The 144,179-nt window shown below is 44.4% G+C and overlaps 1 protein-coding gene across 1 annotated transcript; it reads left to right on the forward strand.

Moving 5' to 3' along the window:
- The first annotated feature begins 22,491 nt into the window (after positions 1 to 22,491).
- LOC144797943 (extracellular calcium-sensing receptor-like) lies at positions 22,492 to 112,200 on the forward strand. The gene is made up of 6 exons (XM_078668747.1): positions 22,492 to 22,850; positions 54,771 to 55,062; positions 57,121 to 57,228; positions 80,399 to 80,626; positions 94,393 to 94,516; positions 111,272 to 112,200. Exons 1-6 carry the CDS (start codon positions 22,492 to 22,494, stop codon positions 112,198 to 112,200), a joined length of 2,040 nt encoding a protein of 679 aa, XP_078524873.1.
- Positions 112,201 to 144,179: the final 31,979 nt, after the last annotated feature.

Genomic DNA, 144,179 nt, shown 5'->3' on the forward strand with positions numbered 1-144,179 from the left:
CTATCACAATAAATAAGTTATTAAACTTTCTTTTCTGTGAGTCAACACCCAGCCTTCCAGGGGCCCTCTCCTGATTGGCTTGCCTCTGCCAGGCGGAACCAAGCTGTCTTATTGAGGTGTGAAGTGGTCTGCAAGAGAGACAAAAGGTTTCCTGTGGAAGGAGAACGGAAACTGCAGAAGAAGAAGGCAGGATGGGAGAGGAGTGACCAAACTTGGGGTCCGATTAGGATGGCGGGCAGCAGTGCAGGATGTACATGAGAGCTTACTACAAAAGAACGAGAAAAGAGAAAAGAAAAGGAAAGAAGGGATAAAAAAGAAGGATAAAGAAATGAAAAAAAAAGAAAGGAGAAAAAAAAAGAAACAGAATATATTTTGCATCCTAAAGTAAGCAAAAAACCATCTGGTTTTGGCGTTCCTCCATGTTCAAGGAAGGAGTAGTGAGTCTTTGGCAGAGATGCCATTTTCAATCAATCAATCTTCCTGGTTTACCCGCTAGTAGTTTCATCCGGTGTCCCTTCTATCCAGTTAGACAATTGTTCCCACACCAGTAGCCCGATTTTTCTGGCTTGCTTGCCTTTTTTCCCCATAGATGGCTGTCTCAAGTTTGCAGGTAGCTAGCAGCCTGGTTTGCCATTGACCAAATTAAGGGGGCTCCAGACTTTTCCAATTGGCCGTAATGCAAATCCTATGTTTGGTCATCGCTACAAAGATGAAAGGTCCCCCAGTCTGGTTCGTGTCATCCAGCCTAAGTGTGATGGTTGTAGGTGTTAGTTGTATGTCCTGTCCCAAAACCATCCCGATAAAGTTCTGAATTTGTTCTAGTAGTGGGCCAAGATTCGGGCAGGTTGCGAACATATGTACTTGGTCAGCTGAGAATGCATGACATCTGGGACAGAAAGTTCCGCTACTTGATCCCCACTTTGCAATTTTATTCGGTGTTATATATAGGAAGAATCCTGTTTTATAGAATTGGGCCTGCAGTTTGGTTAATAATAAATATTTATGGGATAACTTCAGGGCTTTGTGAAAGAAGTTCTGGTTGCTATTGAGTTTGATCTGCCACTTTGCATCAATTTTTCCCAAGTTGTCCGGCATTTTAGTGTACATATCAGTATATATCATTCTGATTCGAGGTGTCGTCCCTTCTTGTATTCTATCAATAATGTCTACTTTTACAAATCCAGCTAGGCCCCCTGTTTTGCGTGTTAAAAAGTCCCTTGCTGTCTTCCCCGAGTAAGGCCGTATATGGCTAGGGTAGTCCTGAATAAATCGTTCCACCAGTCTCGTGCAACAAACATGAGCTGTACTGTATGACGGTTGCCCAATAATACAATTTAAGGTTTGGCAGTGCCCAGCCTCCTCTCCCTTTGGATAAAGATAGCAGTTTATAGGACCTCCTTGTATTTGAATAAGCCCATATGAATTGGCAAAAATAATTTTCAAATAGATGCAGGATTGAGTTATTAAATTCCGGGGGAATCGTACGAAAGTTATATAATAGTTTCGGGAAGTAGGTCATTTTTATTACGTTACAACGTCCAATTATAGTCAAATGCAGGTTATCAATTTTTTTTAGTGCTTTTTTTATGTCCATAGACAGTGGGTTCATATTTTTCTCCACGATCTGCTCTAGGTTAGCCATAATGCTTACTCCTCAGTACTTAGCTTGGGGTACTACTCGCCTATCTACCCAGATTATGTTTTCTTGGTCCCTTGTGAAGATAGTGATCTTTCCAAAAAAAGACAAAAATCCGCTGACCAATATGGATTCAAATTTTTTTTCTAAAATATTGGCCAGCAGAATTAACCAAAACATACAGGATTTCGTTTCCAAATGGCAACATGGCTTTATCCCTAAAAAAGGCACTATAGAACATGTGCGAAGAACAATTATGCTGTTTGACGCCGCTAAGATAGCAGGAGACCCGATCGCCTTAATATTTCTAGATGCCGAGAAGGCTTTCGATCGGGTCTCCTGGCACTTCCTATGGGAGGTTATGAAGAGGGCAGGTTCTGGCCCTAATATGCTGCAGGCAGTCCAGGCATTGTATAGAACCCCTAGGGCCAGAATTATGGTGAATGGTAAACTTACGGACACAATAGAAATTACACGAGGGACCAGGTAGGGATGCCCTTGCTCCCCTCTACACTTCGCCCTGTTTATTAATCCGCTCATCTGCAAAATAGAGGCGAATGTAGAGATACCAGCAGACATCAGACATGGTATGAGTATGAACATCATGATTTATGTTGATGATCTAGCTATTGTGACCCCTGACCCCAAGAAATCCATAGAAGCCTTAGAAAAGGATGCCCAGTCATTTGGGAAAATATCTGGATATGCCCTAAACAAAACTAAAACACAGATAATTTTAAATGAAAACATAGAATTTCAATTTCCTGAAGTCATTTTTCACCATAATCTCCAATGTTTTATGAGAAACAGGAGCTTGAAATTTACTCCTAGGTTTAAATTCCGCCATCTTCTGATCTTCTGGTTCTGTTCTGACTGGTACTATTTTGGAAAAGAAATGTCTTCGACACAAGGTTCTCATAAATTTGAACACTGAAATCTCACATTCCAATTCATTGGTGTCATAAGTCAGTATGAATGACATCCCTTTGTTCAGAATTTTTATTTGTTGCTCTGACAACAAATATATGCTCAACCTAATCATGGTTAACAATATAAACCTTCATAATCCACCTCTTTTCATAATGCATTCCTTCTCTTACACTCGCTGCTTGAAACGCCACCAACAACATGCTTGTCTTTGCTAGCCCAATCCCAATTTAATGAGAACACCTGCTTGGTGAGTGATCACTATCAATGACGGACTACTTTCTGACGTTCGGAACTGGAATGTGTTATTCTGCAATATGACTTCTTGATACCACAAACCCCAGTGCAATAACAAAAATTATCACAGACAATATTGTGAGATTTACAAAGTAGTTAAATTAGTATAGGCTCTACATCAGAATATCAACATTGATGCCGAACCTCTCCCTAACCAATTCTATAATGAAACATCTTAATCCTCATGGTGCTGTAGTATGATACAATCAACTCAAATCAGAATAGAACTGAACAACTATAAATCCATTCCATCAACATTGGTCTGACAATGACCATATTAAATGATCTATGTTCCTCACAAGCATATTCTCTGCTGTTGCTTAATGTTTAAACATGATTGCGCGAAATCCATATCTGTGACAGAACATGATTATATAATCATCAGTCAGACTCTACCCAGATAGTATTTCCCTTTATAACCCACCACCATACTATCTGAAGTGACAAAGTTAAGCTACAATGTGTTATTAATAGAGGGAATAGAAACAAGGAAGTATTCCACCTCTGATTTTGTATTTCATAGTGTTCCTATTATATTGCAAGTGTTGAAATACTTCTAATTTATAACTGTTTCTTTAAATAAATGGTAACCCTGTATATCAGTGATTTGATTCTATATCAAAGATGATACATAGTGTCTGTGCATGTTTAAAATATGTCAGTGAGGCTCAGGAACTTTGGTTTGTGCTATAGAAAGCAGATCATGTCCATCTTATCATTAAGGCCTTTCGGTGATAATGTATCCCGACATTTAATCAAATATATTTCACTTAATAAGATTCTAGTAATGTCTCTGCCTGGTTTGTGTTTAATGAAACTCAATTATTTGATACTGTAATTGTGAGATTAAATGTCGTGCATCTTGCCAGTGAGCAGCCAAACTTCAAGTTTTAAATAATGGCACGAGAGCAGACAGAATAAAAAGCATGGTAAAGTAAACGGTTCTGGACCTTTCTTTTTTCTTTTTCACACTGTAAGAAATGCATGGTGTGTGAGTAACAAGCAAACCAAATGAGCATTCAAGAATAATGGTAAAACACACCACCAGTGCTGAACACTTAGAAATGACAAGGTCAATGTCTTGAGTTGAGGATCAACCCTTGTACATCGTTTTTCTGTTATAGTTTCTGTTTTAGATTTGCCCCTGAAAAAGGGACCAAGTCCCGAAATGCATTGGACATGAAAACTAAGATTGTGCCACAGTGTTTATGTATAAATGTTCTGCAAACAAAGAAATTGTGTTTATAATGTGTCAATAATATTATGTATATTCATGAATGCTAATGAATTATAACAATGAGAATCATGGAAAATATGAGAATAAATAATGGCAATGAATAGGATGATATTGAAATAATGTGTTTAATGTTGTAACACATCATTGTTTACAGTGCACATTGCATTAAATTTTAATTACTTGATAGTACAGTTCACATTGAGAGATGTCATGCAGAGAAGCGATGAAAACTGCTATTTTTCTAGTTACTGCGCACTGTCTAATAGAAGGAGTGCTGACGGTTTCTGCGCAAAACAAAATAATCTATTTGGCTGCCCCAGCCTACAAACATGTAATAATGACCATATTGATTAACCAAATGTGTAATCCTGTGGGGCAGGTGATTGAGGCAGTCCATGAACTGGGAGAATTTGGAAAGTGGATGAAACCAGAAAGTTTATGGCATTGATGAAGGATGAAGTGAAGAAAGAACAGATAGATGGAATAGATACCAAGACTTTGTGGGAGAAGTATTAGAAGCAAGTGTTGGACAGAAAATAAGAAAGAAATAGGAAGCTGAATAAACAAAATAATCAGCAGGTGAGAGAGAGAGACCCAAAGGTGAAAGAGACAGAGAACGAGAGAGAGAACAATCTATCTTAAAGGGAAGGGGGAGAAAGATTTGGGCAATGGTGAGCAAATTGAGGAAAAGAGGGATGTGGAATTACTCCAGGAATATAAAAGCATATATCCAGATTTGACCTGGGTGAGGGCTGAGGGGCTGATATTGGATTAGGTAGTGAGCCAAGCTCTGGCACAGGGATGGGCTTGCAAGGCTAATAGGCCTTATGTTGACATGGAAATGTATTGGAAAATTGTAATGTTCAGAAGGTTCGAGCCCTAGTGGACACCAGAGTGGAGCCCACGTTGCTATATGGAAACCCAAAAAAGTTTAAAGGACAGCGTTTTACCATTACAGACTTGGTTAGAAAAGAAACACCAGCAGTGCAAACCAGTGTCCCAATAAAAATAGGGACAATGCCAAGAAAAGAGTACACTGTATTGATAGTGCCCATCTCAGAGTATTGGAATTGATATTTTGAAAGGAATGATTCTCCATTTGGAGGATGGGTGTTATCAATTTGGATCAAAAAGATAATTTTCAGCTGCCACAATGAGGGTGGGTTATTTAAAGATACACCAAGTAAAGATTCCTCCAGACTCCAAGGTTGTTCACATAAAGCAACAACGGATCCCAGGAGGGGCAGGAGGAGATAAGCAAAACCATACAAGATCTGGTAGAGGCAGGTGTGGTGACCCTGGTCACCAGCACCTAAATTTATCCTGTGTGGCCCGTCCGCAAATCGGATGGTAGTTAGAGGATGAGAGTCAATTATTGAGATTTGAATAAACATTGACTGCTGCTGTCCTAGATACTCCCACTTTAATTGAGAGAATACATAAACATGAAGGGACATGGTATGCAACGACTGACATCGCTAATACCTTTTTCACTATACAGATAGCTCCTTAAAGTCAAGAGCAATTTGTCAACTCTTGATGGGGAGGCAATATACCTTTTTAAGGCTCCCATTTGGGATATTTGCACAGTCCTACCATCTGCCACTGGCTGGTGGCAGAACACTTGGATGAGGTACCCGTGATGCCAGAGGAGCAACTTTCTCATTACATTGATGATGTGATGATTCAAGCAGAAATACAAGAGCAAGTGCAGACACAATTAGACAGGCTTATGGAACATCTATGGGACAAAGGGTGGAAGATATATACTGATAAAGTGCAAGGACCCTCCCAAAGTGTAAAATATTTAGGCATCTGATGGCATCAGGCACATAAAGAGGTGCTGCCACAATTGATACCAAAAATACTGGAGTTCGCTACACCCTGAAACAGACAGGTAGCACAGTGGTTCATTTAACTGTTTGGCTATTTTGGCTTTTGAAGGCAGCATATTCTCTATCTGAGTCAGATTCTGTCGCCTTTGTACGAGGTAACTCAAAAGAAAAATGTGTTTGAGTGGGGAGAGCAGCAGTAATGTGCTTTTGAGTAGGCAAAATAGGCCATACAACATGCCTTAGATCTGTGGCCAATACAAGAAGGAGACAACAGGCATAGGCATATTCCGCTAAAGTATGCAGAACATAGGCATACAACTAAGGGAGAAATAATAAGTGGGTTATTAAATGTTAGATCCCTCCCAAAACATGCCACGGAAATACAGCTACTGATCGAATCCAATAACCTGGATATTCTGTTTCTAACCGAAACATGGACAGCGGCTGGACTAGAGTCAGAGCTGGGGCCGGCGTGTCCAGTAGGATACAAGATTGTTCAAAGACCCAGGATCGTGGGACGAGGGGGAGGAATAGGAATCATTTTTAGGGAAGATTTAAACATTGTAACATTGGATATTGATATGGTCTCATGTGCTGAAGTTCTCGGGATATCGATCAAACATGACTCAGGCCATTGCCTTACGGGCCTAATCTGCTATAGGACTCCGGGGCATATCAACGCAATGCAACAGCAGGAACTGATCACTGTCATTAACAACCTGTCAATCTCACATAGCAGACTGTTGGTACTGGGAGATTTCAACTTGTGGGTTAACGGCCAATTAGACACGGCCTTTCATAATATCATACAATCCTGTAACAACTTAGGATTAAAACAATGGATAACTACCACCACACATAGGTAAGGAAACATACTGGATCTAATATTCGCTGTAGAGGATCTTATCACCATGGGAACAATACTACCAGTAGGATGGTCAGACCACCATCTCCTATTATTTAATATCCACACCTTGGTTAATACAGGACCAGCAAACACGCAGATCAGGACCTTCATTAGCCGTGACTGGAAGGGTCTGCTAAAAAGGAGAGAGGAAGGGAAGTCTGACTTCCGTCAAGTGGGGAACTCGTTTAATCTAGAGAACGATATCACCACAAATTATCACCTACTATGCAATGAGGTAACTAGAAAACTGGATTATATTGCACCATTGAAAGCAATCAGAAAAAGAGGAAATCCTTCCGTGCCCTGGTATACGGATAAATTGAAAGAACTGAAAAAAGCCTGTAAAAAGGCGGAGAGGCACTGGAGGAAAAATTATTCAGAGCAGGAGAGACTGCTCTGGAGGCAGACAATTGTGCAGTACAAGAAAGAGATCACCATAGCCAAAGCAAACTATTATGCAGACCTAATACTAAATAGTTCCAACAAATCACGTGACATCTTCAGGATAGTTAAAGAGCTGTCCCATCCTGAATGTGCTAATAGCCAAATCAAGCCCTCACAGGAACTATGTGACGGTCTAGCGTCCATTTTCCAGGAAAAAATTACTAAAATCATTGAGGGCATGAAGGATGTCTCCACCCCTCTAGTGCAGTATAATAGTAATACCGAGAATGGGGAGAAGAGCGAAGGAAACGTAAGACACCCCATACCAAAGGCTATCTTGGAGAAATCCGAGACTCCGACAGAACAAGAGTTCGCACAAACAGCCCTGAACATAACATCGGGATGCCCATTGGACCCTCTACCTCACAAAATAGTAAAGGGGTTTGGGGACAAACTCTTTCCAGTACTTCGACAGCTGTGTAATCAATCTCTTAACACAGGTACTGTACCGAAAGATTGGAAATTGGCAGTTGTCACCCCCCTATTGAAGAAATCAAATTTGGACCCGAACTGCCATAAAAACTACCGACCTATATCGCTCCTGCCATATCCAATTAAGATCATGGAGCGGCTGGTCAGCAGGTCATTGTCCCTCTTCCTGGAAACTAACAACATCCTTGAAGAGGAGCAATTCGGTTTCAGACCAGCTCATGGAACCGAGTCAGCTTTGCTGAAGGTTCTGGACGACCTACGAATGAGGGCGGACAGGGGAGAATCAGCAATCTTAATTTTGCTGGACCTGTCCGCCGCATTCCATACGGTGAGTCAAGATATTCTGCTGACAAGACTGAAAAGCATTGGAGTTGGGGGAGTTGCGCTCGACTGGTTCTGCTCCTATTTGACGGACAGATGGCAGGCAGTAGCAATCCCTCCATACCAGTCAGAGTTCGCTACAGTTCCACACGGGGTCCCACAGGGGTCTGCAATTAGTCCGATACTTTTTAACGTGTACATGCAACCCCTGATGGGCCTCATCAAGGCTCACGGCATTAGCGTGATCAACTATGCGGATGACACGCAGCTGATGATCTCTCTTGATGGTGCCCATGCAGATTCACTCGAGACCTTCCATACCTGCATGCTGGAAATGACATCCTGGTTAAATCAGAACTCATTACAGTTTAATAGTGATAAAACCGAAATAATGCATTGCAAAGTAGGTAGAATCACTAGAAGTCTGCCCACTGACTTTTGGCCTCTGGAGACAGGGGAGTTACTAACCCCAGTGAAATCAGTGAGGAACCTTGGATTCAGTTTCAATGACAGTTTGAGTCTAGAGACCAATGTCAATAAGCAGGTGAGCAGCTGTTTCGCCTTAATGCGAGGACTTCGAAAGCTGCTGCCCCTTTTACCAGCACAGGTTAGAGCCACCATAGTCAGGAGTACCATTCTTAGCCACCTGGATTATTGTAATGCTCTGCTACTGGAATCTCCTGCTTACCTGATTTCCAGACTTCAGAGCATCCAGGCGGCTGCAGCTAAAATGGCACTTTCCCGAGGGCGAAGATCCTCCACTACTCTTGCACTGGCTGAATTACACTGGCTGCCAGTACACCAGAGGATCCTCTTCAAATCCCTATGCACTGTCTTTAAGGCAGTGCATGGGATGGGCCCCCTACCACTTCAAAACAAATTCAAATGGTATGAACCCACTCGGACCCTTCGATCCTCCTCTACTAACCTCATCAGTATACCCAGGATCAGCAAAGCCACTTATGGTGGCAGAGCCTTCAGTATAGCGGCAGCTCATCTGTGGAATAGACTACCTATCGCCATCAGGAAAACAGATGAACTGATGGCCTTTCGAAAAAAGGTAAAAACGTGGCTTTTCCCTAAAATCTAACTGCCCAGAATCAAATGACACCCTTTCTACTCATGATGCACAGCGTTTCAGCTATATTCTTACAGCGCCAGGATGCCCGTAGGGTTGCAGAGCGCTTTATAAATACTATAAATAAATAAATAACATTGAGTTACATGCGACAGTCCACAGGCAGTAGGCTGATTGGAGTATGCAGCAAAAACAATAAAAGAAGAGAGTGCCTCTGGGATTCTGGACTAAAAAGTTGCCAGATGCTGGGGAACAATGCACTCCTTTTGAAAACAGTTGTCGGTGTGTTACTAGGCTTTGGTGGATTGCTGAGCAGATGACAGTAGGACATAATGTAATTGTGAGTTCTCAAATTCCTATCATGCAATGGATGATGAGTTCCCCAAAGTCACACAGAATAGGGCATGCACAAGAAGCAAGTGTAATGAAGCGGTAATGGTACATCAAAGATATGGCCCGAGTGGGCCCAGAAGGAACTGCAGTTTTATATGAAAAAGTGGCCCAGACTCCGAGTGAGCAGGTGTATCTGTGCCGAAGGTAAAGGAATATCCATTAAAGTGGGATGAACCATTTAACTCATTGCCCCCTGAGGATAGGAAGCATCTGTGGTTTACTGATGGTTCAGCAAAATATGTGGGGACAAAAAGACATTGGAAGGCAGTGTCATGCAATCCTGTGAGCAAAAAGCTGGTATCCACTACTGGAGGGAAGAGTAGTCAATATGCAGAGCAGTATGTTTTATACGGTGACTAGTCACAATATGGAAAAAAATATATTGAATGGACAGACTATCAAGTTGTTTATATAGAATGGACAGAATATAGGATTGCAAAAATATAATGGTGCAGAATATCGAAATTCAGGTGAGAAATATCGATTTTCATGATATAGAAGTTAGTAATATCGACAGTCATAATATACCTGTTAAAAATATCAAATAGTTAGATTTTGTTCAAAGTAATGAATTTTATGTTATTTAATTTTTGCATAATTTTATTCTGTAGCAGGTTGGGGGTTTATTGGGGAATAGGGTGGAAAGTAATTTAATTGTATTAAATTAAATATAAATTTTTAGGAACTATTAATTATTTTTAATTTAATTTAGCATTTTAGTTCTGTAGCTGGTTGTGGGTGTATAGGGGAATAGGGTGGGAAGTAATTTAATTGCAATTAAGTAAATATTTATTTTAATTTAGTGGTATTGATAAATAATGTATTTTTAATTAATTTGTAATGAATTTTTAATAATTGGTAATTAATTTTTATTAATGGATTAATTGATAATTATATTTATTAATGTATTCTTTGGAGCAGGTTGTGGCTTTATAGGGGAATAGGATGGAAAGTAATTTAATTGTAATTAAGTAATTATTGAAATTATATTTGTATATTGATATTTAATTTACTGTAAATTATTTAATAATTGGTATTTTTTTATTACGTATACATTTTTGGGATTGGAAATTAATTTGTTGTAATTGGATATTGATAGGTAATTGATGTTTAGTAAATAATATTATTGATATTTATAATTAATTAATTATTGGTAATTTAATTTAATGAATTTTATATTGGTATTGATAATTCATTTATTTTTATTTAAATATTTAATCATTACTTTCCCTACTGTTGAACTCATTGGAGTGGAAATAGTAATTTTTACCCCTATGCTGTCTAACACTTTCCCTACTGTTGCACACTCTGGAGTGGGAATAGTAATTTTTACCCTCCCGCTATCCAACGCTTTCCTTACTGTTGCACTCACTGGAGTGGGAATAGTAAATTATTCCTACCTGCTATCCAACACTTTCTCTACTGGTGCACTCACTGGAGTAGCAATAGTAATTTTTACCCTCCTGCTATCCAATGCTTTCCCTACTGTTGCACTCACTGAAGTGGGAATAGTAATTTTTACCCTCCCACTATCCAACGCTTTCCCTACTGTTGCACTCGGAGTGGGAACAGTACATTGTATCTTCCCGCTATCCTACGCTATAAATGATGAATATATTTTAATATTATTTAGTCAATATATATATATATATTAAAAATAAAATTGCATGTTTATTTTTTATTACATTCATTATTTATTAATTTTGAGGTTATTTAACTAATATAAAGTATTTTTTACTTAATTATATTTATTATTTCATTCATTTTACATTACTTTTAAGATATTAATTTTTTTTGATATTTTAACAAACTATATTAGTTACAGCAATATTTTGGATTCAATATTTTTGTAGTTACCTGTTTGTAGATAGGAATTCGAGATTCTGGTAGTCGATATTTAGGGGCACATTAGGATGTGGGGCGGGCTTTGCCCGCCCGCCACCCTAGTGGTAAACGGGACCGCCCGCCTAAAGGGCGGGGGTCCCGAATTGAGGATTAAGATGCGCCCACCACACAGGCGGGCGCTTTCTGTATATTTATCATTGCGGCGGGCGGAGCTGAAATCTCTGCCCGCCGCAATGGTAAAAATGCACCTTTTACATTTCAAAGCGCAACATGACAGGCACCACCCATGTGCACCCCCCAAGCCACAGACTCCCAGGGGGCCCGCAACGGGCCCCCGCAGGGAGTCTCCGCATGCCTTTCCGTGGCGGCATTGCCGCCAAGGAAATGCATTGTGCAAAGCCCATTGTAATATGGCGGGCTGTGTCTAAAAGACACCGCCACCATGTTACACGTTTTCCGCCCCGGCCGCTAGGGGACCGGGGCGGAAAACAGGCGGGCGGTGTTTCACACCGCCGCGGTCCCTCCCACCATCCAAATCTGGCGGGGGGGAATTGGGCTGATGATGTAGGGCGGATTTCCTCCGCCAGGCTGGCGGTAGCCACCACCAGCCTTGCGGATGAAATCCACACGACATCATAATGACCACCTTTGTCACCGATATTTTTGTAAGTCGATCTTTAGCTCCTCGATATTCTGTCAGTGATTCGTTGTATACAATAAATACACAAAAGAGCAAGAGGCAACAAACATGTAGAAATATGTATAAACAGATGTTCTTGAGTCTTGAGTGTTGATGCAGAACTTTTCTTTGATATATATTTACAAGCAAGCGCAGTCGATGTGTTTCACCTTTAAAAAGGCTTCATCAGGGTCACAGAACCCAGGGGCTCATTACGATGGCGGATGGACCGCCACCGCCGGGCCGGCGGTGAGGTCAGCCAGCTCTGCGGACTGTGACTCTCCCACCGCCAGATGATGGTGGCGGTGGATTCCAGACCGCAAATGCGGTGGATGCAAATCCCGTCCGCCACGGAACCGCCACAGGCAATCATCACGATTGCTGTGCGGAGCGGTCTGCATCCATAAAATGGTGGTGGTGCCTAGCACACACTGTTCGTCAAATTATGATGAGGTCTCCAGACAGCCTTTGGTTGAAAGGCATGCAGAGTTTGATTTTGGGTGCCTAATGCGGTCCCCCTTGTGTTGGGGGAGGTGAGGGTGCACTAGGGGGGTATCCATGGTACCCCCCCAACATTTCACTGCACCAAGTGGAAGGCACAGTGTAGTGCCTGCCACGTAGTGCAGTGAAATGCATAACATGCTCTTTTTGCATTGCAGCGGTGCTGCTGTCAGAAGCCACCGCCACAATATTAATGGTGTGGAAAAGACGGCTGCTGTGGTGGTCCCATCATAATAGGGTAGGCAGTACCGCCACCTGCATGGCGGACGGTCCCAGTTCACCCCACCAGGGCAGACAGAGCCAGTCCGTCCACCATCGTAATGAGCCCCCAAGTCTCTGTTCACAACAGAGAAGTTCTAGGTGCACCTTGATCTATATCAGCATTCCGAAATACACCTGCAGTTGAAAAATAATTTTAACCAAAAGAGATATTAGTTCAGTGGTCGTCACGTCTATCTCCTGATTAGGCCAAGGACGGCGTATTTCCAAAACCATCATATAGTTCACAAAACAGTAGTTCTTGATTCCACACTATATTTAACGTTGGTAAATTGAGTAATATTTATTTGTTTATTTATTTATAAACTTTTATATAGTGTGAACATGACCCATGAGGGTATCAGAGCGCTTTACAATTCACAGTAGTTGAGCAATTAGAAGGTTGAGACCGTATACATATATATTGAGGGTTCACCATTCAATACAAAAGAGGTAGGTAGGAATATATGTTTAGCATAGGCTACTAGTAACCATAAAGGAATGATCCACAAGGGAATCAGAGCGCTTTACATTACACAGTTATTACATATTAGGTGGGTGAGGTAGTATACATACATTCGTTATTCGTCACTCAATACAAAAAAAGGTAGACAGTAGTATAAGTGAAGCATATGTGGCTGGTAGTCATCATATAGTTAAATTCATAGGATGTGAAATTGTTCATTATAAGCCGTTTTACTTCTTTTTTACAGGCGGTAAGGGAAGAGATTCCCTGTATCACTGGAGGTAGGGAGTTCCAGATCTTTAGAGTGATCCATGAGAATGCTCTGCAACCGATTCTCTTTTTGTGAAAGGATTGTGGTTTCAGTAGTAGTGAACTCGCACTTCGCAATTGTCTGCATCCTCCTGATTGTTCTAGCTTACGTGCTAAGTAACTGGGGGTATTGCTATGCAGGACTTTGTGGGTCATGCAGGTGATCTTCAGGTGTATTCCTGCCTCGTATGGTAGCCAGTTTAGAGCTTTCAAGGTCGGAGAGATGTGGTTATTTCTTTTGGTTCTGAGACCAGTCTGGCCGCAGCTTTCAGCAACGCTCTCAGTGGGGCCAGGTGGTATTTGGGGAGACGCATAGAGTGGTGCTTCCATAGTCCAATCTTGGTAGCACTAGGGCTTGTACCGCCAGTTTTAAGTCTTTCTGTGGGAGGAAGGGTTTAAGTTTCCTTAGTATGCTCATCTGATGATGAGCTTCCTTGGTATAAGAGCTGTGTACAGCGTGAAGAGTCTGGCGTTTCAAACGGACAAGTTAATTGATACAATTAACGTGTCCGTTTGAAATGCCAGACACCTCAGGAGATAGGATGCCTTAGACACCCTTATTACCCACTTTAAATATAGTCGAGAGTCAAGCCGCCCACATTCAACCGTGACCCAGTCTGGATTTCAGGTATGTTCAGCTGAAAGCTCCAGACTTCCATGACTTTACCGGGGCTTCACAGAAAACCAAGCCGATGACGTGAATCCAGCCTGAAGAGATGCCTTGCTCGACGTCAAGAGAAAAAGCTCCAGAAAAATAACTAAGTGCATAGGTCAAATTTTGACCGAAGTCTCCCACTTAGTGTATCCGACCAAGGGTCCATTGCGGTCAGCCTCAAACTGTGATTTCATCCTCATCAAGCACGACAAGATTGCCCAATTTGGCGCTTTTCATTTTTAAGCACTATAAAAGTGTTTACTCTTTAAAAATTCATATCTCCGGTTCCCTACATTGGATTTTTGTTGTTTTGGTGTCAATTTGTTCATATAAATATATATATATATTTTTGTAAATTAGTGTTGGATTTTTATCATATGCTGTGTATTTTGTCTTTGATTTATTGTTGTTTTGAATTGCTTTACAAACCTGTCTCCTAAGTTAAACCTGCATGCTCGTTGCCAGCTACCAGGGGTTGAAAAAGGGATTCATTTATTGATACCCTAACTGAACCTTTTATTGTGTTTGTGACCTTAATACTAGTGGTAGGCTTTACTTATCACTACTAATAAATCACTTTCCAACAATACGGTAGGAGATGAAACAACCATGTATTCATGATATGTCTTTGCATTATCATCCACAGCTAGATAATTGACCCAAGAATAAAAAGCTTCAAAGCAATAACCATTACAACAACCACAAAAATAAAGTAACCCCCGATTAGTAAAACCATGAACAGTTACATGTGCAAGAACTGTGTAGGAAACCCTCTCTCTGTACATTGTACTAAAATGAAGTACACTATGTAGAGAGTGCGGAAAATCCCCAAGAGGCAAAAGTAGATAATACTAACTTTTTTTTGTGGTGCGGTGGGCAAGCAGTTAGGCTTATGAGAGGTTAGAGATCAATCAAAATAAGCTTTCTTTGAAATCACAAAGTGAATCATAAAAGCTACAAAATACATTCATGACAATACTTTAAAATAACCAAAATACAAGTTAGAAACGAAGTACATGGAGGAGGAGCTACGCGTCCACACAAGTTGACCGTGTAGGTCCGTTGCTCCGTGCGACGTGCTCCCCCCTCACATTATCCTTAAGCATGGGCTGAAAATTCGTTCCGCTCGCGAAATTTGCGGATTTTAAGCGATTTCGCAATCCGCGAATCTCGCGAAATCGCGGTAAAATCCGCGAATCAGCGGGGACGAATTTTCAGCCAAGCACTTAAAGGGTTACAGCAGCAGGTGCAAAAGTTGAAGCTAATTTTTTGTAACCTTTAACAAAAGGGTTACAAAGAAATTAACTTCAACTTGGGCACCTGCTGCTGTAAGCCTGTAAGTGCTTCCTGGCGCCTCGTTGCCTACTTGCAACTATTCTCTTACCCTGCTCTGACCCTTGAAGCAGGGTCAGAGAATAGTTATAAGTAGGCAATGAGGCGCCTGTCACGAAAATTAAACCTCAACAGGAAGCACTGACAGATATAAAAACAAGCATTTGCAATGCAATAGGTCTCGCATTAGGAAAGTTTGAGCTATTGGTCTTGTACAAGACAATTTTTTTTATTTATGTGTTGGTTTTGAAAATAGCTAAATTAATTGCTTTGTCATTTACAATGTCAATAGTTATACCTTTCGCAAATGTGACACCTATAGCATTTGTAATGCAACATGTTTTGTATTTACGTGACTTAGCTGTATTGATATTACAAATTACAATGGCTTTTAATTTTTTTAAATAATTAATACTTAAATAAAAGTGATTTTAATTTATAATGGCAATAGCTTAAACTTTTGTAAATACCTTTTGTGAAGATTATGTTCAGTGTATTTTATTGTGACGAAAATCCAAGAACAGAAGTGAAATATTAACATCTTTTTGTGACATTTGTAATAAAGTTGGAAACATTGAGAAAACATATTTGAACCAGTTGTTGTTGAATGGTTGCGCAGATTGATGCGGGGTGGCGCTGAGTGGTGCTGTGGTGGTGCTGAGTGGTGATGTGGTGATGCTGAGTGGTGCTGTGGTGGTGCTGAGTGATACTGGGATGGTGCTGAGTGATGCTGGGGTGGTGCTGAGTGGTTTTGTGGTGGTGCTGAGTGATGCTGTGGTGGTGCTGAGTGATACTGTGGTGGTGCTGAGTGGTGCTGAGTGATGCTGTGGTGGCGCTGAGTGATGCTGTGGTGGCGCTGAGTGATGCTGTGGTGGCGCTGAGTGGTGCTGTGGTGGCGCTGAGAGATGCTGTGGTGGTGCTGAGTGGTGCTGTGGTGGTGCTGAGTGATGCTGTGGTGGTGCTGAGTGATGCTGTGGTGGTGCTGAGTGGTGCTGTGGTGGTGCTGAGTGATAATGTGGTGGTGCTGAGAGATGCTGTGGTGGTGCTGAGTGATGCTGTGGTGGCACTGAGTGGTGCTGTGGTGGTGCTGAGTGGTGCTGTGGTGGTGCTGAGTGATGCTCTGGTGGTGCTGAGTGATGCTGTGGTGGTGCTGAGTGGTGCTGTGGTGGTGCTGAGTGATAATGTGGTGGTGCTGAGTGATGCTGAGGTAGCGCTGAGTTATGATGTGGTGATGCAGAGGGCAGAAAGGCACAAAAAGCAGTCTAACAAAGGGCAGAAGGGCAGAAAAATAAGGGAAAAACGAGTCTAACAGAGGACAGAAGGGCAGAAAAAGAAGGGAAAAACAAGTCTAACAGAGGGCAGAAGGGCAGAAAAAACGAGTCTAACGGGGCAGAAAGGCACAAAAACGAGTCTAACAGAGGGCAGAAGGGCACAAAACACGAGTCTAACAGAGGGCAGAAGGGCACAAAAACAAGTGAATAACAGAGGGCAGAAGAGCACAAAAAACGAGTCTAACAGAGGGTAGAAGGGCAGAAAAACAAGGGAAAAATGAGTCTAACAGAGGGCAGAAGGGCACAAAAAACAAGCCTAACAGGGGGCAGAAGGGCAGAAAAACAAGGGAAAAACGAGTCTAATAGAGGGCCGAAGGGCACAAAAACAAGGGAAAAACGAGTCTAACAGAGGGCAGAAGGGCACAAAAAACGAGTCGAACAGGGGGCAGAATGAATCCCGCCCTGCGTGTTTGTCCACGAAGATGCCACCTTTTCGTGTAATACCTCTACTCAACTGGAGTACTTTCTACTGTCTAATCAGTAAGTGCTCCCTCGTTGGCTAAATGTATAGGGGCAGATTTACAATAACTGGCGCATCCCCAGGGATGCGCCATTTATTTTGCGCCGCATTGTGCACCGCATTTACAATGCGGCTCACCATGTGGCAAAAAACGGCACAGATGCATCACGCATCTGTGCCGTAAAAGCAGCGCATTGCTAGCGCTGCGCACGCTTGCGACGCAGCTCCAGCAATGCTCTATCTCCCCAATGCTGCATCAAGCCTTGCGTCTGCTTCAAGCAGGCGCGGAGTTTTGACGCAGAATTGGCCTAAAAGTGACTGAGTGAAATCTTGTACATTTCACTCAGCCACTTTTAGAAGGCGTTCCTGTGCAGGAACGCCCAGCCCTGCACCGGAACGCCTCCTGATGGCGCAGGGCTGTACAACGTGACGCATCTCTGAGATGCATCACGTTGTTAATACCCAGCATCATGGCGCATCTTTTGTGCTGCCGCTGCGTCACAAAAGGTCTCGGGAGAGGGTGGCAGTGGTGAACCAGAGGGTGGCAGTGATGAACCAGAGGGTGACAGTGATAAACCATAGGGTGGCAGGGGTGAACCAGAGGGTGACAGTGCTGAACCAGAGGGTCGCAGGGGTGAACCAGAGGGTGGCAGCGATGAACCAGATGGTGGCAGGGGTGAACCAGAGGGTGGCAGTGGTGAACCCGAGGGTGGCATGGGTGAACCAGAGGGTGGCAGTGGTGAACCAGAGAGTGGCAGGGGTGAACCAGAGGGTGGCAGTGCTGAACCAGAGGGTGACAGTGGTTAACCAGAGGGTGGCATTGGTGAACCAGAGGTGCTGTGATGAACCGGAGGGTGGCAGTCGTGAACCAGAGGGTGGCAGTGGTGAACCAGAGGGTGACAGTGCTGAACCAGAGGGTGGCAGAGGTGAACCAGAGGGTTCTGTGATGAACCAGAGGGTGGCAGGGGTGAACCAGAGGGTGGCAGAGGTGAACCAGAGGGTGGCAGTGGTGAACCAGAGGGTGGCAGTGCAGAACCAGAGGGTGACAGTGGTTAACCAGAGGGTGGCAGTGGTGAACCAGAGGTGTTGTGATGAACCAGAGGGTGGCAGTCGTGAACCAGAGGGTGGCAGTGGTGAACCAGAGGGTGGCAGGGGTGAACCAGAGGGTGGCAGGGGTGAACCAGAGGGTGGCAGTGATGAACCATAGGGTGGCAGTGATGAACCAGAGGGTGCTGTGCCCATACACGACCGCATGGGTAACTTTGCCATGCACGCGGCCCGTGAACACGCAAAAAGCCCCGCGAACACGCAAAAAACCCCGCGAACAAGCAAAAAACCCAGCGAACACGCAGAAAACCAAAAATCAGCAAATTTGCACGAATTCGCGGATTTTGCCGATTGCGAATTCGATTTTGCGCGAATTCACGGAACGCGAATTCGCTAATTTCGCCCATACTTAATTATCCTGATTTGTATCCTGAGGCGCCGAGGACAGCTTATCTTGGCGGAAGGGCAGCGGTGCTGATCGGTCTAACTCCGGGCTCCTGAGGTGGAAGGGAGCCGGAGTTGTGGACATGGGCAGTCTGGGCCTCCGCCTGTGCTGCAGCCGGGGTCTGGAGTTGCCGCGGCTCGCGGTGAAACAACACCGGTTGCGTGGGCCGGAAGTCGCCGGCCGCGGCCCGGTCCGGATTTCGTGTGCAGCCCGGAGTGGCTGCGGAGCCTGTGGGGACATTCCTGAAGACTGTCTTGCCGGTGGGGAGTGAAGTGCCGGATTGGTTGCGCCTTCCCAGCCTAATCGGAGTGGCGGCCCGGGCAGGGGGGCCTGGGAGAGTGCGTCTGTTGAGGCGCCGGCATTGGGGGTCACCACTGGAGCCTTGACTTGCGTTGTGCAGCCAGCCTTCACCCCCCCACTGGTCGAGCCCTCCATTGTTGACTGTGCGGCGGTGTGGGCGGCCGGGAGGGGCCGCAGAGAGCCTGATTGGCAGACAGAGGACTGCCACATATAGAGCTGGTCTTCCAGCGTGCGCAATCAGGTAGTGCTCTGTTGCATCCTGGACTCCTATTTCGCTGCCAGAGTCGGGCCTGCGGGACTGACCCCGGGGGGACCCCCCTCCCTCTGTTTTTAGTTGGACCCCCGTACTAAGAGGCGCTACTCACCCCTGCCGGGCACAGGACATGGGCACAGTGTATTTGTTTACCCAGTGGTGGCCCACGCCCCGTGGCTAATTGCTTTGGTCCACCGCTTGCCCGTTGGGGCCATGCTGGCGCTACAGTAATTGCTGATATCACGGTGCTGCAGGGGATTGGTCCCTATCCTACCGGACCCCATCTCCTACCTATGACGCAGTGGTTCGAGGTTGAATCCCTTTGGTCCCGGCTGCTGACTGGACACATTGTGTGGAGGGGAACCCCAGCAGAATTTCTGGCGCTTTGAGGTTTTGATCGGTACAGTCAACCGTGGAGTTCCAGGATGGCATCCTGAGTGGTGGGCCGTTGGTGCTCAGTGGTGGGTCATAATTTGCAACTCCTTTGGCGGTGGCCCGCGCAGTGGTCCAGGACGGGTAATGACTTCCAAATACTGGTCTCATCGGCGGACGCCTCCTGGAACCGCTGGACGTTTGGAAAAGTGAGCCCCGCATGGTCGTCTGCTCGTTGCTTTCTTGTCTGATGCGGGTGTCCGGGGGAGACGGAGGGTTGAGCTGGAGCTGGTTCCACGCACAGTAATCCTAGTGGACCTTGCCTTGGTGGAGTGCCATACCCACGTTCCGTTTCCTTTTGTTGCAGCTGTCGAGGCTGAGTATTCCCACCCTCTGAACACAGACTCATAATGGCGGCATGGCCTGAGGGTGAGAGACAGCCCCCTAGAATAACCAAGGGATCTCGAGCAGTGCAATCTAACAAGTTGGACCGCTACACGTTGCCCAAGGGCTCGCCCTCTGGATCGGGTCGGATGTCGGAGGGAGGCAGAGAGTTGGTAGAATTACCATCGCTGCCCACACTGCAGGATGTAATGGTGGCCATTGATGGCCTTAAGACTTCCCTGGGGCAGCAGATGGCATCGCTGGACCACAAACTAGATACTGTGACCATTGAAGTTAACCTGATTCCTGCTGATCTCACCAAAACCAGTGAGAAGGTCAAGTCGCTGAATATTAAAACCGCGAGCTTAACGGACGACGTTTCGCAGCTGCTGCAGGATGTCTGGGATCTCAGGGCGTCCAGTGCCTTGACGCACCACAAGCTGGATGAGTACGAAGGACGGGCCTGAAGGAATAATCTACGCATAATTGGAGTTCCGAAGAAGGCGGAAGGATTCTACCGACCCGGCGATTGCCTCGGACTGGCAGGACAGTGTTTTCTCTCCGGGGGCCCCCCGGGGGGGAGGTGGTGAAGATGCCCGCGATGCCCAGCAACAAGAATGATAAGTATCGAACAGTATGGTCAAGGTTGGCTGGTTTATGAGGAGCCGTTTGCGAGAAATTTCTGTGAGACTACCCCTTTCAATTGTGTGTCCCCCCCTTGTCCTCTTCGTTGAAGACATTATCCTTAAACATCTGAAACCGAAAGGGTTGGGGAATTTCTTCACCGTAGAATGTGCGCACAGAGTTCTGGGAGGAAGACCGAAGCCAGGTGCCCCGCCGCGTCCACTGATCGCCAGGGTGCTCAATTTCAGAGATAGGGACGCTATCCTGCAGGCCTCCACATCTGGGGGCCCACTGAGGTACGAGAACTCCACTATTAATTTATTCCTAGACTTTACCCAGGCGGTTCAGAGGAAGAGACAGAGTTTTCTCGGAATCAAGAGACGGCTCAGAGATAGAGGTTTGAAGTATGCCATGCTATTCCTTGCTAAGCTGCGGGTTGAGACCGAGGGGAAGGTTTGGTTCTTCGATGACCCGGCGATTGCCTCGGACTGGCTGGACAGTGTTTTCCCTTCGGGGGCCCCCCGGGGGGGAGGTGGTGAAGATGACCGCGATTCCCAGAAACAAGAATGATAAGTATCGAACAGTATGGTCAAGGTTGGCTGGTTTGTGAGGAGCCGTTTGCGAGACATTTCTGCGAGACCTCCCCTTTCAATTGTGTGTCACAAGAGGCGCAAGATATGATCACGATGGGCGGGGGTGGGCTGTGGGGCTCTGACATCCTCCTCTAATCTATATTTAGATAGTTGGTGAGTTAGATTATGGGGCGACAGGCACACTGCGACTTGAAGGTTGACGGACGCCGAGAGCAGGGGTGCAGGGTGAGGGGTGGAGGGATGGGACTGTATAGGTGTGGTTGTGAATTTCTTTTTTCTTTTTGTGTCTGGTGATAATGATATTGTTATGTGCTTAGTGTCCAGGTCGAATGGCGCAGAGTAATCAAGGATCGGGGATGAGAGTGCTGAGTTGGAATGTGAATGGGTTGGGGGACAAGATTAAGAGAGGGATGGTTAGCCAGCTTATCAGGAGGCATTCCCCAGATGTTCTGTTGCTGCAAGAGACACACCTTATTGGTAACAAGTGTATGGCCCTCCATAAGGGTGGATATAAGTTGGTGGCGCATGCTGGGTTCAGCTCCGGGTCCAGGGGGGTCGGGATCCTGGTCAAAATCTCCTTTCCCCTGTCAGTGTAAGCTACATGGTTAGATCAGAGGGGCAGATATGCGGTGGTCTCGGGGCTTGTAGATGGTAAGATTGTCACCTTTTTGTCGGTATATGTGCCTCCGGGCCTCCGGACAGATGCCTTTTGGGATCTGGGATCAGTTTTTCTTGCGTTACCCCTGGGTAGTCTAGTGTTAGGGGGCGACTTTAATGCTGTGCTTGACGGGGAAATTGACCGTAGCCCACCACGTGTGCTCAGGCAAACACAGAGATGGCTTCCTGACTTTTTAGAAACGTTAGGATTAGTCGATAGCTGGCGCGTACGTAACCCAATGCAGAATGATTTCACACACATATCTGCAGCACATGGTAGCTTGTCACGCTTGGATTATATCCTATTGCCGGCGGCGATGGCGCCTATGATTCAAGGGGTGAAATACCTTGGCAGAGGGATTTCTGACCATTCCCCACTGTGGATACAGCTTTGATCCGACAGACCTGATAGGGTTGCTCCACTTAGTTCTTGGCAGTTAAAAGACCCGGCTATTAAAAAAGGGGTGCTTCGAATGTCCGACTGCTACTTCCTGGACAATGTAGGCTCTGTTGACTCGGCGCAGTCTCTCTGGGAAGCATATAAAACGGTATCGAGGGGCGAGGTTCTGTCCTTAGTTGCAGGGAAAAAGAAGAGGAATCAGGCCCAGGTGGCTCGGAAGGAAGTGGAGGTAATACGCTTGGAACAGAGAGTGGCTGTCTCGCATACAGCTGCGGAGCTCCACCATCTGAGGCTTTGTCAAGAAGAATATAAGGGCCTAGTGCGGGATAGAGCGATTGCTCACAATAGTGCCGTGCAGAGTCGTATTTACGAGCATGGCGATAAAGCAGGTAAATTGATTGCATGGCTTGAGCACGGTGAAAGGGCCTCCAGGTTAGTTCCGGAATTAGAGGGACCGGGGTTGTGTAGGAATACAGATCCGCAGGCGGTGGCAAGCGGTGGCAGACGAGTTTTCAGTGTACTATGAGAAGGTCTATGCAGTTGGTAGTGGGTATTCCGAGGCTGAGAATAGTGAAATGGTTAGAGACATTGTTATGCTGAGTCTGTCGGAGGAGGATAGAAGCTATCTTGACTCCCCTATCTCTGATGACGAAGTGGCACAGGCCATGAGGCAAATAAAATCAGGTAAAGCGACGGGCCCTAATGGGATTCCGGTTGAATTGTATAAACTAAATGCCAGCCGAATTGCCCCGCATATTCGAGCCATGTTTCTGGAAAGTAGGGAGAGAGGCCGGCTCCCTTAAGACCAACGGGTGGATAATATAGTGGTTATACATAAAGTGGGTAAGCCCAGGACACAATGTTCCTCATATAGGCCTATCCCGCTCCTCAACGCGGAGCCCAAAATACTGGCGAAACTGCTCGCCACTCGCCTGGTCAAGGTGATGAAGTCGCTGATTCATCCGGATCAATCTGGATTTATGCCGCGTCGTAACACGTCTCTGAATCTGCGGTGGCTGCATGGTATCCTTGGAGGTTCCTCGCAGATACACGAACCGGCAGTGTTAGTGTCGCTTGATGCCACCATGGCGTTTGAGAGGGTAGAATGTCAGTATTTATTTGCAGTATTGGCAAAGCTGGGCTTTGGGCGGGAGTTTATCAGATGGGTTCGACTGTTGTATGCTGAACCCCTGGCTAGAGTGGTGGTTAATAATTGCAGGTCCAATGATTTCTCCCTGAAGAGAGGTACGAGAAAGGGATGCCCGTTGTCCCCATTACTTTTTGGGTTGCGATGGAACCTCTGGCGGCCTGGGTCCGTTGGGATAGGTCGATACCGGGCCTACGGTGGACTCCTGAATGGGAAGATAAGATTTCGCTCTATGCGGATGACGTTTTGCTTTATCTTACTAATCCAAGGGACTCCCTGAGCAACTTCTTGGATATACTGGATATCTTCTGTAGATACTCAGGACTGGCCATAAATTGGACAAAGTCAGTGCTCTTTGTCCTAGTTGGTGATCCCCCAGTGGTCCCGCGATCGTGTCCAATCCAGATCGAGATGGTAGGATTCAAGTACCTGGGTATATTTATCATGCTGGATCCGCGGCTGCGATACACTAATAATCTTGCTCTCCCATTGGCCAGGTGCAGGAGAGATGTGGAGCGCTGGAGGGCTCTTCCGCTGTCCATGCTTGGACGAGCCGCCCTTTTCAAAATGTTGGCCCTACCCCGGTTTTTAAATGCCTTGCAGAACTCGATGGACTCTGTGCCAGCCTCCTATTTCAAGGAGATAGAAACTCTCCAAAGGCAGGTCCTATGGCATGGTAAGTCCCGAATCGCGTTCGTTATACTAACTCTCCCATGGTATGACGGAGGGATTGGTCTTCCAGACCTATGGAGATATTATTGGGCTTCACAGTTAGCTGCTGTGAACCACATTATTTACGGCTCCCACGGGAACCCGGGATTTGCCATGGACCGGGGCCAGGCACCGGGTGGAATGATAGATAGGGCACTGTACGCTAAAACGGGGAAATTTGCATTAACTGGCCCGACTGCACATGCGGTTCACGTGTGGCATGTGGCAAATAGGTGTCTTGGGTGGGAAGGTCGGGTTACATTGGCTACACCTCTATTGAATTCAGAGAAGCTGGGTAGCTTATGGAAAACTAAGGGGTTTGACAAATGAGACACTATCGGTATCACACATATAAAGGATGTCTGGGGAAAAGGTGCAGTGCTCACATTTAAATCTCTTCAGGAAACAGCTAGTGTGGGTGGTGGCAGCTCCCATGCGGACCCGCTTTTGCTCTGAGGCCATACTTCTGCTCTAAATTGTTTCAACTGATTTTAAATTCTATTTCACCAATTTACTCTGTGTCTAAGAATCGCGCTGCTGCGCTTGCCTAATTTTTATTCTGATTACTCCACACAGTCTATTTTACTTTCTGGGGTGATTCACTTACCTGGGCTGCTGTTTGGCCGGTGAGGTGTGCCTTCCCTGCCTCGTTCCACCGCGGCTGTTGTGCCGATTGAGTGGAGGACGGGTGGCCATCTTGCAGGTAGTCCTGGACCTCGGCAGAACCAGTGGCAGCGTTCTAGCTGGGGGAGGGAGCTGCAGGTATAAATTGAATATGCTCTTTCGAGCACGCAGGTAAGCCAAAGGTCTGCCCGTCTGCGCCCGTCCACGCTCCGACAGCGCACAGCGCCATGACCATGGGCTGTATCGAGGTTGTGGATAAGCCTGAAAGAATTCGCTATACCCGGGAGTCTTTGCTTGATATAGATACTAACCCATGCAATAGTGACAGACATTGGGGAGTTCTCCAGTGCATGGTGCGGTCCTGCCCTCTCTGCCAATTTCATTTCCAAACATCTCACCCCCACGCCCCCCTCTCTCGGCACATAACGCTAACATCCGCGCGGCTCTTATCAATGCACGGTCACTGGTAAAGCATTCCGCGGATGTGCATGAGCTTATTGTGGATGAACAACTGGATCTTTTGTTCATTACGGAGACGTGGCTGAATTCCTCCTGTGCTCCGGTGGTCGAATTAGCAATACCACGGGGCTATAAGATCTGCAGGTTGGATCGCAAGTCAGGCAGAGGAGGTGGCACTGCTGTAATCTTCAGAGAAGGGTGGACGCTCTCTATGGAGTCCACAGCAGAAATCCAGGAAGGCGAGGTCCTGGAGTTTTCATTGGCCATCTCCCCACATTTCACTTTGGGGGGGGTCTTGGTTTCTCGCCCCCCTGGCCCGCCGGGCACTTTTATTAAATCTCACGAGGAGGTTATTACCTCGCGAGCGTCAGGTTTTCCAAATTCTTGATGCTAGGCATTTTTAACATACACTTGGAGAACCTATTGGCCCCAGGGACAAGGGACTTGCTAGACCTTTGTAATCTGACCCACTTGACACAGCAGGTTCCCGACACTACTCATAAATGTGGTCACTTGTTAGACCTAGTATGCTCTAATTTTAAGCTTACCATGGGGGATCCGCATCCGGTTACCTGGTCGGACCATTATTTGATCTGCTTTTCGTGGGACTTAGGCAGTGCCACCTCAGATGTAGGAAAGGCCCTTGGACCACCCTCAAAAAAGATCAATATCCCAGCTCTGGCCAGAGCGCTGTCTCTTACGCTCCCCAACAAAGCTTCTGACCTCGAGGGAGCAGTGGAGAGTTTTTCAGACTGGATTAGCCAGACCATTAACTCTCTCCCGCAATCCTCCGCGAGTTGTCGTTCGCGTGGCTCTCCCTCGAAGCCATGGTTCACAGACCACTTAAAAACACTGAAGATGGGATGTAAGAAATTATAATGGGATTGGCGCCTGAAGTATTGTCCCCGACCTAAGGCTGCACTCCGCTCCGCCCAGAGAGAATACTATGCTGCTATTAAAGAAGCTAAGGGCAAATTTTTTGCAGACAGACTAGCAAAAGCCAACAACAACAGCAAAGAAATCTTTGCTATTGTCGGTAGCTTTATATCACGGCCAGCGGAACTTTCCACCCCGCCCATCTCATCCCAAGGGTGCGAGGAGTTATCCACCTTCTTCATCGCTAAGATCCATAAAATTCAGGCCAGCTTAAGATCTACACCCCCTATCCAACACTCTCCCGTCCTGCCGCCTACCCGGAGCATCAACTCTCCTAGCCAACTCTTTTCACACTTCTCTCTAGCGGAGGGAAAGGATGTTTTGGCCATTCTGAAATCACTAAAATCCGGCTCGCCAGCGGACCCTTGTCCCATGAGCATTCTGAGCGGGGTGGCGAAGATAATCTCTCCTGCTGTTGGGGCGCTTGTTAATGATTCACTCCAATCGGGTAGAGTGCGGCAGCAATGGAAACATGCCAAACTCCTCCCTCTCCTTAAGAAGCCCTCAGCAGATCCCTCCCTTCTGTCCAACTACCGCCCCATCTCTCTTCTCCCGGCCTTAGCGAAGGTGTGCGAAAAGGTGGCCTTTAAACAGCTGGAGAACTTCGTTGAATCTTCCGGTGCTCTGCACCCGTCTCAATCCGGGTTTAGGACATCCTTTAGCACCGAGACAGCGCTGGTGGAGATTACGGATGCTATTAGAGAGTGCATGGACACGGGCGGCAGGGCGGTGCTGATTTTGTTGGACCTCTCTGCCGCGTTCGACACGGTACCCCACCTCCAGATTCTCTCCAGGCTGTCTGATATCGGCATTACTGATGTGGCCTTGTCGTGGGTCAGGTCCTTTTGGACAACCGCTCCCAACAGGTGTGGATGCCCCCTTTCTTCTCGTCCCCCAGTCTAGTGGCCACTGGGGTACCACAGGGGTCAACGCTGAGCCCCCTGCTCTTCAACATATACCTTACCCCTTTCATCTATCTGGCAGAGAAGCTGGGTGCCAAAATCATGGCTTACGCCGATGACACCCAGCTTCTCTTCACCTGGAAGGGTGATGATCTCCAAACTGATGTGGCCCGGCGATGTCTGTCTTCTGTATTTGCTTGGTTGGCTCAGGCTAGCCTCAAATGCAATGAGGACAAATCCGAGATACTTCTCTATGGCCAATTCCCTCCGGCTTTCAGAGAATCTCACTGGCCCGCGGGGTTCCCATGCCCCAGTGGTGATTGTTGTGGCACCAAGAATCTGGGAATCTGGTTCGGAGCTGACTTAAGCTTCCATGAACAGATTAAGCGACTCTCAGGGATGTGATTTGGCACACTCAAAGCCCTAAGGAGGTTCTTTCCCCTGCTCTCCCATCTCGCCAGGGAGACTGTGGCCAGGGCACTTATTCTATCGCGCCTTGATTGCGCTAATGCCCTGTACATCGGCATACCTGGGTACCTCCTGGGGAAGCTGCAGGTTATCCAGAATGCAGCTGTCAGGCTCCTGTTTAACATCTCAAGGAGAACCGAGCGTTCACAAGCAGCTCTTTAACTTGCACTGGCTTCCTGAGGCTCAGCGAGTGTGCTTTAAAACTCTGACCCTGACACACAAAGCTCTTCACGGTCCGTGCCCATCCTATATGAGCTCTAGGTTTGCATTCTAATTTCCCAGTCGCTCTCTCCGCTCTGCTTCTCAAAGACGGCTGATAATTCCCAGGTTTCGACGAGCCCGACTTGGGGGACAATCTTTAGTGGTCAAGGCCACCACCATGTGGAATGCTCTGCCTGATTTTCTTCGACACACTAAAGAACTAGCCCCCTTTTAAAAACTCCTCAAAACACATCTGTTCAAGCAATCTGTTTAAACTTTCTGTCCTTCCTGTCACTGACACTGACCTCCCTCCGCGCCAGGATACTCCCGAGTATCAGTGCGCGCTACAAATCTCTATATAACATAACATATAGTCTGCATAATAATGAGCGATTTCGATATTTGCAGGTGAGACATGCTCTCACCGCACATGTGCCTAAAGACTCGGTTCTCCCAGAGTCGTCTCCCTTAAGCATCGTGTGCTGGACGGACATAAGCCTGAGAAGTTTCTTTGATATATAGGAAGCTGGTTAACAACATGGAGAGTCCGTTGGGGCTCATCAGAGCCCAGTTGATTATGGGTGGGTTGGAATTGGATGATGAGGACTGAGTTGAGGGGGTCTCCTCTCCAAAGGTTGTTGCAATTCAGATGAGGCTCTGGCTGGTAAAATTGAAGATATTGCATAGGTCATATATCACGGGGCCCCGACTGGTACGGATGGGACGGGGAGGGAGTGGTGAGTGTAGGAGAGAGTGTGGTGAATCTGGCACCCTGATCCATATCTTATGGCATTGTGTAGCGATACAGGTTTTCTGGAGGAAGATTCACGATTTACTGATAGAGGTTTTGGGGGCAGAGATATTACTGGAAGCCCGGCGGTATCTGTTGAATGTGTGGGAGCCCACAGATCTGAATGTGTACCAGAAGCAGTGGGTCACCCTGGCTTATATGGTGGCTAAGCAAAACATTGCCCGGCTCTGGGGGGTGAGCCAGTCACCCGAGACGCTCAGTCGGCGGAGGACCTTGACTGGTGCATGTTCAGGGAAAAGTCGGTGTTCAGAGCCAGGGGATGCCCGAGGAAATGGGAGGAAAAGGTGTGGGGGGCATGGAATTCTTACCGGGGAGAGATTTGTGAGCTACCGCTGCCAAGTTTGGGGCCGAAAGTGCAGGAATCCCCATGATCCTAACATTGTATATTATTGTTTGAAATTCTGTATTTGGCCGGAATGACCTATGTGTAGCAGACTGTGAAAATCACCTGACGTCTTTATTTTTACTTTTTGTATTGTCTTTGTTTTATTAATAAAAAGAGTTTAAATAAAAAAAACAAAGTACAAAATTCTTCTGTTTAAAAACAAAAATATTAAAAGAGTTAAAAGACTGTCATCGCAGCACAATCATATGTTTACTATTAACAACTGCTTCCTGTAGTTAATGATGGCCTGCAAAAAGCGTGACATTACTGTACAGATAAAAAATTTCGGTAGCATTTGCAGATAAATAAAAGCCGGGCGACATTGTGTGAAACCCAACTGTAATAACAAGGGTTTCATGAGTTTCTGTCTCAACCCTGAGAAGTGTTTACAGGAAAGCACGGTATGCATGGTGTTCTGAGGTGAGATGTCATCACACGTGCAATTCCCCAGGTCAAGTGACCAGTTATTAGTGATGGGAAAGCTAATTAAACAGTGGAAGATATCCAGCCGGAAGCGAGTAAGCACAAACCTGTGACAAGGGTAGTTTTAAAGATTTGTTCTACTCACAGAGGCAATAAATGAGACACACACTCAAGAATAAATCCAAGACCAATTTGTAAAACTAATTTTTAATTTTTATATAGTTTTTAAAACTATAAACACAGTTGTAGGGTAAATCATTTTGGAGATAGGATTTTGCGAAGTTCGATAACTATATCACTTCAATGCGCAATTATGTACCATAGGATACAATGGTGGAAAAGCAGAAAAATGCATTGAAATGCAGGCAATGCTTTCACAAAGTTAACCTTTTTGTTTTAGGTTGATGTTTGGTCCAGGTCCAAAGTTCCATCAGAAGACTGGAAGCATCTTGGATTCAGCAGGAGCAGAGGTGCTGAGTAGGCCTGGGCATTAAACTTCACTACATGGGTGGAGTTTGCGAAGTTTTCCTACTCTGCGCTCCACTTGGAGCATGGAGTGCAGCAAAAACTCCACTATCTGCCATGTAGCAGAGTTAATTGTCGGCCGCCCACTTCTAGTATTGAGTTGATGTACCTGTGCCATAATTACCTATGAATGTATGTGTGTAAGTATGTGTATATTTGTAGGTGAAGCCGGGCGTATGTTGTGCACACACGCATGTGCTTGATGAAGCAGGAGATTGAACATGAGAGATACTGTAGGGTGAACGAATATCTGCCACCGGCTCAGATCCTGTTTACAATAGTTAACCGATCACTGCTTTGCAATCAACACACAAAGTAACTTTATGAATATTTAACCTCAGCACACAATGCTTCTTGTGGGTATTGTTTGGCTTAGGGCAAAGGGGCAACATAGGGGACTAGCTAATGACCCAGCTGTTGTTCATAAGCCACAAATCCTCGCTTCACACACACGCTTTGCCCTGTGGGGCGCCGCCGCAGGGAAATGAAAGGCTGATCAACGGAAACGTCATTCATATTCCCCTTCTTCTACTTTCCGATCAGCATCAGGTAGGAAACGTGACACCCACAATCTAAACGCCCCACCCCCCACTCCCTCATGTGAGGGACACGAATGACTGGCACTTCGTTACATTTTATTCAGCGAGAGAACTGATCTTACTTCCTATAATTCTGTCACAATGTGGCAGGGGAGGAGTCTTCAGTTCTCCCACCGAAGGAGTTTATAGAGGGGCCATTGGGAAGAAAAACTAAGGCTGATAGCAATGTTTAGAAATACATAGGAGCACTACTGGATTCAATGGAAGGTAAGCACTGTGGGTTCGTTGATGTTGAGTCCTGTATACCTGCTCTGTTTTCACACTCACTGGCTAGTCTCCTGATTTTCTCTGGTGTAATGTTTCATTGGTTGTGCCACAAGCTTCTATGCATATACTGGCCAATTCTACATCTCCATCCTGTCCACTGGCAAATTGGGATTTAGTCTTTGCAGGCAATCCCCCATGACCCCTAGTTCCCTTTCCGCTCCTAGTGAGACTAAATGGGTTCAGTGAAGTAATGTAGGCACATTTCATCACTGTACAGTGCGATTGTATGTTTCTGAAGTAACACTGCCCAGACATTGTCCGATAGTGATCTCAGATCCCGTCACTACCTTTATCCCACCATCACAAAGCATTATTTATAAGTGAAGTCAGTGTCACTAACATGAAATAAGGCATTATGACTAATTGAACTGTGCACTTGTCGACATGTGTTAAATTTCAGTCTGCATCTACCCCTTAATATCTTGTGTAGGGTGAAAGTCTAACACATGTGGTCTTGTTCCCTCCCACAACACTATCCAAAAAAAGTGAAACTGGTTATTCTTGAGTGTTTAGGACCTGGAGGTGTTGGGGGGTATGTCCTATTTCAGGGCATTGCAACACTGTCTGCCTTCACTGTCTCCCTCTCCTAGTCACTGTCCCTGTCTCCTGACACTGTCTTCATCCACCCATCCTGTTCCTGCCAGTGTTCTGTCTGTTACTACCCACATCTCTTTGTCACTGTCTCAAGCCATCCACCCTGTTCCTGCCTCTGTCCTGCCTTTCACTCCATGTTACTCTTATCTCCTCCCTGCAAAGGCAGGACACCTGTCCATTTTTTTCCTACAGTCCACTGATTACTGCATACTTTAGGGAGCTGTGGGTAATTTCCCATTGCCACCAGTTGCATTTTATTCCCAATGGCCCGAGAGAGGAGGAAAGAGCTGTTGCCTGTCTTCCAAGTTGTTCTACATTTCTACCTCCGGATTCGATTGGCTTTTATTACCTTTAGAGCAGGTGCATTGAACACAGTCACTGAAGTGGGGGTGGCAGAGGCGCTCCTGCTTCCCCCTTCCCTACTGCTCCTGAACCAGGGGGCAGGAGCACCTGAGGGCACTGTGGGTGGTCTGTGTTGTTGACCGATCACAAAGATGTCAGGAAAAAAAACACCCTCACATTTTCCTGCTAAGGTAGTGGGAAACACCTTTTATCGGCTTGAAAAGGCTCAGTGCCACTGCCCCTGCTTCACTGTGGGGTACAGCCTTCCTTTCCCTGCTTTGGGTGGAGGAGGAGGGTGAATGGATGTGCCTCTGAGGCAGTAGGGTCCGCTAGGAGTGGGGACCTAGGGCGTTGTTCCCATAGGGCCCTTCCATCACCTGTTGGGCAGGTACGGGCAGTACCTCAGGTTCTTGGTAGCATCTGGAAGGGGTACTTAGAGGTCCATCTTGCTATGCAAGCCCACAGGGACAAGAAGCCAGCAGACTGGACCCCTTATTTGAAGTACAGGCGCCTTCCCAGAGGGGATGAAGGGTACGTGAAGGGCAGTCGAACCCGCGACTTAGTCTTACAATCCTGAGGTGAACTGTAGCGCTTAGAGGCAGTTGGGTATTCAGCAGGGGGAATGTGTTGGTCGGCACTCATTGGAAGATCATCAGTCCAACCTGCAAAGGGAGATAAGGTTTCATGGGGCGAGACTGAGATGTCCTGTCTGTCCCTGGCCTCCCACCTCTCCTTGTCACTCTCTCTGTCTCATTGTGATTTTGACCCAAAGAGGAAAGGAATTCAGTGGTCTGTTTACACAAAAGAAAATTTAATATTATTTTCAGTCTCTCCATGAATAAATATTGACTTTGTTAAATGGATAGCATTTATCATAAACTTTTATATTTTGCCATCTAGTGGCAGAAGATTTACATATTAATAAAAAATGGCTCTTTTCTTTATAAAGGGCTCTATTCTTTTCGGCTAAGCTCCACTCCTTCACAAAACTCCATGGAATTTGCTGGGTTTTTTTGGTAACTCCATGAAATTTCCTCACACCAAAAGTGGAGCAGAAAAGGGGACCTGGCCTTCCCGACTATCTGGAGGTTCCTGGGTTGATTTCAAAAGGCACTATTGCCTTTGAAGCTTCCCACCAAGGAAGGACATCCTGTCCTGAAGGTGATGTGAAGCACCTCCGACCAGAGCAGACAATGTCTCTGTCCTACGGAAGCGCTAGCTCTCACCATATGAGGTTAGATACATGTCTGGTAGTTGCAGCCTGGTGAAAAGAAGTCAGGAACCACACCAGTACTTAGTAGTTTTTCAGGGGACCCTCTAAAATGGGCTCTTGTGTGAGTTTATTAATAAATCACACACTGGCATCAGTGAGGATTTATTACGACAAGATGTTTGCTGCCAAACACTGTAGGAATCAGAGAAGCCATCATGGAGCTATAAAATTCGTGTTGACAAGTATCCAGCCCATGTACTCTTTTATGGCTTCCCTGTGCACTTACAACATCTCATAATAGACGGAGCATTGTAGGGGCAACTCTGCTTATTGTGATATGCCCACAAATTGGGAATAGTATACCCTGCCTTAGGGCTAAAGGTCAGCAGTAAGTGCGACCTAACTATATCTTACATAGTGTATGAGAGGCATGGCACAGAGGGCATGTTGATTTCTCTGCACCAAGATACACAGCCTGCAATGGCAGGGTGCATCACTTTGGTGAGTGGGCCCCGGGGTGGCACAACCAGTGCTGCAGCCCTGGGGGACCCACTTCAGTACCCATGTCCTTGGTACCAGGGCTACCATTTACTAGGAACTTATAGGGGTAACTGGAGTTGTGCCAGTTGTGGAACAGATTTCGGGAAAGAGGTCTGGCACTGGGAAGCTGATTCATAGGGACTAAGTGCAGTTACAGTTCAAAATCACATCAGGCACAAAGTGGGGGCTAGCCATGTCAAAAGAGGAACTTTCCTACATGACCCCCAAATGAAAGAGGATGGAACTAACGTTCCCCTGGTGAGTCTTCATCGTCTAAGTGGAAAAACCTGGAAAGTCTATCCGCATTAGCATGAGCAATCCCAGGTCTCTGTTCCACTTCTAAGTCCATTCCCTGTAGGGATATGGGCCACCTGGGCAGTTTGGGATTTTCACCTTTCATTTCTATTAGCCATCTGAGAGGCCTGTGGTCAGTTTGAACATTGAAGTTTGAGCTAACAGGCATGGCCTTAGCTTCTTAAAGGACCAGACCACTGCAAAGGCTTCACTCTGAATGGCACTCCAACGTTGCTCCCTGGGGAGTAGCCTTCTATTGATGACAGCCACAGACTTGTCTGGACCTTGGACATTTCTTTGGGATAGAACTGCTTCTAGCCCATGTTCAGAGACATCAGTCTGCACAATGAATTGCTGGCATAATCTGTCCAGTTCACCTTTTTGGGCACTCCTCTGGAGGTCAGTTCAGTGACGGGTGTCACAATGGTGTCATAATCCATCATGAACCTTCTGTAGTACCCAGTTAAGCCAAGGAACTGCCTGACTTGAGTCTGGGTTGTTAGAGCCACCCAGTCCAGAATTGTCTTGATCTTGAGTTGTAAGGGTTGAACCTTGCCTCTCACAACAAGGTGGCCCAAATATACAACCTTCCCCTGCACTATTGGGCACATGCTTGCCACGATAGTGAGCCCAGCAGTTCTCAGAGACTCTAATATTTTCCCAAGGGTGATCCTGCCAGGTGGAGCTAAAGACAGCAATATCATCTAGAAAAGCTGCACTGTAGGATTCCAAGTAAGCAAGGAGCTTTGAAAAGTGGCACATGCAATTTTCAGCCCAAAAGGCATCACAGTAAACTGATAATGCCCAATGGGGTTGAAAATGCAGATCTCTCTTTTGTTCCTGAAGTCAGAACTATGTGCCAGTACCTAGCTGTGTGATAAAAGGTCTACCAGGTGGGTAAACTCACCCTTCTTTTCTAGCATTGAATACGGCCCAGTCATCCTGCCCTCAAGGGCCCTAAAGCTACAAGCTCCAACACCCATATCAACTGTCCTGCAGTACACTCAGGCATGGTAGCCTTCTAGTCATACCAGTGCTTCATGAGCTCCTTGCTGGCCTCCAGTTTCACGATTTCTTTACCATGCACTCTGCTGTGCAAGATCTCAGGCCTAGTACATAATCCAGCACATTGTCCTTGGCTTCCTTGAGAGGCTTTTCCCAAGACTCTTTCAACGAGCACAATGGCCCTATCATAGGGTACCCAAACAACAACTCAAAGGGACTAAAGCCCATGCCTTTTTGAGGGACCTCCCTGAAAGCAAGCAGTAGGCATGGGAAAAGAACATCCCATCTCCTCCTGAATTTGTCAGACAAACCATTGATCATGCCCTTCAGGGTCTGATTGAACCTGACCACAAGATGATTAGTCTGGGGGATGATATTGGGTGGTGAACTTGTAGGTAACACCACATTGTCTTCAGAGTGCTGGACATAAAATGTGTGCCTCTACCTGAACACTCTACCTTAATACACCAAGTAGGGCCTTAGCCACTGAAGGAGCAGTGACTGTTTTGAGGGGTATTTCTTCAGAGTACTTGGTGGCATCGTCCACTACCACCAAGGTATAATTTACCCCTGATACAGTTGGTGATTCTACAGGACCAACAATGTCCACCCCACCATCTAAAAGGGTGTCCCAATCACTGGTAGTGGTATCCAGGGAGCCTTTGGCCTGCCCCCTGGCTTGTCACTGGCCTGACAGGTGACACAGGATCTACAGAACTCCTTTATCTTTTCAGTCATATGGATCTATTAGAAATGGTTTACCAAATGGTTCCAAGTCTTGCTCTGCCTCAAATGGTCAGCTAAGAGAATATCATGACTGAAGGTCAGAAGGAAATTTCTGTCCATCTGGGGGACCATCAAACCTCCAGGTCATCATTGAAAACAGGAGTGTGTAACAGTGTGCAGCTTCCAAGCCAAGTCAATGTCCCACAATTAGTGTCCGTATTTAAATATACAGGCTGTCTAGTGGGGAGTCACCTTGCTAAACAGGGATAAACCGAGAGTCGAATATTGTAGGCTTCGGTCAGATTTTCTAGCCTCAAACTCCGAGAGTGCTGTGCGCTCAATCCTGTTGGACACTCACTTGCTACCTTGTCAGCCGCCTTCAGGCAATGGACTGAGAACTTATTGATAGGCACCTCCAGTATCAGATCTGGTCACCCTCCAATCACCGCCTCCAGCGGTAGCTAGTTCGGGCAATCATTCAAGAAATCAGTGCATTTTTGGGTCGTAGTCTTTAATTGCTTCAACGAACCAGGGGGCTAGATAATGGTTTGTAAATTAGCCATCCTTTACTCTAGACTTAATTCACAAATGTATTTGGGTGGACGTTTGGCTTACACGCAGGAGAAGGATTTTTTTACTAATTGAAAACCAGAAACGCTAGTTTTGCATTTATCATAGGATTTACTCCCATGGATGACTTTGTAGGAGTAAATCTCGTGCTATGGAGGGGGAGAGCGCCCAAGACGTTTCTGGTCACCGAAAACGTACACATTTGTGAGTGGTAAAAAAGATGTTTCTGAGGTCTCCCACCACCCAAAGGTTTGGAGATGTTCTCTTGTTAGGGTGAGTATTAGATTCTTTACTCTGATGTGAAGGGAACACCCCCTAAGGTGTCTGAAGCTTTAGGATAATGTGTTTTTCCATTGGAAAAGTGATTTCCTCATTGAGAATATATATGAATAGGCAATAACTGTATTTATAAGCAGCTGCTGATTTCACATGTGATGATGATATACGTCTATATTTTCGCACAAGGAAATTAAATTCACAAAAAGCTTACCATGACTAGGCCTGGAAACCTGCGACTGTTGTGTTTTCTACACTTTGCTAATGTGGCAGAATTGAGTTTTGAAAAATGGTAAAGTGGGTCCTGTGTCACAATGCATACACGTTCTTGCTGCTGCTCAGGGCCATGAGTGGGACACACAGAACGGCAGGCTTGTCGCATCCTTGCCCACCTGCAGATGCTCTCCCGAAAGCGGTGAACTTTAGGGGCGAGCAATGGAAGGCGCGTGGCTACCAAGCAGCCTCAGTCAGGGCACACTGGCGGGTATTGTTTGCATGAGCAGGTTTCCATAGAGAACTTTATACAACCAGATATTAGTATAATGGCGGCTGAGAACAAATAGAACAAGAGATCAAAGGGCACAATCACAAAAAAATTCTAAAACAACTGCAGCAATAAACATAAGGACAAACCATTTAAAATCCAGGCAGCACAACCCATATAGGGGTGCTGTGGTAAATAAATAATTAATTACCGGTACTATTTTTCTATACATTAACTAAAACAGATAGCTCAATAAATAAGAGGCAGGATCCGGGGTATCTGAGTTGAACAGGCTTTAATCAGGCACAAGGGAAGGGACAGGATCGGAACAGCCTGTAATAGAATGGCATGGAATGGCAGCTGCAACGTCTCATCAACAGTACATAGTATATATAGGAAAACATTACAATTACATTGAATACAGTAGGCGTAACAAGTGACAAACGTAAGATAAGAACACATGGGCGTAAAAAGAAGGCGTGCACAGGGCGTGCACGAAGACATGTGATGAAAAACGTCACAGAAGTGTCACAAATGGGTGGATACATGGAGGGGGCTACCTGGGCAGCTGGAACCTTTAACCTAGTGGTGCGCGCAAACGGACCATGACGTGTAACTGGGGAGAGCTGGGGGCTCTGACTTCTAGCACTAGAAGAGGAGACTAAAGTCTGGGATGTCAGGACGACATGTGCCTATAGCATATCTGGTATCTTGTGTTTGGAGTACATGTTGATAGAATCTAAAAGTCATCAGAGCAAAGGCTACTTGACACTAAGGCTGGTGTATGCATATATTCTTCATGTATTGCGTGTGCTATGAATCTTCTATGGATATTAATACAGTAATTCACTTGCATGGAGACAGAAAGACTAGACTATAGCTGAAGATGTTTATGCGGTTCGTTAGCTTAGGAATGTGAAGACGGAGAGCTGAACTGATAACTGTATGCATAACATATTCTTGGCAGGCGGGCAGACAGAGCCAGGCCGGGCACCGCGCTGCGCGGCAGGAAGTAAGCGAAGGGTCAGGGATGGAGGTGGGGGCTGCATCGCTCCTCGGAGTGGTTTCAGGAGACTGGGGCTTGAATCTGGTGTTCAGGCCCTTTGAGGCCTAGAAACGGGGACAATTCGATGAATTAACGTGCATAATGTAAAACGTTGGCAACATAGGCCTAGAAGCCTAATTCACGTTGCTTTCACGGGGACTGGATAACTGACATACTAACGTTGGACACAACTATAATGGCGTCTTTATTCGGTCATAGGGGGATATATGCATATTAGTCATGCACATATTACATAGGATGGGGAACACGTAGGCACACATGACAAGGCAAAATTCGATTTTCCTCATTCCCTCCTTGTGCCCTACGTTTCCATCAGGAAACATCAATATTCATGATACCATCTATCATTTCATACAGCATCATTTGCTCGTCTCGAATCTTCTTGGAACGGGACTTTGGACTTGGAATACAAGATGTGGCGCACAAGCCGCAAATCGCAGGGCCACATTGTAAACAGAGACAGCAACTGAATATGATCATTACTGCTATACCCAGGAATGACAATACTTTCCATCCCCAGGCAGATATTATACTCCAGAGCCAACCGGACCATGTCCAGGTGCCTGGATTCTGGTGTAACTGATGGGCAATTTTATGAAGTCTAGTTATGGCTGAATAAACAGACGGTGCGTTATTAGGAATGAAAATGCAGCAACTAGATCCGATGACTCTACAAGCTCCGCCCCTATCGGCCAGTATGACGTCAAGAACAAGGCGGTTTTGAAGGACAACAAATCTCATAGCAGATTGTTCCTCGGTTAAGTTACCTAGAGCGGAAGTAGTCTCATTCACTACTGCTTCAAGGGTTCTAGTTAGTCTACGTATTAACTTACTATTCTGGACAGGACCTATGAAGAAAAAGAAACCTTTATTGAAGTCTGTATACTGTTCTAAGGCAGTTTCAGTCTGATCGACAATTGGGGACTCGATCTCCCTTCTATGTCTAACGTGTACTAGATGTGTGTTTCTGTGATAATCAGATGGGGCTAGGAAAACTGGTGGCAGTAGGAAGGCAATGTAACATGTTCCATCCCAATCTAGGGGCAGACGTACATATGCGGTCTGACCACATACAAAATAAGAATGACATGAGGCTTTGAAAGTAGATTTCCCACTGTCACTATACTCGACCACAGTAGTACAATCACTGTGTCCTAGATGTACTGAACCATTCTTTCGGACACATAATTCGCCTTTCACTGGTAGAACTGTAATAGCAGGCAAATCTGGAGTAGTCTCAGACTGAACATTCAAAACCATGAAATTCGAGGAATAATTACCTAAATCATATACTTCATTTTCTAGATCTAACCCTGTTCTATGGGAAAGACCTTCCTTGTCTGGGAAACATGTTCTATTCAGAAGGGACATATCGTTGGAGGATGACGTTAATGTGGACCATGCTCCACACGAACCATTGTGTGAAAACGGATAGGGAAAGAGTGGCAGAACTCCCTTCGGTGTCTGGAAAGGGGGGAGTCGACCACACACCCAACAATTTGTGGCATTGCTGGTCTGGTGTGAATAGTGTAACAATCGGATAAAAGTATTATTGCGCATGGCAAGACGATAGGATAACTCGTGAGGAGGCAGTTCACTAAATGTGTGCTCTACTGTAACATTAGAGGAAAAATGTACATGTGAAACGATAGGAGGAAAATATATATGTAAAACATAACTTATGCCTGTAATCGTAAGACTCAGAAATAACATAATTAATAGAGTAACAATGCATCGACTTCGAAGATTTTTCCGATATCGTATTCTCTTAGAGTTTCGACTAACTCTCTCACTATGTGGGTCTATCTCATACATGTCAGGAACCTGTCTAACCGTTTCACCCGAGAGGGACTTTGACAATTAAACTGGCTGACTTACTAGACCTTAATTTTTCTTTATACTCCTGCTGTGGAGTTTTCTCTAACAGGGGAAGTTTAGAGTCAGTATCTGGGCAGTCCTTGAGAACGGGGCAGTCCTTGAAAAAAGTCTTTGGACGGAGTCCATGGAATCGTTTAACGTGGCTGGAGTGCAACCACCCCTTGCGGCCCTCCACCTTAATCGCAGTCCTTGTTGTCATCAGAACGAGCTTTGGTTCTTTCCAGCGGGGCTCCAGCGGACTTGAACGATCAAAATTTCTAATCAAAACGAGGTCGCCTGGTATGACCTCGTGCGGTTTCACTTGAGTGTTGTCTGGAAAAGCAGCGGCGACCTGTGAACGACAAGAGAGTAGTGCAGACATCAAGGAAGCCAGGTAATCTGTCAGCATATTACTGTCAACATCGGTAATTGTACGTGGCCTAGGTGTACCCCACATGTTTGGGGGACGACCGAAAACTACCTCGTAAGGGGACAGACCTGAACGGGAGTGAGCGACCATTCTCATGTAAAAAAGGGCGACTGGCAGTGCTACCATCCAATCTACGCCTTTCTCTGCGCATACCTTTGCAATGCGGATTTTCAGGGTCTGATTATGTCTCTCGATGAGACCAGCTGCTTCGGGATGTCGTACACAGTGGAACTTCCACTGGTACCCTAACAGAAGGGATACTTGTTTCATGAGTTCGGAGGAGAATGGCTGGCCGTTGTCTGAATACACGACCCTAGGCAAACCATAGCGGGGAAAAAACTCACGAACCAACTGCCTGGCAGTGGTCGCGGCAGTGTAATCTGGGACTGGATATGCTTCTGTCCATCTGGACAAAGCGCATACAATTACGAGGACATACTTGAAACCTCGACATCGATCCATCTGAATATAATCCATCTGGAGGACTTCAAAAGGGTGGTCAGGAGGATGGAATCCACCTTGTTCCACCGGGACACCTTTAACTGGATTGAACTGACAACAGATCATGCAGGTACGCACTTTCTGCTTGGCTGCTGCTCGTAAATGTTTGTTAAACCAGAGGTTCTGGATGCTGTCTAACATGGCTTTCTCTCCTAGATGTGCTGGACTATGTGCGGTGTTAATAATGACTTGAACCATAGAGTCGGGGAGAAACCATGTGGCTTTTCCCTTCGTCAACCATCCCTGATCTGTCTGGACCCCTCCTTGTTCAGACCATTTCCTAATTTCATCTGGGGTAGCATGTGACTGTATATCTAGTACGTCTTGTGTAGGGTCCTTAACTGTCATACAAGTCGTCTGAACTGGGACGTCTGTCTGTGTCGTGTTAACTGGAATGTCTGGAGTCTGAGCTGTAAGCTTGGCTGTTCGATCTGCCAGGTCGTTACCTTGGGAAATGATGTCAGTGACTCTCGTATGTGCTTTGCACTTCATGATAGCGATAGCTGTCGGTAAATGTATTGCATCTAACAGAGCTTGAATGAGGGGGCCATGCTGAATCTTGGTTCCATGAGAAGTCATGAAACCTCTCTCTTGCCAGAGCACTCCAAAGTCGTGTACGACTCCGAATGCATAACGTGAATCTGTGTATATGTTTACTTTCAGGTTCTTGGCTCGCATGCAGGCTTGGGTCAGAGCGACGAGCTCTGCTGCTTGAGCAGACAGGGTGTCAATACGATGTGTTTCTATAACTTCAGTTTCAGTAGTCACTGCATACGCGGCTACTAACCCCCCTTTACTTGTCCTCATACATGAACCATCCACATAAAGCGTCAGGTCGGGATCAGGCAATGCAATGTCTGTCAAGTCTTGTCTTGGCTTTGTCATGGTGTTAACAACTTCCACACAGTCATGTGTGGCAGGATTTAAAGTAACTGAGGGTAACAGTGTAGCGGGATTTAAAATGTTGCAGCGTCTGATTTCTATGTGTGGCTGAAACAATGTCAGTTCATATCCTGTTAAACGTGCAATTGTCAAGTGCTGAGTCTGTGTTCGGTTTAAAAGAACTTCCACGGAGTGTGGAACTTGTACTGTCAGGGAGTGTCCTAACACTATGGAATCACTCTGTCTGATAGCTAGTGCTGTGGCTGCAACTGACTTGAGGCACGCAGGCAAAGCCTGGGCCACCGGATCTAATGTGCTAGAGAAATAAGCACAGGGCTTGTATTGTCCCGCTTGATCTTGTGTGAGAACAGATAATGCAGTACCATCACATTCAGTGACAAAAAGTGTAAAAGGCTTACTGTAGTTTGGTGTCGCTAGAACAGGTGCTTGGCATAAAGCTTTCTTTAACTCATTGAAAACAAGTGTATGTTCTTGGGTCCAAGGGAGGACAGTCGATGCGGCTGCCTCCTGTGTCGTTAACTGTATCAGTGGCTTGGCTAGATATGCGTACTGAGGGATCCATTGTCTGCAGTAAGAAGTGAGGCCGATAAAAGCTCGTACCTCTTTCTGAGTCTTGGGCTGTGGAAGATGTGCTATTAACTGGATACGGTCTGGTGTCAACTGCCTACCCCTCTTGGACAGTAAGTGTCCAAGGTACACCACTTGCTGGACACAAAATTGCAGTTTCGAAGGGGACACCTTGTGCCCCATCTCGGCCAGGAAATACAAGACTGTAAGTGACGCACGTTCGCAGTCACGTTCAGAACGGGCTGTGATAAATAGATCATCGACATACTGGAGCAGGGCAGTGTCAGTTGGCATATGAATATTGTCTAGTTGTCTTTTAAGTGCTTGACTGTATATGCTAGGACTTTCTGTGAAGCCTTGAGGAGCTCGTGTGAATTTATAGCTTCTTCCATTTAAACAGAATCCGAAAAGGAATTGGCTGTCTGGATGAATGGGGACACTAAAGAATGCGTTCTTGAGATCAATAACAGTAAAGAACGTAGCTTCGGAATCAATGGCAGTCAATAGGGAAGAGATATCTGGAACCACTGGGTACTGGGGTATGATACATTTATTAAGTTCTCGAAGGTCAATCACTAATCGATAGACTGGAGGTGCATTTGGATCAGTACGTTTAAGAATCGGAATGATAGGAGAATTACATACATTGGAGTCAGTTTCTACAACTACTCCTTGAGCAAAGAGCTCGTCAATAATTTTTGATAAGGCTGCTACAGCCTCAGGTGGCAATTTGTACTGTCGGATTCGTGGTAATACAACACCTTGCTTCAGAGTGACACGATATGGTGTAATGTGCATACAACCTACATCAGTTGGACCTTGCGCCCATAAATGCTGTGGTACATTCAATAATCTTGGATCAAAATCACGTAATACATAATGACCTTTAAAATCACGTAAAAACAATCTCACTCCTTCTGGGGAGCAACATATGACTGCTCCTAATTCTTTCAGTGTTTTGATACCTAGTAAGTTTTCTGGACATGATTTCGTAAGTAACAAGTCAGTAGTTCGGGACAATGGACCAACTTCTAGGGAAACTGGTTTCGATATTTCATTAACAATAGGCTTTCCTGAAAATCCAAGGGAAACATTTCTAGAGCCTGAGAGCGGAGCCCCTGGAACCTCGTCATGACTGATGGTAGTCCTACTTGCCCCTGTATCAATCAGAAACTTTCTGTCTTTCCCTAATACTTGACTGTGTACATAGGGACCCTCTTGATCTACAGGAATCTCGATGAGAGGCAAGCCAACCTCCCTCTCTAGGCTGTTTCATGAATACTGCTGATATTCTGGATAATCTGACTGTGCGTACTGGTACATCTGTTGTGTAACGTGTTGTGTGGCAGCTATAGGCTGCGGTACTGTAACTGTCTGTTGTGCATTCTGCGGTGGTTGCGTATTCTGCGGGACATGTTCTGGTCTAGGCGGACGTGGTCTCCCTTTCGTCTTACCTGTAGCTATGTTGTGTTTCAGAACTGCACATTCATTTATATAATGACCTGGCTGTTTACAGTAATTGCAGGTCCCTTTAACGGGAGCTGTAGAATGACTAGTCTGATTCGGACCCCTCTTCTGACTGTCTTGTGGAACAGACTGTGCAACCAGTACTTTCATTTTCGTGTCTTTTATACGTCTCCTTTCATGTTCCTGCTCCTCCCTGATTCTGTTCTGGTGATACTGTAGCATCTGGAGCATTTGTGACGGAGTATTAGCTTGCCAGGTACTTTCGACTTTCAGTACTCGATTTTTAACTTGCGGTAAAGAATTCTCAACTAGTTTGGTAACAAAAAGATGTGGATACGACTCACTACTTGTTTTCAGGCCGCTATTAATAATGAAACATTTCTCAAATCTAGAATAAAAATCACTAGTGTCTTCGTCTTGTTTCTGTTTACAGGCTGAGATGGCATCCCAGTCTTCCTTTTTCGTGGCTAGTAATCTTGGCAAGACTTGTATTAACAACTCGGGCAATGCTTTAACTTTTTCCCCAAGACCGGTACCTGGAACTCGTGTGTTATCTTCAGTCTCTAATGCGGTCCAGTCAATCTTTTTCTCTCCCACCTCCCATTCTTTTTCTTTGAGTTTTTCATATATGCCCGCAGGCAACAGGACCTTTAACATTTTCATGATATCAGGATACGTGTATTCTCCCATACGGAGCATGTCTTTTAATTCACGGTGGAACCCTGCTGGATCTTTATCGTGACAGGGTATTAACTTTTTCATTTCTAGAAGTTCTATTTTCGTGATAGGGGTGTAAACAAATACTCGTTCGAGCTCACCCCCCTCTCCCTTAACTGGATTTACTTCTCGCAATGGATTCTGCCTGTATATGTAGAATTATTTTCTTACTGGGGGTGGAACAGGAACAAAATGTGGATTCAGGAACGTTCTGTATTTGTGGCGCTGTTCTAAAATGACACTAATTAAATCGGTACCTAGACCTTTCCATCTGTTTAGGAGTAACTCGTTCAGTACATCATATAAAGGACCTGGATCAGACTGCTGATCCTCATACAGTGTAATGAGGTGCTGGATCATATACATACCCACCAGACGCTGCTCGGCTGGGGGCAGCTTCAGAAATGTTTGGGCCACTATTTCATCTGAAAACGTGGTAGAATCACTAGTCCATCGGACTGCTGATCGGACTAGTTCTTGTTCATGCATGGTACTAAGCTCACTATAACCTATTCGTAGTTTCAGAATTTTATCGGTGGCCTGGAATACTTGTTCAAGAGAACACTGTTCTGGTACGGGAGGAGGAAAAACTTTCTTGTAATCTAGGCGTGAATGTCGGTCGGAAAATCTAGTTCTACCTACATACGCTATTCTGCTGGGATTCTCGCTGTCTATGTCTTCACTTGAAGAGTCATTCTCTTTCTCGGTTGCTCTTATTGCTTTCTCCTTCTCGTGTATACTTAGAATTTCTTTACGAATTTTCCTGTACATACTTTCTATACTATTCTGTGTCTTATGTTTTCCCTCGGCTATATTGTCACTCCACCTTGTCAGGGCTTTCATCTCGTCTTTGTCTTTATCAGGATAATCCTGCTCTCTTATTAAACAGTTAATCAAGAACTGTAGAATCATACTTTGAATCTCGACCTTTCTGTGTGTCATAGCTTCGTGAATACTCTCTGGATTCTCCCCTGTTCGGATAAAATGATATATTCTGTCTAGATTTTCCTTCATCTCGGGCAGGGTGGCCAAAAAGTTGGCAACTCGTCTTAAACGTACGGAATATAATATCATGTGATCTTCGCCTGGTACTGAATCATATATGCAGTCTATAAGGTATTGCTTGAGGGCTGCGTGTGTAGACACCTTTGGCGTGCGCTGTAACGCTGCGTCTCTCAGCGTCAGTCGTTTTACTTGAGGCGGGGTGGTAGGAGCACCTCCCCCCGCTCCTCCTGAACTAGAATCGTCAGTTAATACTGAATGTGCTGGTAAAGTGACTGGCAAAACGGGCACATGTAATGTGGGCTGGTCCGGGGGTACTGGCACATTAACGGGGTTCCCGGGACCAGTGGCTGGAGGAACAGGAATTACATTATTAACAGGGTGCTGAGGTTGAGCAGGCGGAATAGGATTTGCATATTCTGGGACTGTATCGTCCAAATAGGACGAAAGAAAAATTTCAGCTGCAGTCGGTTTATGACGTAGCTTAGTCGGGACCAATGGTGGCGGTAAATTACAGGGTACTTCCGGGGTTGCCTTCGGCAAGCCCTCGGCAAGAAGAGGATACATACCTTTAATAAGGGCATTTCTCTGTCTGTCTGACTGTTCTGCTCTAACTCGTTCACCTTCTTCTAGAAGTTCCCTTTCTTGGGCTTTTTCTGAGGATTCCCTACTTAATTCTGCTTTTCTGAAATCTTTTTCGGATCTTTTATGGGATTCTTTACGCCATAATTCTATGGCATCTTTCTGGGATTGTCTGGCTTTCTTTTTCCATAATGCTTCTTCTACTCGCATGATGCACTTGGCATCCCATGTACCTGATACTGGCCATCTATATTTCTCTTCAAGATTCTTTGTATAATCCACCCATAAGTCTAGATATAATATGGCATCTAAGCCATGCTTGTGATACATAAAGTGTCCAGGACTGTCCCTAGGAGGGACAGGAACTGCTTCTTCGAGTAACCCTTTTCTGGTTTTTATCTGACGTAACTTCGAAAACAGAGGCATATTTGAGTCCTACTAGAACTTAAACACAATACACAATAATCACAGTAATGAAATGGCAAACAAATCACTCATACCATGACATAAGAATACATTAATAACAGTTCGAACAGAATACTACCTGATACACTGAAAACATAACACTTGAATTTCTCGAGAACGGACTTACTAGAATTACTGGATGCACTGCTAAAACAGTACAGAACATACCGGTCTCATAAAGAGACACGTCATACCGTATCCACCTAGATGGACACGTCGGACTGGATCTGCGTACCCAAACCCATCGGACCGGAGACAAACTAATGACCCCGTCTAGATACTCCCCCAGCAACGGTACTCACCGGGAAGCAGAACTGAAGGCCTCGGACTGGACTGGACTGCTACGACGTCTGGTTACTACGCATGCGCTTCGAACTTCGGGCTTCGGAAACAGGTGGGCCTCCGGATACCTCGGACTTTGCTCTCTCGGCTTGGGCTCTGGTCGGGACGAACCGCATTCCTCACTGCCTCGTCTGGATGCCGGACCGCAGTCTCCGTCTCCTCCGTGGGCCTGAGGGAGACTTGATGAAGCAGAAATATCTGCACGTGCACGGTAGAGTTCCGTCACGGCTGTAGAAGGGTCAGGGGGCCTGCGTTACATCTCCGGCGCGTGGGGAAGGGGCTATTCCCTGTTTGGGCGCCATTATGTGGTAAATAAATAATTAATTACCGGTACTATTTTTCTATACATTAACTAAAACAGATAGCTCAATAAATAAGAGGCAGGATCCGGGGTATCTGAGTTGAACAGGCTTTAATCAGGCACAAGGGAAGGGACAGGATCGGAACAGCCTGTAATAGAATGGCATGGAATGGCAGCTGCAACGTCTCATCAACAGTACATAGTATATATAGGAAAACATTACAATTACATTGAATACAGTAGGCGTAACAAGTGACAAACGTAAGATAAGAACACATGGGCGTAAAAAGAAGGCGTGCACAGGGCGTGCACGAAGACATGTGATGAAAAACGTCACAGAAGTGTCACAAATGGGTGGATACATGGAGGGGGCTACCTGGGCAGCTGGAACCTTTAACCTAGTGGTGCACGCAAACGGACCATGACGTGTAACTGGGGAGAGCTGGGGGCTCTGACTTCTAGCACTAGAAGAGGAGACTAAAGTCTGGGATGTCAGGACGACATATGCCTATAGCATATCTGGTATCTTGTGTTTGGAGTACATGTTGATAGAATCTAAAAGTCATCAGAGCAAAGGCTACTTGACACTAAGGCTGGTGTATGCATATATTCTTCATGTATTGCGTGTGCTATGAATCTTCTATGGATATTAATACAGTAATTCACTTGCATGGAGACAGAAAGACTAGACTATAGCTGAAGATGTTTATGCAGTTCGTTAGCTTAGGAATGTGAAGACGGAGAGCTGAACTGATAACTGTATGCATAACATATTCTTGGCAGGCGGGCAGACAGAGCCAGGCCGGGCACCGCGCTGCGCGGCAGGAAGTAAGCGAAGGGTCAGGGATGCAGGTGGGGGCTGCATCGCTCCTCGGAGTGGTTTCACGAGACTGGAGCTTGAATCTGGTGTTCAGGCCCTTTGAGGCCAAGAAACGGGGACAATTCGATGAATTAACGTGCATAATGTAAAACGTTGGCAACATAGGCCTAGAAGCCTAATTCACGTTGCTTTCACGGGGACTGGATAACTGACATACTAACGTTGGACACAACTATAATGGCGTCTTTATTCGGTCATAGGGGGATATATGCATATTAGTCATGCACATATTACATAGGATGGGGAACACGTAGGCACACATGACAAGGCAAAATTCGATTTTCCTCAGTGCACACAAATACGTTGACACTGAGGGTCCTTAGAATGAAACCCCCACAGGTGCCATTGCCTACATGGGTGGAACCAGCACTTAAATAGCACCAAAGGATCATTAAAAATATAACTTCACTATATAACACTTAATAGCATAACACAACAGCCCACAACCAGTAACTAAAACGCTCAGCTTGTTTGTGTTTTGTTAGAGTTATTTTTTCAACCTCTGTTAATTCAGAGCCACACTTTACTGCCACAAAAGTATAATTTCAAGCACACTTAAAGCAGGCAAATGAAACTACATTAACTTTAATATCTAGAGAGACCGTGGCACTACAGCCCAGTGTCACATGGCCTGCACATAGTAATCATAGACACAAAACAACAAAGCGACAGCTCTGGAAAGCCCCAGAGGAAAACATTTCACTTTAGCACTTGGGTGGTTACTGCTGGGAAATAATTAGCATCACCAGGGGCACACTGAATGAATTCAGAGAGTATATGTAGGCAGCGAACAGCCTGGAAGTGAGACAGATTCCAACACCTCCATTAAGGTGTCTCACCTTGTTTAAATTGAGTTTTTCTGTGTCTGTAGTTGGCTTATGGGACCTTCGCTCTACCTCCTTGCTGGTGAATTTTGACCATTCAGGACATGCTGGGTCTCTCTGCTGAAAGCTAAGGCTGCCGGCCAGCTGTGATTGTGCTCTGTGATGGGAGTGAGCTGCTGTGGGCTGATGCTGCTGGTGCTGCTGGTCCTGTCCTTTCGTTGCTGCTGGGCCAGGAGCACCGGATGTAGATTGCAGGGCCAGGTGGAGACTGGCCACCAGCTGGATGGAGACATCCTCATTGGGGGGATTGTCCCAGTGCACTGGAACTGGAAGGGTCCTGACACCCCCTTCACTGACTCCCCAGAACCCCTCCTCTGCCAAGAGTAAGAGCATGTCTCGCTTTATTATTGTCATTGTCTCTGGCATTGCACTAGCAAGCAGCCACCATAGTGGTAGCCTTTATCTGTTGTCTGGAGCCTCTTTAAGGTAGGCATTCTAATTGTATAGATGTGCTAGCAGTTCTGAATGAGGTCTCCTTATCTACCTTGCACAGATGGATCATCAGTTCTGAATGAAGTCTCCTTATCTACTTTGTACAGATGTGCCAGTAGTTCTGAATGAGGTCTCCTTATCTACCTTGTACAGATGTGCTAGCAGTTCTGAATGAGGTCTCCTTATCTACCTTGTACAGATGGGCCATCAGTTCTGAATGACGTCTCCTTATCTACCTTGTACAGATGCGCAAGCAGGTTTGACTGAGGTCTCCGTATCTACTTTGTACAGATGTGCTATCAGTTCTGAATGAGTTCTCCTTATCTACCTTGTACAGATGTGCCAGCAGTTCTGAATGAGGTCTCCTTATCTCAAATGCGCTAGCAGTTCTGAATAAGGTCTCCTTATCTACCTTGTACAGATGTGCCAGCAGTTAGTGAATGAGTTCTTCTTATCTAGCTTGTAGACATGTGCCAGCAGTTCTGAATGAGGTCTCCTTATCTACCTTGTACAGATGTGCCAGCAGTTCTGAATGAGGTCTCCTTACCTACCTTGTACAGATGTGCTAGCAGTTCTGTGAATGAGGTCTCCTTATCTACCTTGTACAGATGTGCTAGCAGTACTGTGAATGAGGTCTCCTTATCTACCTTCTACAGATGTACCAGCAGTTCTGAATGAGGTCTCCTTATCTACCTTGTACAGATGTGCTTGCAGTTCTGAATGATGTCCCCTTATCTACCTTGTACAGATGTGCCAGCAGTTCTAAATGAGGTCTCCTTATCTACTTTCTACAGATGTGCCATCAGTTCAGAAGAAGGTCTCCTTATCTAACTTGTAGACTTGTGCCAGCAGTTCTGAATGAGGTCTCCTTTCCTACCTTGTACAGATGTGCCAGCAGTTCTGAATGAGGTCTCCTTATCTCCCTTGAACAGATGTGCCAGCAGTTCTGATTGAGGTTTCCTTAGCTAACTTGTAGACATGTGCCAGCAGTTCTGAATGAGGTCTCCTTATCTACCTTGTACAGATGTGCTAGTAGTTCTGAATGAGGTCTCCTTATGTACCTTGTACAGATGTGCTAGCAGTTCTGAATGAGGTCTCCATACCTACCTTGTACAGATGTGCTAGAAGTTCAGTGAATGAGGTCTTACAGATGTGCCAGCAGTTCTGAAGGAGGTCTCCTTATCAACTTTGTACAGATGTGCTAGTAGTTATGTGAACGAGGTCTTCCTATATACCTTGTACAGATGTGCTAGAAGTTCTTTGAATGAGGTCTCCTTATCTACCTTGTGCAGATGTGGCAGCAGTTATGAATGAGGTATCCTTATCTAACTTGTAGACATGTGCCAGCATTTCTGAAAGAGGTCTCCATATCTATCTTGTACAGATGTGCCGTCAGTTCTGAAGGAGCTCTCCTTATCTACTCTGTACAGATGTGCCAGCAGTTCTGAATGAGGTCTCCTTTCCTACCTTGTACAGATGTGCAATCAGTTCTGAATGAGGTCTCCTTTCCTACCTTGTACAGATTTGCCAGCAGTTCTGAATGAGGTCGCTTTATCTATCTTGTACATATGTGCTAGCAGTTCTGAATGAGGTTTTATGACTCAAAAACGCAGGAAAATACTTTGCATACCTTTAAAACACATTTTTACCCAGCATTTTTTAGAATGCAAATACTTTTATAACGCTTGAAATTACCACACATTGTTTGTATATAATTCTATATATATTTTTCAAAAATTATTCATGGGGCGAGGTCCCCACAACCCTCCAATTTACCTTAAATGCGTGGTAAATGCATACGCTGTAAAGGCAAATATGGGGTAAAAAATGCATGGTAAAAGAACCACTTGGTAAAACCTTGTTGTATAGGCTGTTTCCCATTGATCTACTCTGCGCAGATGTGCCGGCAGCTCTGAATGAGATGATAGCCCTCTCTACCCACAACAGATGTGGTAATCCTAATTCGGATGGCCTTTTTATCGAGCCAGCTTTGCGTGATTTTCTGTTCAAGATAACATCAACCAAATATTCTCCAATGTAGTAGAATATAATCTAGAAAGTTACGCAAAATTGCACATAGTTATGCAAAATGCAAATCAGGCATTTATGTATTTTACAGCAAAACGACGCAAGCGCACATTTCCCACTTTAAAAAAAGGAATCAAAGTCACAAGTGCCTCAAGCAACAGCCTCTCGAGTTCTGGTCATTCTCGTTGTATCAGCACGATAATTTTGCTAGGACTGCAGCTTAATTACACAATGTGGTGTATTTATGTGAATTTTCATACCACAAGTATATCGCAAAACGCCCGATATTAAGCGACATACACTGACATCATTTTCATTTTGCCTGGGCCTACTACTATTAGACATCAGTAAATCCAGTAGTGCAAAACTCGTCGCAGGACAGTGATTTCCTTGTAGGTTTGGTAACATCCACATACTTGGGAGATCCCGTGTGCTAACAAATATCTTCCACCTATCCCCCCCATGAAGAGGATAGAAGAATTAATCAGAACAAGCAGAATGGTATGCAGATTTGTAGAGTGCACTATCAACAGGGAGGGGATCCTGGCGCTAAGCAGGCGTGAGTCTGTGCACATTTAGGGCGTGGCGGGACGACTCGGACAGCAGGGTCTTCAGCTTTTTGCATAAATGAAGAAGCTAAGAGGGTGCTCTCATGTGTAGCGGCAGGAGTGATGCAGGCAAAGGCTCGACTGTCAGATCTGTTTTTCCATATGGGTGGGATTTATGCAAGTAGGAGTACTGACAATTGAAGGTGTCTGGAAGGTTTGTGAAAGCAGATGCGATTGTTGAGGTATGCTTGGCCAGTGTTGTGTAGTGCCTTCAAAGTGTGGGTGAGGAGTTTGAATTGTGCTTGTTTCTGAATGGGGAGTCAGTGGAGATCCTTATTGTGTGGTGTGATGTGAGTGCCTGGTGGGAAGATGAGAGTGATTCTGGTTGCCAAGTTCAGAATGGTTTGCAGCCTTCTGGTGAGTTTGTTGTTTACTCCGGCATAGAAGGTGCTCCTGTTGTCCAGCTTGCTTGTGACCTATGAACGCATGATGGTTTTCCAGGTATTGGTTAGGAGCCCTTTGAAAAGCTTCTTCAGTATCTTCAGGGTATGACAGCATGAAGCAGTGACAGCATTGACTAGAGCGTTAATTTCGAGTTTGCTGTCACTGATCATCCTGAGGTTCTTGACATGGGTGGTGGGGGTGCATGGGGGTGAGTGTCAGTCCTAGCTCTGGTGGCCACCAGTTGTAGTCCCACAGTGATGTGCTTCTCCTGAGGATCACAATTTTGGTGTTCAGTTTCAGACAGTTGGTCTTCATCTAGTGGGCAATTTCAGTCATACCAGCCTAAATCCTAGTTTAAAGTGGGAAGAGGAATAGATTACTCCCAAAACTGTTGGGGGCACACAGTTGTACATTTCATTCAAACGCACATGTGGAAATACCTCTGCCTAATGACATATAGCAATTCATTAATGTTCCCCAGGAGTAAGGATGGTGTCTTTCCGAAATGCTGTGATTTTCCGAATCTGTACATTGACACATATGAAAGGATACATCTTGTTGGATTGCGATTTGCGACTGGCTTTTGTGAATAACCCCAGAGTGTTTGATAAGCACCACTAAGAACAATGTGTCAGGAGCTGGCAGAAAAAGTACTGCTACACTGAAGCACATGCAGTAAAATGGTGCAGTTTTAGCAATCAAAATGGAAGCCCTTCTGCTACTGCACAGGTCAGTTTATGTGCCATGCCAAACAGACCTATAGTGAATGGACTGATTATAAGCACTTATACCTTACCGCCTTGACTGTTGTTGATCAATGTTCCAAGTGAACCGCCTACGAAACACACACCAACAGCTTGTGTTTATGTTGAGCCAATGGCTTTAGTGTTGTGGGACTGTGGGGTTTACCACCGTCCTAGAGGTTTGGTGATATTCCCACGTGGAATGTGAAATGCAGGAATTTTGTACTTTATTCTTTACCACAAAATTTGAACTGATTCATTCTGTGTGGAAAATTAAAGCTTTTTCGTAATTTATTTAATAATTTTTTATGCTGTGTGGTCACTTATTGCTCAGTGTGCCATCGGTTGCTTCATCCCATGGAATGATTACACAACCAATGCAGCATTTAAGGTCTCTATCCCTTAAGGGTTGATGGTATTTATGCACTTTATAATCTTAATTATGCATTGCACAGTGTACAGAATAAAGTCTGTGATCTCTTGGTTGTCTCAAATACAATATGGTGTAAATACTATATTGTAATGTCTGAGAATTATTTATAGCATTTAAATGACACTCACTTTTTTCTGTTTTCCACTTTCAATAATGTGTTGTTCAGTTCCATACACTGTAAAGAGTGAGACATAATAAACACGCTTGGATCTGATGATTTAGAGAATTATTTGTTTTTAATTTCCTGCTCATTAGCCTGAACTTTATCAATTGACAGGAGTGAGTGGTTTGGGCTGTTCATTGTATTTCCAAATGCCAGGTACATTGAAATAAAGCTAGCATCTGTCAAACATTGATTGCATTGATTTGAAGAAGGAAGAGAGTCAGTGATATTGACGTTTTATGCTCTTGAAAACAATAAATGTGTGATTATATGTGGGCCATTAAATTCTGATATGTGACATAACTCCTGTCAATGCACCTCCAAATTTCTTCCATCTAAACTTCAGTGAATTTACCGAGGGGGGCTCGGATGCAGCTGCGGCCGCTGCAGATAAGAACGGTGGGGCATCGGGGACGGTTGGGGGGATTTGAGAGATGAACACGAGGGAAAATTAAATAAATAATTATTTTACCCTCATGGTCGTCTCTCGAAATCCCTCCCTACCCGGACCCACCGCCGACCGCCACTCTTACCTGCAGCAGCCGCTGCTTGGGAAATGGTTGGTAAATACTGGGACAGGAGGAATTTGGGGTGGAGATCTCTAGACTTCGCAAGCAGTTTTACATGTTCCTGGGGAATATAAGGTGTTTACCACATCCTGTATACACCTTATCCAATGGTATTGGTATTCACTGTGTACGGTCAATGCTTCTTCCCATCCCGGTCACTAGTAATTGGGACCCAACTTTGGTGCCCTGGGACAGGGCTTTTCTTCCACTTAAGGCTACTATATAGGCAAAACATGACACCTAAGTCTATCTTCATGGAAAGAAAGCCTAATTTGATAACCCACATGGTAAAACGTCTGGGGACTAGTCACAGTGTCTATGGCACTTATTTGTAGGCCAACACTGGTGTAGACCCGTGGAGCCACATCTAGCAGGATAAGACATGCAAATTGAAGTAGTTAATATTGGTTCAGACTATCATCAACTGCATACTAACATATTCTCATGGACAAGAAAGTAACAGTTTGTTTAATGCTTAACCTCACTGCTAGATCTAGACTTGCTAACATGTGGCCTTTACTTGCAGCTTTAACTTACTGTCTTACCATTGGGCCCGAAGTATATATTTTGCAGTGGCTGAAATTAATCAAGACCATGGTTTCCTTCCAAACATCACCTTGGGTTTCCGGATCTTCGACTCATGCCTGTCTATGGCACGGTCCCTTAAGGCAATCATGTGGCTTTTGGCAGGAGAAAGTGCCGGATTCCCAAATTATGGCTGTGAGAACAAGTCCCCGCTCGCAGCTGTCATTGCAGATTCAGGCTCAACAGAGTCCATAGCTATTGCTAGGTGGCTTGGACTTTACAGGTATCCCCAGGTATGTATTAATTGAATGATTAGACCATTGAAGGATTGCTTTCTTTTCTATGCTTAATACAAATTAATGACTAGCATATTTGTGCACATTTGCCTTTGTCATGTTAGTCAAACGTTTAAAAGACCGCAAAGTTGAAGCAAGAGACCTCTACTTTCAGGATTCAATGATGGAAAGGAAAATCTCTTGACTGCAAAAATTAGTTTTTTTGCACCCTTTCCCCATCTAATGTGAAGAAAAGTTTCCAGAGGAAATCTAACAATTTGCAGTTAGCCTGTTCTGTGGGAAGGTGGAGCTGAAATATCATGTTGGTTCATCATGTACTAGATTTGAAAGCCCACTTGAGATATTACTTTTGAATGAATATGCAAAAGTCCCACATCTGTAAACATACATGAAGATTTTCCTAGGTAATTGCAATCCCAACACAAGGGACGGATATCAACATAAAAGGAACCAAAATAATACTTAAGAGATCAACCTGCATATATATAGGATAAACTGTGCCCACTAGGGTCACTAGATAATTAACAACACCTTTCTAACATATACAAAGTTCCCAAGATAAGAATCCAAAGAATAAATTATACAAAATTTCAAAATTTGTATTTTCATTATTGGCATTCATGGGCCAAGGTGCTCATCAGCGCTTAGTCAGATAAATCTATTTCAATCAGTTATAGAGACGGACGGGGCAGTGGCAAAGGTCCTCCAAACGGCGGGCGGGGCAAACGGCTCCAGGATACCATGATTGCAATGGACTTATCTGACTAAACCTGGACACTAATGCCCGCTTATTCTTACTGCTTTCCTATACATATTGAAGCCTAAGGAGCCAGTTTATGCACATATTCTGTGTTATCTATTGATATCCTTTGTTGAGTTGGTCTCAAAATGTTTTGGCCTTTTCAGCTTATCTGTTTGGACAACCCACACCAAGGTCTCTTCTCTTGTGTCCCACATATGTATCTGTGTTGCCCTGATAAAGGTGTGACCCGCATTGGGCCAGACACCGAAACACGTGTTGGCACTGAATAACCTTGTGCATCCGGATCTAGCTACAACCTTCAACCAAGAGAATGCACGAGAGGCTCTCATGTTAACATCAATTGGCTGTATAGGATTCCCCATTGTCCGGTAATTTTATGGATCTGTTTGTTGTTATAATGTTTCTGATTGGTAGTTATGCTTGAGAGTGCATGAATTTTTGAATGAGTGTTGGTCATGAATGCGGGACCATATCTATATTTATGTGTCTGATATGTATTATATATATATGTTGTTATCCTTGTTTTGTTAATTCTAATCAATTATACGAATGCCAATAATGAAAAAAAAAATGTAAACATTTTGAAAAATGTATTCTTTGGATTCCTATCTTGGGAAATATGTATATGTTAGCCCAGTGTTGTTGATTTTCTAGTGACCCTAGTGGGCACAGTTTATTCGATATATTGGCAGGTAGATCTCTTTTGTACTATTTTGGTTGTTCTCCCCTGTCTAACCCGCATATCATTCGTCTTCAGGGGCCCACTTCTTAGAGGTTATCCACATAAAAGGAGCCTCAAGTGTAATATTACAACCAGGGAACATCAGCCTGTACATAAACCATTAGTCAAAAAAGAATTGCTATCCTGATGAAAGGCTATTCTAGATGAACTTTATAAATTATTCTATGATATCTACTAAGGCATCCTAAATTTCTAAGAATATGTAAGAATAGTTAAAATAATTTGAACAAGAGTTAGATTTGTCATTGTCCTTTTCACCCTTAAAGATTATTTCTAATCTAGTTATTTTCTTTGATTAACTGATCAATGAAAAGTGATGACGTAGTTATTTATTCTTATTGGTGATGTCAGACAGTCCAACATGTTCCTATAAATGCATTAATATAAGTAGATTCAGCTTTAGTATAGAATTTGAACGTGCAGTAAAGATAGACCTTTTTTGCACCCAACTCACCTGCCATCTCCTTGCGCTACAATTGTCTGTTACAAAACATCACTCTGCTTACTGCACCTCATATAGAATCATTACAATATGTTTTCTTACTTACAGATCAGTTACTTTGCATCCAGCACCCTCCTCAGTGACAGGCTCCAGTTCCCCTCCTTCTTCAGAACAGTTCCTAGTGATGATTTCCAGGCTCGAGGACTTGCAAGGCTAGTGGTTCATTTTGGGTGGACTTGGGTGGGCCTCCTGTCTACTGAGAATGACTATGGCCAGCTGGGTGCTCAGGTTTTGAAAGAGGAACTATCCAAGTCTGCGATCTGCATTGCATTCCATGAAACCATCCCTCTCATTGCGCAGGACACCAAAATAGGTCATATTGTTGACAAAGTCATGAAGTCTACTGCAAAAGTCATCCTGGTATTTTCCTCTGATCCATATTTATGGCCAGTGATTGAGAAGTTATACACACTGAATGCAAGCAGGAAAGTGTGGGTGGCCTCAGAGGGTTGGTCAACTGCTTCCATTGTTTCCTCTGTAGACATTTCAACAATCTTGAGAGGTACTGTTGGGTTTGCCATCCAAAATGGTGAAATGCAAGGATTCAGAGCGTTCATTCTCAGACTTCAACCTTCTGTCTTTCCAAATGATCCATTTCTTAAACGATTTTGGGAGTACACCTTTCAATGCCAGTGGCCCAGTCATGAAATCAATAGCACAAGCCAAGACCAGGACCCTCAAAGCTTGTGCACTGGTCATGAGGACTTGAAGGTATCCAGTGACCCCTATTTTCACATACTTGACCTTCGAATCAGCTATGCTGTCTATAATGCAGTTTATGCAGTAGCACATGCCCTGAAAGCCATGCAGTCATGTGCACCCTGGCATGGCCCTTTCATCAATGACACCTGCACTGACATCAGGAATCTTAGACCTTGGGAGGTGAGGAGACCCAATGAATGACTAGTGGCCTTATGCCATAACCGGTGATACACTGATGACGAAGGCTAGAGTTGGTCCCACTCCTACCAATTGCAGTCAGGAAAATGGATTGCAGCACATAGGTAGCAGCAGCACAGTATTTGCTATAATTATCTTGAAGTAGCAGGATGGACTGTTATCTCACTAGCAAAATTGTTTTCAAATCTATACTGTCATTAGCTACAAGCCATCAATCCCCAGGCTTTACCAGAGACAAAAACGTGTGCTATTTGATAATTGCTACAGCTTAACTTATGCCATTAATGTTGGGTTCACTACAAACTTAACAGTAGGATTAGTTGCTGTTTCACCGATATTAGTTGTCTCTTTTTGAGTAGAGGTCTGTAGCAGAGCCATGCTGTGTCTGAAATATCAAGGTTATCCCCCAGATGGCATACATTTTGAAGCATTTTACTTAACATAGCACAGCATAATACTCCAATGAGCTGTCAGAAACGTCCTCCAACCAGAGCAGCTGAATAATATCTTTTGGGGCAGCCCAACTCAATGTCGTTACTAGTCGTGTGGTGATCCCAGTTCATGCAAAAATTTGCATTTGCACCTTGATCGGGATAGAAAGTGTGATGAAATTAATGCAAGCCTGAGTTATTTTCACCAGACACATTTCACCATTTGCATCCTCTGTGTAAGTTGTGTTGTGAAAGGATGTCTAAGAGAGGCAAACCACGGGGCATTCAAGTGTCAAATATTCAATAATAATTTATACTCCATTGTGTTCTCCTTAATTCAGAATAATGGAGTAATAATGTATTATTAGAAATTGGGTTGTTGGTTGACAGGGGAGTGAACCTTAGTCAAACAGCAACCACAACACCAAGCAGGGTAAGTGTCAGGCAAACCCTAAATGAACCTTTGCTCACCCTCTGATAGCTTGCAACAGAGCAGTCAGGTTCAACTTAGAGGCAGTTTGTTAAGTATTTGTGCAATATTTCGGTGGCGGCGGCTGCTGCTTAATGGGGGTGGCGGGGAGCAGGTCGGGGTCAGGAGGGGATGAAAAAGAAAATGTAAAATCTGCAGGCTGCCCGCTGCCTCTCATTCCTCTTCCGTTGACTCCTGGAAACAGGAAGGACACAGGCTCCCCTAGCCAATCACAACGCTGCTGTTGGCAGTAGGACAGCAGCGTTGTGATTAGTTTGAGTGCCGCGTAAGCACTCATAGAGGGACTGGGAGCCTGTGCATTTTCTCCACCCAGGATGTGCAATACAGCTGGGTGGAGATCATGCTAAGTGCGCATGACTGTTTGGATGGTCCAAGATGGCAGGCCAAACCATCATGCACACTTAGAGAATGCTCCCTAATTCACACCCTGCTTTGGCCAACCCAGCCCCGCCCCACCCCGCACCTAAGCCATTATGGAAAAATAAAATGATGATACCATTGCATTATTATAATTCTATTTTTCCTTTTTTAACTGCTCACAGAGCAGTGGGGTGACGCTCTGCCGCCTTAGCGGAGGAGCCGCTGCTTCAATAAAACAGTGAAAACACAACAGAAAAATACACCACCCCAGGTTAGAAATATATAACTTAATTTAACAAATAAAATGAGATCCAAATGACAATAGTGCAATAAGTTGACTTTGAGATATGCATTTTTAAAGAGAAAAGTATAAACTATCTCTTAGAAGCAAAAAGTGCTTACTTGGTATATTTGGTTGCACCAGACTGTGACAAAGTCAAAATTTCAGGCGGACCGCAATAGAGCGCAGGCCAGATACAGGGACCCTGTGAGGTCTACTGAACAAAAGTACCATAATCCCAGGTGAGTCAACCAAGATGCGGGATGCAGCCAAGGTGATGAGCTTGTATCGATCCTGCAGCAGAACAAATGCGTTGATTTTCTCCATGCAGTGGGGACGAGGCATCAATTCCGAAGGCGATACACCAGTTCTGAGATGTATCGGTTCTGAAGGAAATGCACTGGTTTTCTCCATGTAGTAGAGGTGATGCGTTAATTTTCTCCTTGCAGCAGCGCGAGACGTTGGTTTTGAGATGCGACGTTTCCGAAGGCAATGTGTTGGTTCCAAAGGTAATGCACCTGTTCTATTCCCACAGCAGAGGATGTGTTCGTTCCACAAGAGCAAACACCTTAGGCCACGTCCAAGTGTCCAGGACTAGGGTGGCGCCACTTGGCAGAGCATATTCACAGGGCAGAGTCCAGGTGTAGGTTGGAAGTCTTTTATTAGGAACGGGCATGCCAATTTGCGTCCCTTGCTAATAGCGAGCTGCACTGCTATGTAAGATTGTTTTGTGACCACAAATGCAGTCACAAAACGATCACAGTTACTGCCTACTTCAAGTAAGCGATAAGCCACTCTTGCCTCTTCGCCTACCTTGGCAGGTAGGCGAAAACTATACCTCCCTCTGCACGAAGATTACTGCAGTTTTAGACATATTCGCCCCGCTAAAAAATCATAGAAGTAGGGGCAGACCATCGGCACTGTGGTTTAATGATAACCTAAGAAATCTGAAACTTGATTGTAAATGTACAAAGAGGATGTGGAGACGTGGTTACACGGACGAGAATAAATACACTTGGAGATCTAAGATCATGTGTTATAAAAAGGAGATAAATAGGGTCAAGGCAGAATATTTTTTTAACATGATTCTTAATGTCCCTAACACCTCCAAAAGTATTTTTAACATCCTGAATAGTCTTACTAGCCCTGAGTGCACAAAAAAGCAGATACCCCTTCCCAAGAACTTTGTAATAATTTGGCCAAGTTCTTCCATGTTAAAATGAAAACTATTATTGATGAGTTGAGGGGGAAGTCAGCAAGTGGTTCCTGAAACCACTGACACAGTGGGTCTCAGTGATACGGGGTAGAGGGATACTGATGTTTCCATCATCTTCCTTGATAGTATGTCTCGTAATGAGTTTGAGCCTTTGTCCTCAGAGGACTTCTGTAAGGTAGCACGTAGCATCTCATCAGGTTCCACCTTGGACCCCGTGCCTCACAAAACCTGGAAGGAGTTTGAGGCAGAACTGTTTCCTACTCTTCGGTTAATTTGTAATAAGTCCCTCATCAGTGGGGTAGTGCCATCGCAGTGGAAACAAGCCTTAGTGACTCCTTTGTTAAAAAAAAGCCCTCCCTGGATCCGGAATGTCCTAAGAACTATAGGCCGATCTCTCTTCTGCCTTTTCCGGCCAAAATTGCTGAAAGAGTGGTCAGTAGGATGCTCTCTAACTATCTGGAGCAGCATAAACTGCTGGAGGAGGCTCAGTTTGGTTTTCGGCCTGCTCATGGCACAGAGTCGGCACTGGTGACCGTGATGGACGAGTTTCAGATGCGGGCAGACAAGGGTCAGGCAGCTATTCTTATACTGCTTGACCTGTCTGCGGCGTTCAACACGGTCAATCATGGGACTCTGTTGAGTAGGTTGGGGGAGGTGGGGGTGAAGGGCTGTGCTTTTGAGTGGCTTCAATCTTTTCTCACGGATCGAACGCATGCAGTGTCCCTTCCCCCTTATCGATCTGCTTTGACTAACATCACACATGGTGTGCCACAGGGCTCGGCAATATGCCCGGTTTTATTTAACATATACATGAAACCTCTGATTGCGGTCATTAAAGAGCATAAGATTAACATAATACATTTTGCAGATGACACACAGCTTATTCTCTCCTTGGAGGGAGAGCAGTCAACCTCATTGGAGGAGCTTCATTGTTGCTTGCGTGATACGGCTCTGTGGCTGAAGGGTAATTCACTACAGTTCAACGCAGGCAAGACTGAGGTACTCTACTGCTCAGCGGATAGGGTCCCCTCTGTGTTGCCCAGTAACTTCTGGCCTAGTGATATGTCAACTGTAGTGAGACCAGTGGATACGGCTCATAACCTGGGCATCATGTTTAATAACAAGTTAAGTATGGAGGCTCAGGTTACCAGAACGGTGGGTAGTTGCCTTGCGATTATCAGATCTTTGCTGAAAATGTTTTCTTTACTACCCCCCCAGGCACGGGCACTAATTGCACAGAGTACAGTCTTGAGCAGATTGGATTATTGCAATGCCCTTCTGTTAGAATCTCCAAAAATTATTTTGGATAGACTTCTTAGGATTCAGTCCATGGCAGCCAAACTTGCCTTGGGCTGGCCTAGAAGGTCCTCCACTTTTCGGGCCCTGAAGAACTGCATTGGCTCCCGCTGGGGCAGAGCATTCACTCACCTCCACTCCCTCTTGGACGCTCGCCAGAGGTACCGACGGACAGAGCGGGGCCTCAACTTCCCGAGTGGGTGCCGGGTGAGGTGAGGTTACTTCCCACATAATGTTGGGAAAGGACGATTTATTTATAGTTTCCTCCAGCTAACATTGGGGCTCCAAATTCCTGGTAGGAGTACTGCTTATTAATTGAATTGTTGTTATTCTATATATTTTGCAGTTGCCTCTTTTTGACACCATGGTCCTGACGAAAGCTGGGTAATATCCTTGACAGCTGAAACATGTCGACCACACTGCACGGCGCTATATTATAGTTATAATTTTGAACTGTACAGCGCTTGTTTTATTTTATGACACCAGAACAGTGCCTAATAAACATATTTTCTGTTCTGGTAGTTATTTTTAAACACTCTCTTGCACATTTTTTCACCGAGCACTGCACACTCATCAAACACCACTTTGAAATACACTGTGGCTAGAAGGCAATCACGATTTTCCTGTCTCTACACCATCAACTGATGTGTTGGGTGAGACTTGGACTATACCATTCATATCCCAGATGACGATGGAATCCGCCACATTGGTGGTCTGATGGGAATTCTTTCAGCCGAGTGTAATTCCACACTATTCTATTTCATGACAGCACACACTATCTCTGACTAGGTGCCTCCTTTTGTATTTATTGGTACATTCAGTTTAAGTCCCTCTGCCTAGTGTTTAAAGCCCTGCATGGGCTAGGTCCTGTCTCTTTGCAGAGGAAATTCGAGTGGTATGTTCCAGCCAGAAACCTTCGTTCCCCTTCGGCGAGATTAGCCAAGACCTCGAGGTTCAGGAAAGTCAAAGCGGGTGGCAGAACCTTTATGGTCGCCGCTGCCAGACTTTGGAATGGGCTTCCTCTGGAACTGAGATAAGTCACTGATCTCCTTCTCTTCAGAAGGAGACTAAAAACATGGTAGTTTCCTAAAATGTAGGTGGCTGTTTTCTGGGTTTCTCCCCCGTCTTTCTTTTGCACATTCCCACTACTCTGAGATTGCCAGCGCCAGGATGCCTGTTAGGTGACAGAGTGCTTTAGAAATGAAATAAATAAATAAATAAATAAATAAATAAAATAAATAAATAAAAAGGAACGGGTCCCCGGGGACCCTTTCCCCTCTGTGTTGGGCAGCAAAAATATTTTTAACAGCAGGCAGTGGTCCCACGTACCACTGCCTACTCTTCAAGATGACACAGAAATGTTTAATTTTTCTTTTTCAAATGTATCCCTTTTTTCCTTTAAGGACAACAGGCTGCACTTAAAAAAATGCTGTTTTTTTTAAAAAGCAGTCAAAGACGTGGTGGTCTGCTGAACCCTGGAGGCCACCATCCCTGTGAGTGCTGGCCATTCCTAATCGGTCGCAAATTGTGACCTTCCTCATACATAATATTGAGGCAGGTCATTTGCGACCCATATGGGAATTGCAAACCGTGTTTCAGACACATGAGGCCTCAGACCCATGAGGCCTCAGACCCATGTGGCTGGGGATCTTTGAGCAGCAGCACCCTGAAGCTTGCAAAGCCAACCAGATTTTCTGACTATATGTCATCCATTTGCATTTACATTCCATGGGCAGAATTATGAATTAGGTGGTGTGGTATCTTTGCATGAGGTGCTGCTCTGCCTCATAATGAATTCCCTGGTTTTCTCACAACCACTTTTCTTAGATGTGGAAACATTGGGTCTAAATGTACTTGCTGAAAATTCCAGCTGATAAAGCAAAATGAGCTTTTCCCTGCAATTGCAGTCAAGTCTAATCCCCCGGTCCATGTCAAGTCTTCTTTAGAGAAGCTGAGACCTGAAGGACTTTCCTGCCAAAACTAATTCTCCCTTTCCCTCCCCTACACTCCCTACCCCCTCCCTCCATTTTTGCCCCTCTGCTGCCATTTGCTACTTACTCAGAGTAGCTATTTATTGGGAACATTGAACCCAGAATACAGAATTCCTTTCAGAAGTCCACAAGTAATGCAGTGTCCTCAAAATATTCCCCATTTTGGCAGTCTTACAAATATTCAGCAATACTGGCCAGTATCAGTAATTCCATCTTCACACCGAATTCTGCCCAGCTTGTAATCAGGGACTTTGTGTACACGTTTTTAAAGCATACATAATTCATACTAATTACTCACCAACTTAGTGAGCTAGTACACAAGGACCCTACCAGTCTTTTAGACAACACTCTGTCTTTGGAATGCCCGCCCAATGTTTATCAAAGCATCCATTGTCACTGAACATTTCAACTCACACAACACCCTTTTTACTTTAAAGACATCACAGAGACTTGGATTGATCCTCTTTACTCTGACACACTGACTCACACATTCCTCTCACACACCATGCACTTACAGTATATGTGCACCAACTGTATATGTGGGGGGACCAGCCTTCTCTATATATCACTTACAAATACAGTTACATCTTTGACAATTGCCCTTCTAGCTGCTTCTTGGAATAAATAATTGCATCCTCCATTCCCATCATCCTTCTTGGATGTTTTAATGTGATTCTCATCAACAGGACACTGGTGCACTTAAAGCTTTTCTGGTCTTCATTCTCATACATGCTTTGGTACGAGAAGGACGGTCAGACCAGTTGACAGCTGTCCCAGTGTCCAGTCCACAAATGCATATTGAAGGTGAGTAAGGGGATTAAAATAGGGGTGGATCTCAACCCTTGCTGCCTTTTGGGGATGGTTTAAAGTGGAATAATCAGGAATATCCCTGGTGCTTAGGCAAAACTGGGATGGAAATCAATCTAAAAAGACAATAGAGTCCTTCTTAACATTTGGGAGAGGGTGAAAGTTGCTCGTAGACCCACTGGTACCCGGACAATGTTGGCTAAGAATCAGATTATTGCACCCAGGCCGTTGGGTATGGCTGTGGTGTTTTGTTTTTATTCTTTTGTTCTGGCCTCTGCTGCCAAGAGAAACCTAATGGTGATTGTCTTTTTGTTTTTCGGCTTTTATTCCGGGGCCTCAAAGAGATGTGCATAATTGGAGTGACCCTTGTCTGAAATAAAGGTGTGAGAATGTGTACCACCAGTTGGGGATGGTGTGAGTCTCTACCAAGTAATTATTTTCTAATTATGTATAAGGTCCAGTATGGTCACAATAATTTAAACCTGAGCTTAAACTATGTCAGCTGTAGCTCAGAGCGGACAGGTATAATTTAGGAGAAATGTGCAAAGTATGTATCTGTAAAAAAACTGCTAAAAACAAGAAAACACAAAAAAATAAAAATCCATCCCCAATTTATAACACAGTAGAGAATATTTTAATGAAGAACATGAGACCAAAACAACAAAAAATCAAGTAAGGAGAAACAGAGATATGATTTTTTAAAGAATAAATTAAGTTTTAGAGCCAAAAGTGCTAAGTGCCAACCGCTAGCAACTGGTCAAGATAGTCTAAGTCAAAGTCAAAAGTTAAGATTAAGCACATTGGAGCATGGGTCGGATATGGAAAGACAATTTTGCTTCAGGATTTTAATTTGAAAATAAACCGAAAACAGTTTGGAGGATGGCCCGATCAGGCTCATGGAGGCCCTGCACCAAACTGCAAAAGGAATTGAAAGGAACCGGCATGATGGGGATTCCTGGCAATGCTTTAAGAAATGACCACCTCCTTGGATGTTAAATCTCAAAATCTGAATTTTTGGAACTCGAACCCTCTGCGTAACTTTGAATTTCTTTGATGAATCTGCACCAAATCTTCAGTAGGAAAGCTTATTCCATCTTTCTTCTTCTGTACCTAATTTCTGCAAACTTTGCTTAAAATTGATGAATTCATGCAAAGGTTTTGAATGATGCAAATTTGTGTTTCTCTGTGAGGTGATACATCGGCATGCACTACAAGAGTACAAATGTGGAATCTCTTCATAGAGGAAAAATAGCACCATTGTACATATGTTTTAGATGCCTTGTACATAGCAATTGCTGACTTTCGGAATAACAATAACATTTGAGGAAAACATGCACTATTTTTTCAATGACTTTTCCTGTTCTGATACACATTTTTTAGGGAGTTTTCAGAGGGATTCAATGTATCACAGTTGTAGCTGAAATCCCAAAGCGTGTTCAGATTTTTATGATTTATTTTTAAAGAATTACGTTTAGTCCAGTAGTTTTTTTAGGTATTAACAATATAAAGTTGCTGAGTCACTACACATAAGTCAATCTTTAGCATTTGTTTTACACCCAAAAATTTGTAAACATCATTTTGGACATGGAATCAAATTGGATTAAATAACATGCCTGCTATTGCATATGACTGAGATCTGTTATCTTGCTCAAATATGATTGGAAGATCACGGGGTGCATAGCTAAAATGGTAAGGGAGTCAACAATTAAACCCATTGGTCCAGCTATTGAGATCTATAGGGCGCAAGTGAGGGGAGCTACGCTATACAGAGCGGAACTCTGGGGTCACTGTTCTTCTGCATCTCTAACAACCGTGGAAAACAGTTTCCTTAGACAAATCCTGGGGCTTCCAACTAGAACCCCGTTAATCCCTTTGCGGTTAGATCTAGGCATAGGCCCGATCAAAGATGAGGTAGCTCTAAGACCTCTAACTTTCTGGCGTAGGCTCTGGGTGACCCCAGAATTGGCAACATATGAAGAAGAAACTAAAGAGTTATTATCTCACCCGGGGGTACTGAACAAAGTTCCTTGGTTTGCGCATATTAAACAGCAATGCTTAAGGATAGGCAAACCAACCCTCTGGAGTAATCCAACCAAACCAGTACTCTGTTTTCGCATGCTGCACTTCTGAGAATTTATCGAACGGTAACACTTGAGGAAATACAAACAAACTTGAAAATAGGTGCCCTAACGATGCCGTTTCTTACCATCAAGGAGGGTTACAAATTAGAACCCCTTCTGGACGATATTGTACCCCAGGCAGTTAGGAAGTTATATGTGCAGTTTAGATACAGCACCTTACCCCTTCGGGCTTTTACTGCGAAATGGGATGGGCACCCCGAGCAAGGATGCCCTGCGTGTAACAACCCGGAGGAGACCGAAGTACATGTTCTATTTTTCTGCCCTGGATATCTGGCAGCGAGGCGGTGCTGGCTAATACAACTTTGTAAAAATGTGGGGTTTGTGCAATGTAGAGAGGCTTTTAGAATTTTAAAGTATGACACCTCCAAGCCCATTGTTTTTGCTGTTTCCCGATTCCTAAATGCAATGTGGCGGAAGAGATGGGTTTTCTTAAAAAAAGGAAAAACAAACTAAACTCAGTTTACAGTCCTAATAAAAATGCCCAGCGTATGCTTATCTTATTATGGGCTAACGGGATGCAGCTATTTTAATATTTGAATTTTTTTTTATGTACATAGATAGAATTTTTTTGTTTTAAGTATTTATTAGGGAAATATTGCTGCTACCCAAAGTGTACGTGCTCAGTTAAAGAACAGGACTTGAGTTGTAAATTGGCATTACTGATTCCGAATTGTGTATATGTTCCTCCCCTTGTCCTAATAACATTGTACTCCCTGTTAGAATTACTAAGCCCACTCTTTTCCTTGGCAACCTAACTCCTTTGGAATGGATGTCTATGTATCATGGTATGTTTTATACTTAATGCCAGTTCTTTTATATGTGTATTCTTTTATGGTCCAAGCGACCGAAATAAAGGTTTTTGAACTGAACTGAACTGATTGGAAAACTACACAGGTTCTTCAAATAGTTTGCGGACCAGACTGTACAAAAAAAAATTAATAACTAAGGCTCTATGGTTCTAAGCAGAAAATATGGGAGCCATAGCAGGGATTAGTACATGCCTCAAGGGGTGAACAATATCCTAACTCTCTTCATGTTTACTGTGAACATGTACATCATATAATGCACCCAGTGGAACAAAACAGATAGGTCCATTAGATCATTCATCCAAATATACAGCACACTACAGTGATCACAGATAAACAAATGCCCCTTAGACAAGCTAAACCTGGCTGATAAAACCAATGTCATGACTATAGGAGAGTACGAAAAGGCTGTACTCCCTGTCAAATGACCTTCAAAGCTGGGCAGAGTGCCTTACCAATAAAGAATGCAAACAAAAACTGAAAGTGTGTGAAAAAGGACTTTACCTCCACCCTGAAACACCGGCAGCGGCTCCCTTTTAAAAAAATACTTCAATTCAATGTACTGTGTACTGTATCCAAACCCTTTTAAAACTATTGTCCTCTTTACCTCGGTACAACACACTCGGGCGCAACTTCAGACCTCACTTCCGCAATCTGAGCAACATACCAAACCTAGAAGAAAGAACCATGAGAGGGAATCATGAGAGTTCAGGATACTACTCTGTGGAATTCTTTGGACCCACTCTTGCCTAACTTTAGAAAAGCAACAATGACAAAACTTTTCGAGGAAGCCTACGATCCATAAGCAATATCGGGTCCCTGTATCAGGCCCCCTCCCCCTCTTTTATGTCCAGTAGGTCTCCTCACCTCATAATATATCATGTCATATCAGCTCATTCCAAGCTCCCAGTGTATCTACTATGATCAATAGTCCTAAGTAAACATGTAGTGTGATACGAAGGACATGTGGCACTAGATGTCTTGAAATCTGAACTGTTCTTATAAGCCTATACATGAAGCAACCTCAGAGATGCCCACATTACTCCCAAGCACAGCTCAGATCACAGTCTACAAAAGGTGGCAAATTTGGGAGGAAACCAAGTAGCATGCTTGCATTCACTGGTGTTGGCCCAACTATTCAAGGAGGCCAGGTGAAAAGCTAGAATGTACTGCCCTTTGCTGAAAACCAACCTTAGCTCTCAGACTGCTCTCATACCACAATGTATCTAACATAACCCTCTTATGAATGTGTCTGGGGTGAGGTATATACTGGGTGAAATATTACCACTTCATTTTGGGTGTCGGCCATTGAAGTGGGGAATTACTTTGGAAATTGGTGCTTGATTTCCCTCAAGGAGAGGTCTCTTCCTCGGATATATTCTCCTGTTTTCTCTCAAACATATTTGGGGAAAACCCCATGGGTGCAGGTTTTTATGCAAAACCAATAATGCTGCCCTCAGTGCACTGAAACAAAAAGAAATTCATAATGTTCAGACTTGAGGATGTGCTGAGTCTCATATGAGAATCTAGAAGGTAAGATGTACCCTGCTAACTAATGTTGCAAGGGTTTGGGGTAACCAGTTAAACTAGCATAAAAACAAATACCCCGTAGACAAGACAAAATAGGCATACCAAATCAAGGGGTTAAACAATCCCACTTCTCTTTCATAAAAAAAAAAGAAATCAGAAGGGAGCATCTACATAAACCAATTCACTTTTATTTTACACATCACAATATTTTAAATATTTTTCAGTTGAGAAAAATTCGAAAGGTACGACGCTTTTTTACCCCCGAGGCCATTATCCAGGTGGTGATTACCACGGTACTGTCCCACCTGGACTATGCAAATTCCATTTATCTTGGCCTACCTTTATATCTATTGAAGCACCTCCAGATGGTCAAAAACTATGCGGCCAGACTCATCACTGCCCAACCCCGATGGCACCCTGCATCTCCTCTGCTTAGGGACCTGCACTGGCTTCCTATGGCCCAACGCTGCTCCTTCAAAACTGGCTGCATGATTTTTAAATCTCTCCATTGCAAAAGTCCGGGATTCATTGACAATCTCATCGTCAGGCACACGCCCTCTCGTAATCTGCGCTCTGCCCACCAATTTCTCCTCCAGACACCCGCTTTCAATCGCAAACATTCCGGTGGCTGCAGATTTGCTGTTCTTGCACCTCGCCTATGGAACACCTTTCCCCTTGAGATCAGGGTCTGCTCGGACCTCATGTCATTCAGGAAAGCTTTAAAAACATGGCTCTTTAGACAAGCTTTTCACTAAATCCCCATTTATTCACGTCCCCAGGTGTCGCTCTCTGTTTTTCTTAGCGCCAGGAAACCAATCGGTGGCAGTGCACTCAATAAATATTTTTTAACATAACATAACATAACATAACATAAATGTCTAAATGCCATATTGGCCCAAGGGACAACCAAAATGAGCGACATTAACCTCAGAAAATATCCCTTCTTAAAAGTACAAATACAATACAAATAACACAATTTAAAAAAGAGAAGGAACAAGCTTGCGGGCAATATGATCTGGTACAACCACCCTCATTATGTTTAGATATATCAGCCCACTCTGCTTTTTTGTATGAAACGATGTACTGCAGAGCTGCAGTCTATCCACATTTTGGTTCCACTCTTATCGCTTCAGAGGAAAGTCATCAAGACCAGGTGAAGGTTATGTATTTTAGAGTATAAGGGTGCGGACTGAACAAACAGCAGTTTCTTCAGACCATCCTAGGTTAATTTGAGAGGGATCCACATCAATCGCATTTCAATGGTTTTATTTTTATAGCACTGTTTTAACACCATTTATCTGTATTATGTCAAAGAGATTTCTCACATTGACAGCCATGTCAAAGGAATGAAAAGGCATTGGGCGGAGGTTCTGTTTCTCATAACCTTAGAGGCAATTTGTGAACTATTTATGCAGCACACAAACAGTAATAAAGTGAAAACACAACACAAAGATAATCCCACACCAATTTAGAAAAATAAAGTCAATTTTAATAAATAAAATTACACCAAAATGACAAATATCTAAACTGTAGAAATGGAGATATGTAATTTTAAAGATTTAGGAAAAAGGTTACCTTGATGCGCTGGACCTGGAAAAAGCACAAGTTCAGGCTGACTGCTGTGGAGCATGAGTTAGATAGAGGGATCAGGTTAGTCCAGCTCAGAACCGTACCTTTTGTCTTTTGATGTGTGTTAGACCTGGCACCTTCGGCGAGGGTCTCCCTTCCATTTTTTGTTGTTGCCTCCTGTGTTTTTTTCTATGATTTTGCTGGTCTAGATGCTTTGGGCACTTTGCCACTGGTATTCAGAGCCAAAATGCAAGTGCTCCCTATTCTAAATTATTGTCATGGATTAGTGACTCCATGATTGGTTTATTTGATTTACTTATCAGACCCTAGTACAGTGCACCATGTGCGCCTGTAAATCAAATGCTGCTGGTGGGCTTGCAGCACTGGTTGTGCCACCCACAGAATCAGCTTGTAAAATGTGGCACAGTCCTGCCATTGCAGAGCCTGTGTGCAGCCTGGGGCTGCCATGTCGATTTGGCAAGTGCACCCACTTGCCAGTCCCTAAACCTTCCCTTCTATGTTAGTCTTCCCTAAGGTAGGCCCAAGGTACCCCCATGGGCAGGTTGCATTGTATGTAAAAGGTAGGACATGTCCTGATGTGTGTGGCATGTCCTGATAGTGAATTACAGCCAATTTCGTTTTTCACTATTGCAAGGCTACCTGTTCCCATAGGACAGAATTGGCAGTTTGATTGTAACATATTATAATCCTAACTGACCAAGGAAACTAGGTAGAAATTCGAGTTTAGTATGCCTGAACTCAGAATGTTAAAATACATCTTTTAGTGAAGGCGGTTTTTACATTCTGTGTTTGAAAATACCACTTTAGAAAGTAGGTATTTTCTTGCCTAAAACATCCAGTATGCCTCTGCTAGGTTTGTGTATTCCATGTCCGGTTTGTGAGTAACAGGGGGCTGGAGAGGGCCTTGGCTCCAGCAGTCTGATGGGTCAGGGTTGGGCTGAATAGGACCTGCATTGAATAGAGAGTAGGGGGCGGAGATTTCCTTTCACTGACATCAGCCCTCATGGAATAGTGAATTGGGGGAGGAGATTTCCTTTCAGCTACCTTGGCCATGTCTGCGTTCAACAATGCTGTCTCCACCTCCTGCCAGGAGGCTGCCTTCAGAGGACAAAGGATTTACCAGTATAAATATTGGAGCCCAGACCAAAGTACTTTAGATCACTACTGGGAATCAAGACGCACCTTTGCCAAGGAGAAGAACCAAGGAAGCTGAAGGAGGAGACTGCCCTTCTGATGTTTTGCTATTTCTGGGGTTGGCCTGTAGTGGTTACTTTATTGCCAAAGAAAAGGAAAAAGGACTTTTGTGAACTTTTCATAATCTTGAGGAAGAATCTCCAAGGGCTTGAAGTGTGCTTGCCTCCTGCCTGAAGTCTCAGGGATACAAGGCTTCATCACCAGCACCCCTGAATTCCCTTTCTGGGAATCCTACCTGCAGTGAGGTGCCTACTGTTGTTTGGGCCCTCTGAGAAGACTGCGTGTTGCTGGGAGCTGGAAGCGCGATGCAACGAGGAGAAGCTTGTCACCGCCGCAGCAGTTGGCGTCGCACTGCTGAAGAAGCGAGCCACTGCCGCAGCTGTTTGCCGTCGGATCACCGATGAAGCGTGTCGCATCACAGGAGAAGCGGGTCACCACCGCAGAGTTCGCCGTCGCATCACAGGAGAAGCATGTCACAGGGCCTGTCGCAGATCAGATATTACCGAGTTCGCCGCACAGCCTTCAGGCGTGCACGCATCGCATCTAACGCAGTTGCATCACATCAAAGACATCACCAGGTCACAGTAAGAAACGACACATGGACTCCCCACACAGTAAGGAAGCGAGTCTCAACTCCCCTGCGCAGCAGTATGAAACCAACGCATTCACTCCCCTGAGTGTAAGGAACGGTGCATCAACTTCCCTGTGACCTTTTTGTTGTATTGCGTGACGCATCCCAGGTACTTTGAGAGTAAAGTGTTGCATTTACCATCATCATTGAACTAAGCTATTTTGTACCATATTAAAGTCTATTTTTTATAACAGTATTGTGGATTTTTGTCATTTGGTCTTGTGTTAAATCTTTTTTTTTAATTGTTATTTCTTTATTAGTTTTCAACCCCATTTTATGCAAGGAAGACAGAGTATACATTAAACATTATGCAGACATTGCACCAGAAAAAAAAAGACAATTCATACTGGAAGAAAAAACAAACACTGAAGAACATATATAGAGCTATAACATTTCCTTAACCCAATCAGTTATAGGTGCCCATATCTTAACCCCCATAGCCCTCTTCCTGCTTCCTTTGGTTTTGTAAATAGCAAGTTCAAAATTATACATTATTAAAAGTCTTTCACGCCAACTGAAAAAAGAGGGCGGATCGCGATTAATCCAGTCTTTTGTGATACGTGCCCGTACTACAGCCATACAAATAAAGATAAAGTAAATGGTAGCCTTGGATCTTATTTTCCCAGCGGTTACCGAACTTAATCCCGTCAGGACTAATTTACCAGTTATAATAATTGATCGTCCTAAAATTAAGTTAAAGAACTGTTCGAGTGATAAAAAAAACGTAAGAAAGTTTGGGGCAAGAGAAAAACATTTGCACAGCATCAGCAGCAAATTGTCCACAGCGATTACATTTAGTCCCTGTAGTCGTGCTCCATTTAGAGATCTTCCTGGGAGTATAGTATAAATCATGAATGGTCATAAAGTGCTGTGAGCGCATCATTCCATTAATCAAAACCCGGTTAGCCAGCATAAAAGATTCAGTAATATTATTTTCAGCTATCCCCAGCTTAGTTACCCATCTAGCTTGACAGCTTTCCAAATCGTCTGGGAGTTCATTAACAAGATGAGAGTAAAATTGCCCTATTCATGTTTTTTTCCTTATACTCTCAATAAGAGAAAATTTCAACAATTGATGCTGTGTCTCAGAGCCTAAAGACTGCACGAAGCTTTATCAGAAGATATTTCAAAAATTCATTTTTTGATAACCCAAAGTTATTTTGCAGCTCTTCAAAAGAAGCTAAGTGTCCCTCTTGGAACAGATCTCCTAAACAATAAATTCCTCTAATACCCCACCTATTGGCAATTTGATCTCTAAAGATGAAAGGTAATAAATCAGAAGCGGTAAACGGTGTATACACATTTATTTTTGGTATTCTCATCTGACGCTTAACTAATTTCCACACCATATATGCGGCTTTTAAAATGTAAAATTTGGTCTATTTATAGTAACTAGGTTTGATAACTCTGACCAAACAGCCCTTAATCTCTTCACCCATTCAAAGCTCATAAATGGAGGGGGCGTTATGCGGCAAAATCTGAGCTCTATCCCCGAGTACCAGTGGACTAATATATTGTAAAGTTGCAGCAAAATAATAAAAAAAGAAATAGGGGATTCCCCAGCCCCCCGCTCTTTAGGCAACACCATCTTTTTATGAGCTCTTTGTTGTCGCTTATAGCCCCATAAAAATCTTGAGGTGATCCTCTCTAATCTTTTAAAGCACTCAGCCGGGACATATATAAACATTTAGGTAGGATCAACATTTTTAGAGCGTTGGCTCTACCATACAAAGACAGATGAAGGTGATCTAACCTCTCTAATGTTGCATTAGTTTTAATCAAAGCAGGATTGTTGTTTAGTTCTGCAATATTAGAGACTGGTAATGAAATCTTAATTCCTAAGTAAGTAACTTCTGGGACCATGGCTATATTCAGCGGAGGGTCTCCTTCCACATAAAGGACCTGTATTTTGGAAGTATGCAACTTATAGCCAGAAAAAAATCCAAACTGGGCGGCCAGATCATTAATAACAGGTATTGTGGTGTCGATATCAGTTGTGACCACCACAATATCGTCCGCATAGGCAAGGGCGCGATAGTCTATACAACCAAAACGGATAGGTTTGATGTTTTTGGCAGAATTTAACTTATTCAAAAAAGGGTCAATATAACAAGCAAACAAAAGTGTTAATCACGGTCACTCTTGCCGTGTTCCACGAGAGACTGAGAACGCGGAAAAAGTTTGGCCAGCCAAGCGTATAGAAGCAGTGGGGGAGTAATAAAGAGCCTTTAAATCGTTTACAATACCTGGGCCAATACCTGGGCCAAAGACTCCCACATAAAGGGCCAAGAAACCCTGTTGAATGCTTTTTCAGCATCCAATAGGGTTACTCCTAGAGTGCAGCTAGTGGCTTGTGCCCAGTCCAGTAATGCAATTAACCGCCAGACATAATCGGCCGTATCACGGCCAGGAATTAAACCATGCTGAAATTTTGACACAAGAGGTGCAATTATACGAGAAAGACGTAATGCTAAAATCTTAGAGTATATCTTACTATCGGCGTTAATCAGTGATATACGTCTGTATGAAGAGGACATTGATGGGGGCTTGTCCTTTTTAAGAAAAATGGTGATTATTGAATTCCTCCAAGAGACAGGTGCGTTTCCTTTTTGAGCTTCTAAAAAGACTGCTTTTAGTTCTTTTTTTAGAACTGATCGGAAGGTCCTAATAAAAAATTCCAGAGGAATAGCATCTGGGCCAACTGCTTTGCCCAATGCTAACGATGTCAAAGATAGCTCAATCCCTTCCCATGTAAATGGTGTATCTAATTCCTCGATCTGATCTGGCTTTAAGATAGAGTTTTCAATATTAGTACTAAAAGCAGTAACTTCTTCAGCAGTCTCATAAGTAATATCCTCTGTATATAATTTCCTATAAAATTCACAAAAGGTCTCTAGTATTTCAGCAGGTTTATCATGTAATTGCCCTGACTCATCCATAATACTGTCTATCCTTGCGGCAACCTCCTTCTGCTGAAGTCTTTTGGCCAGTATACGTCCTAAATTTTCTCCCACCTCATACATCTCAGATCTATATGCTGCCACCTTCAAAGCTAATTTATTAACAAAATTCTGAAATAATATTGCTTTCTGTATAGCTAAGTCTTTTAGGATTTGATCCGTGCACGCCCCTCTACCACATGCTATCATCAGTTGGATTTCAATATCTCTTAATTTTCCCATCTCAGTATCGTATGCCTTCCGCATTTCACGCTGTTTGTTAATTGTATAGCTTAATGTTTCTCCCCGAATTCCTGATTTAAATGCATCCCATACCACCGGAACCGATGCAGATCCATGGTTGATCTTAAAGAACTAGGATATCCATTTCCCCATCTGCTCGACATACAGAGAATCAAATAATAGTTTACGTTCAAACGTCCAAGTTTTCGGGGAAGGTCTGTAAATTGTGTCTAGCTCTAAGATAATAGGGCTGTGGTCAGAAATGTTTTGGGGAAGAATATCAAACCTAACATCTACTAACCCAAAGTCTGTAATGACCCCTTTGGTAGCCCTGAAGACTTTGTTTTTATTCCCCAGATAACAATAATTGCCAGTTATGTCCTCCTTTCCATCCACATGAAGATTAAAATCCCCACACAAGACTAAGGGCGAGGGCCACATTGCTAGCTCTACACTCATCCAAATTAGGACCGAAAATAGTGCAAATAGTCAAAGACAAGCCATCCATATACACTTCACAAATAACCCAGCGACCAAAAGGATTTTCTTTCACCCGCTTACATACCCCTACCCCTACCCCAAATCTCTTCAACACAGCCACCTCTCTTGTTGTTGTACCCTGCCGCGTACAGCCAACTAGTTCAAGACCTAGATCTTTAAGCCAGTTCCTATTATTCCATGGTATATGAGTTTCTTGTATGCACAATACATCGATTTTTATAGATTTGAGCATTTGAGACAGTATTCTTCTATCGTTTAGCCCACAAATATTCCATGAACAAATCGTCAATTTACTCATTCTTAAAATGAGTTAGACCAGAATTAATAAAAACTCAGTCCTGCCATAACAACAACAGACAAAAACATACTTTTCAATTTTGAAGTCTTGATCAAGAAAATCTTGGCTGTGGTGTATACTTAATACTCGTTCTCTGTCATTCCTTGCCCCCCTTCAAAATACACCCAACTCACCCTTCCTCCCCTGAAAACCACCCATCCCCACCCCAGAACCCACCCATATGAAGGTCTTGTGTTAAGTCTAGTAAAGATTACTTATTTTTCTAAACTGGTGTGGTGTCCATTTGTAGTGTTCACTGTATTGCTGTATGTGTACACAAATGCTGTACACACTGGCTCTGAGATAAGCCTGTCTGCTCACGCCAAGCTATCAAGGGGGTGAGCAGGGGTTATTTTAGAAGTGTAGCCCCTTACCCTGACTAGAAGCAAGGGTCCCTATTTGGACAAAGATACCTACCACTGCCAAGTAGAGACCTCCAATTCTAACAATGTGTGGTTACGTGTCATGCGGAGTTGTGCTGCATTGTCTGGTGAGGGGCTGAGGGGGGTGAAATGTGGGGATCTGAGTTGAGTAGCATCTCACTGCATAGGTGAGGAGCTGCGATGGCTGTGATGCGAGGTACTGCGTCAAGTTGCATTGTGCTACATTGGTTCCGATGAGGAGCAGTGTGTTCTGCAAACCAAAGCAAAGTCCTGCATCGAGTTTCATTGCACTATATTTGTTCAGATGAGGAGCTGCAAGGAATAAGAGTTCCTGTGTCGAGGTGTGTCGAACTGTGTTGGTTTTGATGAAGACCACATTTAAGATGGTAAATCACCTTGAGCACCACTTGGAGGGTCAGGACCCACTGCAGGCAGAGTCCAGGTGTGGCTGAATGGGGTTGGAGCTTGATATGTCACCTAAGCTGAAAAAAAAAAGTCAGTCAACTAGCCCTTGGAGTCACTTGGATGGTCCTAGGTTTAATGTGCAGGTTCAGTGCTCCTTCAATAAGCAGCAGGGCAGTCCTTTTGCAGCAGAGCAGCTGATCCATCTTTCCAGTAGCTGGACAGCAAAGCAGTCCTTCATTTGATTTTTCCACAGGTCCAGAAGTGATCTGAAGAGATGGATCTGAGGCTCCAATATTTATACGTGGTGACAGCTTTTGGCACATGAGAAAACTAGAGTTTCCCCCCGCAGCCTTATCTGGAATTTCCTTCTTCCTTATCCCATCCCCAGATTGTCTGGAGTCACAACAGACTAGTGAAACCCTTTGTGAGAGTGCTGAGGCAGCCCCCTTTCAAGTGCAAGTCTGGTAGGTGACAGCTCTGCCCCCAAATCCTGCTAGAGATGGCCCATCCTGCCTGGGAGGAATATATTCAGGTCAGCTGCAGCTCACACCTAGTCATGTGACCCAGGAACAGGCTCAAGGCATGAAATGGTTAGGACCATTTTCAAATTACGAACATTTAGAAACCAAACTCAACATTCCATCCTACTGCCAAACCAACAGTTATCACTTATTAAATATAGTTAGGTAGCCCGAAGTTATCCTATGGGAGAGATAAGCCTTGTAGTGGTGAAAAAATAATTTTGAGGTTTTTCCCTACTTGATGGTTTAAACTTAAAAGTATATGTCAAACTATTTAATTACACTGCACCCTGCCCTACGGGCAGTTTAGGGCCTTCGGTAGGGGTGACTTGTATGTATTGCAAAGGAAAGTTTAGGCCTATCAAAAGGTTCTTTTTGCCAGGTCAGAATGGCAGTTTACAACTGTACACATAGGGCCAGATGTAGGTAGCCCAATACCGGTCGGAAATGGCAGAAAATACCAATTTTCAGCCGTTTCCGACCGGTATTGGGCTATGGAGATGTAGGGGCTCAAAAAACATACAGAATCGGTAAATTTACCGATTCGGTAAATTTTACCGATTCGGTAGATTTACCAATCGGTAAAATTACCGATTCTGTATTTTCAGATGTAGGTAGCACTTTGAACAGTGCTTCAGGCCTTTCAGGATTCTGTATTTACCATGTAATACAATTGAATGGTAAATACCGAATCCCTGTGTACATGCAAATCTGTGCATGTACACCTGTGCCATGTGGCACACAGACATGCCCTAAGGGCATGTCTGTGTGCCACATGGCGCACAAGCCAGTTACAGGTGTGCAACAGGGTGTCAAAGTGACACCCTGTCCCCCTTTGCAATTTGGTATTTTTACCGATTCGGTAAATACCGATTCGGTATTTGTTTTTGAATCCTATGGGCTTCAAGGCCCATAGGATTCAATAGCAAATACCGATTCGGTATTTACCGAATCGGTAAATACCAAATCTTACCGATTCGGTAAAAAATACCAAATTTTTACCTACATCTTATTTACCGATTCATAAATACCGAATGGGTAAAATTCTGTATTTATGAATCGGTAAATGAGATTTACCCTCATCTGGCCCATAGGCTGCAATGGCAGGCCAGAGGCATTTTTCAAAAGGCTACTTAAATGAGTGGCATAATCAGTGTTGCGGCCCCACTAGCAGCATTTAATTTACACATATTGGGTAAATGTAGTTCCACTTTGCTAGGGAATCATAAGTGAATTAATCATGAGAATTGGGTGTAATCCAATTTTACCATGTTTAAAGGAGAATGCATAAGCACTTTAGCACTGGTTAGCAGTGGTAAAGTGCACATAGTTCTATGGTCAACATAATTGGGTTTAGAAAACAGGAGGGCGAAGACAAAATATTTGGGGGTGACCCTGCAGAGAGGGCCAAGTCCAACATATGGTTATGCCCATACATGGGTCCCCAGCACACTGTGTCACTGGAACCAGGCTATACCTGGCTGATGAGCCCTCACTTGGGAGAAACTGCTTCTAAGTTGCTCGCATTCAGGTTCAGTGAGGACCTGGCCTGGCAGTCCTTGGCTGGGCTGCAACCCATTGGAGCAGGGACAAGACTTATTTGCTTATGGCTGGGTCCAAACTGAAGTGGCATGGTGTGCAAAATAACAATGATTTGGGATGCAACCCAGAGTAATTACCAGTGGTTGAGATTATTTCAAGCATTCCATCTATCTTTTTTTTGTAGTCTTTAGTGTGTTACCTAAGTGGGACGGGCATTGCCAGATGTGGTTGCTGTACACACTGTGTCACTGGAACCAAGCTGTACCTGTCTGATGAGCCCTTACTAGGATGAAACCTGTCCTGGGTTGTTCATGTTCCAGTTCACTGAGGACCTTCCCATTGGAGCAGGGTCAAGATGGATATGCATATGGCTGGGTCCAAACTTTACAATGGATTAGGACGCAGCTCGGAGTAATTAGCAGCGGATGTGAATAAATCAAGTGTTCCACCCATCACTTTCTGTATACTTTAATAACAATTTCAGGCAACTTTTAAGGCTTCTTTAAGGGTTGATGCCCAGTCAGTGCTGCACGACATATGCTACATAATTTGCAACATTTTGTTGTTTTTTCTAACTCCTGAGTATCTCTGGATTATTTACATTAAATGTCTTTGGTTTTGTCTGGACTGGATGCTGTGTGATGTTGCTTTGGGTGTTGTCATTGTAGTCAAATGTCATAGCATGGCACGTGCAACCATATTAGTTTCATGTATGCAGCACGAGGATAGCATCACAGCGGCATGTTAATTGCCTATAGCTGAGAGACTAATTCTTCATGTTCACCTTGTCAGATCCTGCATTACATCAAGCACGTACGATTCAAGAACAAAGAAGGGGAGGAGATATTTTTCGACCACCAGGGGAACCCCCCAGAGCGATATGACATCATCAACTGGCAGGGAGATTCTGATGGTGCCATAACATATGTAAAGATTGGAAGTATAATACCTGCAGAGTCCAAGGGGCATGACATGTACATCAACAACAGTGCCATTCAGTGGGGCATGACAACAGCAGAGGTACAGTACAGGCCTTGTTTTCAATTCTGACATTACAGTAATTCACGTTTCCACAAATAATAAAGCCCTCCCTTTTTAACTAGTCTTTAACAAGACATGCATGGTTAAAAAAGTCATTGTGCTCTAAGGAGAATATAATCCAATAGGAACACATAAAATCAAGCATGCATGCGTCGCTGATATGATGTGATCCCACAGATCTTGTCTAAGGGGAGAGAAGTTGTCTATGATCTTGTCTTAGGAGAGAGGAGTTTGCCTAACAGCTAGTGTGGTCGACCTCGAATCTGGGCAACTGTGTTCAAGTCTTGTCAATGACACAGAACATCCTGTGATTCTGGCAAATCATTTAATCTCCCCGTGCCAAACAAAAAATTAAGGTGGCCTCATGTAACGCAACTGGTGCTATTTGAAGCGCTCTGATACCCGATTCAGATCAAGTTCGGGCTATATAAAACCCCGTAAAAAAAAAAAAGGCACATTGTAATTGTACCTTTATCTAGCTCACCCTGAACAATCATGCACAATTTACTAGGTCAATAAGGTACAGTATGTTTTCTTGTTGAGGCTGTTAGACCGTAACTTGCTCTTTTCTATTGTAGGGGTGCATTATAATCATGATTAGTCTTCATCCTCATATAACATGTTTGTTGCATTAATATTAGGTTATTAGGACGTAAACTGTAATAACGTATAAGTGAGATGTTGGGTATATTCTTCATGTTGAAGATATATAAACCTCCTAAGGTGTTCACTGATACACCTAGTACTTTTAAACCAACAAAGAAGAAATTGGCACGGAAGCTGTAATATAAAAACAATGCATTTAATAACCTCACATGAGGGAGACTGTGTCATACGGTACCCTCGGGCCACTGTAGGAGGACAGTCTAAGGAGTACAGAGAACAGTCGCCTTATATATGCAGAGGTTACATAGTCAGCATAAAACCAAGGGGAGGTCTTGGCACATACAAGCATGGTTTTTCACTAATATGAGTATACAATATTTGCTTGCTCAACAAAGTGGGAGGGGAGACTAAACTGAGCACATCAGTAAGACTAGCCTGACATTTCTATACTAGGAGCAGGTGCATTCTACTAGTTAGGCCTTCCTGAGCAAGTGCAAGGCTCTGAAAGAGGGAGAAAGCACATGGAAAGCACATGGCTAACTAAGATGGCTGCCAAGTAAAAAATGGCTTTCAGCTCATGCTTACAGTGATTCCTGCAATCTTTAACAGATAGTCCTTTTAGCATGAGCTTAAGACATCCCAATGATCTAGTAGGAACATAGAAAATATTTTGCACATTTATTTTCATAAATTCATCAATATCCTAATCCATTGCTAGGTGGGCATTTTCATTCTAGACATTTCATTAAGTGGGTATATATAAGTTATAAGCAGGAGTACAAAGGGAACAGAGCAGTGGGTCATAATTAACATACAGATAGCAGGAGAGAGTAATGACTGTTATCACAAACAGAACTATCAATATTTCTCAACCCGAAGCAGAAAGCAAATCCTAGAACCATCTAGTCCAATTGTATGTAAACACATTTTTAGGGCTCCTATGCATTTCAGTGACCATCAATTTCAATTTCAGAATAGCTAATAAAAAACATTTTCAATAGACTTTTCCAGTGTTCCTTTTATGAAGGCTAGAGTATCAATCATTATAGTCAAGGAAAGGGCAAAGCAAAGTAAAATGTGTTAACTGCTAAGAACAATGTTTCTCTCGCACAAAAAACATTATTCCTAATGCAAATATTACAGCAGTCAGACATATTATTACAAAAACAAACCTGGCTACAGGGAACCAGGAGGACCACACAGGGCCATGAGAATTAGGACGAGGAGCTGTAAAGGGCTGCTCCTCTTCAAAAAGGGGGCAACTAAATGGGTACTTTACTAACAAAAATAGGTCCTTGGGAAATTGAAGTCACTGTGCAACCAGCTAGAGGGGAGTCTTCTCCCTGTGTCCATTTGAGCCTCACAGGCAGGCTCTTGTTGTTCCCACGGTGGAGCTGCACAACTCGCAACTCAGGAATCACGCCCCAGTTTGAGAAGAAAAAAAGTCTATCAGGTTAGGGCAATCACCCCCCAGAGCAAATGCCCTCAACTATCCTGTCTAGTGTCTCAGGCAGTGCACCAGTTTTCTTCACTTCAATCTAGCAGGCACCAGAGACACAGCACCTGTACCCTGAACTCAAGTCCTTCATAACTCCTGTATTGCTTTGCTGGCGCACTGCTCTTTTGTTGGGGCCAAAGATTGTATCCAGTATGCCCAGGCAGTCTTGATCAACAAACAAAGGTGCAGACTTGCTTTTACTTTGGGACCAGGACTCAAAGGCCTGATGCTGGGATCTCTGAAGCAACCCTCATTTCAAAAGGGGGTCACCTCAAGCAAAAGCCTCCTTGCCGTTCTGTTCAGTCTGTGACTCTCTCAGCTAGGCATCAAAAACTTGATCCACGACTTCTCCTTTCTGATTTATGACCCCGTCTTTTGCCCAAGACAGTGGCAGGGGTACAAAATGTGCATCCCAGTGCTTCCGCCTTCACTGAGCTCCTAGTTGCCCGCAACGCCTGTGCTAGTTACCTTCACCTTGGCTTCAAGCTGGACTGGTGCTGACTCCCCAGACTGGATCTGATATCCGGGCCCCTCTGGCAATGGTTGTAAGGCAGCAAATATCTATTGGTGGACAGAACAAAAGGTCTTTAGATAAGGCATACAAGTAATCTATCAACAGAGAGGATAGTCTCACAATACTTCCTAGTCTTGGGGAGCCCCATATATTAGCAAGGCATCCAAGAAGCACTTCATCTATATGAGAGTAAACACCCTGGCCTTATTACACTATTTGAAGCAGCTAAGGAAGTCTGTGTTCATTTACTAAATTCTGAGGAAAAGAGAGAAAAAATACAGACATACTCTAAATCCTTACATTTGTATTTTCCTATACTATTCATCTGAGGAACCTCAAGAAAAAAGGAAATGTTCTACACTTTTACTCATAGACTTTACATTACTGGTACAGGACTGCAGACACTTCTAAAATGATTTTTCTTTCATAAAGACACCTACATCATTCGCTTAGGACCATGCTCTCATGTTATAGGTGCAGCAGGAAAATTTAAAACTGCTAATTTAACAGGGATTCCTATTACATTAAGAACTTAAAAAACTTCTACATACTCGTTACATAAATTTCTCCAGCAGAACATGTTGTGACAAACAAACTCCTATAGAACAATATTTTCTTCACAAATGTTTGATGAGGATCACATGGGCGTCTTTCCTGCATTCTACTTTTCATGATACAAATTATGCAACATCAGCTCTAATAAGGGCTGTCAGCTTATTTACACAGATTAGCTAATAAGAAAACCAGCAATGCCCTTGCAAAGCTGTAAATAACATGAGAATAACATAAACAATTATGTGTTATCACCTGAGAATTTTAGAAAAAACAACTACCCACATTGAGTTCCCCTTAAATATCAAAAAAGGGAACAGCAATCTAAACTACTCATCCTTTCATAATCTCATCAGACAGGATGGGCAGTAACATACCATATTTATTTATTCATTTTATTAATGCTAACAATTTTTAAAACAGTATTGCTGAATATCCAATTAAATGTCTCATGGCCATTTCCTAGACAATTTAGACAGGATCAAAAGAGAGTGAGACAAAGAGAGAGAAAACATAAATGTGCCTACCTTAATTTCTAGAGGAGATAACCTCTTTCTCCCATTTCGACAGTAGGAAACCTGAAACAGGTTTCACTTCTGTTGACACTATCAGCCCCTATTTGTGGCAACTGGGCACAAAACAAACTTGTAGGAGGTAAATAGCACATAGAGTTAGCTAGAAAACATTAATAACCAACCACCAATTCCTTTAGCAATTGCACTAGTGTAACATGAGTGCGCATGAATTCAAAATAAATCCCACTGCCTCCTTATCTCAGACCTTGCACAGTAATCTTTAAGCTAAAACCATTATTTGTTTATACATGGCAGAGCTATGCTGTAATCAGGGCCCACATATACCACAATCTTTCCATCTGATCACATGACTGCGCAAAAACTAGCGTTTGCCAAAAATAGTAAGCAAAACTTCTCTTTTCTCTCCCCGCGCTGTCATCTCGTCTTTCAAAAATGTTTAGAGGTCAAAGTGTTAAAGCAAACCTTGCCTTTAGCCCTACTAGGCTGCTAAATGCAGAACTCAACCGTTAACCCTTACCAGCTGTCCTATTTTGTGCAAAGCTTTCCATGTGGCTCTTCCAATTCAAAGCAACTTATGGAGACTCACAGCTGAAAAGCAGTCCTATTCTGTTCCTGTTTGCCAGTAATTTAGAGGTAGGATAATAACTTCTGCTAGTTTTTCATACATATTTTCAATTGTCAGCAGTGTGTGGTGTGCTTTTCTATCATTATAGAGGTCAGCTATTTGTTCTATACTTTCCTGTGTGCATTACTGAAACCTGAGATCAGTTTGAAAACTGCTCTGAATGGCAGAACTGCTTTTAAAAGGTAAATTTTGCCCAAATTCGACTTTGATGCTAGGGGCACTTAAAAATGTATAACCTACAATGTGTTGGCTTATTTGCGATCCCCAGGGTATCCTCTACATATCCCAGAGATGGGGGATCAGAAATGTATAAGGTACACCCTTTAAAAATGAGTTTTATATGCCTGGGTAAAGTGAAATGTTCACATGTTAGTTCCCCCCATTGCGGTATAGCATTGCTTAAATTCAACGTTGAGGCTAGGAGTTCACAGTATGATTATTAGGCATTGTAGCGATCAAAAAACTAATTTAGTGCACTTATTTTTAATTAACTTTTTTTCATATAATCAAAATTCCTTTTTTTTAATACTGATCACTAACCCTTTTGATGGTTCCACATATGAAAAGCAAGCCTTATTCCTTCCCTTTTGCCATAAAATGTATTCATTTATAACACTAAGCACAGAAGCCTTACTTGAAACATGAAAATTCTGCGCCACTATTTAAAAGACAGTTATTATTGAATATCAGAACCACAGATGTATTTATTAAAAAGCATTAAGAAAGAAAATCCCTTCTAATCTTTTCTCTGTTATCCAAAATAATGAAACTGTCTTTCTAACTTTTAAAACCAGCAGTCTTTAATGCACGCCTTTATACCATGTTTGCACTGACTTAAAATCTAGTTGACTGAGCAGTTTCCTTGTGGCTTGCGGTCAGGAATAGTCATGTGCTATTTACACAGCTGTGCTCTTGACCAGCAGGTGTCAATTTCCACGTCTCCCTCAGGAGAAAACCCTTTGCTACATTGCAATATCCTGAAAAAGTTTAATCTCCATTTGTTGTGTCAGGCAGCTTCTTCTCAGTGAGACAACTTAAACACAGCTGGTGGAAAGCTTTTGTTTGCTAGTGTTGAAAGCACGGTCACAGTATATTTAAAAACTGAGGCATTTCAAGCCATGCAAAATCTTTCGTTTTGTAATATGGTGTGTATTTCAGCAACAACCAATTCACTCAGATGATGTCAATGCCTTTCAATATCTAATACAATGTATCTAAGGAAAATGCTGTAACATTTTGCACTTTAGTCCTAGTTATTACAAAGCACACAATTTTGTTTTTCCCTTCCTTTCTATGAGGCCTATTTTATTCCTATTGAATGTGAATTCTAATTTTATCTTTACCAGTGTGGCATTTTGCACACATGTATAGTTTCTTACTTTGTCAATTTAATGGTAGCGTGCAGCTACTTAGCATATGTTACATAATTCATTACTGGATTTTTTATTTAGTATGTCATTAATTAAATGACATATAGCATAACAGAATGATGACAACAACAAAAACTCATTGAGCTCATTCCAGACATTTACAGAAGGGGGTCCTACACTCAGAACACACAATACAGCGCGCTTAAGGCTAGCCATTCTTACAGAAAGAGCGCAATCGCTACTTACTCACACAAGTAAATACTTCTTAATGTTTTTTTAATGAATTTTAAACTAATGTATCTTCACTTTTGTAATGGTTTTTACTAACTATACAATAAATTCTAAATTCCTACTCACACAAGTACCACCGATGTCAAACCACAAAGCACATAGACATTCAAACACACAATCAATCCACAAATCAACACTTACGACAAGAACAAGAGACAGCCCACAGACTGTACTGAAACCAAACCGTTTGTAAATACTAAATGTAAGTCATATTTACAAGAAAAGCTCTCAAAAGTAGCCCAAAAAGACTGCACAAAAACATCCCAAAGACTATTCCATGTTCAAGAAGCCAAATACACCAAATTCGCCAGTTTTGGCTAGCAGAACACTCAAAAATCGCTCTGCATATCACCACTTATGGATGTTAAAGTACACAGATCAGGATCCTTTTTTATGTACATATTTAATTCCATGGGGTACTTAGTCACCAAGGAAGAAATATCTTTTTATACCTAAACCTATTTAGGTATCCATTCTAGGGGAGCCGGCTGATTCCGTTCTAGTACCATATTGGTACCTCCAAGAAAGCAACATATTCTACGATGTGGCTTGCCAAGAATATTGCAGCATATACAAAACTATTCAAAAAGTAGCACTTAACCCAATGTGTGCCGTTCAAGTTTGAAAAAAGTTAGAGAAAAATCTCCTCATTTCCTGTCTACATTACTTGCAATTCATATATATCCAAGCAAGTTCGAAGATTTTTGGTCAAAACTAACATGAAAATGTTGACAACCTTACCAAGCACAAATCTCCAGCCTCTGACTGCCACGTTCTGAATTACCTAACGGTCGTTTTTAGAATACTCACGCCAAAAAGGTTCTCAGTCGGGAGCAGCTACCTCCTGGAGCGCCAGATCAGGGAAGACCAAAAATATACTGGGCTGCAGAGACAGAAAATCTCAGTGCGCAGGGTACTTCCTTAGTAGAGTCCTGTCCTGTCCTCCACAGTAGATTCCTGTCTCCTGTCAAGACCACTCCCTTGGATAGCCGCTTCTCCAATGAGCCCCAGGCTGCGCCATTTGAAGAAATATAAACCTCCTAAGTGGTTCACTGATATACCTGGTCCTTTTAAACCAACAAAGAAGAAATTGGCACAGAAGCTGTAATATAAAAACAATGCATTTATTAACCTAACATGAGGGAGACTACGTCATACGGTACCCGCAGGCCACTGTAGGAGGACAGTCTAAGGAGTACAGAGAACAGTCGCCTTATATATGCATAGGTTACATAGTCGGCATAAAACCAAGGGGAGGTCCTGGCACATACAAACATGGTTTTTCACTAATATGGGTATACAAAATTTGCTTGCTCAACAAAGTGGGAGGGGAGACTAAACTGAGCACATCAGTAAGAATAGCCTGACAGTTCAATATTAGGAGCAGGTGCATTCTACAAGCTAGGCCTTTCTGATCATGTGCAAGGCTCTGGTAGAGGGGTAGAAAGCACACAGCAAGCACATGGCTAACTAAGATGGCTGCCAAGTACAAAATGGCTTTCAGCTCATGCTAACAGCGATTCCCGCAATCTTTTACAATGTAACCAAAGAATTAACATAGTAAATGTATGTATTTAGAGGAAATCATATTTGTGTAAAATGTATTCATTACTAATGAAGGTTTCCTATTGATGCTCACATTATGTGTGTATATTAATGGTTCATAGATGTCTATATCTAACATGTGCACCGTTCTTACATTAGTCGAAGCTGGTAGGTCTAACTTTCGTTTCTCCCTGTTTGCTCTCAAGTTGAAGGTTATTAGTTAAAACTAGTGTGCATGTGGAGTTTTTAATTTCATATTTCTGTTGCAACTTCAAGAATTTGTCCTCGCTAGTTAGAATAACATCTTTTGTTTCAGGAGTTAGACGGACCTGGGGGAGTGGATGCCTTTTAACAAGTGGAGCTGATAATGTAGGAGGATGTCTATCGTGTCTGGAAGGTCTGGCAACCAGGGACACTGAGCAAGAGTCTGAAAGCTATATTGCTTCTTGGAAAATTGCCTGTGCGGAGGTGTCTAACTGGATAAGGCATTCTTGTGATGTACTTGGGGGAATGATATTCGACTTTTGAATTGGGGTTAGGGACAGAGTCCGGAACTGATGCCTTATTGGGAGAGAAGGGAGCATCTTAGAACGCGCTCTGTATCTTTACACTACCTGACCTATTTAACGTGAGTGTGCTTCTTAGTAAGACGTCACAGCTGACATCTTTCAGGGAACTTGCCTGGGAAGTGCTAAGCAGGGATATCACACTAGAAGTAGAGTAGGCACAGATTAATTATTTTGTTAGAAATGGGGGTCTCTAGTTGGCAGAGGTAGGTACCTTTGTCCAAAAGGGGACCCTTGCTTCTAGTCAGGGTAAAGGGGATACACACTTTATATTACACCTGCTCACCCCCTTGGTAGCTTGCCACGAGCAGACAAGCTTATCCCAAAGTCAATGTGTAAAGTATTTGTACCAACTCTTACAGTAATACAGTAAAACACCACAAAAGGACACCCCACCAGTTTAGAAAAATACAGTATCGTTATCTAAACTAAACAGGACCACAATGACAAACATCCAATATACACAGTTAAAAATATGACTTTCAAAAGGTTTCAAGAACTTGTACCATAGAAAACTATGGATGCGTGACTTTTCACGAAAGTACCCATAGTTGACTCAAAGTTCACCAAGCCAGACTGCTGCAGCGTCGGAAAACAAAGAGATGCGATACTCCTGAGACACTGAGGAGGTGAAGCAACAGTCCTGCTGCATGCAAAGGAAGGGTTATGTTGATTCCAGTCTGTATGGGGAGTGATGCGTCGATTCTTCGTGCCGGTTCCGGCCTGCAGGTAATGCGTCAGGAAAGCGTGCCGCACAGGTTCAATGGGTGGATCGTCGGATTGCATTGGCGATCGATGTGGTGGCATTGCGCGGCACTGCGTCGGTCCTCTTCAGCCGCAATCCCTCGATGCAGTGATTTCTGTAATTCTTTGAGTTTCTTCTCTCTTCCAGCTACCAAACAGCAGCAACTACCTCCAGAGGCCCAAAACTGGCACAGGCACCTCAAGGCAGGTCAGAACTCGCAACAGCAGAGTTCAGGGGAGCAGGGGGTGAAGTTTTTGTGTCCCTGAGACTTCTGAACAGGAGGCCAGTTTAACTTCAGACCCTTAGAGCAGGGGAGTCAGCACACAGAAAAGTCCTTCTCCTTTCCTTTGCAGAAGCAGCAACTGCAGATCAACCCCATACACACAGCAAGGGCAGTACTTCTCCCCAGTCTCTCCAGATCTCCTCCTTGGCAAAGGTTCCTCTTGAATTCTAGGAATGCTGTCGACATAAGGTAAGGAGCTTCCCACCTCAAGTCCTGGGTCTGTTTTGCGCTCTCCCTTTGACACAGTAAGCCTCTGAAAATTCCATACTTCTCAACACAATTCTCATTGAGCTGCGATTTCCAGATGCATAGCCACAGCATCTGGAAGGCTGAAAAGTGAAAATCCCTACTATCTGCAATTTTTTAATCTATTACTTTTTGAGTATGCTGCTTGGCGAACTGATTGTAAGATTGGAAAGATCCAGAGGCCTGCGATGGGACCTATAGTTTTCCAGAACACTGCATTGTGGCAGATGCAGTAGGAAGAGCAAAAATCTTAAAGATCTAGTTGTGCAATCCCGTTTGCCTGGCCCCACTGGCTTGTACACCTATACCTCCATTACAGGACAAACATCCATCACAGGTTTGAAACAAGTTTAGGGTAATTTCAAATGTCGATCGTGCACAGCTTGCCAGTTTGCCATTGAGACACAAGACTTTAGTTTCAATAACATAAACATCCCTTTACACAATCTGACGAACTGTAAAACCACCAACATCGTATATCTTCTCCTATGTCCGTGCAACCAAGGTTACGTGGGAGAGACTTCACGCACCATGGCCACCAGACTATTGGAACATAGATCAGCGATACGGACGGCTACAATTCAGGCACCTTTGGTACAACATTATACGGACCAACATCACACCTCGGATGAGATACGTTGGCTCATTATAGAGAAAATCCGCATCAATACCAGTCCACAGAGTACCAACATTAAAAAATGCAGAGAGGTATTTTGGATATTTACCTTAAACACATACCTCCAGGGCATGAATAGCGAGATACCTGGGATCAGGTTATCAGACACAACCCGGGATAAACTGTGTAGCAGGCACTCTGCATACTACTGCTCCATCTCCCTTTATTTGGGCATACCCCTCCCCTGTTTGTCCTGCTTTATATTCATACCTGCATTTATTCGAACCCATTTTCAAACCATCAGTTGTTCACCCTATGCCCATATATACTGTATATATTCACAACTCTCCCGCTTCTGCAGTCGAGTTTTTTTAAATTTGTCATTTTTAACACACATAGCACAGTGGACCTCTTTTTTCTCTTCATCAGGTATTTTATATACCACAGGCACCTTTAAGTGATTTTGCATCCAAACTTTTGATTTAGCACCATTTATAGATTCCTTTGGGCCCATATGAACTATATTGCACACTGCAAGATGGCGCCCTTAGTTATCATTCCGCATAGTCCTACCTTCATGTCTGACTTGCAGTATTCAGTTAACATCCGTGCCCTTTCCCCTCAAGCTTCCCAGTACTCCCCTTTATGGCGATCACTGCCTATCTCTATGTTTCCTCTGTTTGCCACGCACATCCCTTGCGCCAGCCACACAGAGGCGGGCCACTCGGAAAGGCGCCTATTCTCGGGTAGCTACTTAGTATAAATGTACACACATTACGCCGCCCTGGCCACACGCCGTACGCTCTTCCGTCGTGCAGCAGAGGGCTACCGAGCAGTCAGCGTACTACACGCCGCTTCCTGACGCTGCCATCATATTTGTGACAAACTAAGCACGCCATCAGGTAAGATTTCCTCCGCTATTGTTAGCCCTGTAGTAAACTTATTATTATTATTATTATTATTATGCGTTCTTATATAGCGCTCGATTACCCGTAGGCATCTCGGCGCTTGCCTTGGGAACCCGTCCTGACTTTTCCCTGTGAGATACCCGAACTGGGCATCCCCAAGGTGAAAGCCAGGCATCCCGCCGCGGGGGGGCCATAGTGGAGATTAAGCAAGCTAATGCCCAGAGCTGCAGAGTGTGAACCCGTGACTCAAGTAGGCACCGAAACGAGAATTATCGAGTCCGTGGATATTTGGGCTCAAGACCCTGCCGCGTCGGGAATTGAACCCTGGTCCCAGGTCTGACCTCTGCTTCAGGGTCTGCCTCCTCTAACCAGTGAGCCACACTTCTCCCTCGCCTCGATATTACATAGACAGCCCCTGCACCGCTAATTCTTTTTGTCATTTTTACATCCTTCAGCCCGTGCCCCTGATCCCGTTACAATTTGCCGGTCACTCTATTGGATGATATCCACGTTTTTGCCCTGATAAGATAGGACGCTTCATGCTTCTATGTTGACAAATTAATCACGCTAGCAGGTAAGATTTCCCCCGCCATTGGTAGCTGTGAAATAAATTTAGCCCTCTATATCGCTTAGACGGCCCCTGCATTGTTAAATTCTTTTTGTCAATTCTAAATCCTTCAGCCCGTGCCCATGACCGCGTTATAACCTGCCTGTCACCCCTCTTGATGGCATCCACGCCCTGCCTGGATACTATAGGTCTTTTTATGTTGTACATCTAGGTAAGTTCCCTTGTGAAACGTACCATAACTGCAACTTTCTGGCACCTTGAAGTAGGGCACACTTTGCAATATTGTTTTTGGACTTTTTTGTAGGCTTCACAGAATAGGCCCCCCCTCTACATTATTTGGAGCTGGTATCATTTTAAATCCTTCTGTGAGACATCGCAGCTCCTCCTGATGAGAACCACGGGACCTAGCTCATCTGCCTGGCACCCCGTGTACAGATAATCTGTTACATCTAAAAGGTAAAAAGACCCTGTATTTTCCTATTGAGGACACAAGTGAGCCCTATCCGTACGTACTGGAGATACCTCCCATCCCTTATTACCTCCAGTTGGGTACAAGTTTAACTGCGGGTGTATACAGGTTGACCTTTACAATCTTTCCATTCTGTGTGTTCTCTTTCCAGATCCATTTTTAATTAATACCCAATAATCAACCGTCATGGCCATGACTGTTCAACCTGCTGGGATTGTAGCTCATTTATCTTGGGTAACTCCGACCATGTGTTTTTTCCTATTATATCTTTTTGGAACTAGTGCATACTCATGGTCCATTCTTTTCTCTTCCTTTTCCCCTCCCCGCCCCCTCCTCCGCTTCTCCAATCATGTTTGCCTCATTTTCACTTCATAGAATCTCTTCTACTTTGCTAGACTTAACTGTAGGAAACCTTGTGGTGGTGGTACCTCACTTATATCACGGCATCTATTATATGTCTCCCTAGATTCTTGTACATTAGGCTTGCAACAAATGTGTTTATTTTCAGTTAAATCATTTTTATATGATCTTTTCTATGTATCATGAGTAGGACCGTATTGTATTTAATATGTGACACGAATAGATATCACATACCTCAAACTGTGTCTTATTTTACTCTCTAGGTCATATCTCTTTGCCCTTGGAAAAATGGGTTCCTGATGAAGGCTTTTTAGCCGAAACGCGCGTAGGAACACATTCCCTAGCCATCCCATTAATTTATTGTGGCCTAATAATCCTATATTTTGTTTTGACCAGTTTTTCCCTTGATCTGATATTCATTGATTTGTTTTAGTAACAATATCCTCTTGATGCATTTTTCTGAATGATTGTATATTTATTGTCTTTGAAATATACTTATAAAAAAGTGAATTAAAAAGATTTTTTCATATATCTATCATCTCAAGTTGCAATTGATGTTTTGAGCTTATCATATTCGTTAGTTCACAATTTTTAGGTCCACCTCATTTATTTTGTTCCTAAATGTGTATATTTACCCTTATGATGCAGTTTTCATCTGCATGACATTCTTTATTACAGGGTCAGGAGTAAATAGCCCAGGTCTAGATCATTCATTTGACTAGAATAATGCAATAGGGGAGCTGTGCCACTTTTTCCCTTACAATGTACCAAGTATACCTAACCAACATGAACTGTGTTTGACTGACGAACATGAATAAACAGATCCTGTCGACTCATTCTGGCCAAGACCTAAGATCCTGACAATTTTCCAGTCTTTTCAGACTGTCTGCCCAAACATGACTCTGATCATTACAGGCTTACATAAACACAAGGGCAGAGTCCAACCACCGGAAACCTAATGTTGAAATTATGGCTTTAACTATCTGTTTTCAGTATGCCCATTTTTTTTTTATATTCTGAAATTTAAAATTAACTGTCAGTATTTCAAAAGAAATGTGCTCCTTTGTAGCCTAATATTAATAAAGCAATGTATCACTATTGTTTCTAATACAAACAATATGACTGTAATAAATATAAAAGAGGAAATAAGATAAAAAAACATCCAACAATGAGTGCATCATGCACAGCTTCAAGAGTAGTAAACAAGAAATTATCAGTCATTAAAAGGTAGTTTGTGGCATGTAAATTGATAACTATTTATTACCCCTTTATCAATACCAGACATTGTTCATAAGTGTTACGTTTTGATTATTTTTTGTAATTTAAAAAAAAAATTACATCTGTTATTGTTTTCAATGTGAATGCATACTTTATGGCATGTAATTAATTACAATTTGTTTTCCTATTCTGTTGAAAATGCTGTGGCTTTCCTAATTCCCATACAAAGGTCCCCCGATCCGTGTGCAGTGAGAGCTGTGCTCCTGGCTACAGGAAAGCGGCTCAGGATGGACGGCCAGATTGCTGCTTTGACTGCATCCGATGTTCTGAAGGAGAAATTTCAAATGAAACAGGTAAAGAAAGATCACACAGGAAATTATTTTCAGAATGTATATTTTGGGTGTAATGTCCAGAAGTGATTTTGGAAAGATAGGGGCTGATTTAGAATTTTGTCAAAACGGGTACTCCACTGCAACTACAACGGAGTTCCCGCACAGCCAAACTCCAGGTCCACCCGCCTGATTTACATGTGAGCAGACTTTAACTATGTTAGAGACAGAGCTTACTCTGACTTCATTGTTGACAGTTCCTCAATTGTCCTAATAGAGTGAATATAGAGAGGGAGGTTAAATGGCCATTTTTCACTCCCCATTACCGCTATAAAAACCTGACAGCAAGGGACAGCAAAAACTGTAAATTTAACCTTGGGGTTTGATTTAATTTCTATTTAAAATATTCTTTTGCCCTGATTGGGTATCTGTCTTTCAGATTTAGAGACGTCTGCCTGCCCTGCAGACCTCTCTGGTTATTGGCAGGAAATGTCATCACAGAAGACTGAATGAACGGTACAGTCAAAATGATGCGACAGTTGATCAATCTTTTAACTTGTTTGTGATTTTTCAAAAACAAAATCCCAAAGTGGAATTTTATTTTTGAACAATTAAAAACTACTAAGCCCACAACATGGTCGTTGCCTCCCACCGAGTGGTAGTTTTGCAGTTTTCACTGTTCCTTACCACTCTAAAACGGAATGGTGGCCAAATGGCCAAAACTCCCATGGCTCATACTCAGTTAGATCAAAAGTGCCAGGTCCCAAAAAGGCGACCTGGACTCACACGTGCACAGTAGGGGGGTTAAATACAATCAATAAATCATATTTTTAAACAACATTTATCACAATGAATCAAATGAGTTTTCTGTTGTTTACCTCATACAATTTAATCTTCATTGCATGATTCTCATATATATTATTATAGTGAACTTATGCAGATCATAAAATGCTGTGTACATTACATTGTTGGAAACAAATATTAAAAAATAATACACAAATACAAAGTAAATGCAGCCCAATGCATTTCGGGACATCTGTCCTTTCGTCAGGGGCGAATCTGTAAAAACATGTAAACGCAAGTCATTTCTTGATGCACAATGGGGAGGCCATCATATAACTCAATACAATGGTTTGTCAGTGAAATAAACAGTGAATATTACCAAGATTGTGAAAGTACCCATCATTGGTATGCAAGCCAGGCGCCCGGTGTCAGTGTCCGAGATAACTTCATCATGCAATCACGTCTGTGTGGAGTTCAAGTAATGTAAACCTACATGAGTTGAGACAACAGCTCAAAACTCATTCCGTGCTCAAACTCGAACACCAACAAAATACTAAACGACAACTTACTTACTGAATGTGATCTGCCATCTCTCTCCTAGGTGGAGGTAGTTAAATACTACTGGAGAAATAAAGAGATACCTCAATACTACACTCTCACAAATAATTGGTGAATGTTTACCAACTGACACATGAAAAACAATACCTTAGTGAAAGACCTCGTACGAGGTTCCAAAAATCAACGTCTGGACACAGCATAAACTCTGAGGCTATGACGAAACAAGGTGCTCAAATTTGTACAAGATATTAGAATCACCGGTAGTCCAATAAGTGATGGTGATCACAGAATTCTTACCAGCAAACTATGGTGGAGTGCTTAATTCAACATTGCGGAATGACGTGCAAGTCGCATACACCGAGCGCCAATGTTTAGTTTACAGAACAGTTGTTTTCACACCATTACCTCTTGATGTTGTCTTTACACATTATTAATCCGTAAAATAGAGACTAACTCCATGCAAACAACATAGCCCATTCCAACATGGTGCTGATGTGTTTTCTGTTTTCTCGCGTTCCGTTTTCTCGCGTGATCACGCGACGGGTCATTAGTAACGTTTGGGGTCAGATTCTCGCTGAACTTGTTTGGTCTCACAGCACAGCAGAAGATAGAGGAATACGGGCACAAGGTGGATACCCAGTCCGGGTAAGATTAGCTCCGCCATGATGCCACATAGGTATAGTTGTATTAACTTGTAGAACGCAATGCTCACAAACATTTGTTTGTTATAGAGAGCCTAGTATTGTCGAGCGAAATTTAAGGGGCCTCGTGAAGCACACCATAGTTTGCTGGTAAGAATTAAAAATTTGCAAACATACGTGACAAGAATTTTCAATTCCTATTAAGGACACGGAGGCGAAGATTATGCTTTCTCATTTCTTTACTAAGAAATGCTCAGCAGCCATTCACAGTACAGTAAAGAAAAAATACACTACATTTCCCATGAATACTCTGGGTAACCATAGAGTATATCACCTATATAAGGAACCGTAGAGAACAGCAAATCCTCTTTCTTTGTCCAAACTAAAACAGTTCTAGTTAAGAAAAATTGCAGTCCCAAACAAAACCATGGAATGAAGAGCAACACCACAAACCAGTAGTCCACTGGAAAGTAGAAACGATGCTTGCAGCAGGTGAAGAACTTCTGGGACGAACAACAGCCTTCAGGCAGAAGGAAGAACGCACAGCAATAACCTCATTTAGGATCAGATCCTGAAAAACAAAACATAGCTGTAATACACCATACCCACAATGGATCAAACATAGGAACCAAAAAGGGGGGTAAAAATGCAAAGATCATCAGGAAACAATGCATAAGGCAATGATACATCAAGTCAAAACAGCAACAATTAGAAAATACAAGCAGATAACATGGGTGGGATAAACTTCGCCTCTGTGTCCTTAATAGAATTGAAAAATTCTTGTCACCTATGTTTGCACATTTTTAATTCTATGGCACGACCGAAGGGACCGATTATGCTTGTTGAAAGCTGAGCCACCACAACAGAAGCAATGTCAACAATGGGTTTGAAATAGAATGTCAGAAGACCAATCAGCGGCCTTCATAATGTCAGTCAGTCAGTCAAAAGTACTTTATTCGGTTCATATCAAAAACCATAAAAGTATACACACATCAGAAATCAAGATCATGGTACATTGTTAAAAACAGGACATGATAAATATAAATATAAAAGACCCTTAATAAAAAAAATCAAAAAAAATAATCCATTATTTACAACTAGGCCAATTAATTTTTTTCCCTAGTCTCATTGCTATTGTTAAAAAACATGCCACATTAAAAATTTCCCAAGTATTCGACAGCAACTGGAGGTACATAAGGGCTGGTTTAACTTGTCTAAACCCTTTGTATTTGATCAGTGGTGTAATTAACTTTTTCCGTATTTCCACAAAGTGTTTACAGAAAAACATAAAATGTGCAGTGTCCATTGTCGAAAACCCATCACAGGGACACATGTCTAGATCCTTCATTTTAGTCCAGGTTGGTCGTGTAGTAAGGAGCAGATGAAATTTGTTCAACCTGAACCTAGTCAAGAGAAAACGATGGTTATTATTATTGACCATTTTCAGGTATAATTCAATATCAATGGAACTGATTAAGAGCTGATGAGCCCTCACGGTCACCTTACTCAGTTCCTTTTCCTCCCTTATAGAACTCTTAATCAACATAAAGGTATCTTTGGTCCATTTCAAGTCTCCCTTAACCAGTTTTTGGGGCCGGGTAAACAATTCTGGGCGACTTAATAACTCAGCTAATGTTTTAACATATTTCAGCCATGGGATGGATGAACTGTGGTCCAAAGTCAAACAATCACTCAAGATCTCATGATTTAAAACCAATTCCGGGTTTAACCATGATGTTATCCACTTTAATAGCGGTGCCACAGCTATACGGTCTTCCAAATAACCAACCCCAAGTTCCTGATGCACAATATAACCAGGGGTTGATTGGGGCACTGATAAGATATTTTTCAAAAACGTATCTTCAGCAACCTGTAGGTGTTTTACGCTTTTAAAGCCCCACAGGTCTGCTCCGTACATGGCTATGGATACACATTTTGCGTCGTAAACTTTCAAGACGGCTTCCAATGGTTTCACCCCTAATTTACGGGAAAAATCTAAAACGGACGAAATAGATCTTACGAAAACATTTCGTTTAGCGGCCATTTGGGGCATCCAAGTGGAGCTGTCATAAAAAATAACCCCCGAGTATGGGAAACTCGTAACTCTGGATAGCCTGTGACCATCACAAAACAGGGTTTTCAATTCTTTACTTTTACTACCCACCGCCATTACATGAGATTTAGAATAGTTGACGCTAAGGTCCAGTACATTCATAAAATAATAAAATGAATTTAAAAGACGTTGGAGGCCTACTGTTGTACGTGCTAAAAGAGCAGCATCATTTGCATAAAACGGAGCGGGTATCATAAATTTGCCTGCCCCCTTACTTGCTGCCCCCAAAACTGTCCCCAAGTCATTAATATAAAGAGTAAAAAGCAAGGGGGCTAAAATACAGCCCTGCCTGACCCCATTCACAATCCTTATCTTTCCGGTACAGTTCCCTTTATAATCATATCTAACTGTGGCCATGAGATCCCTATGTAGGTCAGCTAGGAAGTGCACAATGTTTACATCTATGCCAAGCTTTAGTAACAGATCCCACAATTTTGACCTGTTCACCCAGTCGAAGGCCGAGGACAGGTCCACAAAAGCTAGGTATAGAATACCATTTTTAGCAATAGTATATTTTCCAATTATTAATTGGAGATTAAGACTTTGGTCTATAGTACCCCTCCCTTTTCTAAATCCATACTGCAAGGGTGAAAGGGTATTTGTGTCTTCCAGTTTCTCTGTTATTCTACTGAGTATAACTCGGCCAAGGACTTTTACCGTGGAATCAATAAGAGAGATCGGTCGATAATTTACAGGATCTCCCCTATTGCCTTTTTTGAAAATGGGAACAATAACTGATTCCGACCATGTAGGAGGGATACCAGATTTACTAATACGGTTAAAAACATTAGCTAAAATATTAGACCATGTCTTGATGTCTGACTTAAAGAGGTCAGCCGGAACACCATCGGGGCCGGGGGCCTTATTACTGGTCATTTTCCGGATGGCTTCAGCTACCTCTATTTCTGTGACTGACAGGATATATGTGTGTGGGGCAGGGGTGCACACAACCTCCCCATCATAAACTGTTTTAAAATGAGTAAGCCATTGGTGTTCTTGAATACCACAGTCAAGCTGGTTGTTACAGGGATCATTAACATATGGCTTATTAACGACTTCCCAAAATTTAGCGCTATTTTTTAGGACATTGATTGAAGTTAACTCCTCCCAGGCGGCCTCTCTAATTTCACATTTCCTGGCTTCCACTGCTCTTTTGTATGATTCCCTTAAGGAAGCAACGAGTGACCTATCGATTGGTTTGCTTTTCAGGGCAATCCTAAGTTTTTGATTGGCAACTGAGCAATTACGGTCAAACCAACCAACACCCCCTTGCTCCTTCACCCTACCTGATAACTTGAGGTCCGATGCTTTTGGGTAAAAATTTTTAAAAAAGCATCAAGGACCTCTTTATCCCCCGTTTCAAGGTCCATACATTTTTCCATATCTATCCCTCTGGTTTTAAAAAGATTATCTATAAAGTCCCGCTGAACCACCCTTTCCCATCTGATCCTGCGTCCCTGCTCTGTTGGTCGAATGTCGTGCTTATCAACCCTTTTATATTGATTCTCAGATATTTCGAACGGATTAGTAATAATCAGGGTCACTGGGTTATGATCACTAAAATGTGACCTGGATACAGAGTATTCCCAGATACAGTTCCCCAGGGTAAGACTTATAAAGATATAATCAATGGTTGAGCGACTGATGTTATTCTCAAAGGTTGGGATCTCCGCTTCCTCCCTTTGAGGTAGCATCAACCCATTACTCGCCAGGATATTCTCAAGGATCGCTCCTTGGGCAGTATGCTCAAAATGTATCTCACCTTGATTTTTAGGGCCTAATTTATCAAATAAGAGACACTTATCTGGGCACCCATGAATATTAAAGTCTCCTAATACAATTACCATTCAGTGGTTATTTAAAACCGCAATTTGCCTAGACAAAAAGAGTTCCAGGGTCGGCAAATGATCGATAGGAGTTACTCTGTCATAGGAGTTATAAAAATTGACAATTAAAACATTACATTCCCCTTTGCAAACAATTTGAACTGCTAGACAGTAAGGTGAACCCGTTACTAACTGCGTATGAATCCCCGGGATGGATGCCGAAATTAAGGTGACTAGACCCCCCTTTGCTCTCCCCATGGCAGATGATATATCTGGAAGGCAGTGAGAGGAGTAACCATCTAGGGTGAGGGTATTCGTAGTATCCCAAGTTTCTTGTAACCCGATGATATCGAAGGTCCCTAAGAATTTTCTCCATATTGGGTCATCCTCTTTATTTCTTAGGCCCGCTATATTCCATGACATAAACTTTAGGATTGAGTTTCTAGGTGGAATATCTTGTTTATTGATACTGGTTTCATTTAAATCCTCATTCCCTGTGACCCCAGTAATCAATGCAGACTCCCCAGACCTTGCCTCTGGATTCATACTTTCCTGGTTGGTCAATACATATTCTAAGTTGAGGTTTTCACGACCCGTTCCTGATAGATTATTACCCTTTTGTCAGTCAACCCACCCTAGATCTGACATCGCTTCAAAACGATTAAAGGTTGGGACATTATAAAAGTTTTCCTGCTGATAAGGCACAGAGAAGGGCTCGGGTCCGGGAATGGGAAGATTGTGATAACAACTTACTTCTGGAATGATGCCAAAATGAATGCCAGCTGGTCTCGGGTAGAAGAAAGTCAAGTCGACTACTCCAATGCCGACGCTGCTAATGCCTAAATTCTGCCTAGAAATTAGCTGAGCTACCCTGGGATCCTTGAAATTAACTACTACACGATCCTCCTCAAAGCGCTTAAGACTACTACCTACCCAACCTATCCTTCTGACACCGAGAATCAGCCCATCAACTTCCCTGGGCAGTGGTCTATTAATACTTAACCAGTGCATGGTCTTATTTTTTAGCGTCTGGAAGGATTCTTGCTGTCCAGCCAACAATGGTGGTACGTTGGTAAGGATGGCAACAAAGGGGTAGCAGTCTGGGGGCAGGTTCATAGGAGGTATTCTGCGGGGCACTTTAGGAGGAATTGTGTTGGGTAGACTAGAGGGGAGAGGAACAGGGCGAGTCGATGGAGTTTGGACTAATGCGTTGGAATTATTGGATCCAGGATTCCCAGTCTTGGATCTATCAATAGTGCCTGTGACCTCGATAGCTGAGCGCTTCTTGGGTTGGGATGTGTTTGCCCGTGAATGGTCTAAAGGGTGGGGAATAATCTTGTGGATTTGACCTGAGAGACGAGGCCCCCCTTTAGTAGTAATAACAACAGGAGGAAGGGGCTCTGGAACAGGTACCCCACTTGCCAACCCACTTGTATTAGAGGAATCATGTGGAGTGTTAGAGGTTGACGTATCCGCTTGGGCCCCCCCTTTATTACTGACCCCCAACCTAAAGTGTGTTTTAATTAAGGATTTAGTTGAGAAAAAGTTATCTAAGGTAGCTTGTTCAAAGCAGTCCAATCGGTCCGCTAACCTTTTGACTCGTTCTACAATAGGGGTCAGTAGAGATTTCATCAATTTCTCTATCTGCGTGAGTAAGGGTGAATCTAGAGATAAAATCTCAGCAGGAGCTATCGCCTGAGAGTCACTAGGGTTAGATGCAGAATTACCCGAGGACACCCCATCCTTAACAGCTTGAGCCCCACCTGAACCAGCCCCTTTAGGCTTATAGGAAGCTCCCGGTCCTATACCAAGTTTCCTGATTTTCTTAGGATGTTTAGGGTGACAACCTTTCCGGGGACTGGTGTGTCTTTTCCTTTTAATATGAGGGTTTTTGGGGGCTGCATGGGGTAACACACCTAATAGGGCAGGATTTTCCCCATCAGTAGAAGTAATATTTAGAGTAGTAGGCATGGGGGGGGGGCAAGATGGTAGAGACAGCGACCGATGGCTCGTTTCCGGTCTGGGAGTCAAAACCTAACGTACCTTACACCCTGACCAAACTGGGCGACTGTGAAGAAGCATGGGGCATTCCCACTGAGACTGGCACGGTTAAAGATGGTGAAGAAGGGACCGATGCCAGAGAGACCAGGGGTGCCCGCTTCTCTAAAGGAAGTTTAAGGAGTTCGATAGATTGCCTGCGCTCAGCGCGTCTCTCAGCTAGGGCAATCTCTTTATCGATATCGCGGGCGGCCCTAGTAAAATACTTGTCTAAGGGACCCAAGATTGTAACCCCTACCGTGGGCGGGAGGGAATTCAATAGGGGAGTAGTTGGAGGTGAAGACATACTTAATGGTCTATACAGCACGAGGGGTGGGCGAGAACGATGTAGACCGCAACAGGGCCACTCAAGGCTCAGAAGGAAACTTTATCTACGGGCCGTCTACAAAGCTACACAAAATAACAGTTTGCTTCACCTTATGCAGTATAGTCCAATAGATGACGCTGGATGACAGAGAGAGGGCCCAACCCAGCCTCCTTCAGCCCCTGATGGCCACAGACGGCCCGCCCTTGTCCCGGTCTTCTCCCGCGCAGCGGTGTGCTGATCCGATTATGAGGTGTGGAGAGAGGGCGGGGGCGTGGCAGCAGGGAGAGCGGACCAGGTGTGTTAATGGTCAATGCAGGGACTCCTGGGATACGGAGTCCCTGCTGTGCAGCTCGCAGCCCTGCTGCAGTTCTGTCCTTGCCCCTAACGCTCCGCTCCGCGATCAAGCAAACACCCTCCTCAGGCTGCCGAGCAGTTGTGAAACCCAAGGGAGGTAATAGCAATAAGGGATCCAACGGGCAGCTCCTCCTCCACACTCAGTTCGAAATTACAAGAAGTGTCCCATAGAGGCTGGAAACGCCGCTGCTTTTCAGTGCTCGAGGGCGGGGGGCGTGGCAGCATGGAGAGCGGACCAGGTGTGTTAATGGTCAATGCAGGGACTCCTGGGATACGGAGTTCCTGCTGCGCAGCTCGCAGCTCTGCTGCAGTTCTGTCCTTGCCCCTAACGCTCCGCTCCAAGATCAAGCAAACACCCTCCTCAGGCTGCCGAAGCGGGTTCGGCGAGCAGTTGTCAAACCCAAGGGAGGTAATAGCAATAAGGGATCCAACGGGCAGCTCCTCCTCCGCACGCAGTTCAAAATTACAAGAAGTGTCCCCTTCATAATGTCATGTAGACTCACACCCATAGAAAAGGCTTTTGAAGCCATAGCCCCCCGTGCGGAATGCGCACCAAAAGTGGACACATAAATGCCTGCCTCCAGCATGAGCCAACGTACCCACCTTGCTAATGTAGCAGGAGTCACAGGTTAAAAAGGCTTTTGTAGAGCAATCAACAATTGACCATGCAAATCCTGACGAAAAGGAGCAGTACTCACCTCATAATCTTTAATGCACTGAACCACACATAGTTGTGGATAATGTTGAAAAGAAGGATATGTCACAGAAGACGTATTGCATTTGGTGCGTTTGGAGATAGAAAAGGTAACACCCTCCGGGGAAAAAGAACGACCAGCAAGGTCTAGAGCACAAACGTCGGAGACACGTTTGCACGAGACCAAACACAGCAACATCGTCAATTTTGCTGAGAGTTGTATGGGAGTCAACAAAGAGTTGGCAGGCCAAGATTCAAGAAAACGCAAAACAACAGAAACATCCCATAAAAATACATACTTCGGACAGGGCGGCTTGACCAGCCGTATACCCCTGAGTAATTTAGAAACCAAAGGATGTTCCCCAGCAGGCTTACCATCAATAGAAATGTGCCCAGCAGAAATGGCAGATCGAAAATTATTGACAGTCCTGTAAGCAAGATCTGAAGGAGCAATGGAGGCCAGAAAGTTGACAATCAAAGCGTTATCCGCCGATGCGGGATCCACCTCCCGTTGTGAACACCAATCACACCACCGTTTCCAAGCTGAAGCATAAAGTTTGTGTGTGTTGGGGGACCAAGCCTCGCTGATGAATCTGGAAGCGTCTTTAGAAAGGCCCGTGATCTGCCAGCGTCCCCCGAAATCCGCCACGCCACTAGAAGTAGCTGACCCGACTGAACCAGGAGGTGAGGATTGAGAAGAGGGTCCAGCAATAGATTCCACTTGTGGGGAAGAAGGAGCGGCGTCGAACAGCTCATCTCCAGAAGAACTGGGAACCAAGCCTGAGCCCTCCAGAGAGGAGTGATCAGAATGAGCTCCGACTGGAAGTGCTTTGTGTGAGCCAAGACCCTGGGAATCATTTTGAACGGGGGAAAGGCATAGCACAGGAGAGGAGGCCAGTCCTGGAGAAACGCATCCGTGGCCAAGGCCTCCGGATCCGGACGCCAACTGTAAAACTGGGAAAGCTGTGTGTTGAGGCGAGAGGCAAACAGATCAATCTGACAATGACTCCAAATCCGGGACAGAGTCTAGAACACACGAGGATGAAGCCTCCAGTCGCTGAAATCGCTCAAGTGGCGAGAGTTCCAATCGGCTACCAGATTGTCGCGACCCGGGAGATACTCTGCAATAACAATGTTCTGACGTTGCAGACAAAGATGCCAAAAATCCTTCGCAATTTCTGCCAGAATCTTGGATCTCGTCCCCCCCAACTTGTTGACATAGCAAACCGCTGAGACGTTGTCCATGCGGAGGAGTATGCAACAATTTGTCATGTGCGGGGCCAGGCAATGAATCGCAAAAGAGCCTGCCAGTAGCTCCAAGCAATTGATATGGAGAGATAATTCCTTCTTGGACCAATGGCCCCCCGTCAAAACTGGACCGCAACGGGCTCCCCAACCCCACAGACTGGCATCGGACTCCATTACCACATCTGGGGATTTCCCAAACATGGCACGCCCGTTCCAAGACTCCATGTGTTCCAACCACCATAACATCTCCAACCTCGCATCCTCCGACAGAGGAACGTGATCTGAATAGCGGAGGCCTTTCTGGAGATGCCTGATCTTGAGACGCTGAAGAGCACGATAATGCAGCGGACCTGGGAAAATCGCCTGAATCGACGAGGCCAACAGACCCACAATCCGAGCCACTGATCTCAACGACACACTCTGTCTGGACAAAACCAATCTAAACTCCCTCTTGATGGATCTGATTTTCTGATTGGGCAAGAGGAGTTGACAAGTGACTGAGTTGACCTGAAAACCCAGGAAATCTATCAACTGTGAGGGAACAAAAACAGACTTCTGAGGATTCACCAGAAACCCCAGTGATTGTAACAGTTCTATCGACTAATTTAAATGAGTCTGTAAGACGAGAGGGCATTGCGCCAAAAGAAGAATATCGTCGAGATATATAATGAGACGAACACCGCGGGCTCGCAAGGACTCAACCACAGTTTTGTGAAGCACCACGGTGCCGACGAGAGGCCGAAGGGGAGAACTGTGTATTCGAACCAATTCCCGAGCCATTGGAATTGAAGAAATCGGCGATGAGGGCCGTAAATCGGAACTGACAAATAAGCATCCTTCAGATCGAGACGGACCATCCAGTCCCCTTCCTGAAGAAGATCCCTCAGAAGATGGATACCTTCCATCTTGAAGTGACGATAAACAACTTTGCCGTTGAACTCCCTGACATTGAGGACCAATCTGGAACCGCCCCCTGTCTTCTGGATCAGAAACACATTGCTTACGAAACCCTGAGGATGAAGAGACGTGGGAACTATGGTACCTTTGACCAAAAGAGATTTGATTTCTGCAGAAATGAACTCCTGATCGTGTTGGGAAAAAACTAGGGGTGTGGGCGGATGGGATTGATGTAGATCTCCGTAGAATTCTATCCTGTAACCCTGTACAGTCTCCAACACCCAAGCATCGCTGGAGATCAATCGCCAATTTGGGAGAAAAAATCTTAGCCTGCCCCCCAAGACAACCTCCGAGGCCAGAATCAAACTCACCTGAGTTGGAGGAATCGTGACGACCTCCTTGGTTGCCACCGTAGTGCCCCTTCTTGAATTGTCCTCTCCCTTTGCGGGAAGGGTAGAAGGAAGACTTATTTGAGGAATCCTGTCCACCGCCTCTCTGGGACTGGTAACCACGCTGATTTTGCTAGTTGGATCCTGGGCCGAACGAACGGCCCCGTCGTCTGGCCCTTGCAAAAACCAGGCGGAATGCACGACGAAGCAAAGATTGAGCTTTGTCAAGCCCACTGAAAGTGGCCACGAACTTTGTTAATTCTTTGAGGAAAGGCTGTCCAAATAACAAACCCTGCGCCAGAGGACCAGATTCAGATGAGGCTAACTCAGTAAGTTTCGGAACCCGTTTGAGCAGAATAGAGCGGCGACGCTCACAGGGAAGCGCACAATTTGCATTTCCCAACAGACAAATGGCCCTCTGGGACCAACCCACTAGCTCGTCAGGATCAATGAGAGCACCAGATTCTTTGGCCCGAAAGCCCAAATCCAAAATTTTTGTCAAAGGACCTAGAAGATCCAACATCTTATCTTGACAGGAACGCCAAGCAGGATCCAAGCCTTTTTTCGGGTTCTTAGCATACTTCTTTAGATACGTGACCATAGTAGGATCCACTTCAGGAGTATCAGCTAATTTGTCAGCGATATCAGGACGTGGACATTCTGACCTAAGGCGGGCCCGTACATCCTTCTCGAATGGCTGACGTATATGAGTCTGCACATACTCAGCCACTTCGGATGATGGAAGCCAGGAAGTGGAATTGGTATGAATGATGTCCGAAGGATCAAACGTAAGTAATTGGGGGGTAGAAGGCGCACCCACAAAATGCTCTTTACGAGTCTTTTTAGAAGGAGGAGGTACCACTGGACCAGAGGACGAGGAATCAGAAGTGGTATCAGTATCATCAGGATGATAGGCGGGCGACGAGCAGACAGTCTTGGCAGCCGAACTGGAAGGCTGCGCAGAAGACAATGTTTTGGCCAGCTTAGCAAAATCCGAGTGGTGTGGATTTTTGGGAGACTTAGAAGAGCGCACCGAAGAGGACAGCAACCAGCCCTGCTGCGTCGCGTACTCCGAAAGATGGCGCTTCAAGGGGGCAACGGCGCGGACCAATGCTTGATTCACAGAATGCTGGACACCCTGATCCAGGGCTTCCACCAAGTCCTGTTCCATAGAGCCAGAGGCATCATCGTCCTCATAGTAACCTTCTTCCTCATAATAATCTCCCATAATTGTATAACAAATACAAAATTCAGCCCACTTGAGGAAGGAAGAAATCAACAGTGCCACAGGCAAATTCAGGGGGAGTGGAAAAACCCCAAGCAAGCCCAAAAAACAATGCAGGAAACACCTGACGTAATAATACAGATTTGAATGTGGAGGGAGGGCTCGCTTCACACAATGCCACTCTAGGCAAAGCCTATGCTGATTAATACAGCCCCAATTCTCATTAAATAAGGGCGTAGGCGGGGACAAAATACACTGAAGGCTGTGGGCATGAGCTGAGGGAAAGACGCTGCTCCGGCGTTTCAACTCCGTAAAAACGGAAGTAAACAATGAGAAGACTGTCGCGCATGCGCAGTGACAGTCGCCTTCAGCTGAAGTATGAAGTGGGAAGCGCGAGTCTCACGTGCAGCGCCGTCGTCCCCTAAACTCCCTCTCCACTGCAGAATGAGGTGCGGGCACAAAGCGCCCGACCGCGGGAGGTGGACACAGGCTCCCTGCACCGGGGGAAACAAAAACGGACCGCAAATCAGCACAACGCGAGGGGTGCAATAAAGCCGAGAAGCATAACGGCAAACAATAGCAGCGCTCACTAGATATAAGCACGAGGCAGCACAATGATAATGTAAACAAGCACACAGATAAGTAAATGCAAAGTTAAAGGAAAAAGTACTTCACTGGCTGCGGAGCAGCAAAGAAAGAGGATTTGCTGTTCTCTATGGTTCCTTATATAGTGGATATACTCTATGGTTACCCAGAGTATTCATGGGAAATGTAGTGTATTTTTTCTTTACTGTCCTGTGATTGGCTGCTGAGCATTTCTTAGTAAAGAAATGAGAAAGCATAATCGGAGCCTCCGGTCCTGCCATAGAATTCTGTGATCACCATCACCTATTGGACTACCAGTGATTCTAACATCTTGTACTAATTTGAGCACCTTGTTTCATCAAAGCCTCCGAGTTTATGCTGTCCAGACGTTGATTTTTGGAACCTCAAACAGGTCTACCATTAAGGTATTGTTTTTCATTTGTCTGTTGGTAAACACTCACCAATTATTTGTGAGTATGAGGTAGTGAGGTATCTCTTTATTTCTTCAGTAGCATTTAACTACCTCCACCTAGGAGAGAGACTGCATATCACTTTCAGTAAGTAGGTTGTCATTTAGTATTTTGTTGGTGTTCGAGTTTGAGCACAGAACAAGTTTTGGGCTGATGTTTCAACTAATGTGACGTGACATCACTTGACCTCCACACAGACGTGATTGCATGATGTAGTTATCTCGGACACTGACACCGTGCGCCTGGCATGCATACAAATGATGGGTACTTTCACAATTTTGGTAATATTCACTGTTTATTTCACTGACAAATCATTGTATTGAGTTATATGATGGCCTCCCCATTGTGCATCGAGAAATGACTCGCGTTTACATGCTTTTCAGATTCTCTCCTGACGAAAATGCATTGGGCTGCGTTTACTTTGTATTTGTGTATTATTTTTTATTGTTTCCAAAAATATAATGTACACGGCATTTTATGATCTGCATAAGTTCACTGTAAAAATATATATGAGAATCATACAATGAAGATTACATTGTATGAGGTAAACAACAGAAAACTCATTTGATTCATTGTGATAAATGTTGTTTACAAATTGATTTATTGATTGTATTTATTCCCCCTTCTGCGCGCGTGTGAGTCCAGGCCGCCTTTTTGTGACCTGGGCACTTTTTATCAGAATACACATGTTAGGCAGACATTAGTCACATGGCGCACGTAAAATCATTGACATTTAGAATCAATTGAATTAATTACAACACATATAGGTGTGCAGAGTCCACACTCTCGTCTTTCATACTCAGTTAGGTCATCAGAGGAGCATGTCAGTGACAGTGCTGTAGTAGGCTCCATCGCTGACATACTGAAGGTCTGCTCGCTTGTTAATCAGACAGGCGGCTCATTGGTTCAGGGAAAATTATACTCCATCACGGTTGTGACAGAGTACCCTTTCCCCAAAATCTAATTAGTTTTTTCATTGTCCAGTATGTTCTATATAATATGTGCTTTTTGTTGAATTTTTCACTAGTCAGTTTGCGATACAGAACAATTTAGAAGATTTTTTCCAGATAAGAAAGTGTAAAAATGAAACAGCTAAATGATAACATGACACAGAAAGCTGAACATGACACAATATTTTGAGGCTAATTCACAAAAGATTGTCTAATTCACCACAGGAGTCACTGAGGTAATCATGTGGAAATTTGACTTACATTGTGACCCATAATATTCAAATGGTACCAAATGTGAACGTGAGTGATTTCACAAATCTGTTACCAAGGTCAACTTTCTCTCACTACAATATTCCCACGGAATATAGAAATAATCTATGGAATAATCAGAGGCCAAAATTGATTGAACTTCTCTGTGAACCAATTAATATCAGTCCTCTATTCAGGATAAAAAAAAGCTTTCCTGTCAATACAATATTTGCAAAAATTGGGAGCCATTATCAATGATACCAAGCTATTCGCCTTAATGGGGTATATTGAATGGCTACAGCCTTGATGAATGTTGACCTCAAATATATAACTGGATCATAACATTATAGAAATATTCTAACAGCTGTGAAATGGCTGAGACAGAAGTTTCCATTCTACAATGTCACAAAGGAGCATCTTTTCTACACTACTCATCATTAAGATATGAAGAAAGGTCATAGACCACGCCCGGAACCTCGGCATCATCCTGTACTCCTCCCTCTCCATGAACCGCCAGGTCAACGCCGTTGCCTCCGCCAGCTGCAACTGCCTGCGCGTCCTCCGTAAGACCTTCAAGTGGATCCTCCCCAACTGCAGAAGGACAGTCACCCATGCACTCATCACCAGCACACTGGATTACTGCAACGTCCTATATGCCGGAATCAACAAAACACTCCTACACAGGCTCCAGACTATCCAGAACTCCACAGCTAGACTATTCTTGGGAACACCACGCCAGGAGCACATGACCCAACACCTACGAGACCTACACTGGCTCCCCGTCGAAAAGAGGGTCACCTTCAAATTGAATTCATTGATAGAAAAGATCACAGCATGGTTTCAACTGTGCAGAACGAATACAATATAATTATCACCTAAAGTCTTGAAGTAGCATCAACACTTTCTTGGAAACTAAAGGACCATGAAGGGCAGGAATCTCTAGGACCACTTTTTCCAAATTATTTCATACAACAGTTAATTCATTGCTGAATATGAATTCAGATTCTTCACCTCTTTTCGACCGTAATATGGACACGATGCAGGTAATAGAAATGGATCCCATATGTCTTAGCAAGTGTCCCAGAGATGTTTGCCTAAGGTCAGTGCAAACGTTGGGAAAAGTGTCCAGCATAGTGGTAGGCAAACACTCCTGCAATGAAGGAATTAGCAAGTGGAGGGAAGAGTACTCTGGTCTGCCCTAAACACAAGTGTAATTTGATGGATGCAGAAACTTAGTACTTGCTTGGAAAGGATGAGCTAGTGACTGATGAAAGTATTCTTCTCTGTCTTTATTCCATGGGTGGTATACATCACATTATAAAGCAGAAGTCAGCAAAATAGTATCCGCAGCACCATCAAACACACATGCAAAAAGGTGTATTGTTGAAAATATTTTTTTATCTAGTTGACATTAATTCCACTTTTTTTTCAGGATCAGGTGTGTGTTGGGCTTGTCCAGAAGACCAGTGGTCCAATCAGGAGAGAAACAAGTGCATTCCGAAGAATATTGAATTTCTATTGTATCAGGAACTTCTTGGGATTATCTTGTCCTATGTAGCCATAGGGTGTTCACTCAAAACACTTGCCATTCTGGCCATTTTCATTAAGTATGCAAATACTCCTGTTGTCAAGGCCAACAACCGTGAGCTCACTTATCTTGTCTTGGGAGCACTGCTAATGAGCTTTCTCTGTTCTTTTCTCTTCATTGGGGAACCTCAGACAATCACATGCTTACTCCGCCAGCCTGCCTTTGGCATAATATTTTCCTTGTGCATATCTTGTGTTTTGGCTAAAACCATTATGGTGATCATAGCGTTCAAAGCCACAAAGCCCGGCTGTAATATGAGGCGATGGCTCGGTCCTCACGTTCCAGTGGTCATTGTCTCTGGTTGTACACTTCTTCAGGTTTTTATCTGCATCACCTGGCTCCTGCTTTGCCCTCCATTTTCAGAAAAGAACTTGAAGCTGAAGACTGAGACAATCATCTTTCAGTGTAATGAATGTTCAGAGACTGCCTTGTGGTGCATGTTGGGATACCTAGGGCTGTTGGCTTGTGTAAGCTTCTTGGTGGCTTTCCTAGCACGAACATTGCCTGACTGCTTCAACGAGGCCAAATGGATCACATTCAGTATGCTTGTCTTCCTCAGTGTGTGGCTGTCTTTTATCCCAGGCTATATCAGTACACAAGGGAAATATGTGGTGGCCGTGGAGGTCTTTGCAATAATATCATCCAGTGTTGGACTGCTCTCCTGCATATTTTTCCCAAAATGTTACATTGTATTACTGAGACCAGATCTGAACACTAGAGGACACCTACTAGGGAAAGGAACTGCTAAAAATAAAAAGATAAACAATGTCTAAAAATAATGAAAAATGGCTTCATGATTGCGAAGAGATCTGTCATTGATGCATGCTAGACTATTTATTCCAAAGTGTTATTTTATCCTGCAAAGCCTACAGTATGAGTTGAGATCCTCCCATCACCACAGCAGGTAACTATTGCTGTAATATTATGCTACCTGTTTTTCAACCCCCCTACTATAGCCATTGTAATGGCCTCTTGGTGTGAGTGGATCAGCTTCAGACTTAACAGATATGTTCAAACAAGGACCAGGATGGTATTTCAATAGAACTCAGCCAACACTAAATACATGCATACCCGATTATACTCTATCTCATTTTGGATCTGCATGTTTTTATATTTATCTATGACTACGGGTATTTATTCCAGAAATTCTGTAGAAGCCACCAATGGGTCTTTCATATAAACGTCAATGGTTTTTGATGGAAAAATCCAGAGCAGATTATAAATGAAAGATGACTAGTGTGCAAGAACCAACTGTAGTTACAAAAGAATACATTCTATTACAATACACAATGAGAATACTACATATTATACACAATTACATCTTTTCAATAGAGGAGGTAGGTAAGATTAAGAAGATGGTCTTGGGTAGGAGTAGGAAGAGCTTAGTTGGCCAGTCCAGCAAAAGGTCCACCTTGTTGAGTCTCAAGCCTGGCAAGGAGGGCTTTGAGGGCAGTACTGAATGTTTCAAGAGATGGGGCTGTGCATATTTTTCAGGTGATAGTTGTCATAGAATGGGCCCTTAAATATAGAAATGATAAGGAGATAGGCATGCCATGATAAAGACTTTTGTCAGCACTACACAGTAAAATTGGAAAAGTAAAAGGATTGAGTGCAGGGTCATAGCATGGTTTGTACATGGATGTACTCGGACATATGCTAACAACTGAGTTTTGGGGGTACCGTGCAAAAAATAAAAAGAGTATTATTTGGGCTCGGAACTGATAGAAAGACACTGGGCTATGTGATTGTAAAGAGTGATGCCTATGTGGCTGAACAGGTTGAAGAAACCTGTGCAATGAGAAATTAAACTCCACAAAACTTTGGAGTATCTACAACATTAAGAAGGCTGTTGTATTTGATAGATCGTTGCATAAACAATAAACTGCATATACTTTAAATATGGCTCCATGCAAGGGAAGGGTGGATTATCCAGGTTTTTAGGCTCTGATTACTGACCCCAGCCACACACTAGAGTTAAAGAACATGCCAGATTTTTAGGCAATGGGGAAATCACTGTAATGGTTTCAATACGGATTCTGGAATCGTTCAGCTTCCGAAGGACAAAGGGTATCGAAGCATGCATTTATTTATTGTGAGATTTATTTGGCACCACGAGTCACCTCTTGGTTATGTCCGACAATGTACAGTTATATGAATAGATAAAAAACAAGGGGTGTTTGAGTCCAATGGGAAAGGTGGCAACAGTATCCATTGTTCTTCAATTGCAAATCTTGAATACTGAGGAGCAAGTCTGAATAGTTCCAGTATTAGGAATCTAATCAAATATTGACTAACTACACTATGGAATTGTCCATTGGATACATGATATTTGCTTTGAGAATTGGCAAAACAATATGATGAGTTTATGCAATAATGGTGCATGAAGTAAACATACATGTAGCTTTAGTACACATGGTTTTATTGTGCAAATTAAAGAAAACACATGCAAATACAACACCTCAAGTCTAGTAATATATAGTGAAGGTTGAGCTGCATGGACCACACAGCGATTACGTTTTCCTGCAGTGCTCAACTTTGACCTTGGTTGCGTAATTGTAATTTAAATTTGTAATACGCATTATCACCCAGAGCTCTCTAAGCGTTATCAGAGGGCGCACTTGGACTAGATAGAGTGTGAGGGGGGGCTGCTTGGTCGTACCTCATGCTTCCAGGAAGAGCACGGTTTTGAGCTTCTTCCTGAAGGGCAGGAGATTCACTTCCTTGCGTAGGCTCACTGGAAGGCTATTCCAGGCCAGGGGGATCGCGGCAGAGAATGGTCGCCCTTCCATGGAGGACAGTTTGAAGCGGGGGCAGACCAGAAGGGTGGTCTCTGCTGATCGCAGTGTCCTACTGGGGACATAGGAGACAATGCGGTCCTTTATATAGCTTGGGGCTTGGCCATACAGGGTTTTGTGTGTAATGCAGAGACCCTTAAATTTTTAATTCTCTGCTTGATTGGGAGCCAGTGGAGATCACGTAGTAATGGTGTGGCGTGTGTCCATCTTGTTTTTTTAAAGATTAGTCTTGCTGCGTCGTTCATGACAGTTTGTAGTCTGGCCAGCAGTTGTTGAGGGAGGCCAGCGTGCAAAGAGTTGCCGTAGTCCAGACGTGACAGGATCATTGCTGAGACTGCCTGTTTGAGCGTGGCCAAGGTAAGGAGTGGAGACAGTTTTCGCAGTTTTCTCAGGAGGCCAACACAGGTACCTACGACTGCAGAGACTTGTTGTGCCATAGAGAGTTTGGCATCGATTTTAATTCCCAGGCTTTTCACAGCCACTGCTGGTTCAGGAAAAGGCCAAAGTTCTTTTGACCAGAAGAGGTAATTCCAAGGAAACCAACTTGACCCGTGCAGCCCGTGGCAGGGGCAGCACGTAGTACACAGTGTCCAGCGCCGTGAGGGGAACGGCTTTGCAGACCAGGAGAGCCGTGAGGGAAACAGCGGTAGTTCCCATCCGGGAACTACATTACCCAGCAGCCCCGGGGCCGGCGCACACCTCGCGTATCACCAGCGCGCCCGGAGGCGCTTTATAGCCCGCGTCCCCGACGAGCTCTGGGGGAAACCAACTTGACCCGTGCAGCCCGTGGCAGGGGCAGCACGTAGTACACAGCGTCCAGCGCCGTGAGGGGGACGGCTTTGCAGACCAGGAGAGCCGTGAGAGAAACGGCGGTAGTTCCCATGCGGGAACTACATTACCCAGCAGCCCCGGGGCTGGCGCACACCTCACGTATCACCAGCGCGCCCGGAGGCGCTTCATAGCCCGCGTCCCCGACGGCTCTGGGGGAAACCAACTTGACCCGTGCAGCCCATGGCAGGGGCAGCACGTAGTACACAGCGTCCAGCGCCGTGAGGGGAACGGCATTGCAGACCAGGAGAGCCGTGAGAGAAACGGCGGTAGTTCCCATCCGGGAACTACATTACCCAGCAGCCCCGGGGCCGGCGCACACCTCACGTATCACCAGCGCGCCCGGAGGCGCTTCATAGCCCGCGTCCCCGACGAGCTCTGGGGGAAAACAACTTGACCCGTGCTGCCTGTGGCAGGGGCAGCACGTAGTACACAGCGTCCAGTGCCGTGAGGGGAACGGCTTTGCAGACCAGGAGAGCCGTGAGGGAAAAGGCGGTAGTTCCCATACTGGAACTACATTACCCAGCAGCCCCGGGGCCGGCGCACACCTCACGTATCACCAGCGCGCCCGGAGGCGCTTCATAGCCCGCGTCCCCCACTCGCCCCGCGAGTCGCACGTGGGAGCTGGCCGGGAGAAGCCCGGGACTAGGGCGGGGCAGTCTTTGGCAGTCCGAGGCAGAAGGAGGCGGGCGGGGCCACCCCCTTAACATCACATCATTTACGAACAATGGGTAAGCGCAAGAAAACTCCGACACATGACGATGAGGGTAAAAATGCTAAAATGCCCAGACATTCTAAGTCCATACTGTCATACCTCTCATCTGCAGTAGGGGCCCTTACTAAAGAAATTGCTAGTGCTGAACAAGAGCTGGGTCTGATACTGCCTGGCGTAGTGGAGTCACCCACTCCCGAGCTGCATTCTACCAGCTCAGTGGGCGGATTGAGTGTGGCTCTCCCTGTACCTCTGGATCCCGTGGTAATTATTACAACCAACCCCGCTCCCCCGGCCACAACAGCAACCCAGCCTTGTACTCCTGTCAAGCCATCGCAGCCTTGGCAGCAGGCAGCTCAACCGCCAAAGGTGGCTAGAGGTAAAAAACTCAAAGTGGCGGGCACAGCTACTAAACCATCTGACCCTCTTGGGGACCAAATGGAGGCTTTTTTTGTTGCCAGAATTGAGCCATTGTTAGTAGGGATTGCAAAAGACAGTGTTGATACACTGAACTCATGCCTGTCCTACCTCCTTAAGAAATGCGCTTTGTTGGACAAAATCATTACCTCCTATTCTCCGTCCATGGAGCAGCCCAAGAGGGGCACATCGCCCCAAGACTTTGGTGTGTCAGGAGGGGAAAGTTTCAGTTCAACAGCCCCGCTCCAGGGGGGTGAGGGCATAGTCCTCAGAGGGCAGTGCCCCCAAGTTGCCCTACCCGCAAGCCAGGCGGGACTTACAGCTATCGCTCCCCCACGATCGCAACCAGCCAGGTCCCCAAGCAGGAAACTACTACCAAGCAAATTCAATTTAAGCTTGCCTCCAGCAGCCGCCCCTCTGGTTGCGGTGTTCATAGGAGTGCTACCGCTTAAAGAGGGAGAACGTGAATCCACCATTAATCTTTTACATAAAGCAAAAATCTGGTGTGCTGATTCTTCCTGTGGGGAGGACCTCTCAGACTCGCTTATTTTTGCAAGGAGGGTGGGGTGGGTTGGGAAAAAAACCAAGACTACTAATGGGGACTGTGTGGTAATACATTTTAATAGGGCCAACGTGGCAGATAAACTATTCTGGGACGGTTCTCCTATAACTGCTAAAGATCATGTGAGACCAGTACCCCTGGGATTCTTTTATCCTCCTTTGGAGAGAGTCTACGCTGGTCACTGTTACCGCACAACGAGTTTAACCCTGATTCCACGACCAAGGGTGGGCACCGTTGTGGACACCGCCACGCGTCCCTCTCAAAGTCGTGTTCAAAGCCCATAGCCCACAATGCTGTCATTGCCCGACCACAGGGTGGGTGTTGTACCATCAGTCAGTGGGATAGTCACTAGTAACCGCTTTGCACCCCTATCAGGCCAGGAGGGCATGGAGGATATGGAGGATGTCGATTGACCACTAGCACCTGCGGGGCCCCTCCTAACAGGATCTCGTTAGTGGGGGGAGGCAATGGCTTGTAAACTCGTTAGTTGGAATGTGGCAGGCATCAAAAGTAAGGTAACAAATGAGGACTGGGTGGGTATGGTCCGTGGATATGAAGTCATTGCCCTGCAGGAGATATGGGATACTGCAGAAAGTTTTTGGCTGGACGGCTTTACCAGTTTCGCCAGTGCTGCAATTCCAAGTAGATCAGGTAGAGCCAGGGGAGGTCTTATAACTCTTTTTTCCCTAAAACTTAAAGGCTCCCTGAAACTGGTCAATTATCCCTGCCCAAATCTGCTAATAGTCAAAAGACTAGTTTCCCCTTCTATGAGCACTTTTTATATCAATTTTTATAATTCAATGAACAAGGTGACTGGTAATAATAGTATTGCCAGCCTAGATTCCTTTTTAGTTTCTGTCAGTCAAAACACACGTTTTAGCCATGAATTTATCCTCTTAGGGGATTTTAATATCCACCCATGCAACGGTCTCTCAATCAATCAATCAATCAATCAATCAAGCATTTGTATAGCGCACTACTCACCCGGAGGGTCTCAAGGCGCTTGGGGAGGGGGGTCCGCTACTGCTCGAAGAGCCAGGTCTTGAGCTGCTTCCTGAAGACGAGGTGGTCTTGGGTCAGACGGAGGTGAGTCGGGAGGGAGTTCCAGGTCTTGGCGGCCAGGTAGGAGAAGGACCTTCCTCCTGTGGTGGCTCTTCGGATCCAGGGGATGGCGGCGAGGGCGTGGTTAGTTGATCCGAGCTGGCGTGTGGGAGTGTAGAAGTTGAGGCGGCTGTTGAGGTATCTTGGGCCTTGGTTGTGGAGAGCTTTGTGAGCGTGGGTGAGGAGACGGAAGGTGATTCTTTTGTTGACCGGGAGCCAGTGCAGGTCTCTCAGGTGTCCGGAGATGTGGCTCTGTCAGGGGATGTCGAGGATGAGTCTTGCTGAGGCGTTCTGGATCCGCTGGAGTCTCCTCCGGAGTTTGACGGTGGTTCCGGCGTAGAGGGAGTTGCCGTAGTCCAGTCGGCTGGTGACGAGGGCCTGGGTGACCGTCTTCCTGGTCTCTGTGGGGATCCACCGGAAGATCTTACGTAGCATGCGCAGGATGTTGAAGCACGACGAGGAGACCGCGTTGACTTGTCTGGTCATGGAGAGTGAGGAGTCCAGGATGAAGCCCAGGTTGCGTGCGTGGTCTGTGGGTTTGGGTGCACTGCCCAGGGTGGGGGGCCACCAGGAGCTGTCCCAGGCGGAGGGTGACGAGACCAGGATGAGGACTTCCGTCTTGTCTGAGTTCAGTTTCAGGCGGCTGTTCATTATCCACTCGGCTACGTCTGTCATCCCTTCGTGTAGGTTGGCTCTGGCGGTAGCGGGGTCGTTGGTGAGGGAGAGGATCAGCTGGGTGTCGTCGGCGTAAGAGATGATGTTGAGGTTGTGTTGGCGTGCGATGGCCACGAGGGGGCTCATGTAGACGTTGAAGAGGGTGGGGCTGAGCGAGGAGCCTTGAGGAACGCCGCAGATTACTTCGGTGGCTTCTGATCTGAACGGGGGAGGCGGACTCTCTGTGTCTCTGTGGCTTAACGAATGGCGGTGACCTTGCAGGGCCAGAAGGTCCACATTTTGAGCACTCTACTGAGGGAGCTGAGTTAGAAGATCTATTGGCCAATCATAATCTTTACGAACCTAACTCACCCGAAGGCATTACCAGAATCCATACTTATAAAGGTACCATCCCGGGGTCCATTATCGACTACATATTTGTGACCCCAGGGATCCTGAATAGGGTAATGTCATACAACACGTTGGTATCTGTACATAGCGACCACAACCCGGTTGTAGTGGAGGTAGCCTGGGGGCAGCATATGTGGCTTAAGCCCCAACCACAAGAGGCCCACATCACAGTACGTTCAGTGGACCAGGGGAGAAGGCTCAAGTGGGCGAATGTGGCGCCTGACACCTTTTATGCAGAGCTTCTACCCAAAATCAATAGCCATCTAGAGGTCTGCCAAAACATAACGTCCACGGCAAACGAAATTAAGGGGGCTTTTGAAGCAATTTGCAACCAAATTGTGACTGACCTCTCGGTCAGCACGAGGATGGGAGCCAGCAAGCACCAGCGCTGGTTTGATGCAAGTTGCTCCAAAGCTCACAGACTGCTGATGCTTGCACTCAAGCATCTACCAAGGGACAAGAAGAACATAGCTCATCTTAGGAAGCAATACAAGTTGGCCATTAAAACCAGGAAAGAGACGATCAAGAAATTAGCCTGGGATAACCTACTGAACGTAGATATTTTAAGGGATAGTAAATAATTTTGGAATATAATAAATCAGCCCTGTTTCTCCGATACACCCAACTCAGACATGGATTGTGTGATCCCGGATGAAAAATAGATTAGTCATTTTAGTGCAGTATATGGTGGGGAGTGCATGGATTGTACCCTCAGTCCATCTGCTGCCCCAGACACTATCCCTCTGAGCTTTAACAAAGGAGAAGTGGAAAAAGCCATCCTTGAAACTTCAAAGAACAAAAAACCAGGCCCTGACGGGGTGCCGGCCGACCTTTTCAAATTTTCCCCCGGTCTTTGGGCAGGTGTCCTGACCAATGTATTTAATGCGGCCACCATCAGCTTCCATCCATCTTCCTGGGTAACTTCCATCATCGTCCCAAGTTTCAAGAAAGGCAACCGGGATGACCCAGGCTGTTATAGGCCCATATCGCTCCTGGACTCTGCCGTTAAGATCCTTGGCAGAGTCTTGTTAATAAAGTTGAGGGGGAGTATAGAGCAATGCGGTGGGCTGGCCGACATCCAATACGGGTTCAGGGAAAAGAGGGGCACAGTGGAACAGTGCTCCAACTTACACCTTCTGATCGCCAAGTATACGGTTGCCAAGGAGGGGTCCCTATTTCTAGCATTCATGGACCTCTCCTCGGCCTTCGATCTGGTGAACAGATCTAAGCTCTGGGCCATGCTGCTGAGGATTGGGATAGATGGGGCCCTGGTTAGATTCATGGCCTCTCTACATCAGGATTTGTCTGCTAAGATCAGGGTCACCAGGGAGGGAAGATGCAGTCCCCATTTTAAGTCCATGCATGGGGTACGGCAGGGCTGCATATTAGCCCCCCTATTGTTTACCATATATATCAATGGCCTGGGGAGGTGCTTGGAGGAGACTGGGGGGGACGTCCCACATGTAGGAGAAGCTAAGATCCCTGCTCTCCTATACGCGGACGATGCAGTCCTTATAGCCCGCACAGGTAACGCCCTACAGAGTCTGTTGCATGCATTTGTTACCTTCATGGATGACTTGGATATGAAGGTCAATGCTGGCAAATCCCACACAATGATAGTTGGAGCACATAGGCATAAAGGGTTGATCAAAACCTTTAGATGCAAGGGCCAAGAGGTCTCCAGAACGGCAGCTTTTCCCTACCTGGGGGTGTTCTTCGATGAGAGGGGGTCGTGGGGCCCACAGGTTAGGGCAAAAAGCCTATCGGTGACCAGGTCATCGGCAGCCCTTATGGCCTTTTCTAAAAGATCGGGGGCCAGGCCAATGGAGGCCCTACTAAAATTCTACAGTTCAAAATGTTTGTCAATCGCCATGTACAGCGCCCCAATATGGGGTTATGCACAGCTGGAACCTATTCAGAGAGCCGAAAACAGGTTCTTACGTTCATTACTGTCAGTCCCCCCATCAACCCCAACTTACTCCATTCACTCGGAGGTGGGTATGGATTATATAACAGACAGGCTTAACTTGGCTTCGCTGATTTACTGGCTAAGGACATGGCTTAATAAGGAGGTAACCCTGAACCACTCTATTATGGAGGATGTTATGTCATTGGAGCACTACAAAAAGATCCCCTGGTTGGACTATCTGAGGAAGTCTTTTTATCGGCTAGGAAGACCGGAACTTTTTTGAATCCCCTCTATGCATAAGAATCACAGACGTAGCTTTGATCAAGAGGCAGTTTTTGACCCTGGCAAGATCTAGCCGAGAGGAAAAAGAACTTCAGAAGCCCTCGGTGAGATCTCATTATTTAATAAAATGTTCTACTGCCATGGAACCTTACCTTACTATAGTTACTAGACCTTTTCATAGGTTCCTCCTGACAAAACTTAGATTTAATTTGATTCATTACCAACTGGGAAATTATACATCCTGGGCTAAGCCAGAGTCAGCCCCACCTTGCTCCTGTGACAACCACTCAATTCAGGACACCACTCATTTTGTCTTGTTTTGTTCATTGTTCTTAGCACCTCAAAAGAAATACTTGTTACCAATTTTAAGGGAGGCGGGCTTTAAACAAGTTAAACCGGCACTCCTTTACTTACAGTCTATGAGCACTACCCGCATAATATTCAGTATGGGAAGTTTCTTGGCCGCAGCAGCGCGCATTAGAGATAAACATGTATTCATCGACAGCACTTTATGATCCCCTTTTACTGTAGATTACATTGATATTTTGCACAGCTTTCTGTTCTTGCAGATATTTCCTTAATTAATTGTCTTTCAAGGATGCACTGTAATACCCTGGATATGTATTTTAATCTTTTTAAATATGATTGTAGTTGAAGCAACTTGTAAATGTACTTAGGCACTTTTTGTATGAAATGTCTTTTTATGATTTTCTTTTAAATCGAATAAAGTATTTTGACTGACTGACTGAGTGGAAGATGTGGTAAAAGCCAGTACCTCTGTTTTATCAGGGTTTATTGTTAATGAGTTGTCAGACAGCCAGTTAACCATGAACTTTAATATATTTTGCTTTCTTACATATGCTGTTGGAGAGCTGTCGATTTGGATAATGATTTGAGTGTCGTCGGCATAGTTGTAGATCCGGCACTCCATCAGGTTCAGTGCAGAGATCAAGGGCTGTAGATAGGCATTGAAAAGGAGGGGTGAACGTTCTGAGTCTTGGGGAACTCCGCATGAGAGAGCTGCAGTGTTGGATACCAGATTAGCCAGTTTAACTCTCTGGGAACGTTTTTTTTTAGAAATTACGTTAACCAGGCATGGGCTGCGCCCTGAATTCCGAGATCCCCCAACCGCAACAATAATTGCATGACAAATTCCGTGCTGTGGTGGGCCCTGAAACCAGCCTGCTTCGGTTCTAAGAGGTGATTGTCTTGAAGATGATGGGAGAGAGCAGGGAGAACATGCTGTTCAATTACTTTGGGCAGGAAAGGCAGCTGCGAGATTTGTTTAAAGTTTTTCAGAATCTTAGTGTCAGCGCCTGGTTTCTTAAGGAGGGGGTTAACACGAGCCTCCTTAAAATTGGTGGGAACAAGTCCTGATTCCAGGGAACGATTAGGGAGGGAGAGCATGTCGTCCTCGATTCCTTGCAAGGCCAGCTTGAAAATCTTGGGTGGGCAGGGGTCTGCTGGTGACCCAGATTTCACCTGCCCAGTCAGGGCCGCCAGGCACTCCTTAGTGAGTAGTGGCAGGGAGGTTAAAGGATGGGCAATCAAAGGGGAGGTGGGGGTGGTGCTTATGGGAGAAGTGAAGCTCGGGGTGCGATGAACGTCTGTCAGGAGGTCCTTTATTTTTTAGGTAAAAAAGGACTGGAATTTGTGGCAATCTTCCTGGGTAAAGGAGGGTTTTTGCTCCTTATTTTTCCTTAACTCATTCAGGACCCTTAAAGGTTTCTTTGTTGGGATTACTGGCAGCAGCAATTCTGTCCTCATAGAATTCAGCTTTCCGGGGTTTTTTAGGGAGGCTACTAGTTCGTCTGCTCTAATCTTGTTCCAGCTTCTTAGAACTTTCCACTCTGGTGATGGGTTTACCGATCGCCCTGGAAATGTGAGTCGGCTCTGCATTAAATGATGATCTGACCAGGAGCAGGGGGAGATAATGATAGGACTGGTCAGCGGGAAGGAGGTCCAGCTCAAGTCCAGTGTGTGACCCTTCTCATGTGTCCATCCAACCTCCTTTTGGCAGAGTTCTAACGATGTCATGGCCTCTTCTAACTGTTTTGCCTGACTGTCCTTTGGGATTTTCTCCCAATGGAGATTGAAGTCCCCCATTATCACCAATCCTTCATAGCAAGACGGAAGGTCATGGACTAATTCCAGGAAAGGTTCAGCAAATCCGGATGATGTGCGTGGAGGGTGGTAGACTAGAAGTATTACCAAAAAGTCAGTGGGGGAGCAGAACTTAACCCCTAGTACATCAGCACCCTCAAAGCTTTCTGAGCAGAGGGTTTCTGTTTTAAAGGAGCGGTTATAGAGGAAGGCAACCCCCCCCCCTTCATGCTACCTGCTCTGTTTTGATGGATGGCCGCAAAATTAGGTGGCAGAGATGCAACCAGATCTGGGGTAGAAGACTCTTCAAGCCATGTTTCCGTGACCCCTAAAATGTCGAGGCGGTCTTCCTGAAGTAGCGAGAAGACCTCGAAATTATGCTTTTGTAGTGAGCGTGTATTGAGCAGCGGAAAGCTGCATCCTTGCGGGATTGCAGATTTTATGGGGGTTGTTGTGTCCTTTCGTTTTGTTGAGCTAGATTGTGATTTTATCAGCCCTTCGCGCCGAAGTCTGGTGGTTATTGCGTGATGTGGCTGCAGTGCTCCTTGATTCAATTACATGAATTCTTGCCTAGAATACAGGAGGCAGGGGCCAGGGGGCTTGGCCCCTGGCCGTAGCTGGGCGCGGACGGGCGCGGACGGGCGCGGACAGGCGCAGATGGGCGCAGACGGGCTTGCCTTAGGCGGGCCTTCGGCACCCGTCCTGCGCGCTTGCTCCAGCCTTGCTTTTAATGCCTGTGACTCCTCCCACCCACCTCTCAGCCCTGCTGTGCAACGGCTGCCAAATTCCACACACTAGACCGAGATTTGCCCGGAAGTGCCGAGGCGGAAGTGAGGGGGTGCAGGGAGTGAGATGCGGGGAAATTCAAATACAATGCAGTGACACAGGTACAATTTTAATTTTTTTTTTTAAATCAGCGATCAGCATTGTAAATAGCAGCGTTTTTGCAATGTTTCAAAGTTCAGGCAGCGGTGCTACCGAGCAGCCCACCACGAGTCCGGTGAGGCCCTCTATCACAGCGTGCTTGCTCAGACCTTGCTCTTAATGCCCGTGACTCCTCCCACCTACCACTCAGCCCTGCTGTGCAGCGGCTGCCAAATTCCATACACTAGACCGAGATTTGCCCGAGGCGGAAATGAGGGGGCGCAGAGAGTGAGATGCGGGGTCCACGAGTCAATGAGTGCTGGTCCAAAGATATCCGAACATATGTTTTTGTTTCCCCACCTTCTTCCATGGTTCTTGCCTGCCATCACGGTGATATTTGATAAGTGGTGGCGACGGGTGCTAAGGTAGAGGAGTGGGATTAATCTTCGCTCCTGCAGTATCTGGTGGTTGTTTACTTACCTCCAATTATCCATATTCTGGTTTTTAGCACCCCCCCACCCTGCCCCTCCCCGCCCTGCCTTTCTGCCCACCGCATCTCCCTCCACGGGCCGTGGCTGCCTCTGAGGGTGGATCTGGAAGTGCAGGTGTTTGGCATCGCTGAGGGCGTCTTCGGAGATGGTTGCGATTCTGCGGTATTCCTGTGGATGATGGCGATTCCTCCTCCTAGCCTGTTGGTGCAGTCCCTGCGGGTGATCTTGTAATCCTCTGGGATGGCTATGGCAATATTGGGCACTGAGGAGGGGTTTATCCAGGTCTCCGTCAGGAAGGCGATGTCCAGGGAGGTTGAGTCGAGTAGGGCACAGAGTTCGATGGCGTGCTTGTGTATGGAGCGGGTGTTGAGTAGCATGCATCTGAGATGGTTGCTGCCTTCCCTGGTGTGGGGGGAGGGCGTGCAGGTGTTCGCTGGCTGGTGAAGCAGCAGCTTCTGCAGGAGAAGGGTCCATGGGTGAGCTTCGGGGTGTCCTGAAAGCAGGTGGATAATCGGCCAGTGTTAGGTTCATGTAGGATGTTGTTGTCGTAGTGGTGTCGGGTGTCATGATGTCCATGGGAGCCAGGGGGTCTGACGCTGGGCGCTGTCCAGGCGTGGACGGGTACAGACAGGCTTGCCTTAAGTGCGCCTTTAGCGCACCAGCGGCGCGACCGCACAGGGGTCGCCATAATATAGGTGAGGGCAAGGAGATTGGAGGCGGGAGTAGGGCGGTAGTGGGAGGGCTCAGCAGTGGTGAGAAAAAACAGAGGGGAGACAAAGGCAAGCAGCAGCCCACAGCAAGGGCTGTAGGGGTGAAAAAGAAAAAAAACAATAGCCCTATAGAACAGCAGAATGAGTTTAGAGAACAGAATCCAACAAAAACAAAGACAGAGCAGTACAATAGTCCAGATACTAACACAGTACTAATTACCAAAAACTTACAAGGAGCAAACACCATGCGCCTGAGGGAGACCTGAACCAGGCTAGTCTTGAACCCTGCAATGGAGAGGGGCTGGCTAGCTTCAGACGGAGCAGAGCACCGCGGCACCCAGCGCATCTGCCCTTTGCTCTTGTCACCCTTCTCGTCCCCTGTCAGCAGTGCATAGAGTTCTGATATAAGGTGTTTTTCATCTTGTTTTCGCATCAGCCATTTCTCAAACCCTGTTAGATTCCTAGAGACCACCTCCTGGTATGTTGGCCTCATAACCCATTGGAGAAGTTGCAGATACTGCAACTCATCTGTCTTGGGGAGATCGTAGTCCTGTCTTAATTGAGCAAATGGGATCAAGCTGCTGTCTGGTTCAAATTAAGACCCTATTTATTTACAACCTTGTTCCCCCCACATGTCAAATATTGTTGAGTTATGTACTGGAGGGAAATGGGGGTTCCCCCTAATTGGAGTCATCAGGGAGGGAAATGACATCCAGTTCTTGGTGCATGCCACTTTATCCCACGCTCTCATTGTAGGTTTTGTTACTGAACAGGAATATAATCCCCAGGCCCTGTATTTACGCGGTAGCCTGACATCTCTCCAGATGTTGACTCACGCAACAGTCTGATCAAGAAAGGACCAGTGTTTTTCTGATAATGGCTGGATCCATTCCAGATTATAACATAAATGTGCCGCCTGTTGATATCTGTGAATTAAAGGCAAGCCCACTTCTCCTTCCCTTGTCAAGCGTGCCATATGTGTGAGGGTTATATGTGGTTCTTTACCACTCCACACAAATCTATTAATGGCAAAATTGTAAAGACTGCATTGCTTTCGGGGGCAGAGTTGGAGGAAAAGTCTGGAAGGTGCATAGGATGCGTGGTAAGACCGTCATTTTAACTGCCGCTATTCTTCCAAACCACGCCAGCCACCGGCGGCCATACCCGCTCACGGCCTGCACCATCTGGTCTACAAGGGGCACATAATTTAGGGCTACAGTCTTAGACACAGTGTGAGCCAATGCGATGCCTAAATAAGGTATCGACAGCTCAGCCCATGTCGGTGGGAATGATTTTTTCAGCAGGTCTCTTTGGGCAGGAGCTACTGAGAGATTCAAAATCTGAGATTTACTTAGATTTACCTTAAATCCCGACACCCCTCTAAATCTTTCTAGTGCTGCCAAAAGGGCCGGGAGAGATGTCTGCATCTGTAGGATCACATCATCTGCATATAGGCTGTTGGTATGAGTCACTGCTCCAAACCAGATGCCTTTGATCTGTGCCTCGTCCCAAATGCTTTGTGCAAATGGCTCAAGATATAATGCAAAAAGAAGGGGTGATCAGGGGCATCCTTGACAGGTACCTCTTGCTATGGGAAATCTGTTAGAGGACAATCTGTTAACTTGAAAAAAGGCTCATGGAGCATTATGTATGCAGCTAACCCACTTAATGAAGCCCTCTCCAAACCCAAAGTACCGTAGCGTGTCAAAAAGGTAAGACCACCGAACCCGATCGAATGCTTTTTCAGCGTTGACAGAGAGGAATATTGCCTCTTTCAGCAATCGGTATTTGACGTCCATGAGATAGAGAAGCCGTTTTCTGCTGTCCCCTCCTTGTCAGGTGGGGATGAACCCAGACTGATCCGGGTCAATCAGCTCCACCATTAGTGGGTGTAACCGGGCTGCTAGCATTCCTACAAATATCTTGGAGTCAACATTTAATAAAGAGGTAGGATGGTATGAACCACAGTCCGCTGGGTCCATCAATTGTGTCTTTTGCATATGTTGCCCTACGTGGAAATTTTATGTCCAGACGTGGGTCCCGTGTAAGTATGGGCGTAAAATCCGTTTTGTTCGTGAAATTTGTGGATTTTTGGCAAATTCGCGATCCGCGAATCGCGCAAATTTGCACCAAAATCCGCAAATTCGCAAGCTGCGGATTTTTTTACTTGGTCGTGCTTGAAAAATACAATATCGCGCGCGTGGCGTTGACTTACCGTGATTCTGAGTCCGCCGATTTGTTTTTCTCCCGGTTTGCGTGTGCTGCGCCATTTTGGATCTTGCTGCGTGATCGCGCGTGAGTTTTTCGACCGCAAATACGTCATCGCGGTTTGCCATCTTGCACACGAGGGTTTGACAACGCGAGTACGTCATAAGGGCCCGCGATCACGCATCGCGGGAGTAAACAATGCCGATCACGTAGATGCTGCGCGCAGCTGACATCTGGTGGCAGATTTTAACAGCTCGCTTTCCCGAAATTGCAAAAATTGCAATTCTGCACAAGAAATCCACCGCAGGCAGCATAAACCTTCTGAAAATCATGATTTTGATCAGAATAACTCCTCAGATTGAGATTTGGCTGCACTTTTTTGTGAAAGGAGTCCATTTTGGGGGTGGGGGGGGGTGGGAGGAAGGAAGTGCCCCAGAGTCTCCAACTTCCTGTTCCCTCCCAATGCTTTGTCCATGTCCTGGTCACTTTTGATTTGGATCTGGAGCTAGAAGGATTACTTTTTGTGGCTGCTGCTGGGTATTTGTATTTGAGGACTTTTTGGACTTTGGAGTTTGGATCACTTTTGGACTTGATATTTTACAAGTAAGTTGCTGTTGTTTGTTTGGGGCATTGCAGTTGCTGCAACTACAGTTTTAGAACTTTTTTCACAAGTTTAAAACAATATATATTGTGGGTAGCCACAGCATCCAGTTGGCCCAGGGTTAGTCATGGGTGCATGATACAACTGTTCCTGTGATATGTTTTTTAACTTAATTCTCATTTATGTCATGGAATTTTAGCTCACTGTTATATGTTGATTTTTAATTTTGGGGTGCCTGTAAAGCCTCACTAGCCAGTAGGCCCAGGGGTAGTGAGTGGTGCATGGACCAAGTCTTTCTGTGGGGTGTCCTGAATTTAAACATCATTGAGGGCATGGATGGCATTGGATTGTGGTGATTTTTGAGTGTTTTTTGACTTTTTGGGGTGGTGTTGTGGCCTGGCCATGTGGCTGGGTGCCATTTTGAGACCTGGTCCAGGCAAGGCCTGGCCATGTGGTGGGGATCAAGGGGCCATTTTGAAGCCAGGCAGTGTGCTCAGGCCTGCACCCAGTTTGCCTTGCTTTCTCCCATTAGGCCCAGGGGTAGTGAGTGGTGCATGGACCAAGTCTTTCTGTGGGGTGTCTTGAATTTAAACATCCTTAAGGGCATGGCTGCATTGGATTGTGGTGATTTATGTGTGTTTTTCGATTTTTTGGGGTGTTGTTGGGGCCTGGCCATGTGGGTGGGGGCCATTTTGAGGCCTGGTCCAGGCAGGGCCTGGCCATGTGGTGAGGTTCAAGGGGCCATTTTGAAGCCAGGCAGTGTGCTCAGGCCTGCACCCAGTTTTCCTTGCTTTCTTCCATTAGGCCAAGGGGTAGTGAGTGGTGCATGGACCAAGTCTTTCTGTGGGGTGTCTTGAATTTAAACATCATTGAGGGCATGGATGGCATTGTCAGTCAGTCAGTCAAAACAAACTTTATTTGGTTTGTCACAACCATAAACGTACAATTTACCTCTTATATTACTAAAACAGAGAAAAATAAAAACAACAGTAAATACATATCACGGCGGTATCGATAGACGTATTACATCTTAATATACGTATACTTTACCTATCATTTTTAAAATCGGAATGTTATAACAATTGATTTAAATAAAAACACTTAATTCATATCTATACAACATCTTCTTAAACATGCAGCACTATTTTAAACACTAATTGTTTCACCATTATTTGGTGTCAAGGACTTAAATTATTAGATCTTACTCTGTGCAGTTGAGGAATACCTTAACTTTTTTCATATATTTCCCCAACGCACATGCTATATCTAAGTTCTCCATTTCCATCAACAATTTGGCGGCTTGCATCCTATTTGTAATATTATAATTTTTTTAAATCGGACATAAAATCTCCTTTCGTAAATCTAAAAACCACCAACAATCTAATAAAATGTGTATAATATTACAGGTAGTGCCTAAAGTGCAAGTGCAGATCCCGTTACAACTTATCATTTGATTTCGGGCTCCATTATTAGCATAACATGGATTTATTCCGATTCTCATTTTTAGGACTTCCCGCCTTAAATTATGACTTGGTAGCCGGTCCACATACGGAAAGTGTTGGTCGAGCTCCCAGGCAGATGTCATGTGGGCTACCAAGCTTTTCTGTGAAAGGTACCCCCGGTCATAAGTGCGGGACATCTCGACACCTTGGAGCCTTAGTTCTCTTTTACCTATTATTGTATGACCTTGTAGCGGGCAAACCTTCAGACCGAGCACCCTGAATGCATTCCTTATTGATGCTCTAGCCTCTTTTGCCCAGGGTAGGTCACTCTTTGTAATATCCTCTTTGGCCCACTGAGAGATTTTGAGGAGCTCATCTGTACCCAATCGCTGCCAGAATCGTACAAGGGCCATACAGGCTGTTATCGCCCACGAGGTAATTCCCAACTCAAGTCTGGCCGCCTGTGCCATAGAGGATTTGGGCAGTGCAAATAGGCTTTTTAATATATTTCCCTCCTCTCTATCCCAGGAGGTCTTACTGCTTAAGTAAATAACTTCGGCTCCATTCAAGAATTGAGGAGGCACCATTGCTTGATAGGCTTTCAGGACCGGTCTGTCCGACATTTCTCCGTAAATATTGTTGAATCTTTTTAAACCTTTCACGGAAGCCAATGCCTTCATTTTTAGTGCGTGTAAGTGAGTATGCCATTTCAGGGTACCAGAAAACCACATTCCCAGATATCTATAATCAGCTACCCTCTCAAGCAATACTGTGCCCAGGTACCAATAGAACTTTGTTTTTCTCCTACCAAAACAAACAATTTTTGTTTTCTCCATATTTACAACTAGTTTTTTGGTAGTACAGTATTCTATGAATCGATTTAATTTTCTTTGGAGCCCAATCTCCGTCTGATCCATGATTACCAGATCATCGGCATAGAGGAGGCATGATATCTGGTTTCCTCCCAATTTTGGGTTTGCCCCTCTAACCTCTCTCAACTTTTGAGGCAGGTCAGCTAAGAACAGAGAAAATAGTAGGGGGGCAAGTACACAACCCTGCCTTAAACCGTTCCCAATTGGGATTCTCTTCGTCAATCCTCCCTCCTTATCCAGGATTATCTGTGCCCAATTTTCTGTATGCAGTTCTTGGATTAAAGCTAGCAGGTCACCCTGTATTTCATAGCCAACCAGTGATGACCACAGCTGCTCCCGGTCCACCAGATCGAAAGCTGCACGGAAGTCCACGAAACAGGCGAATAATTTTCCCCCCTGATCGATCGACTTCCGTGCAATGGACCAAAGAGCGAAACAGTGGTCAACAGTTGAGTGGCCTTCTTTGAAACCTCCCTGTTCTGGTGGGACTATCTGATTGTTGTCCACCCAGTCCTTTAGTATACCCAAAATTACTTTAGAAAAGACCTTTTCGCCTATATCCAATAGGTTTATTAGGCGATAGTTTTTTGGGGAGTTGACATCACCTTTCTTATGTATTGGCCTGACAACTGCCCCTTTCCAATTATCTGGGAACTTACCAGTATTTAGGATCTCTTGGAACATATTAGAAAAAAACTCCGCCCACCAATCTATATTCGTTTTTATTATAATTGCTGGTAAATTATCAGGTCCTGCAGCCCGTGTTAGGTTTAGTCTTTTTATTATACCTCTAATGGCATCAGGGGAGAAGTGTGCTTTAGTTTCTTCCCTTATTCTAGGCCAATCATTGGCCGTTCTCCCCTCCCTATCTGGCCATATACCATAGATTTCTTTCAAATATGTCACCCACTTGACCTCTGGCACCGAGCAGTGTAGGGTTCCTGAGGCTTTCCCAGTACATTGCTGGATTAACTTCCAAAAGCCTCTCACATTCTTTTCTTCAATTGTCTCCAGTAAATTCCCCCAACATTTATCCTTAAATGTCCTTTTTTTATCTCTAATAATTGCCTTATATTTTATTTTTAGTTTCTTAAGTTCTGTTACCGCTTCATCACTATAATTTGCTCTTAGGTGTCTCTCCTGTTTTCTAATACTGGCCTTGACCTTCCGACGTTCATCATCGAACCAATGGGAGGTGCTACTGAGGTATAGTTTCACTTTATTTACTACTTTACGATTACCGTGTTTTAATTTTATCCTGAGGCATTCCACCATATCCCTTATTGTATCCTCGTACCAGGCTATGCCCTCCACTGGGGCTAGGTTATCTAAATTCACGATTAACTGGTGTGCACTCAGTTTTTTTATATATTCATCGGTAATTCTCGTAGTAAGTTGTTTTGGGTATTCCACCTCTACTGAAAGCACTTTTTGTCTATGTGGGGAACTGAGTACCTGGAGTTCTACCTGTAGAGGGTAATGATCACTACCCTCAACCCTAAGAATTTCAAATTGTTTAATTAGATAAAAGTTCCAGGCCTGAATGAATGCATAATCTATTGGGCACATTTGTTGTCCTATCTTAAAGGTACGATTCGCGGCCGGTCTGCATCCTTCCTTCCATTTACGCAGACCATACCTATAGCCCCCAGCAGTTGCCCAAGCTCGTCGTCTTGGGTTGAAATCTCACAACAGGGAAAATGTGCGGGCTCTATTTTATATACTCCCAACATATCCCTCAACCAGGGGTCCGTTTTAATGGGATTTAATCTGTGATTGAAGTCCCCCAATATCATTAGCACATCTCTTGGATAGCAATCGCATAGGTATTCTAGGTCTGATTTTAAACATTCTAAATCATTCTTATATTCGTTTGATTTCCCTTTCTGTATGTACACATTTATAATACATACGTTTTCAACCCCCGGCATATTGTTCAGGGTGCAAACTCTACTACCCAACGCCCATTTGCACTTGAGTTCGAGGGGTACCATATCATTGACTATCCTTGTTGAGATCAGCGTCATCTGGCCACCGGAAGGTCTACCTGATTGGTTCTTTTTTGCTGGTTTTACGTGGTGAGTGAAGCCTTCCGTAACTGGGGTTTCGTCGCACAGCCATGTTTCCTGGAGGCATACAATATCATTTTCCTTCAAGATGTTTTTGAAATCTTCCTGTGACTTTATTCTATTGTATCCATTTACATTCCAGGACAGAATGGCTAGACTGTGCAACGACCCTTCTTCCTAATCAATGTTACTCATGTAGCCATCTTCCTCACCATTCATGTAGGCCAGTTCTCTATATCTATTCCCAGCAAGGACATCTTCCACGTCCCACCTCTGATCTTTTGGTTTTATCGTAATTTCAAGGGCATCATTCTTGCCTCTCCCCAGGCTAATCATCTTTATTTGTCTTTCATCTAGTGCTGCATGGTTCCTAAGGAAAGAGTTCCTGGTCTTATTCAGTAGCACCTCTTCCCTTTTTACTATTCTAATTCCTTCCCAAAGCATCTCAGACTCTGCCTTTTCTATTGCATCTTTTATTAAGGCTGAGTGGAGTAGAACCTTAGTTATTTCCTCCCCCTTGCCATTTGCCATAAACCCAACTTCTTTTAGATCTGCAGTACTGACATATCTTAGGCTGGGACACATTGCAAAAGATGATAGGAGCTGTGAACGATTTAAAAGGTTTAATTTCCTTGTTCTTTACCCCCCCTTTTCCTGTCCTAATGGCTCTATGAACACCCAGTTATCTGTAGGGAGTTCTGGCTGTCGATGTTGTAATATTCCATCTGACATCTCTCCCCTATTATGCCTGCTTACTTCTTCTCTGTCTCTGGCTCTAACCCCCTTCACCTGGTTTAGGTTTGTAGGCCCCCCACCTACAGGCGTGTCCATCCCCCAATCAACTGCTGTGCTCTCCTTTACCCCGGGTTGGGTCCTCCTGGGTGCCTTTTCACCTTTTCCCAATCTATTCCTTATTATCCTCCTGCTTGAATCGTCTGAACTATTACTACTTGCTCCTGATTCAGCAAAGTGTAATTTCTTAACTCCTTGCCTTAGTTCCTTATCCTTTATCTTATGGGCTGGAGAGGCCCCCCTCCCATGCTCCTGTTGCTTTTCGGGGTTGCAGTTAACTGGGGCCTTTTTCCCCCTCCTTTGCTTTGTTGTTATTTGTTTTCTATAGCTCCTTCCCTCATATCTTTTTATTATCATTGGGCAATAGGATATGTATTCTGTGGGTGCATCCTCTGAATGACTACTCTCCCTTCTCGCTACATCCCCGCTATCCACTATATTCTCTTCCTGGTCTTACTAATGCGGGCATCAAGTTTTTAATCTGTACCAATTCTCCAATTATATCCTTGTATTGGTCACCTTGTCTTTTTATAATGTCGTTATTTAGGACTGAAACTTCTAAAATGCCCTGCAAGGTCTTTTGGAGCATTAACATAACCTCCAGCATGGATAAACTGGTTGATCCAGTCACCTCCAAATTACATAGGGGCACATCTGTAGCATTTAGACCGATACCAATTGGGCTCTTTAGTCTTTGTTGTCCATTGAAACTAATTTCCCGCTCAGCATAATTCTCTTCCCCCAAGTGGTTGCTACTATCTATTTTATCTTCGTTCACCACCTCTGCTCCTATGACCTGGGTGAATAGTGACTGCCACATCCTAGGTGAGGAAGACAGTCGAGGTTCCAATGGTAACTCGGCGATATTGAAGTCAGACTGGTTCAGGGGTTCCGTGCTAGATTCTGCCGAGTCTTCAATGGTTTGCGGGATCTCTAATACACTTGTCTCCTTACATACTGTCTCTTTCCCTTTAAAATGTTTCCCGATAAAATCCTTAATAGTTTTTGATACCGCCGACCCTCCTTTTGCGCCAGCTGACTTAGAGGATGCAGGTGCTGGCAAAGGAGTTGAACTCGGGGGTGAAGTTTCTCCATTAATCATTACTCTGCTGCCGGTTGGTGTTACCATATCTTTATTTGCATTCTCCAGACTTTTTGATACATTGGTCACGTCCACCATTCCAGATTTGTTTCCTGCTTTTTTAGAGTTTTTCTGGGCCTTACGTGGTTTTGTTTTCCCTAAGGCCATTTGTTTTCTAAGTTCTTCTTTACAGCGTAGCCGAGGGTACGAGGGAACTTTGTTGCACTGGGAGGCTTCTGTCGCTTAAGTATGAGCAACTCCCCTCTCCCCCGGATGACTTCCCTTAATTATTTAATTTAGGGCAAAATAAACAGATTTAAGAAGAATTGCCTCTTTCACTTACCTCTGTTTCTGTGGGCCCGCACTCCTTCCCCACCTCGCCAAACGAAATCCAGGCACCTCAACAGCTTCAGTGTCCGTGTTCTCCTCTCCTGGTCATTTGTGACTTTTCTTCAGCCACCGACTGCCTCTTAGTTATTTGTTCTTAACGGGCTCCTCTCCAAGCAGTGCAGACTCGGATTTAGCTTGCCCACGCTCTTCCCCACGTTGATAAGCTTTCCTTGGCGCTTCCTGTGCTGAAAATTAGTCAGCGCGCCGGGTCCTGGGTCTGTGGGCCCCCCAGTGGGGGGTGCGGGCGCCGCGTCCCCTCTGTACCCCTCTGCACGGCAAAAACACGGCTTCAGTATTTGCCGCTTGGTTCCAATGTGGGTTCAATTATCATTTCGTGGCGGCGGAAAGTGCAGCAGGCGGCGGTTGCGGCGGCAGATAATGCAGCAGGCAGCAGGCGGCGTTCAAGGTGTTCCTTGCGATGCGCTTACTCGCTCAACCGAAAGTCGAGCGTCGAGGAGTTCCGAGGTGGGCGGTTCGATGGGAGTGCTACGGTCGGGCACAGAAACAGAAGCCTCCGAATGTCTTGTTTTCATGTTGCATGGATGGCATTGGATTCTGGTGATTTGTGTGTGTTTTTCGACTTTGTGGGGTGTTTAACTGATGTTCCTCTGGCTTCCATTGCTTTTAGGTGCACTAGAGAACCTCCAGTGCCAGGAAGAAGTCCTGCAGTGGTGTGTGCAGCACAACTCGTGCAACTGCGGCCTGCTGTTCTGACATCTGAAGAAGATGGCCCCAAAGAAAGGTGGCCGTAGCGCCTCAGCGAAAAAAGTTGCCAGTGCCACTGCCAGTAAGAAGGAGCATAAGAAGCAAGTGGCACCAGCTACCAAGGAGACTGGTGTGCCCACCAACACCTTTTTTGGGAGAAAAAAAAAACTACGCCTGCAGCAGTAGCGGTGTCCGCCTGGGACCAAGCTGGAAGCAGCACCTCCGCTTCATTGGGCTCAGTGCCACCACGCCAAGTTAGGTCCAAGACCATGAGTGCTGCTGCGGCAGCCACTTGTTGTTCAATCACCATCGACCAGTGATGTTGACTCATCACAAGAAAGTACCATCCAATCAACGCCGGGTGTAAATCAGCTGACGAGTGTTCAACAACCACAGCCGCAACGACAACCACAGGTGCAACTAGTAAAAGCAAAAGTTCATGGGCAAGGAGAGGCGCAAGGAGAGGCGCAGGGAGAGGCGCATGGAGAGGCGCATGGAGAGGCGCATGGAGAGGTGCATGGAGAGGTGCAACTAGAGGTTCATGGAGCGGCACAACTGCCTACAATGCTTGTTCCTCCAGAAGTAGGGGCACATCAGGAAATTGATATTCAAGTGGAGGTATCATCCGAGGTAGCCACTCCTGAGGATGATCCATTGTTTTCCAGATCCCCAGCAAGAAAAACATCAAGGAGGGCTACTACTACTACAAGTTCTTCTTCAAGCCCCCTTTATTCTGATGACCTTGATCCTGATTGGAACCCACAAATGCAGTCTGAGAGTGAGGCACGCCATGAGCCGACAAAGGTAGCTAGGCCTAAAAGGAAGGTTCCCGCAAGGCTTCGACTTATGTGTGATGATGACGAACAAGAAGTGGTATCTTCTGCTGCTGATGAACAGTCTGACGACGACCCAGTCATCACAGACGTCACTCCAGCCCCAGCGGGCATGCAGCAGACAGACATTATCACCCTATCCCAAATGGCTGCTGAGCGGGATTCGGGTGGCGTGGCACTGGTACCACCACCAACGCAGTTAACTACAACACCAACATGACCTACAGCTTCCATATTTTCTCGTCAGAAGGGCCGGCAGGGACGTCCATCCAGCTCGACCTCCATTACCTCAAGTAGTGGTGCTGTAAGTGAACAACGGAAACGAATTCAGCCACACCCATCCTCCACTTCATCTGGCATTGAAAGTCAAAGTAGCACCTCCACCACCAGCAGACATTTCCAGTCCCCAGTTTGGGACTTTTTTACTGTTAGCCAAAGGATGGAAAACATGGTCGTTTGTTCGATTTGTAAAGTATCAGTTAGTCGGGGTAAGCTTGGTACCAACTATGGTACCGGAGGCCAGAGAGGTCATCTCAAAAAACACCACCCTTTCCAGTGGTATGCGAACCTAAGTAACATCCAGGAAGTCCAAAGTAGAACTGATCAAAATGTATCCATTCACAATGCATCTGATGCTGACGAGGAGGGGCTGATTGTGCAGGGGGGAAGTCAAGAACCGACCGACATTTTTTCTGGTACACCCAGTACCCCTGGCAGCAGCACTGCAGTGGTAGCGCCCACACCCTCTACCCCTGCAACATGTATGAGGCACACTAAGAGTCTGGGACAGACACCAATGCAAAAAACTAAATCAATGAGCCTAACTGGTGTGAAGTCTGCACCATCATCATCACGTAAAACGGTCCATCCCACCATTAGCAGCCTGTTTTGGTCGGATGTGCCATTTGAACGCAACCACACAACGGTACGTCTGTATAACGCAAAGCTGGCTAAAATGCTAGCGCTGGAACTTCTCCCTTTCTCTTTCGTGGTAGGGGTGGGTTTTCTTGAATTTGTGGCAACAGTCTGCCCTAAATGGAAGGTTCCTAGCCGGTCCTATTTTGCCAGGGTTGCTGTTCCAGCACAACATCAAGATGTGCTGGAGGTGATTGGGGCAGCTATTCTGAAGAGTGCTGTTCACACTATCCACATGACAACAGACATGTGGACCAGTTGCCAAGCCCTTGATTACATGTGTATCACTGCATACCGGGTCTCTTTTGCAGAGGTCAAACAACAGTTAAAACAAGCAGGTGTTGACACGGATACAGTTTTTCAAGCTACTCGCAAACATGCAACAGTAGGCATGTTTGCCATGGAGAAATCTCACACTGCAGCTAACCTTTTGGAGGAGTTTAACAGGAAGGTCAATGAATGGCTGCATCCAAGAAATTGCATGGTTGGTTATGTTTCCACGGATAATGGCAGTAATATAGTTAGGGTCATGAATGATGGTGAATATTTCAGAGTGCCGTTTTTGGCGCACAGTATTGATAGAGGGAGATTTATTACAGGGCAGAAGGGGTCAAGGGGCAGGGCGCAGCGGCTGTGAAGTCTGCGCTGGGAAGATCGTGAGAGAGAACTAGGGACAAGGGAGCGTCTCAATTTGTACCCGGTTGTGCAGGAACCCTTGCTCTAAAAATAGAGAAAAACAGATATGTGAGCCGTGGAAACTGAAGCTGAAAGGTTAACAGTTTTATTAAGAAGATGTAACTTCTAAAACCGATAATATAAAGGCACAAAAATCACATTAGTTCTGTGTCCAGAGCTCTGCATTCTCAGAGAGCCTCGTGGACATTAGAATGACAGTTTTCAGAGATAGTCAGAGTGAAGATTTAAACCTTAAGACACATTTATCATTTGTGGCAGAAATGCATTCAAAAAGCAAGACACATTTAACCTGGAAATACTCACATCTGCCTATAAGTGAGAAGTCCTGGAATTACAAGTTATACATTTCAAATGCAATAAGGGAAAAAGCAATGTTAAAAGTGGACATTGCAAATATAACAGTTCACTTGGCAAAACACAAGAAAAACAATATAGCTAATATATATATATATATATACATTAAGACATGAACAAGAGCTCCTGTAGACAACCCCAACCTGATGCCTACAACAGACCAGGAGTTGCTCAATGATGTTTCTGCGGACCTCCTTTTTATACTTTTTAAGATGGCGAGGGGTCTATGCTAAGTCATCTTGCGCCGCCTTTTGCTATGTATTTTGCCTGCGTCATTTATGGTCAGTTTCCGTACCCCTCCCATCCATATGTTCGAAAAGCAGCCCTTTCCCGCAATCATGGCACTTTATGCTAGGCCAAAGGTCGTGCCTTGTTGACTTGAGGCTTACCGTAAATTAGCTGTATTTTAACAGAAAAGGCGCCTTACAGTAAATTTTATGTGAAGGTGTACCATCTGCGTATCCTGTTACCACGCCTATAGGGGTCCAAGTTCCTCTTTTCTCAAATATAGTTAGAGGAAGTGGCCTTCTGTCATGTCAAAAGAATTGGGTGGAAGTTAACCTTTAGCACACAAGCGGGGTGGGGGCCAGAACAGGAGTGAGCAGCCTCGCAGACAGAGATGCTGGGTGAAATCTTGATCAGACCTGCTTTTGCTTACTTCAACAGAAAATGGCAGCACTCTGGCCAATTTAACCTAGGCCTATATTTTTGAACAGTAGGGCCTACACAGGGGTTCATGCTAGCTAAGTGATAAGAACGTCCCAGGATATTTATGTAGTAAAATCTTCCCCTCTATCATTTCCCCGTCTTGTGCATATTATTGAATATCATTGAACATCATTCGAACTGCATATTTAGCTGGCGCCGGGGGGAGTGGCCATTGTGAGTCATTAAGAGGCGGCTCTTCAGTGTTCGGGGCATTTGCTAAGGCCTCATGTGGACCCCCTAATTTGTCACACATTATCTCATAAGGATGTACTAAATCTCTCCCAGAGGGAAGTGGTGGGCCATTATGCACCTGGGCCTGGTACTCACTATCAGGAGGAACCTGTGGTGTGCGAGAGTCAGGGATGGTGAGCTCTACTATGCTTAACATCGTTACTCCTTCCTCGTCCCCTTGTTCTCTGCGTATTCCAGTGTATACCCTTGAGTCTGCGTAATTCATCCCAACCATTTTGAGCTGAATCTCTAAACACAATGCATCAAAATCTGTGCCCCGAAACAAAAAAGCAGCAAGACAAAAAATATTGGCATTATACATTTTAGTACTGCAGACAGCCATGAAGGCATCCAGTCCAAATTGAACCAATTAGCAAAAACGTCTGCTTGTGCACATCCCTCCTCATGCATCTTTTTCCCCAGATTGTTCCATTGTCTGCATCATTGGCCAGGATGAAAGTACAGCAGGACCTCTTTCCCACCTTTGATATTTTTTTTTTATATTTGTAAAGCGCGAATTTTCGCTCTGGAAGGAGCATCTTGGCGCTGAGCATGCGTGTAAGTGATACATGGTGAGAATCTAGATAGCTGCCACAGGCGCACACACCACCATTCATTGCTGTTAGCTGGTCTAAAACGTATCTGTGCTCTAGAACCATAAGTCGCAAAGGTCGTTGTTCTTCTTTCACGGCGTTGAACCCATCAAGGGTGTTGTTGATAAGCTGCATCAGCTCGTACCTGGTCACTTGGAGCCAGCGAGCATTGGCTTTGGTCTGGAAAGTGGGTACAAGCCCCCGAAGAAAAGTTCAGCATCATTGAAAAGGCTATAGTCTTGTGGAATTTCATGAAATGGGCCATCTGCAAAATACTTCATGACTTCCCTTTTCTGGTGGTGGAGCAGGGTGACATCACCTGTCATCGGCTGGGTATGAATGTTGGAAATGTTCGCTGCTGGGACAACCAGATGCAGTTCATGCATCGTCACGATGGAACAAAGGCCTTGCCATTGGGCGGGCAGCTGCAGATAGATATGTTCTCCGCAGGCCCAATAGATGTCCATGAGGCTGGAGGTGCCGTACTGAAGGTCCGATTTGTAAAAAGTGTTGCTGCAGTTAGTGTTTTGACCCACAGGAACTGTGCCGTTACCTAGGAAGCAAAGGAGAGGAGACTTTAGCTTGTATGCTCTTTTTGGCTTGTATGTTGTACCCTTATTGAAAGTGTATCTTCTAGTTTCCTGTGTTCATATTTCTGCACACTCCCTCCCAATATCCTTATTGATATAGTGCTTGTGCTCTTGTCCTACAATTGGGCTACCTAAGGAGGCTGCCTTACATACTAACTCATGTGGGCCATTCCACTTGCTGTTGAAATAAATATTGGCCTGTAGGCGCAAAATTGGTCTCCACTGACAAGGGCATGTGTCATGTGTATGGTTGGCTTGTTGATATTCGGGTGAGTGGCATTTTGATGGGGGCGTTGGGAAGGTGAAGTACCCTTGCTTTTTAAAGTGATACTCCCAAACCTGTATTGTGTTGGCAGACACTTTCATATCACGGTAAATCTCCATTCTCCTTTCAAACTCCACTGGATCAGAAACAACCGTAAATGTGACATATTTGTCATCCCACTCTGTGGCGTTTACAAATGCCTCATTTATCACGGCTGACTGGAGCTGTATCTGACCATGTATGCAGAAAAGGAACAGGTGTAGGAAGCATTTGGCGGTGGGCGGTGGGATCTCTTTTGGAAAGAGCAATTTATCTGCACCTACAGCGTGTGGAATATGTGAACACACAAAGCAGGACTCATTTGTGACTTTTCTTCCAATCTCCCTCATGTCTCTGTACCACATGTTATCTAATAGTGTGTTGTGAATCCCATTATCCTCTGCTGACGTACCAGGGCGCTGGGAGTGGAAATCAGGCATAGAGTGCTGTTCAAAGGTGTACACAACTGTGTCTTGAAGATTACTAACCCAGTCTGACATTTGCACAGTTTGCTTCTCTTTACGTTGGGTACGTGGGGTATATCTCCTTGGCAATTTATTGCGACCCATTTTATACCGGACACTTCGTTTATTCTGGCGGGAATGTCTAGGGACACCTTGCCCAGGGGCACTCAAGGTGATATCAACTACCATGTCCCATTCTGTGGGGTCTGCAGGGGGGGCGGAAGGTGTCAAGGTGGGCATGGGGGTGTCATAGCTGCTGCTGGTGTTTATCCCAGTTTGCTCGTTATCAGGAAGTGGTGTCTTGGGCATGGGGTGCCCTGTGGTTGTGGTAGCTCTCTTTTCTTTCTCTAATCGCACTGCTAACCAGTGGAATATGGCTACTGAAGCTACAAACATAATAAAGAAAATAATTGCAATTGCACATATCTTTTTCATTGAAATCTTAACATGCGAGGCGGGTCTGTTGATGTGTCTCAGTCCGTTGGCCATCATACGATCTTCATATTGTTTCTCCTGGAAAGTCAATGGGAACATGATGCCCTTCTCTCGGTCAATGTTCAGATCCCGGATGGTGCCGGGTTGATCCTCACGTGGCTCCGATGAACCCATGCCTTGCGCTCAGCTACTCGAACAGCAGTGGGTGAAGAGTCAATGACCTGGAATGGTCCCTCGTACTTGGGGTCTCTCCACTTCCGGACTTGTTTCTTTATGAAGATTTGTGTCCCAGGGTGGATAAGCAAAAGTTCAGCAGAAATGGTGCTTTTGTTCTTTGTCTTTGATATCTGAACAGAAAGAAACCTAGCAGCACGAGTTAGGGCACACAAATAATCAAACAGTTCTGCTTTCACAATATCAGAGGAGGATCACTGAAATAATATCGACTACCAAAATATCGACTACCCAAAATATCGAGGAAAAAATATCTACAACCAAAATATCGAGTTTGTATGTACAAACAGGTAAGTACAAAAATATCGAGTACAAAATATCGTTTACAAAAATATAGTTGTAAAAAATATCGACTTTAATAAAAACAATGTTTAATTACATTAATATAAAAAATTAATTACTAAAATATAATTAACAATACTTAAATTAACTTTTAATAATTAAATAATTAATAAAAGTAAAAAAATTATAATTTTTTAATCATATTTCTTAAAACATATATATATATAGTAACAAAATTTAATTAAATAATAGCCAATATTATTAACGTACAAATACAAACGAGTAAAAATTACTATTCCCACTGCAAAGAGTGCAACAGTGGATATATGACGTTACAACGCAACTTTTACAACGCACTACCATTACAACGTAAGTATTGGTAAGTATATAATAATTTTTTTTAATTTAAATTATTTAAAATTATTTAAATATAATTTAATTTTATTTAATTTCATTAAATTAAAATAATGTAAATATAATTTTACTTTATTTTTACACTGTACCCCTGTACCCCTGTACCCCAAAACTGACCCTGAACCCTAAAAAAAACCTTTACCCAAAAACCCAAAACTGACCCTGAACCCTAAAAATACCCCTTTACCCAAAAACTAAAAACTGACCCTGAACCCTAAAAATACCCCTTTACCCAAAAATTAAAAACTGACCCTGAACCCTAAAAATACCCCTTTACCCAAAAACCCAAAACTGACCCTGAACCCTAAAAATACCCCTTTACCCAAAAACTAAAAACTGACCCTGAACCCTAAAAATACCCCTTTACCCAAAAACTAAAAACTGACCCTGAACCCTAAAAATACCCCTTTACCCAAAAACTAAAAACTGACCCTGAACCCTAAAAATACCCCTTTACCCAAAAACTAAAAACTGACCCTGAACCCTAAAAATACCCAAACTAAAAACTGACCCTGAACCCTAAAAATACCTGTTTACCCAAAAACTAAAAACTGACCCTGAACCCTAAAAATACCCCTTTACCCAAAAACTAAAAACTGACCCTGAACCCTAAAAATACCCCTTTAATTTAACATAATTAGCAATTAATCAATTAAATTAAAATAATTACCAATTACATTTTAATTAATTAACAAATATTATTTAATTACCAATTATTTAAATATTACTACCAATTAATACATTTACATATTTAATAAATAATAATTAAATTACTTCCCACCCTATTCCCCTATAAACCCACAACCCGCTACAGGAAATACATTATTTTAATTTACATAATTAGCAATTAATAAATTAAATTAAATTAATTACCAATTACATTTTAAATAATTAACATATATTATTTAATTACCAATTAACATATATTATTTAATTACCAATACCATATATTATTTAATTACCAATTAATTAATTTATTATTTAATTACCAATTAATTAATTATTACTACCAATTAATAAATTTACATATTTAATTAATTATAATTAAATTACTTCCCACCCTATTCCCCTATAAACCCACAACCCGCTACAGAATAAAATTACACAATAATTTAAAAAAAATCATTAATTAAAAATAATTATAACATAAAATGACACTTTTCACACATATTATAACATAAAAACACTATAAATAATTACATATTATATAAAAAACGATATTTTTTACTTTCGATATTATTTACAGTCGATATTACTTCACTTACCTTAAAAACGATATTTTAGCTGTCGATATTCTGTCCTGTCGATATTTTCTCCAAACGATATTTAAAACTTGATATTCTGTCCAAACGATATTTTGGAGTCGATATTATGTCTGTGTACCATCAGAGGATGCTTCATTGTCTACTTTAGTTCTGGTGGAAGGAACAACCACATTCATTGATCTGCCAGTGACAAGCTGGTGGGGTGTGAGGTGATGTTCAGAGCTAGGAGTGTTTCTAAGTGTAAACAAGGCAATGGGAAGGCAATAGAGCCATTTCTTCCGAATTGTGGCGCTTATTTTGCTGATCTTGGCGTTGAGCAGACCGTTGAGGCGATCACAAATACCATTGCTTTGGGGGTGATAGGCTGATGTCAACTTATGTTTTACTCCTAACATTGTCGCAATTGTTTAAAAAATGACGTTTGAAAAATGGCTG

Source organism: Lissotriton helveticus, chromosome 12, assembly GCF_964261635.1.
Source record: "Lissotriton helveticus chromosome 12, aLisHel1.1, whole genome shotgun sequence".
NCBI lineage: Eukaryota > Metazoa > Chordata > Amphibia > Caudata > Salamandridae > Lissotriton > Lissotriton helveticus.

Excerpts from the sequence above, each read along its gene's own strand:
- LOC144797943 (XM_078668747.1), top strand. The coding sequence starts at position 22,492 with ATGTCCGACTGCTACTTCCTGGACAATGTAGGCTCTGTTGACTCGGCG. Across the intron at positions 57,229-80,398 it reads CTCGAGGACTTGCAAGGCTA|ATCCTGCATTACATCAAGCA; the intron begins GTGGTTCATTTT and ends TCACCTTGTCAG. Across the intron at positions 80,627-94,392 it reads GGGGCATGACAACAGCAGAG|GTCCCCCGATCCGTGTGCAG; the intron begins GTACAGTACAGG and ends TCCCATACAAAG.